This window comes from Oncorhynchus mykiss, chromosome 10, assembly GCF_013265735.2.
Source record: "Oncorhynchus mykiss isolate Arlee chromosome 10, USDA_OmykA_1.1, whole genome shotgun sequence".
Taxonomy (NCBI): domain Eukaryota; kingdom Metazoa; phylum Chordata; class Actinopteri; order Salmoniformes; family Salmonidae; genus Oncorhynchus; species Oncorhynchus mykiss.
In genome coordinates this window covers 51,592,130-51,736,308 of record NC_048574.1, presented here as the reverse complement: position 1 = coordinate 51,736,308, position 144,179 = coordinate 51,592,130, and the positions used below count along the sequence as shown (strand labels likewise).

The 144,179-nt window shown below is 42.0% G+C and overlaps 1 protein-coding gene across 1 annotated transcript; it reads left to right on the top strand.

Moving 5' to 3' along the window:
- The first annotated feature begins 79,321 nt into the window (after nucleotides 1-79,321).
- On the top strand, nucleotides 79,322-137,682 carry LOC110534240 (beta,beta-carotene 9',10'-oxygenase). Its single transcript, XM_021618975.2, is given in 14 exon segments — nucleotides 79,322-79,355; nucleotides 79,685-79,765; nucleotides 80,068-80,284; nucleotides 80,688-80,899; nucleotides 85,520-85,635; nucleotides 87,194-87,296; nucleotides 109,943-110,071; nucleotides 110,641-110,801; nucleotides 111,088-111,255; nucleotides 117,033-117,170; nucleotides 122,010-122,192; nucleotides 129,561-129,671; nucleotides 137,003-137,093; nucleotides 137,096-137,682. Coding segments are annotated over 13 exon segments (1,728 nt in total). The 5' UTR covers nucleotides 79,322-79,355; nucleotides 79,685-79,698; the 3' UTR covers nucleotides 137,128-137,682.
- Nucleotides 137,683-144,179: the final 6,497 nt, after the last annotated feature.

The following is a 144,179-nucleotide window of genomic DNA, read 5'->3' as shown; positions in this document are numbered from 1 at the left end:
CTGTCATAGGATGACACTTTTCAAACAAGTCAGTTCGTGAAATATTTGCCCTGCTAAAGCTGCCCCGGTCAACTGTAAGTGCTGTTATGTTATGTTGTGAAGTTAAGACATCTAGGAGCAACAACGGCTCAACCGCTAAGTGTTAGGTCACACAATCTCACAGAACAGGACTGCAGAGTGCTGTAGCATATAGCGTGTAAAAATGGTCTGTCCTCGGTTGCAACACTCACTAGTTTCAAACTGCCTCCGGAAGCAATGTCAGCACAATAATTGTTAAATTATTGAACTTTATGAAATGGGTTTCCATGGCTGAGCAGCTGCACACAAGCCTAAGATCACCATGCGGAATGCCAAGCGGGGGCAGGAGTGGTGTGAAGCTCGACACCATTAGACTCTGTAGCAGAAAAGCGTTCTATAGAGATCAATCCTACCACCACGTGTCATCAGCAAACTTGATGATGGTATTGGCGTCATGCGCGTCCACACATTTGTGGGTAAACAGGGAGTACAGGAGGGGACTAAGCACACACCCCTGAGGGATCCCCGTGTTGATGGTTGGCTTGGCGTATATGTTGTTACCTACCCTCACTGCCTGGGGTCAGGAAGTCCAGGATCCAGTTGCAGAGGGAGGTATTCAGTCCCAGGGTCCTGAGATTGGTGATGAGCCCTGAGGGGACTATGGTGTTGAATGTTGAGCTGTAGTCAATCAACAGCATAGATTGACTACGCATAGAGCGTAGAGGGATTTCTTTTAAACGTCTGGATTAGTGTCCTGCTCCTTGAAAGCATTAGATTTAGCCTTTAGCTCAATGCAGATGTCGCCTGTAATCCATGGCTTCTGGTTGGGGTATGTGCGTACGGTAACTCGGCAGGCAGGAAGCCTAGCATTTAAAAGCATTATGCCAGTAACTAACAGGTTTCTGGTTTGAATCCCCTGGCTGACAAAGTAAAAAATCTGTGTTTGCCCTAATTGACACTTTACCCTAATTTCTACTGTAAATTGCTCTGAATAAGAGCATCTGCTAAATGACTACTGTAAAATGTAAATGTAAAATGTCACTGTGGGGATGATGTCGTTGATGCTTTTAATAATGAAGCCGGTGATTGATGTGGTTAATAATGTTATCGGATGAATCAAGGAATATATTCAATTTTGTGCTAGCGAAACAGTCCTGTACCTTAGCATCCGCTTCATCAGATCACTTCCGTATTGAGCGGGTCACTGGTAGTAGTTTTTTTTGTAAGCAGGAGGATAGAGTTATTGTCTGGGAGGGAGATGGCCTTGTATGTGTTTCTGTGTGTGGAGTAGTTGCACATGTGAAATGCTGGTAAAAATTAGGTAAAATGGATATCAATTTCCCTACTTTAAAATCACCTGCCACGAGAAACGCCGCCTCTGAATGTGCATTTTCTTGCTTCCTTGATTATATAGCTAGTTGAGGGCAATCTTAGTGCCAGCATCAGTTTGTGGTGGTAAAAAGACAGCTACAAAAAATATAGGTGAAAACTCTCTTGGTAAATAACATGGTCTGCAGCTTATCATGAGGTATTCTAACTCAGGTGAACAAAACCTGAGACTTCGCAACAGCTGTTGTTGACAAAGAGATACAACCCTCCTCCCTTCGTCTTAACCGAGCCTGTCGTCCGGTCTTGACGATGTAAAGAAAAAACAGCAAAAAAAATAATTTGGTACATATAAGTGTCTTATTGTCACGCCCTGACCGTAGATTGCTTTGTATGTTTCTATTTTTTGTTTGGTCAGGGTGTGATCTAGGTGGGCATTCTATGTTTGTATGTCTAGGTTTTGTATTTCTATGTTTTGGCCGGGTATGGTTCTCAATCAGGGACAGCTGTCTTTCGTCGTCTCTGATTGCGAACCATACTTAGGTAGCCTGTTTTCCCACTGTTAGTTGTGGGTGGTTATTTTCTGTTTAGTGTTGGTTGCACCTTGCAGAACTTTTTTTTGGCTATTCTTCAGTTATTTTTTATTCAGTGTTCAGTCAGTTAAGCTAATAAAGATGAACACGTACCCCGCTATATTTTGGTCCAATGACGACTCTTCTTCCGACGAAAGCCGTGACACTTATATGGGCAGAAAGCTTAAATTATTGTTAATCTTACTGCATTGTCCAATTTACAGTAGCTATTACAGTTAAAAAATGCCATGATATTGTTTGAGGAGAGCACAAAACAACAAAACACTTTTTTGGCGAATTGAGTTACACATATATGAGTTATGAAAGTTATGAAAACGAAGTGTTTTGTAAATGTTGAACTTACAATATGGCTACTAATACTGGAAAAGCTAAATCAAAGTCCAAGTATACAGATTTTAGACGATATTCTTGCAGAAAAATGTAATCGACAACAGCTAAAGGAGAGGACGCTAACGTTAGACTGGTAAGTGAAATACGAATCTTTATATTGTATATTGTATATCGTAAATCCGAAAGCCACAACATGTCAAAGTCAACATACAATACACATTGGGCACCCGACTGGCACAGTCGTCTACCATACTGCAGTACCTGGTTCGAATCCAGGCCACATCACATCTGGCTGTGATGGGGAGTCCCATAGAGAGGCGGACAATTGGCCCAGCGTTGTCCGGGTTTGGCCGGGTTAGGCATCATTGTATATAAGAATTTGTACTGACTTGCCTAGTTAAATAAAGGTTAATTAATAAATAAATAATAATAATTGGTACACAACCTTCTCCACAGTGTTGTCAACTCAATATAATATATGTTTATAGATGTGTTGTTGTTTATTTGATGTTTTGCTAAAATAAAGGTTCAATATAATATGTAATAAACTTCAGTTCCTACTGATTTTTTTTGTGTGGTAAAGACTGACTTCAAAGAGACCACATTGAAGTCCTCCATCCCTCACTTAGTCTGACTGCTGCTCTCTCTGGCTCCACAACAAACCCCTGGCCCGGCAATCTAGTGGTGTGAATACCCAGCCAGCCTACAAGTAGAGGATGGTAAGTGCTTTACAGCTGAGAGGGACTTGGGACCAACCGCACAATCTTGTGTAGAGTGCGTGTTGTAAGTACAGTCATTTTTTTACTTTGTGTTTGGGGTGTGTTCACTTATGACATTAGATCAGTGTTGGCTGCTAACTTGGACCTTATCTTAAATACTTAATCTCTGTGTTGGATCAGCATTCTTGTCGGGTCTCCTGTTAGTACATTTTATGTAGGGATGCTAATGATCCATAATGTATGACATTCCTGGGAGTGTGTCAACTTGTATTTTTTATTAACATAGCATTTTTGTATGTTTTCTATAGTTCTTGAAAATGTATCAATTTACCAATTCGTCCACTTGGGTACATTTAGGCAAATTGTGAAGGACATCTTGGTGACTTCATACTAAATGTCATGTAGATTGCTCATTCTACAAGTTATCAGTCTGACACTTTGCTCATACACTTCTGCCCTCTTGTGGACACCATCTAAATTACATCCAGCTTCCTGGCTAAATGTGTGACCTTTCTCTTCTTGCATTTCAGAGATGATGGTACAACAAAAATACAAAAAAACCAGCAGTTTTTTCTTTGTATTTTCTTTTACCAGATCTATTTTGTTATATTCTCCTCCATTAATTTCACATTTCCACAAACATCAAATGGAACAAAGAATATGCATACCCTTGCTTCAGGGCCTGAGCTACAGGCAGTTAGATTTGGCTATGTCATTTTAGGCAAAAATTGAAAAAGTGAGGCTGATCTAACACATTTTTAAGGTATCTTTACTTTTACTCAAATATGACAATTGGGTAATTTTTCCACCACTGGGATAACCAACATTCTGTAGTACTGAAGGTCAGTGGAGCTGTCGAGTGTCTGTACTGAAGGCCAGTGCATGAGACTAACCAACAGTCGGTGTAGTGTAGTGAGCTATAGCTCAATATACTGAAGGCTAGTGGTGGCTGGAGCTGAGACAATTCTAACCAACAGTCTGTGTAGCACCACACTGAAGGCTGATGGAGCTACATCATGTGAAGGCCAGTCTATCTGAAGCTAACCAACATTCTGTCTGTGGGACAGCTGCTTCCTGTCTGCCATGGGCTTGGTTGGACTGAAATGCAGAGAGCCAGTGGAGCAAAGGTTGATGGAAATAATTGTGTCGCTGTGTGTGTGGAGGCTGTGGAGACCCATGTGGTTGGCTGGACATGGTGGAGATTAACGGGTCGCTAAATATGAACGATCTGGGCCACTGTACGATGTAGGACACGTGTCCGTCCTCCCTGACCAGGCCAAACTGAGCACACAGCCTGGTCTCAGACTAGACGTAACATAGTAAATATTAATTTGGGTCACTCTCAAATTAGTATGATACAGTGTAACGTTTGGTATGTTAACAAAACACAGCATGTTAATTAACCCTTGTGTGGTATTCATGTTTTTGTTATTCACCCAATGTTCGCGGGTTTGATGGACCCACAACATTGTTTTTTTGAAACAGGACAGCCATAACAATTGACACAAAAAAATAATAATACCAGTCACAAGTTTAGACTCCATCTACTCATTCAAGACATCAAAACTATGAAATAGCACATATGGAATCATGTAGTGACCAACAATTATATTTTATATTTGAGATTCTTCAAAGTAGCCACCCTTTGCCTTGAGGACAGCTTTGCACAGTGTTGGCATTCTCTCAACCAGCTTCATGAGGTAGTCATCTGGAATGCATTTCAATTCACAGGTGTGCCTTGTTAAAAGTTAATTTGTGGAATTTCTTTCCTTCTTAATGCATTTGAGCAAATCAGTTGTGTTGTGACAAGGTAGGGGGGTTTACAGAAGATAACCCTATTTGGTAAAAAAACAAGTCCATATTATTTCAGGAAACGGCTCAAGTAAGCAAAGAGAAATGACAGTCCATTATTACTTTAAGACATGGTCGAATTGCTGCAACAGACCACTACTAAAGGACACCAATAATGAGCCAAGAAACTCAAGCAATAAACACTAGACCAGTGGAAATCTGTTCTCTGGTCTGATGAGTCCAAATTTGAGATTTTGTGGTTCCAACAACCCATGTCTTTGAGAGACGCAGAGTAGTTGAACGGATGATCAGTGCGTGTGTGTTTGCCAAGCATGGAGGAGGAGGTGTGATGGTGTGGGGTGCTTTGCTGGTGACACTGTCAGGGATTTATTTAGAATTCAAGGCATACTTAACCAGCATGTCTTCCACAGCATTCTGCAGCGATACACCATCAAATCTAGTTTGCTCTTTGTGGGACTATCATTTGTTTTTCAACAAGACAATGACCCAAAACACACCTCCAGGGCAATTTGACCAAGAACGAGAGTGATGGTGCTGCATTAGATGACCTGGCCTCCACAATCACCCGACCTCAACCCAATTGAGATGGTTTGGGATGAGTTGGACCACAGAGTGAAGGGATAGCAGCCAACAAGTGCTCAGCTAATGTGGGAACGCCTTCAAGACTGTTGGAAAATAATTCCTTGTGAAGCTGGTTAATATAATGCCAAGAGTGTGCAAAGCGGTCATCAAGGCAAGGGGTGGCAACTTTGAAGAATCTCAAATATAAAAGGTATTTTCAATTGTTTAACATTTGTTTGGTTACCTTATGATTCCGTATGTGTTATTTCATAGTTTTGATGTCTCCGGTCTTTGATGTCTTCGTTTTGATTATTCTACAATGTAGAAAATAGTACAAAAAAATAAAAACTCTTGAATACGTAGGTGTGTCCAAAGTTTTGACTGGTACTGTAGATGTTGACTTACATGTATATCACTTACAAGAAATAAAGACACAATACATGGTTAATATTTGCCATTAACCTCCGCTAGATCACAATTATCAATGTTTTTTTTAAAATAAAATTATATTTGAGAAATGGGTGAAATAAATCATGTTTAATCTTGAACAAATTGAAATGAAACAAGGTTTTCATCACTATTTGTCACACCCTGATCTGTTTCACCTGTCTTTGTGCTTGTCTCCACCCCCCTCCAGGTGTTGCCCATTATCCCCAGTGTAAGTATCCCTGTGTTCTCTGTTTGTCTGTTGCCAGTTTGTTTTGTTTATCAAGCCTACCAGAGGTTTCCTCCTTGCTTCGGTCTTTTTCTAGTTCCTGCTTTCTAGTTTTCCCGGTTCTGACCATTATGCCTGCCCTTTCTTGACCTGTAGTTTTGCCTGCACCCTGTTCTAGTAATACACTTGTTACTTTGACACTTGTCTGCATCTGGGTCTTCTCCTGAAACGTGACAGTACAACCTGGCCACAACTGACCTGGCAGAATGGGACCAGCTCCGCAACGCCATCTCCTCCCAAGGAACCACTATTGGAATGCACGAGGAGTTGCTTCGTGGTCTTATGGAAGGGTTCCAGACCTTGGCTGAACAACATGACCGAGCGTTGAACACAGTGCTGGAGCAATTCCGCAGGTTGTTTTTTAGGCAGCTTTTCACGGTGGTAACTTCCCAGCCCCATCAGTAACCCGGCTATTAGCAGCTCCACCTCCCTGGCCACCACAATTTTCCGGGAACCTCGCTTACCTCCCCCAGGAACAATTCAATGGAGAATCGGGCATGAAGTAGATTTTTGATTCTCCATTGTCCGGGAGAGAGGCTGCCCAGAAGTTGCTCCAGCTTCGGCAATACTCCCGCAGTGTGGTAGACTATGCGGATGATTTCTGTTCAACATGTTCCTGCACGGAGTATCGGAGGAAGTAAAGTACGAGTTTGCAGCCCGGGAACTACCGAGTTCCCCGGAGAATCTCCGAAGTCTGCCAATTCACCTCTTCCCTGAGCCGACACAAAGAGTTGCCTGTAATTGCGGGACTACTGGTAATTTCATGGCCCCTGTCCACTAAAAGTCCAGGCTCACCGGTAGGAGAAAGTACTCTGGTGGGCCATACGTAGAACTTTTCCTCTCTCCTTACTCGCACTCTTTTCATGCCATCTTGCCGTGTGAGAACCAGTCAAAATATCTCCGGGTACTCATCGACTCTGGGACCGATGAACGCTTTATGGACACTAGCCTGGCGCCCGAGCTGGGCATCCCCACTCAGCCCCTCTCCATTCCTATGGACGTTAGAGCACTGGACGGGCGCTCTAAAGGCCGGACACCAACAATACCACCCCAATCAACCTACTTGTGCCAGGGAACCACAGCGAGACGATCCAATTCCTGCTTATTAAGTCTACTCACGTTCCCATGGATTTGGGATTCTTTTGACTCCAGCGACACAATCCCCTTATTGACTGGTGGAGACTTACATTGAGGAGACTTACATTGAGGACAACCTAGCTGCAGGGTTCATTCATCCTTCTGCCTCCCCCTGCCGGTGCAGGGTTCTCCAAGCTGGACCTACGGAAGCCCTACCACCTGGTGCAGATACGAGAATGGGACGAATGATGTTCTCCGCGACATGTTGAACCTGTTCATCTTCATCTACCTCGACAACATCCTTGTTTACTCCCGCTCCGCCCAAGAACACATGCTCCATGTCTGACAGGTTCTCCAACACTTCCTAGAGAAACAGCTTTTTGTGAAAGCAGAGAAGTGCGAATTCCATCGCTCCAATATCCCCTTCCTTGGTTACATCATCGCTGCAGGGAGTGTACAGATCCCAGGAAGGTTAGATCCCGGGAAGGTGAGAGATGTGGTGGATTGGTCCCAGCCTACATCCAGAGTGCAACTTCAACGTTTCCTGGGATTCTGCAACTTTTTTCACTTTCTCCGGGGTTATAGCACCCAAGCTCCCCCCCCTGTCTGCACTTACCTCTCCCAAGGTTCCGTTCACGTGGTCCATTTCGGGATCTCAAATACCGTTTCACCACAGCTCCCATCTTGGTTCATCCTGACCCGTTCCGCAAGTTCGTGGTGGAGGCCGATGCTTCGAATGACGGAGTGGCATGTATCTCAATTCCAGGCAAGCTAGGTGGGCCCAGCTTTTCACCCGTTTCAACTTCTCCCTCTCATACCAATCAGGATCCAAGAATGTCAAGATGCGCCATCATCCCGCTATAGCCCAGCGGCTACACCCCCGTAACCTGAGACCATCCTTTCCACCTCATGTGGCACTCAGCTGGGGAATAGGAAACTGACAATGCTTTTGGTGGCCTATCATGGTTCCTGATGTCTCCGCGTTCATCGACCTGTGCACAGAACAAGACTCCCTGCAAGCTCCGTCTGCTCTCCTTCAACCATAACCTGTTATTGAAAAAAGGTATGTGTTTTCCCAATGCTCCTGTCTTTTTCTAGTTCTCTCGGTTTCAACCATTCTGCTTGCCCTGACCCTGAACCTGCCTGCCATTCTGTACCATTGTGACAGCACCGTGGATTATTGACCTCTGCCTGCCCTGACCCCGAGACTGCCTGCCGTTCTGTACCATTGTCACACCACCGTGGATTATTGACCTCTGCCTGCCCTGACCCCGAGACTGCCTGCCGTTCTGTAACTTTTGGACTCTGATCTGGATTACTGACCTCTGCATGCCCTTGACCTGTCGTTTTGCCTACCCCCTGTTCAAGTAATAAACTTGTGTTACTTCAACACTGTCTGCATCTGGGTCTTCTCCTGAAACGTTCTACTATTTATGTTTATTGCTTTGAACTGAAGAAATTGGAAGGACACATGTTACATACAGTATTTTATGTAAATGATCAATGAGTCCCATTGAAAATAAATTAAGTCTGGTCTACACACCACATGAGGGGCAGAGTTTTACTGTGTGTGCGTGTTTCTTGTACTTGATGCATGTGTACTGTTTTCCTGTCCTTCTTGGGTCCACACACATCACAGTGATTCTTCTTGTTGCTACCGGCTGCAATCTAGAAGAATGAACACTTAGTTCAGGAATTTTTCCAACATCTCACTCACTCACATATACAGTTGAAGTCTGAAGTCAGAAGTTTACATACACTTAGGTTTGAGTCATTAAAATGCATTTTTCAACCACTCCACAAATTTCTTGTTATCAACCTATAGTTTTGGCAAGTTAGTTAGGGCATCTACTTTGTGCATGACACAAGCTTTTTTTCCAACAATTGTTTACAGACATATTTTTTCACTTATAATTCTACTGTATCACAATTCCAGTGGGTCAGAAATGTCCATGCTTGAAGTTGACTGTGCCTTTATAGAGCTTGGAAACCAGAAAATGATGTCTTTAGAAGCAGCTGATAGGCTAATTGACATCATTGAGTCAATTGGAGGTGTACCTGTGGATGTATTTCAAGGCTTACCTTCAAACTCAGTGCCTCTTTACTTGACATCATGGGAAAATCAAAAGAAATCAGCCAACACCTCAGAATGAAAATTGTAGACCTCCACAAGTCTGGATCATCCTTGGGAGCAATTTCCAAATGACTGAAGGTACCACGTTCGTCTGTACAAACAATAGTATGCAAGTATAAACACCATGGGTCCACGCAGTCATCATACCGCTCAGGAAGGAGATGCGTTCTGTCTCCTAGAGATGAATGTTCTTTGGTGCGAAAAATGCAAATCAATCCCAGAACAACAGCAAAGGACCTTGTGAAGATGCTGGAGGAAACGGGTACAAAAGTATCTATATCCACAGTGAAATTAGTCCTACATCGACATAACCTGAAAGGCCGCTCAGCAAAGAATACCTCCGTTAAAAAACCAGACTACAGTTTCCAACTGCACATGGGGACAAATATAGTACTTTTTGGAGAAATGTCCTCTGGTCTGACGAAACAAAAATAGAACTGCTTGGCCATAATGACCATCATTATGTTTGGAGGAAAAAGGGGGATGCTTGCAAGCCGAAGAACACCATCCCAACCGTGAAGCACGGGGGTGGAAGCATCCTGTTATGGGGGTGCTTTGCTGCAGGAGGGACTGGTGCACTTCAAAAAATAGATGGCATCATGAGGAAAATGATGTGGATATATTGAAGCAACATCTCAAGACACCAGTTAAAGCTTGGTTGCAAGTGGGTCTTCCAAATGAACATAGACCCCAAGCATACTTCCAAAGTTGTGGCAAAATGGCTTAAACAATTTTAAAGGCAATGCTACCAAATACTAATTCACTGTATGTAAACTTCTGACCCACTGGGATTGTGATGAAAGAAATAAAAGCTGAAATACAGTATATCATTCTCGCTATTATTATTCTGACATTTCACATTTTTAAATACTAGGATATTAGGTTACTAGGATTAAATGTCAGGAATTGTGAAAAACTAAGTCTAAATGTATTTGGCTATGGTGTATGTAAACTTCCGACTTCAAATGTATTGTTACAACAGGCCAGGGTAGGAGAGTCAGACACACACACACATGCAACAACATCACTCGCACTTCTGGTATTGGAGTAGTTGGCTCTGTGGGTCGGGCGGATGGGGCACCAGCATCCTCCTCCTGAATCCTCCTCACGATGGCTGCATTAGCTGGGGTCCTTGGGATGTGTTGCCTCCTCTGGATTTGAGGTCTTACCCTTGCCCAGCTCCTCGAGAAGGAGCCATCTCCTCTGGAGTTTCCCTCTGTTGCAGTCTGGGTTCAACGCCATCCAGATTACAAATGCAATGTACGCGAGATGTCCAAGATGTTGAAGAATAAGCAACTCACCAGCTTGTCTAAATTGTCCACACCTCCTTTTGTGGCATTATAATTTCTGTTTTTTGATGTTCGTGGCTATTGATTCTCCCATCCCTATGCAGCGTACTCATGAGTACCACATGTTTGCCTTACGTTGGCATGTAGTTCACTAGGGACGTGTCGGCCGTGAATACAAACTTAGAGGAATTGTTTGGCCTATTCCGTGTAATCAACAGCTGAGGTGGGAGTTCTGGCTTGTTTTTTCGTACTGTTCCTACCATTGTCAGCTTCCTCTTGAGGAGCTCCTGTCCCAGCTTGTGCGAAGTAAAAAAGTTATCATGTGATATTGTGGAGTCCCTGTGTCACGTCTAGGACAACCCACATTCCTTGGTTATTCTTAGGGGCTCGTTCCTCTGGCTTCCCCATATACACATGCAAGTTCCACGCATATGATGAAGCAGCATCACAGGCAGCCCAGATCTTGATTCCATATTTTGTGGGTTTAGACGGTATGTACTGCCTGAAGGGGCAGTGGCCCCTAATTTGCATACGCTGCTCATCAACAGTAACGTTTGGCCCAGGGTTGTAAAACAGGGGAAGGCGGTCCACCCACTTGTCCCACAATGACCTGATTGCAGCTAGCTTGTTTCTCGGCTGCCGAGCTGGTCTGGTGTCTAGGTTATCGAAGCAGATAATCCTGGAAATAATGTGGAAGTTTTCCAGAGACATTGTTTCACAGACAAGTTTCTGCATCCCACAGGGATTATGTGGATTCCCCATTGGATCTGAAAACACCTGCAAGGATTAAAAAAAAAAACTAAGTATGCATGTAAATCAGTTTGGTCCATCTTCTTCCATCTCTCTCCAAAAACATGCCTTCCCTCCAAATTAGTGCAGTCCAGAATGATTTTACAGATGGTGTCTGGATGAACAGCTAAAAAGAAGACTATGTCCTGCACATGAGTAACTGCTATCCGTGTTGGCCCTTGTTGGATCCTTATCACCTTGCAGCCATGCGGGGTGACTCATTCCCTGTGCAAGAAGACCATTCAATTCCACAATTGTTTGACATCTATATTTCTCCTCCTGCAGACTGCTGATGAGCTGGTTGCTGATGGGCTGGTCCTGGGGCTGGCTGAGGGTCAATCTCATTCTCTTCCAACTCAATGTCTGACTACGAACTGACAGAGACATGATCCTCATATTCGAAAAAATGATTAATCTTCCAAAGTGGAAGATGCTCCTTCCACACTAGCTTCTCTCTCTGCAAAAATTATTTCTAAGGCCTTCTGAGCAGAGATTATTTTTGCCATAGTGATTGATTGTGGAAAGGAGCCACACATGCAAAGCTATTTATTTGTTGTGTCCCTCCCCCAATTTGCACCTGGCTGGGGTAGAGTGTAGGAAAATACAGATTGTTTTTACAATATATAGAGATAATGTATTGTAATAACATTGTGCAGATTCCCGCAAGACATTGTGTACTTTCACACACTTCAACAGCTAAAGAGTGCGAGAAAAGCAGGAGACAGGCAGACAGGCAGCGATTCACAATCCGTGGGGTCAGACAGATTACCAGGACATGTACTCATGTGCGGACCAACTTGCAAGTGTCTTCACTGACATTTTCAAACTCTACCTGACAGAGTCTGTAATACCTACATATTTCAAGTAGACCACCATAGTCCCTGTGCCCAAGGAAGCAAAGTTAACCTGCCTAAAAGATTACCACACTGTAGCACTCACGTCGGTAGCCATGAAGTGCTTTGAAAGGCTGGTCATGACTCACATCGACAGCATCCTCCCGGATACCCTAGACCCACTCCAATTCACATACCGCCCCAACAGATCCACAGATGTCCCACCTGGACAAAAGGAACACCTATGTGAGAATGCTGTTCATTGACTACAGATCAGCATTCAACACCATAGTGCCGACGAAGCTTATCACTAAGCTAAGGTCCCTGGGACTAAACATCTCCCTCTGCAACTGGATCCTGGACTTCCTGACGGGCCACGCCTGGTGGTAAGGGTAGGCACGTCTGCCACACTGATCCTCAACACTGGGGCCCCTTAGGGGTGTGTACTTAGTCCCCTCCTGAACTCCCTGTTCACCCACGACTGCATGGTCAAACACGACTCCAACACCATCATTAAGTTTGCTGACGACACAATAGTAGTAGGCCTGATTACCAACAATGACGAGACAGCCTACAGGAAGGAGGTGAGGGCCCTGGGAGAGTGGTGCCAAAAAAATAGCCTCTTACTCAACATCAACAAAACAAAATAGCTGATCGTGAACTTCAGGAAACAGCAGAGGGAGCACGCCCCTATCCACATCGACTGGACCGCAGTGGAGAAGGTGGAAAGCTTCAAGCTTCAAATGATCTGAAATGGTCCACCCGCATAGACAGTGTGGTGAAGAAGGCCCCTAAAACCATCACAAACTTTTACAAATGCACAATTGAGAGCATCCTGTCGGGCTGTGTGTATCACCGCCTGGTTCGGCAACTGCACCGCCCGCAACTGCAGGGCTCTCCAGAGGGTGATGCGGTCTGGCCAAACTACCTGCCATTCCGGACACCTACAGCACCCGATGTCACAGGAAGGCCAAAAAGATCATTAAGGACATCAACTACCCGAGCCACGGCCTTTGCACCACGCTACCATCTAGTACAGGTGTATCAAAGCTGGGTCCGAGAGACTGAAAAACAGTCTCAAGGCCATCAGACTGTTAAATAACCATCACTAGCAATCTTCCACGCCGTTATGCAACCCTGCACCTTGGAGGCTGCTGCCCTATATACAGTGCCTTGCGAAAGTTTTCGGCCCCCTTGAACTTTGCGACCTTTTGCCACATTTCAGGCTTCAAACATAAAGATATAAAACTGTATTTTTTTGTGAAGAATCAACAACAAGTGGGACACAATCATGAAGTGGAACGACATTTATTGGATATTTCAAACTTTTTTAACAAATCAAAAACTGAAAAATTGGGCGTGCAAAATTATTCAGCCCCTTTACTTTCAGTGCAGCAAACTCTCTCCAGAAGTTCAGTGAGGATCTCTGAATGATCCAATGTTGACCTAAATGACTAATGATGATAAATAGAATCCACCTTTGTGTAATCAAGTCTCCGTATAAATGCATCTGCACTGTGATAGTCTCAGAGGTCCGTCAAAAGCGCAGAGAGCATCATGAAGAACAAGGAACACACCAGGCAGGTCCGAGATACTGTTGTGAAGAAGTTTAAAGCCGGATTTGGATACAAAAAGATTTCCCAAGCTTTAAACATCCCAAGGAGCACTGTGCAAGCGATAATATTGAAATGGAAAGAGTATCAGACCACTGCAAATCTACCAAGACCTGGCCGTCCCTCTAAACTTTCAGCTCATACAAGGAGAAGACTGATCAGAGATGCAGCCAAGAGGCCCATGATCACCCTGGATGAACTGCAGAGATCTACAGCTGAGGTGGGAGACTCTGTCCATAGGACAACAATCAGTCGTATATTGCACAAATCTGGCCTTTATGGAAGAGTGGCAAGAAGAAAGCCATTTCTTAAAGATATCCATAAAAAGTGTTGGTTAAAGTTTGCCACAAGCCACCTGGGAGACACACCAAACATGTGGAAGAAGGTGCTCTGGTCAGATGAAACCAAAATTGAACTTTTTGGCAACAATGCAAAACGTTATGTTTGGCGTAAAAGCAACACAGCTGAACACACCATCCCCACTGTCAAACATGGTGGTGGCAGCATCATGGTTTGGGCTTGCTTTTCTTCAGCAGGGACAGGGAAGATGGTTAAAATTGATGGGATGATGGATGGAGCCAAATACAGGACCATTCTGGAAGAAAACCTGATGGAGTCTGCAAAAGACCTGAGACTTGGACGGAGATTTGTCTTCCAACAAGACAATGATCCAAAACATAAAGCAAAATCTACAATGGAATGGTTCAAAAATAAACATATCCAGGTGTTAGAATGGCCAAGTCAAAGTCCAGACCTGAATCCAATCGAGAATCTGTGGAAAGAACTGAAAACTGCTGTTCACAAATGCTCTCCATCCAACCTCACTGAGCTCGAGCTGTTTTGCAAGGAGGAATGGGAAAAAATGTCAGTCTCTCGATGTGCAAAACTGATAGAGACATACCCCAAGCGACTTACAGCTGTAATCGCAGCAAAAGGTGGCGCTACAAAGTATTAACTTTAAGGGGGCTGAATAATTTTGCACGCCGAATTTTTCAGTTTTTGATTTGTTAAAAAAGTTTGAAATATCCAATAAATGTCGTTCCACTTCATGATTGTGTCCCACTTGTTGTTGATTCTTCACAAAAAAATACAGTTTTATATCTTTATGTTTGAAGCCTGAAATGTGGCAAAAGGTCGCAAAGTTCAAGGGGGCCGATTACTTTCGCAAGGCACTGTACATAGACATGGAATCATTGGCCACTTTAAAATTGGAACACTAGTCACTTTAAAAGCATGTTTAAATAATGTTTACATACCATTTTACTCATCTCATATGTATATACTCTATTCTCTGCTACTGTATTTTAGTCAATGCCACTCCGACATTGAGCAATCTAATATTTATATATTTCTTTGAGCCGTTATTTTATTAGTATAATTTTTGTGTATTGTTATGAATTGATAGATACTACTGCATTGTTGGAGCTAGGAACACAAGCATTTCACTACACCCACAATAACATCTGCTAAATATGTCTATGTGACCAAAAACATTTGATTTGATTTGATTTACCTGAGCTAACCCTGAAGCTTTAGGGCTTTAGCTCAATGTGCTAACACGGTCAGTGTTGTGTCGGAGACCTGGGTTTTGATTACTTTGCATACTGAATGAGTAGTATGGTCAGGGTGGGGGTCTGCTGCTCTATGAGCACAAGACATTGAAAATACGTATTTGTGGTTGCTCACTGTGTGAGACTGTGTGCTCAGCGGGTACAGCAAGACACACCTCTGGACACAAACAGAAGAGCAGGAGAGAGAATCCAGCAGCCAAACAGCATGCAACTGCAGCTCAGAGAACTGGGGAATTCCATAAACACACACACACACACACACGCACACACACACACACACACACACACACCTCAAGGACATTTGCCAGGGTTGTATATGCATATAAGTGTGTATGTACTCAAGCAGACTCAAGCAGGTTTTGAGTTACACCAAAGCCTGTATTAACATTAGAATAAAAGTGCTGTGTAGAACCTAAAATGGTTAGTCAGCTGTCACCATAGGAGAACCTTTGATGAACCCTTTTTGGTTCCAGGTAGAATCATTTTGACACTAATTAGCATAACGCAACGGACATAAATATCCCTAGAAAATATTCCTATTCATGAAAATCACAAATGAAATATACCGAGACACAGCTTAGCCTTTTGTTAATCACCCTGTCATCTCAGATTTTCAAAATATGCTTTACAGCCAAAGCTAGACAAACATTTGTGTAAGTTTATCGATAACCTAGCATAGCATTATGCCCTGCTAACAGCAGGCAACCTTGTCATAAATCAGAAAAGCAATCAAATTAAAATGTTTACCTTTGATGAACTTCGGATGTTTTCACTCACGAGACTGCCAGGTAGATAGCCAAAGTTAATTTTTTCCCAAAATATAATTTTTTGTAGGCGAAATAGTTGTTCTTCACGTTTGGCTGAGAAATCGCCCGGAAATTGCAGTCACGAAAACGGCGAAAAATATTCCAAATTAGCTCCATAATATCAACAGAAACATGGCAAATGTTGTTTATAATCAATCCTCAAGGTGTTTTTCTAATATCTATTCGATAATATATCCGTCGGGACAATTAGTTTTTCAGTAGGACTGATTGGAGTATTGGCTACCTCTGTATTTTATGCGAGAGTCACCCTGGGAGCCATCAGGTGACCACTTACGCAATGTAGCCACCTATGGCTATTCTTCAACATAAATGCGTAAAACTGCATCACAATGCTGTAGACACCTTGGGGAATACGTAGAAAGCGTAAGCTGGTTGATAGCACATTCACAGATCAATAGGGACTCATTGGAATGCAGCGCTTTCAAAATATGGGGCACTTCCGGATTGGATTTTTCTCAGGCTTTCGCCTGCAACATCAGTTCTGTTATACTCACAGACAATATCTTTACAGTTTTGGAAACGTTAGAGTGTTTCCTATCCAAAGCATATATACTGTATATGCATATTCTAGCACCTTGTCCTGACAAAATATCCCGTTTAAAACGGTAACGTTTTTATTCCAAAAAATGAAAATACTGCCCCTAGAGTCGCAACAGGTTTTAGCTTAAGATTTACACCCTCACTTTTGATTGAAGATTGAGATCCATTTGCAAGGCAAACATCACTAAGCTTGAGACTTTGCTTACATCAACAAGAACCGAACACACTTCTCCACCGCAATATCAGAATGTGGCCTCTGACCAGAAGGCACTACAGAGGGTAGTGCGTACAGCCCAGTACATCACTGGAGCCAAGCTTCCTGCCCTCCAGGACCTCTATACTAGGCGGTGTCAGAGGAAGGCCCTAAAAGGTATCAAAGACTCCAGCCACCCCAGTCATAGACTGTTCTCTCTGCTACCGCACGACAAGCGGTACCAGAGCGTCAAGTCTAGGTCCAAGAGGCTTCTAAACAGTTTTTACCCACAAGCCATTAGACCACTGAACATCAAATAAAATGGCTACCCAGACTACTTCCATTTTTCTTAAAACTGCATTGTTGGTTAAGGGCTTGAAAGTAAGCATTTCACTGTAAGGTCTACACCTGTTGTATTCGGCGCATGTGACAAAAACAATTTGATTTGATGTGACAAGAGTGTGCACAGAAGAATTACCGTAGATAGATACACCATCAGTGCAACTTGCATCTGGTTCATGTTACCAGTGTCCTGCATTGGACTGTGTGTGTGTGTGTGTGTGTGTGTGTGTGTGTGTGTGTGTGTGTGTGTGTGTGTGTGTGTGCGGAAAAGAGGCCTTCAAGGAGAGTCCTGCCTGGACACCCCTCCTCACTCCAGTGCCTGCCTTATTTCCAGCTGCTTACATTGGACAAACAGCCAGGATGTCTGGAAAGCAAGGACACATTTTAATTACTAAATGCCTTTATCCAATTATAGCTTCCTTTTCTTTCAATGTTCTTTTTTTTCTCCATTCTGGTTTTGGACAACAGCTGCCGTGATCTAACGATGTGTCCTCGTTAAAACCGGGGATGGACAGATTTTAAAGGGAGGGAGGGAAGGATGGATGGAGGGATGACGTGGAGGCGCTGAAAAGGAGGGGGGGGGGTTGCCACCCAGACTGGCTATTGTCCTGGTCTGGCCTGTGAGTGGAGTGGATGGAGGTGCGATTGTAACTGTAAGTAACTCTATGCCACGTGGCCTACTCACCCCTTTACTGGACTGATATCTGTCTGTCAGTCTGTCTGACAACCACACCCAGCCAACTGGACATCTTCAGGTTTGGTCGCTGTCTCTGTCACTCCTGACCTCTGACCTCTTATCCCTTTCCCATGATCTTTAGTTTGACGGCAGACCAGACTTGAAGTCACCAAAGTCCACCAAAGATCTCTACATTGGACAGCAGTGAGTAGATATCCACATGAGGGCCAAATACATCATATATTACTACAATAGTACTACAAGAGCACATCTATTGCAGAGGTTACCAAAGTTCCCATAAGACTAAAGTTAACAGCATTCTTGCATAAGAGCCTACTAGTACAACATGATATATTGCAGAGCATATGTGACCCTTTTCAGGAAACTAGGCGTATGTCACGAGTCACTTCTTCACAGGAGAGTTGTTTGAATGTAAACTTTTTTTTAATCAAAATGCCTTCTTGAACATGTGAACTTTCAACGCTCCGTATAACACAACAGCCTAACCAGCTCTGCTAGGGCGAGCAATGTTCAGTGAGCTGTTCTGTCATTTATGTCTGGAGGTAGCTAGCAAGTTAGCTTGGGTGCTTGACTTCTGTTGTTAGTACAGAACGCTCTGATCAACCCCTAAAGAGATTCCTTTTCTTTCAATGTTCTTTTTTTTCTCCTTTCTGGTTTTGGACAACAGCTGCCGTGATCTAATGATGTGTCCTCGTTAAAGCTTAAGAGGGTGTGAACAATGCTGAATGTGTGTACACAAAGAAGGGCTCTCCAGTAGTAGTACCAAAAGATTCAAAGGCCATTTTCTCAAAAGTCAGTTTACAAGTTGATCAACTTTCAAAGCAATTTCCCATGTGTAGTGTATGATATACCATTTTGTTGCTCTGAATCTTTACTGTTATCCAATGTAAAAAACACAATTTCAAATGTTGCTACATAAGACCGATTTGAGCCAGTCGGTCACATGTATCTCCACAAAAATAACATCTCAGATAGCTGTTGTGTTTTTCTAAAAAAATACTTATTTCTAACTCTTCTTGGTAATGGCAAAGGGTGGATGGTAGCCTAGCGGTTACAGCATTGGGCCAGTAACTGAAAGGTCACTAGTTCAAATCACCAAGGTGAAAAATCTGTCGATGTGTCCTTGAAAAAGGCATTTCATCTTAATTGCTCCAAAGATGCTGTTTATAATGGCTGACACTGACCATGACCCCAGTCTCATGTGGGAGTTGGGATATGCAAAAACACACTCCCAATTCATACGTATGTGTATAATACACACTTGAACATGTGTGAAATAGAACAAGCACCCACCAAATGATTATATAATTGGCTGGTGATTATCTCTGACAGTTAGTTGGCCAGAGATAAAACATTAAATGTTCATTAAACATAAGCTGACAGACAAACAAAAAATATCTGGCTACAGCAAAATAGTCTACATTGGGAAACCTATGAAGTTGTAACTGAGTTACATACTGTAATGTACAAGCAAGCAGGAGTAACATACAGTGCCTTGCGAAAGTATTCGGCCCCCTTGAACTTTGCGACCTTTTGCCACATTTCAGGCTTTAAAACATAAATATATAAAACTGTATTTTTTTGTGAAGAATCAACAACAAGTGGGACACAATCATGAAGTGGAACGACATTTATTGGATATTTCAAACTTTTTTAACAAATCAAAAACTGAAAAATTGGGCGTGCAAAATTATTCAGCCCCTTTACTTTCAGTGCAGCAAACTTTCTCCAGAAGTTCAGTGAGGATCTCTGAATGATCCAATGTTGACCTAAATGACTAATGATGATAAATACAATCCACCTGTGTGTAATCAAGTCTCCGTATAAATGCACCTGCACTGTGATAGTCTCAGAGGTCCGTTAAAAGCGCAGAGAGCATCATGAAGAACAAGGAACACACCAGGCAGGTCCGAGATACTGTTGTGAAGAAGTTTAAAGCCGGATTTGGATACAAAAAGATTTCCCAAGCTTTAAACATCCCAAGGAGCACTGTGCAAGCGATAATATTGAAATGGAAGGAGTATCAGACCACTGCAAATCTACCAAGATCTGTCCGTCCCTCTAAACTTTCAGCTCATACAAGGAGAAGACTGATCAGAGATGCAGCCAAGAGGCCCATGATCACACTGGATGAACTGCAGAGATCTACAGCTGAGGTGGGAGACTCTGTCCATAGGACAACAATCAGTCGTATATTGCACAAATCTGGCCTTTATGGAAGAGTGGCAAGAAGAAAGCCATTTCTTAAAGATATCCATAAAAAGTGTTGTTTAAAGTTTGCCACAAGCCACCTGGGAGACACACCAAACATGTGGAAGAAGGTGCTCTGGTCAGATGAAACAAAAATTGAACTTTTTGGCAACAATGCAAAACGTTATGTTTGGCGTAAAAGCAACACAGCTGAACACACCATCCCCACTGTCAAACATGGTGGTGGCAGCATCATGGTTTGGGCCTGCTTTTATTCAGCAGGGACAGGGAAGATGGTTAAAATTGATGGCAAGATGGATGGAGCCAAATACAGGACCATTCTGGAAGAAAACCTGATGGAGTCTGCAAAAGACCTGAGACTGGGACGGAGATTTGTCTTCCAACAAGACAATGATACAAAACATAAAGCAAAATCTACAATGGAATGGTTCAAAAATAAACATATCCAGGTGTTAGAATGGCAAAGTCAAAGTCCAGACCTGAATCCAATCAAGAATCTGTGGAAAGAACTGAAAACTGCTGTTCACAAATGCTCTCCATCCAACCTCACTGAGCTCGAGCTGTTTTGCAAGGAGGAATGGGAAAAATGTTCAGTCTCTCGATGTGCAAAACTGATAGAGACATACCCCAAGCGACTTACAGCTGTAATCGCAGCAAAAGGTGGCGCTACAAAGTATTAACTTAAGGGGGCTGAATAATTTTGCACGCCCAATTTTTCAGTTTTTGATTTGTTAAAAAAGTTTGAAATATCCAATAAATGTCGTTCCACTTCATGATTGTGTCCCACTTGTTGTTGATTCTTCACAAAAAAATACAGTTTTATATCTTTATGTTTGAAGCCTGAAATGTGGCAAAAGGTCGCAAAGTTCAAGGGGGCCGAATACTTTCGCAAGGCACTGTATATTAAGTCTCAAGTTCTCTGTTTCTCCCATGAGTGCTCTGAGATGCACTTCTCAGACCTTCAATGTTAGCTGGCCATGATACTCTAATAGTATTTTCCAGGGCAAAGGATGACTCAGCTTTTTAAAAAGGGAGTATTAGGTAGTGGCTAGTCAGTCACTATCACAGGATATCCACCTACACTGCAGCATCCTCCACAACTCCACAATGAAAAACAGGTTCCCACAACCACAATCCTCCAGACGTGACTTACTGGGTCAGGAGAAAGAAGGGAGGGCGGTAAAAAAGAGGGGGGGGATCATGACCACTGTCAAGAGAAAGGAGGGAAGGCAGTAAAAGATAGGGAGAAAAAGAGCGATGACCCGAGAGAGTTAATGACGTGGAGGATGATATTTAATGTAGCACAGTTACTGCCCTTCCTCCCTGTCTGAGTGGTCCAGTCCAGAGACACAAGCCTGTTTCCTGATCCCTGACCTCTGACTCCTAGCTTGTATAAACCAGACATGGTTCTGTCTCATGTAATATTAAAACACAACGTTCACTGGTGGAAAAAACTCCTCCAGAGTTCAGACACGTACACCAAAGGCAGACACTGTTTTTAGAACAAATATATATTTTTCCCTCAGCAGAGCTCAAAGACCAAAGACAGTTATACAACGTAGGCAACCAACACTGTTTAAAGAACAAAGCACTTTTTCCCAGAACTCAAAGATCAGACCCATCTTCATCGGATGAAAACATTTGCATCTCTGCACGCTCTGCTTCATTTTCAGCCGCTGTCTCTGTCTACACTTTGGAGAACACACAAAGACATCTATAACTTTGTTCTTGGCCCCGCTCAATCATCCTGTCAGAAGTCATGTGCTGTCTTCACTAAACCACATCATATTTGTTTTTCAATGCTAAGCTTAATCCACACAGTGCTGACAGAACCCTGGAAAAATTAAAAAAGAGAGATAGATCCCTGTCTTTGCAGAAGAGTATAGAAGACATGTTGCAAAAGAGAGAGAGAAAAAGAGAGAGAGAAAAAGAGAGAGATTAGGTTTAGATCTCTTACGTTTAGATCCAAACCACTACACTACACATATTTCTGCAGCGCATGCAGGGAGAATGGGCCCTGCCATTTCCCCTGACTTAGAGCTCTCTGGTCAGTCCAACCTTTCCAATCACTACTCTATGTACATATTTGTAGAGCATTTGTTGGCTTTCGCACACCGTTTGTCAGTTTAGTAAAATCCCTCCTGAACATTAACATGTAAAGTAATATCCAACACAGATCATGGATGCTCTCTGGAGGAGCTGAATTCTCCATCCAATGGCCAGCCAACATTCCACATCTCCAGTGTGGACAGTTCTCCCACCAACAGGGAAGGGAAGAAACAGGAAGAGTGCAGAGACACATTCATTGTGTAGTAGAGAAAGTGTGCAGATTGAAATGGACGATCATTGATTACTATTGCCTGACAAGTGTCTACAAATACCTGTCATTTGAACTGATCGAGACTTGGTTGACTTCTTCACCTTCAAGTCACATTCCTGATTCACACAATTGGGTTTCAAACAGTGTTATTCCATCTTGTGCATGTGGAAGTTTTCATATTGGGCTGTTTTTAATTTACTTCTGCCAATAACAGATATCGAATAACAATTGTAATTCAGAGTTTTCAACATGATGTGGACCTAATATTAGCTTGTACTGCCCCCTCCTGGTAGGTACTCTTACCTGCTAATGACCATAGATGGTGTAAAGATGAGTCTACAGTGCCCTCTGTTGGGTGGGAGATCATAGTACAGGCTCTTATACTCCCTTCTGGTAGTAATAACATATTGGTAACTGCGGACGTGTGGACATTCACATTTTACACCAACATGTTCTGCAACTAGAACGTTTCCGAAGAGATGAGATTGACTCACACAAACACGACTGAGTCACAACACATGATCTGTGAAAATCTGAGACATTTTAGAGGCATTTTGCCACATAAAGTAGTTGACCTGTGGATGATGGTTTTCTATGCAGGGAGGCATTCATGGAAAAACCATTGCGCTCTCCCAAAAGGTTTCTTAGTATGTGAGTATGGAAAAGGCCACATCAGATTCAGACCTCCTTTAGCTCTAGAGTCTAGACCAGTATAAATAAATGGATGAGGTCAGTGAGCTATGAACTGCAGCCTCCAGATCCACACACACGTGCACACACACCCGCCCCCAGATCTGGACAGCAGCCTGACTTCCACTATAACTGGCCTATGTTAACACTGATCTTTCAACTGTATAGAAGCAAATCCATTATTTATTATTACAGGGTCCTTCAAGGTATAACCTAGTTTATGTATCTAAACATCTATTTACAGCTGTCTGTCCTGACTTAGTGTGTGTGCGTGATTCTAGTTCATCAATCATGTCACTTATACAACCACTTATGCTTAACATACTCCATCCAGTCTACATACTAAAAAGAGACCTCCATTACACACTTAACAATCCCCAAAATCCGTATTTTTACATTTGAGTCATTTAGCAGATGTGCTTATCCAGAGCGACATACAGTACTGAGTGTATACATTTTCGTACTGGTCCCCCGTGGGAATCGAATCCCACAACCCTGGCGTTGCACGCGCCACTCTCTACCAACTGAGCAACACGGGACCCTTGACATCTCTGTGTTACTCCTCTCAGTGTGAATTCTTCATATTGACTGAAAGACTCCCGTATACTGCCTCTTATCATGAATGTCATGCAATACAAATTACACAGTTTTTTCCGCCCCAATAACATGCTTCCAGGCTGACAGACTCACTACTGAAGTACTGGGGTCATATACATACATTTTTAAAATAACAACCAGAATTTCAAAGTACAAAGTGAACTGACAAAAATATACAGTCTATTCTAAAATATCTAGGTATTTCACTGTCACTGTTCTGATGATAGCTCACAGAGCAACATCCCCACAAAAGTATTGTCTGCCTGGTGCTCCATGGGGTTATTGGCAGGTAACAATGTCTATGAACCAGTCAGAACAAGTTCATCCATCCCTGAGGAGGGTCCCTATAAACACACATGCATGCAAACACACACACACATTTCCCCGTTTGCCTGAGTCAACTCAAAGACGCTCAGCATCCAACATTGTAAATTCCCCCTTACCCGTTGTTGGCCTCTAATTTCTTGAAAAACACAGAACTCACATGATGTGAGCCTAACTTAACGACTGGGGGACCACTTGGGTGTTCCCTTCACATCGTCCAAGAGTTCAGCGCCTCGGCAGAGAAGAGGTGGAACCAGAGGTGGAACAGAACAGGCTCTGAGAACATGCACACTGGAAGGAAAACAATCAGAAGTTCTTGAATAGCAAATTAAAAAAAGGAGAGGGGTGGGGGGACGTCAATGTGTATCAATATGTATGTGTGCCACAAGGGAGGATGTTGTGTGAGGTTGTGTGAGGAGGAAGGGAGTCAAGCTCAAGACCTGTCTGAAATGGCACCCTATTCACTACTTTGTGCACGCTCTGGTCTAAAGTACTGCACAAAATATGGAATAGGGTACCGTTGTGGAGACACATCCTGTGTGTCTTCCAGTAGAGAGGAATGGAGCCAGATTTAGGACACTGTCCCTCAGTCAGTCCCTGTGTGTCTTCCATTAAAAAGACTAATAATACAGAGTGTTAAAGACCTGCTCCCTCTCTGGGGAGCTTGGCTCTCTGTTGACCCAGCACATGTTCTCTTTCAGTCTGCAGATTATAGAGGATGATGTGGAAGACAAAAAAAGATTTACAAAAGAAAGAAATGTGAATCTGAACATTTCAGCTTGCCACTGCCATAGAGGCAGATAGTGTCAGAATAGCTTTGGAAGATCAGCATTTACTGTGGCTGTTATGCAACCCTAAAAGGTCGGGCATATGTTTTCCGTGTACACAGCTCTGAACAGTTGAAACTGGATTTTAAAATGCTGATTAATTCTCTACTAGACACTAATAAAATACTCATCATGTCTGGTCCCGTGACCTCTCTGAATCGTGGCATTGAACGCTTTAGCAGGATTCTTTCTCTCCACAAACTGGCTGTGTAAATATTGTAGCTCAATAGGTGTAATTTTTTTTGACAATTTTGATATCTTTTTGAAACAAAACACATTTTATAAAGGAAGATGGGATCCACTCACGTCATTTTCAAAGCCATTATAAGGCTGCGTTGAGACAATGACATATCTATGACCCAAGCCCCGCTCAGTTAATCCCTACCATTGTGTCGCTGAGTTTTCATAATGCTTCAGCAAATGTACATTATCCCAGGGGCGTTGGTAGACACAATGTATATCCCTCTAACTGCCCTGAATGCCTCTGCTGATCCTACAGCTATTATATGCTGTAATCATGTGCCTATGAACCAGAGTTAAACTGTTATCACTGAGGCGGTGTGCCCTAGTAGGAAATCCACTGTGTGCAGCTCACCCTGCACTAACATAAATGACATGAGCATGTCTACTTCTGCTACGCTTCCCAGTAAAGCAATGAAAACAATCAAGCCTCACAGAGAAGTGATAAAAATAGCCCACGTTTATGTGCAGTATATAGCTTAAGAATCAAGGTTCATGAAATGAATAACTTGCTGGTAACAGATGACATTCATAAATGACCTTTAATTGGCGTCAGACCGAGGCTCTGCATCTGTCCTCGTCCTCCTCGACCTTAGTGCTGCTTTTGATACCATCGATCACCACATTCTTTTGGAGATATTTGGAAATCCAAATTGGTCTACACGGACAGGTTCTGGCCTGGTTTAAATCTTATCTGTCGGAAAGATATCAGTTGGTCTCTGTGAATGGTATGTCCTCTGACAAATCAACTGTACATTTCGGTGTTCCTCAAGGTTCCGTTTTAGACCACTATTGTTTTCACTATATATTTAACCTCTTGAGGATGTCATTCGAAAACATTATGTTAACTTTCACTGCTATGCGGATGACACACAGCTGGACATTTCAATGAAACATGGTGAAGCCGCAAAATTGCCCTCGCTAGAAGCCTGTGTTTTAGACATAAGGAAGTGGATGGCTGCAAACTTTCTACTTTTAGACTCGGACGAAACAGAGATGCTTGTTCTAGGTCCCAAGAAACAAAGCGATCGTCTCTTGAATCTGACAATTAATCTTGATGGTTATACAGTCGTCTCAAATAAAACTGTGAAGGACCTCGCCATTACTCTGGACCCTGATCTCTCTTTTGACAAACATATCAAGACTGTTTCAAGGACAGCTTTTTGCCATCTATGTAACATTGTAAAAATCAGAAACATTCTGTCCAAAAATTATACAGAAAAATGTATCCATGCTTTTGTTACTTCTAGGTTAGACTACTGCAATGATAAATGTGGATAAAGCACTAAATAAACTTCAGTTGGTGATAAATACGGCTGCTAGAATCCTGACTAGAACCCCAAAATTTGATCAAATTACTCCAGTGCTAGCCTCCCTACACTGGCTTCCTGTTAAGGCAAGGGCTGATTTCAAGGTTTTACTACTAACCTAGAAATTATTACATGGGCTTGCTCCTACCTATCTCTCTGATTTGGTCCTGCCGTACATACCTACACGTACGCTACGGTCACAAGACGCAGGCCTCCTAATTGTTCCTAGAATTTCTAAGCAAACAGCTGGAGGCAGGGCTTTCTTCTATAGAGCTCCATTTTTATGGAATAGTCTGCCTACCCATGTGAGAGACGCAGACTCGGTCTCAACCTTTAAGTCTTTACTGAAGACTCATCTCTTCAGTGGGTCATAAGATTGAGTGTAGTCTTGCCCATGAGTGTGAAGGTGAACGGAAAGGCTCTGGAGCAACGAACCGCCCTTGCTGTCTCTGCCTGGCCGGTTCCCTTCTCTCCACTGGGATTCTCTGCCTCTAACCCTATTACAGGGGCTGAGTCACTGGCTTACTGGTGCTCTTCCGTGCCATCCCTGGGAGGGGTGCGTCACTTGAGTGGGTTGAGTCACTGATGTGATCTTCCTGTCTGGGTTGGTGCCTCCCCTCGGGTTGTGCCGTGGGGGAGATCTTCGTGAGCTCTACTCGGCCTTGTCTCAGAATGGTAAGTTTGTGGTTGAAGATATCCCTCTAGTGGTGTGGGGGCTGTGCTTTGGCAAAGTGGCTTTGGTTATATCCTTCCTGTTTGGCCCTGTCCGGGGGTATTGTCGGATGGGGCCACAGTGTCTCCTGACCCCTCCTGTCTCAGCCTCCAGTATTTATGCTGCAGTAGTTTATGTGTCGGGGGCTAGGTTCAGTTTGTTATATCTGGAGTACTTCTCCTGTCTTATCCGGTGTCCGGTGCAAATTTAAGTATGCTGTCTCTGATTCTCTCTTTCTTTCTCTCTCTCGGAGGACCTGAGCCCTAGGACCATGACTCAGGACTACCTGACATGATGACTCCTTGCTGTCCCCAGTCCACCTGACCGTGCTGCTGCTCCAGTTTCAACTGTTCTGCCTGCGGCTATGGAACCCTGACCTGTTCACCGGACGTGCTACCTATCCCAGACCTGCTGTTTTCAACTCTCTAGAGACAGCAGGAGCGGTAGAGATACTCTTAATGATCGGCTATGAAAAGCCACCTGACATTTACTCCTGAGGTGCTGACTTGCTTCACCCTCGACAACTACTGTGATTATTATTATTTTACCATGCTGGTCATTTATGAACATTTGAACATCTTGGCCACGTTCTGTAATAATCTCCACCCACCACAGCCAGAAGAGGACTGGCCACCCCTCATAGCCTGGTTCCTCTCTAGGTTTCTTCCTAGGTTTTGGCCTTTCTAGGGAGTTTTTCCTAGCCACCGTGCTTCTACACCTGCATTGCTTGCTGTTTGGGGTTTTAGGCTGGGTTTCTATACAGCACTTTGAGATATCAGCAGATGTAAGAAGGGGTATATAAATACATTTGATTTGATTTGATATTCTGACTCTCTGAAACTCACTTAGATAATACATTTTATGATACAATGGTAGCAATACATGGTTATAACATCTACAGAAAAGACAGAAATGCCAATGGTGGAGGTGTTGCTGTTTATATTCAGAACCACATTCCCGTAACTCTTAGAGAGGATCTAATGTAAAATACTGTTGAAGTAATATGGCTACAGGTTCATCTTCCTCACCTAACGCCAATTATTGTGGGAAACTGTTATAGTGTTATGAAATGTAATATCATATAATATTTTAAATTGTATATAACTGTCTTAATGTTGCTGGACCCCAGGAAGAGTAGCTGCTGCCTTGGCAGCAGTTAATGGGGATCTTTAATGAATGTCTGTCTGTCTGTCTTGTGTGGCCTGGCCCTTTAAAAATAGAAAGTAGTGCACTATATAGGGAATAGGGTGGCATTTGTGACGCTGACATGTGACCTTTGGAAGCTCCGCAAAAGCAATAACTGTCCATTAAAAAAACTTTTGAAGGATGCAGTGAAACTGGGTGAAGATTTTACTATCAATGAACAGATCAAAATTGTATTTATGTTCTGTTAAAACCGGAGCGAGGTTCATTTCCATGTCACGTAGCACGTCACAACGAGCTATCAAACAAATGAAAGAGGCCTCTAGAACTAATCAGTTATACTTCTCTCCCCCCTCTTATTCTCTCACTTCCCATCTGTTCTCTTCATCTTTTGTCTGAGAAGCAGAGACATCAATTGATAAAGAGATCTATCCTTCAAAAACTCTCAGGGTACTATGATGGCCCTTTGGGAATTGACCACACTTAGATCATTGTAACAGAGGGAAATTTCAGCCTGTTACAATGAGAGGCAGCACCATCCCTGAGTGACACACATTTATATATCTCCTACAAGCTCAAATAACCAAAGGGCCTTTGAGAGAAACACTGGGCAGCTGCAGGAGGACCCTATCATCATGCCATACCAGCTCCACTGATGTTCTCTTTCTGGAAATGATTTATCCGTCATAGAGTCTCCCCCCTGGCAGTGAGGTCACCTGCAGTGTGTTACAAAGGACAACATTTCAATTACTAATACTTGACGACTATGACTTACAGTACAACTGTGGACTCTATCTACAGTGTCTCTCTGCAGGCTGTGCCAGCTCCAGTTACGTGCTGTCAATGGGAATGATAACCTGACCATATCGCTTCCCCTGGCACCAAGGTCAGCTTTATTATCACCTGCAGTGTGTTTCAAATGGCATAATTTCAATGAATAATACCCATTGACTGTTACTGGAAGAATGACCATCTAGCCTATCCTAATTATGGCTCTTTGCATGCTGTGATCACTCCACCGATGTGCTCTTACTGGAAATATCATAGAGCCTACCTTTGCACAAAAGGTCAACTGTATTACCTCCTATGGGGTTTCTAAGGGCACCAGCCTGGCCAGCACCATACACGTCTCTCACACACACACGCTTGCACGTGTGTGTGCATGCACCAAAAAAACGCACACACACACAAAACAGTCTTCTTGTTATGAGTGGGGGCACAGGTGTGACTTGCACATTAAGGCTGCTCCAAGTTTGATTGGAAAATGACCTGTGTCTTCACAACAACACAGCCCTGGAAAGACTGCCAAAGCTTTTTGCCAAAGACAATGCTCTCTACATAATGTCATTATTTACTCTCTCTCCCTCTTCCTCTCCCCCCATCTCCCTCTCTCTCTCTGTCTCTCCTCTCCTCTCATCCCCTGACCCCAAATGTTTTTTCCCGCAGGCCCCTGCCTCCATCCTCAGTCTAGTAGTGTCAGATCCTGGGTGTACTGAGGGGTCAGTCTGACCAGACAGACTGTTCCCAAAATATCCATCTTGGCTGTTATGGAAGGGAGGACATGTCCCTGGCAAGAACCTGAGATTGTATCAAATATAAACAAATGACCAGAGGGACCAATATGATTGGACTGTGACTAATTGTGGTTAGAGGTTACTAGGGAGGGTTAGATTACTCTTGATAGGTGCGAGAGGACATACAAGGCTCTCTGAGGGAGAAGGTCTTTCTGGTAGGTTTGTTTCACAGAGATCATTTGACAGATGTCTGTTTTCCCGGAAGAGAAAGACTTTGTGAGAGTTTGCTTGTGTTGTGTTTTTCAGATCCTTAGAACCCATTGATATGTTGGTCAAGTTAACACTTGATTTCAGTCTTGACTTTGGAATAATAATAAAAACACGTATTGGAAGTAAGCTGGTAGTAGGCTTCTTTGAGAAACAAGAACAAATAAGAACAAATAACTCATCACATGAAAGACTTTCCCTCCAAAAGCCCCTCGAGTCTAGTGTGTTGAAAACACAAACAGCACATGCATTGGGGGTAAATATTTTTTCATCATCCTCATCTGAGCTCAATTGAATGAGCATGCCTTCATATTTGTGTTACGCAACTGAATTACAACATTAAAATAACTAGCCTCTGTTCCAGTCCAAACAGAGGGGGATAGGCAAAGAAAATACTAGAAAGTCGTTGGTCCAGAGTCATTGGGCATGTTGTTTTACATAATAACCAAGCTGTGATGAGCGTGGACGGACACAGGGGTTATTACCTCTCCGACAAGGCTGGGTGTGCTCTCCTCGTTATCTTTAACACGTTATTGTTTACACTAACACAAACAGTCGACGGGCCAGAGCTCGACGCTCCGTCATCCCCGTGCTGATGGACAGGCCTTGAATTTGGAGCTGATCTGACTTGTTCCACATCTCTCTGTAGCTCTCTTATAACCCATCCATGGTTCTGTTGATGCTGGCCATGCTGTAGCTCGAAGAGCCCTATAGGATGGAGATCAATTGGATGAATCACAGGCAGACTTTCAGGCCTACTCTAAAAACAAAGCATCATATTGGGGTTTGATCACCTATTGACAACCTATACAGATTTATGTAGTCTCTTTCCTTCACTTATCTACTGCATGCTCATTGCTTACAGTAGTAGTAAGTTTACCATGCGTTTCACTATTATACGCATAACGCACCACAGCTGAGGACAATCACACTGCAGCACTCCTCACCATCATCAGCATTAACATTGTGGATACGGTAAAGTCATCACTTGCTCGTGCTCTTGATTAAAAACATAATTGTTCGAAAAAGGCAGTCCTCCCTGAATGTTTCTAGTATTGTTTGTGGAATTCAGGAAGTCTTTGTGTCGGCAGTCAGGGATGAAATATCGTCCCGCCTCTGATTAGCCAGTTAGAAAGTGGCCAACGTACTCCGACCACGTGGGTTCACCACATTGATCTCACAATGACATAAGCCCTCTGAGCCACAGCAGCATTAAGGAAGAACATCTGAGATAATTGAGATGATGGTCAGAGAGAGAGAGGAAGCGATGACACAAAGCCAGCATAGACAGAGCAGAGCCTCAGGCCCTATTGCAACATTGGAGAATAATTCAACAATCACAGATGATGGTCAGACAAAGTAATGGCAGCTATATTCTCTTTTGATTGATTAATACATTGCCTTAGGAAGTTTGTGTTTAAAAAATATATATTCCACCTTTATTTAAACCTTTATTTAACCAGGTAGGCCAGTTGATAACAAGTTCTCATTTACAACTGCGACCTGGCCAAGATAAAGACAAGCAGTGCAACAAAAACAGCAACACAGAGTTACACAAGGGATAAACAAACGTACAGTCAAAAACACAATACAAAAATCTATGTACAGTGTGTGCAAATGTAGTAAGTTTAGGGAGGTAAGGCAATTAATAGGCCATAGTGGCAAAATGATTACAATTTAGCATTACCCCTGGAGTGATGGATATGCATATGATGATGTGCAAGTAGTGATACTGGGGTGCAAAAAAGCAAAAAAATTAAAATAAATATAGGGATGAGGTAGTTGGATGGGCTGTGTACAGGTACAGTGATTGGTAAACTGCTCTGACAGCTGATGCTTGAAGTTAGTGAGGGAGATATAAGTCTAGTCTAGTGAGATATAAGTCCAGTGATTTTTGAAATTTGTTCCAGTCATTGGCAGCAGAGAACTGGAAGGAAAGGCGGCCAAAGGACGTGTTGGCTTTGGGGGTGACCAATGAAATATTCCTGCTGGAGCACATGCTACGGGTGGGTGTTGCTATGGTGACCAGTGAGCTGAGATTAGGCGGCGCTTTACCTAGTAAAGGTATGTAAAGACTTATAGAAGACCTGGAGCCAGTGGGTTTGGCAACAAATATGTAGCGAGGACTAGCCAGAGCATACATGTTGCAGTGGTGGGTAGTATATGGGGCTATGGTGACAAAACGGATGGCACTGTTATAGACTACATCCAATTTGCTGAGTAGAGTGTTAGAGGCTATTTTGTAAATGACATCGCCGAAGTCAAGGATTGGTAGGATAGTCAGTTTTACGAGGGTATGTTTGGCAGCATGAGTGAAGGAGGTTTTGTTGCTGAAGAGGAAGCCGATTCTAGATTTAATTTTGGATGGAGATGCTTAATGTGAGTCTGGAAGGAGAGTTTACAGTCTAACCAGACACCTAGGTATTTGTAGTTGTCCACATATTCTAAGTCAGAACCGTCCAGAGTAGTGATGCTAGTCGAGCGGGCAGCAATCGGTTGAATAGCATGCATTTAGTTTTACTAGCATTTAAGAGCAGTTGGAGGCCACGGAAGGAGTGTTGTATGGCATTGAAGCTCGTTTGGAGGTTTGTATACAGAATGGTGTCGTCTACGTAGAGGTGGATCAGAGAATCACCACTAGCAAGAGCGATATCGTTGATATATACAGAGAATAGAGTAGGGCCAAGAATTTAACCCTGTGGCACCCCCATAGAGACTGCCAGAGGTCCGGACAACAGGCCCTCTGTTTGGACACACTGAACTCTATCTGAGAAGTAGTTGGTGACCCAGGCGAGGCAGTCATTTGAGAACCAAGGCTGTTGAGTCTGCCGATAACAATGCAGTGATTGACAAGCCTTGGCCAGGTCGATGAATACAGCTGCACAGTACTGTATTTTATCGTTGGTGGTTATGATATCATTTAGGACCTTGAGCGTGGCTGAGGTTCACCCATGACAAGCTCGGAAACCAGATTGTATAGTGGAGAAGGTACGGTGGGGTTCGAAATGTTCGGTGATCTTAAAAAAAAAAAAAATGTATCAGTTATTTTACCAGGTAAGTTGACTGAGAACAGGTTCTCATTTACAGCAACGACCTGGGGAATAGTTACAGGGGAGAGGATGTATGAGCCAATCGTAAACTGGGGTTCTGTTTGTTAACTTGGCTTTCGAAGACTTTAGAAAGCCAGGGCAGGATGGATATAGGTCTAACATTTTGGGTCTAGAGTGTCTCCCCCTTTGAAGATGGGGATGACCGCGGCAGCTTTCCAATCTTTGGGAATCTCAGCCGATACGAAAGAGAAGTTAAACAGGCTAGTAAGAGGGGTTGCAACAATTTTGGCGGATCATTTTAGAAAGAGGGTCCACATTGCAGCTCTTTCAGAACATCAGCTATCTGGATTTGGGTGAAGGAGATGCGGGGGTGGGGGGCTTGGGCAAGTTGCTGCGGGGGGAGCAGAGCTGTTGGCTGGGGTAGGGGTAGCCAGGTGGAAAGCATGGCCAGCTGTAGAAAAATGCTTATTGAATTTCTCAATTATTGTAGATTTACCGGTGGTGACAGTGACAGTGAGCAGCTGGGAGGAGGTGCTCTTATTCTCCATGGACTTTACGATGTCCCAAAACCTTTTGGAATTAGTGCTACTGGATGCAAATTTCTGTTTGAAAAAGCTAGCCTTAGCTTTCCTAACGGACTGTGTATATTGGTTCCTTTGTTCCTGACTTCCCTGAAAAGTTGCAAATCGCGGGGGCTATTCGATGCTAATGCAGTACGCCACAGGATGTTTTTGTGCTGGTCAAGGTCAGTCTGGAGTGAACCAAGGGCTATATTTGTTCTTAGGTCAACATTTTTTGAATGGGGCATGCTTATTTAATATGGTGAGGAAAGCACTTTTAACCTGTAGCGACGCGCAATCCCGTATCTGGGAGCGTAATTATAGCCTCAAGCTCATTACCATAACGCAACGTTAACTATTCATGAAAATCGCAAATGAAGCTACACAAGCATTTGTGTAAGAGTATTGATAGCTAGCATAGCAGTAAGCCTAGCATTCAGCAGGCAACATTTTCACAAAAACAAGAAAAGCATTCAAATAAAATAATTTACCTTTGAAGAACTTCGTATGTTTTCAATGAGGAGACTCTCAGTTAGATAGCAAATGTTAATTTTTTCCAAAAATATTATTTGTGTAGGAGAAATCGCTCCGTTTTGTTCATCACGTTTGGCTAAGAAAAAACCCGAAAATTCAGTCATTACAACGCAAACTTTTTTCCAAATTAACTCCATAATATCGACAGAAACATGGCAAACGTTGTTTAGAATCAATCCTCAAGGTGTTTTTCACATATCTATTCGATGATAAATCACTCGTGGCAGTTTTGTTTCTCCTCTGTTCAAAATGGAAAAATGCACGCACCTGGATATTACGCAATAGTTTTGACAGAGGACACCGAGCGGACACCTGGTAAATGTAGTCTCTTATGGTCAATTTTCCAATGATATGCCTACAAATACGTCACAATGCTGCAAACACATTGGGGAAACGACAGAAAGTGTAGGCTCATTCCTTGCGTGACAAAATATCTTGTTTAAACCGGGAACGTTTTTCATCCAAAAATGAAATACTGCCCCCAGAGGTTCAAGAGGTCAAAGAACAAACATCCTCTACTGACGGGATGAGGTCAATATCCTTCCAGGATACCCAGGCCAGGTCGATTAGAAAGGCATGCTCGCTGAAGTGTTTTAGAGAGCGTTTGACAGTGATGAGGGGTGGTAGTTTGAGCACAGGCCCCTTACAGACGCAGGCAATGAGGCAGTGATCACTGAGATCCTGGTTGAAGACAGCAGAGGTGTATTTAGAGGGCAAGTTGGTCAGGATAATGTTTATGAGGGTGCCCATGTTTACTGATTTAGGGTTGTACCTGGTGGTTCCTTGATCATATGTGTGAGATTGAGGGGATTGTAGGACGCCCGGCGTACGAACTCTGAATATAGATGGGGGGCATCAAATCACATATGGTGTCCAGGGCACAGCTGGGGGGGGGGGGGGGGGGGTCTATAACAAGCGGCAACAGTGAGAGACTTATTTCTGGAAAGATGGGTTTTTTAAAAGTAGAAGCTCGAACTGTTTGGGCACTGACCTGGATAGTATGACAGAACTCTGCAGGCTCTCTCTGCAGTAGGTTGCAACTCTGCCCCCTTTGGCAGTTCTATCTAAAAATGTTGTAGTTGGGGATGGAAATTTCAGAAGATTTGGTGGCCTTCCTAAGCCAGAATTCAGACATGGCTAATATATCAGGGTTGGCGGAGTGTGCTAAAGCAGTGAATAAAACCAATTTAGGGAGCAGGCTTCTCATGTTAACATGTTACAGAAGTCAACAAATGAGAGCGCCTGGGTGTGATGCTGGGGGATACATGGCCAGGGTTACCCTTTACATCACCAGAGGAACAGAGGAGGAGTAGGATAAGGGTAAGGGTACGGCTAAGAACTGGTCATATAGTGCGTTGGGAACAGAGAATAAAAGGGGCAGATTTCTGGGTATTGTAGAATAGATTCAGGGCATAGTGTACAGACAAGGGTATGGTAGGATGTGAGTACAGTGGGGGTAAACCTAGGCATTGAGTGATGAGGAGAGAGCTTGCATCTCTGGAGACACCAGCTAAGACAGGTGAGGTCTCTCCATGTGTTGGGTGTATGACAAAAAAAGCTATCTAAGGCATGTTGAGCTGGACTTTATGGCTCTACGGTGAATTAAAACAATAACCGAAACAGCAGAAGACAAGGCATATTGACATTAGAGAGAGGCATGTGTAGCCGAGTTATCATAGGGTCCAATGAGCAGCAATAGGTGAGTCCAGGAGACGTTCGGTAGTCGATACTCTGCTAGGTGAGCTCAACAGATGGGTCTTCGGTGACAACGCAACGGAAAAGTCTGTTAAAACCACATCGGATGATTACGTTGGCAGACCAGTCGTAATGGATCGGCGGGGCTCTGTGTCGGCAATAAAGGGTCCAGGCCTATTGGCAAAAGAGTTATTGTAGCCCACGAACTAGCGGGTTTACCTCTTCAGCTAGCTGGGAGATGGGCTAGCTCGAGGCTAACTGGTGCTTGCTTCGGGACAGAGTCATTAGCCAGCAGTAGCCACTCGATTGCAGCTAGCTAGCTGCGATGATCCGGTGTAATGGCCCAGAGCTTGCGGCAGGAATCCGGTGATGTGGTGGAGATAAGCAGTCTGATATCGCGCTGTGCAGACTGTCAGGTATTGACCGCTGTCTGGTGACCGAGCTAAAGGTGAAGACCGCTAGCCGTAGCTAACAGTGACTATTAGCTAGTAGCTAGTTAGCTGGCTAGCTTCTGATGGAGGTTCCAGTTATAATGTATAATAATTGCAGATCCGTACCACATTGGGTGGGGCGGGTTGCAGGAAAGTATATTTAGATCGTAGGTCGAAAGTGAGATTAAAATATATAAAAAATATACACAAAAAATATATTTATGTTACAGCCTAGTCTAAGTACCCAGATAGAGAAAAAAATATATTTTTTGAATCGATAATCCATTTTCCAAAAAATAGAATTGCATTACTGTACATTTTTTTCATTAGGTTTCTGAGCTGAGAACATTGTGTAGAGATTGTTTTGGAGTCTGAAAGCTTCTACTGTATGTTATATCCTATATCCTTTATTTTCAATTGATTGAGACAACATAAAAACAATGAAAACATTTCAGCACAAGGCCTTCCGCATGTCATGTATTGTCATGTTGTGTCTCTGTCCTTTCCTTTCACCCTGTCTCCCTCTGCTGGTCGTATTAGGTTACCTTTTCTCCCCCGCTTTCCCCCAGCTGTTCCTTGTCTCCTCCTGACTACCTCGTCACCCCGTTTCCCACCTGTTCCCTTTTTCCCTCTGATTAGTCCCCTATATCTCTCTCTGTTTTTGTTCCTGTCCTTGTCGGATTCTTGTTTGTTGTGTTTCATGCCTGAGCCAGACTATCGTCATGTTTGCTGTAACCTTGTCCTGTCCTGTCGGAATCTGCCGGTCTATCTGAGCCTACCTATGTTTGGTTATTAAAGAAGCTCTGTTTAAGTTAGTTCGCTTTTGGGTCCTCATTCACTCACCGTAACAGAAGAATCCGACCAAGAATGGACCCAGCGACTTCGGATCCTCTCCACTCTGCCGTCGAGATCCAGGGAGCGATGCTAGGCAGACACGAGCAGGAAGTGTCTGCTGCTCGACATGCCGTTGAGACCCTGGCCGCCCAAGTCTCCAACCTCACAGAACAGGTTCACCATCTCCGCCTCGATCCACCGGCCACTTCCAGGGCTTTCGAATCTCCGGAGCCCAGAATCAATAACCCGCCGTGTTACTCTGGGAAGCCCACTGAATGCCGCTCGTTCCTCACCCAGTGTGATATTGTGTTTTCTCTCCAGCCCAACACTTACGCCAGGAGCACTGCTCGTGTCGCCTACGTCATATCTCTCCTTACTGGACGGGCTCGTGAGTGGGGCACGGCAATCTGGGAGGCAAGGGCTGAGTGTACTAACCAGTATCAGGACTTTAAGGAGGAGATGATACGGGTTTTTGATCGATCTGTTTTTGGGGAGGAAGCTTCCAGGGTCCTGTCTTCCCTATGTCAAGGTAATCGATCCATAACAGACTACTCTATTGAGTTTCGCACTCTTGCTGCCTCCAGTGACTGGAACGAGCCGGCTTTGCTCGCTCGTTTTCTGGAGGGTCTCCGCGCGGAGGTAAAGGATGAGATTCTCTCCCGGGAGGTTCCTTCCAGCGTGGATTCCTTGATTGAACTCGCTATTCGCATAGAGCGACGGGTTGATCTTCGTCACCGAGCTCGTGGAAAGGAGCTCGCGTTCTCCGTTGCCCCCCTCTCCGCATCACTACCATCTTCCTCTGCCGGCTCGGGTGCTGAGCCTATGCAGCTGGGAGGTATCCGCATCTCGACTAAGGAGAGGGAACGGAGAATCACCAACCGCCTCTGTCTCTATTGCGGTTCCGCTGGTCATTTTGTCACTTCATGTCCAGTAAAAGCCAAGAGCTCATCAGTAAGCGGAGGGCTACTGGTGAGCGCTACTACTCCTGTCTCTCCTTCAAGATCCTGCACTACCTTGTCGGTCCATCTACGCTGGACCGGTTCGTCAGCTTCCTGCAGTGCCTTAATAGACTCTGGGGCGGAGGGCTGTTTTATGGACGAGACCTGGGCTCGGGAACATAACATTCCTCTCAGACAGTTAAGGGAGCCCACGGCCTTGTTCGCTTTGGATGGTAGTCCTCTCCCCAGGATTCAGCGTGAGACGCTACCGTTAACCCTCACTGTCTCTGGTAATCATAGCGAAACCATTTCTTTTTTAATTTTTCGTTCACCTTTTACACCTGTTGTTTTGGGCCATCCCTGGCTAGTTTGTCATAATCCTTCCATTAATTGGTCTAGTAATTCTATCCTCTCCTGGAAAGTCTCTTGTCATGTGAAATGTTTAATGTCTGCTATCCCTCCTGTTTCCTCTGTCTCTTCTTCACAGGAGGAGCCTGGTGATTTGACAGGGGTGCCGGAGGAATATCACGATCTGCGCACGGTGTTCAGTCGGTCCAGGGCCACCTCTCTTCCTCCACACCGGTCGTATGATTGTAGTATTGATCTCCTTCCGGGAACCACTCCCCCCCGGGGTAGACTATACTCTCTGTCGGCTCCCGAACGTAAGGCTCTCGAAGATTATTTGTCTGTAGCTCTTGACGCCGGTACCATAGTCCCCTCCTCCTCTCCCGCCGGAGCGGGGTTTTTTTTTGTCAAGAAGAAGGACGGGTCTCTGCGCCCCTGCATAGATTATCGAGGGCTGAATGACATAACAGTGAAGAATCGTTATCCGCTTCCTCTTATGTCTTCAGCCTTCGAGATCCTGCAGGGAGCCAGGTTTTTCACTAAGTTGGACCTTCGTAACGCTTACCATCTCGTACGCATCAGGGAGGGGGACGAGTGGAAGACGGCGTTTAACACTCCGTTAGGGCACTTTGAATACCGGGTTCTTCCTTTCGGCCTCGCTAACGCTCCAGCTGTCTTTCAGGCATTAGTCAATGATGTCCTGAGAGACATGCTGAACATCTTTGTTTTCGTTTACCTTGACGATATCCTGATTTTTTCACCGTCACTCCAGATTCATCTTCAGCACGTTCGACGTGTCCTCCAGCGCCTTTTAGAGAATTGTCTTTTTGTGAAGGCTGAGAAGTGCACTTTTGATGCCTCCTCCGTCACATTTCTCGGTTCTGTTATTTCCGCTGAAGGCATTAAGATGGACCCCGCTAAGGTCCAAGCTGTCATTGATTGGCCCGCCCCTAAGTCACGCGTCGAGCTGCAGCGCTTTCTCGGCTTCGCGAACTTCTATCGTCGTTTCATCCGTAATTTCGGTCAGGTGGCAGCTCCTCTCACAGCCCTTACTTCTGTCAAGACGTGCTTTAAGTGGTCCGTTTCCGCCCAGGGAGCTTTTGATCTCCTCAAGAATCGTTTTACATCCGCTCCTATCCTTGTTACACCTGACGTCTCTAGACAGTTCGTTGTCGAGGTTGACGCGTCAGAGGTGGGCGTGGGAGCCATTCTTTCTCAGCGCTCCCTCTCTGACGACAAGGTCCACCCATACGCGTATTTTTCTCATCGCCTGTCCCCGTCGGAACGTAACTATGATGTGGGAAACCGCGAACTGCTCGCCATCCGGTTAGCCCTAGGCGAATGGCGACAGTGGTTGGAGGGGGCGACCGTTCCTTTTGTCGTTTGGACTGACCATAGGAACCTTGAGTACATCCGTTCTGCCAAACGACTTAATGCGCGTCAGGCGCGTTGGGCGCTGTTTTTCGCTCGTTTCGAGTTCGTGATTTCTTATCGTCCGGGCTCTAAGAACACCAAGCCTGATGCTTTATCTCGTCTCTTCAGTTCTTCAGTAGCCTCCACTGACCCCGAGGGGATTCTCCCTGAGGGGCGTGTTGTCGGGTTGACTGTCTGGGGAATTGAGAGGCAGGTAAAGCAAGCGCTCACTCACACTCCGTCGCCGCGCGCTTGTCCTAGGAACCTTCTTTTCGTTCCCGTTCCTACTCGTCTGGCCGTGCTTCAGTGGGCTCACTCTGCCAAGTTAGCCGGCCACCCTGGCGTTCGGGGTACGCTTGCTTCCATTCGCCAGCGTTTTTGGTGGCCCACCCGGGAGCATGACACGCGTCGTTTCGTGGCTGCTTGTTCGGTCTGCGCGCAGACTAAGTCCGGTAACTCCCCTCCTGCCGGCCGTCTCAGGCCGCTTCCCATTCCCTCTCGACCGTGGTCTCACATCGCCTTAGATTTTGTCACCGGACTGCCTTCGTCAGCGGGGAAGACTGTTATTCTTACGGTTGTCGATAGGTTCTCTAAGGCGGCTCATTTCATTCCCCTTGCTAAGCTTCCTTCTGCTAAAGAGACGGCACAAATCATCATCGAGAATGTTTTCAGAATTCATGGCCTTCCGTCAGACGTCGTTTCGGACAGAGGTCCGCAATTCACGTCTCAATTTTGGAGGGAGTTTTGCCGTTTGATTGGGGCTTCCGTCAGTCTCTCTTCCGGCTTTCACCCCCAGTCTAACGGTCAAGCAGAACGGGCCAATCAGACTATTGGTCGCATCTTACGCAGTCTTTCTTTTCGCAACCCTGCGTCTTGGTCAGAACAGCTCCCCTGGGCAGAATACGCCCACAACTCGCTTCCTTCGTCTGCGACCGGGCTATCTCCTTTTCAGAGTAGCCTCGGGTACCAGCCTCCGCTGTTCTCATCTCAGTTCGCCGAGTCCAGCGTCCCCTCCGCTCAGGCTTTTGTCCAACGTTGCGAGCGCACCTGGAAGAGGGTCAGGTCTGCACTTTGCCGTTATAGGACGCAGACTGTGAGGGCTGCTAATAAGCGTAGAACTAAGAGTCCTAGATATTGTCGCGGTCAGAGAGTTTGGCTCTCCACTCAGAACCTTCCCCTTAAGACGGCTTCTCGCAAGTTGACCCCGCGGTTCATTGGTCCGTTCCGTATTTCTCGGGTCATTAATCCTGTCGCAGTTCGACTTCTTCTTCCGCGATACCTTCGTCGCGTCCACCCGGTCTTCCATGTCTCCTGTATTAAGCCCGTTCTTCGCGCCCCCGCTCGTCTTCCCCCCCCCCCCCCCATCCTTGTCGAGGGCGCACCCATCTACAGGGTCCGCAGGATTTTGGACATGCGTCCTCGGGGCCGTGGTCACCAGTACCTCGTTGATTGGGAGGGGTACGGTCCTGAGGAGAGGAGTTGGGTTCCCTCTCGGGACGTGCTGGACCGTGCGCTGATCGAGGATTTCCTCCGTTGCCGCCAGGTTTCCTCCTCGAGTGCGCCAGGAGGCGCTCGGTGAGTGGGGGGGTACTGTCATGTATTGTCATGTTGTGTCTCTGTCCTTTCCTTTCACCCTGTCTCCCTCTGCTGGTCGTATTAGGTTACCTTTTCTCCCCCGCTTTCCCCCAGCTGTTCCTTGTCTCCTCCTGACTACCTCGTCACCCCGTTTCCCACCTGTTCCCTTTTTCCCTCTGATTAGTCCCCTATATCTCTCTCTGTTTTTGTTCCTGTCCTTGTCGGATTCTTGTTTGTTGTGTTTCATGCCTGAGCCAGACTATCGTCATGTTTGCTGTAACCTTGTCCTGTCCTGTCGGAATCTGACGGTCTATCTGAGCCTACCTATGTTTGGTTATTAAAGAAGCTCTGTTTAAGTTAGTTCGCTTTTGGGTCCTCATTCACTCACCGTAACACCGCAAGACAAGTCTCCTTGGAAGCGTAGGGATAGCCAGCATAGGAATCTCATTCAAACTGTGTTCACAAGGCCTTTTCTTCGCTAACTAAACGTGATAAAATAATACAGATGGAAAGCCTACATAGGGCTACCAACAACTCAGAGCCCAAGGCCAAAAATGACTTCATATCATATCTAACACAAATACACACACAATGTATTTTCCCCTAGCTACTACATTCATTGCAGCAGAAAGAAACGTGACAGATAAAGTCATTAACATGCTAGTATCTCCTAACGCAGTCTCTCTAAGAGAGTGAGAGAGCGAGAGAGAGTGAAAGAGAGAGAGTTGAGGCCAACATGTTATCCAAATCAAACCTGGCCTGATCAGAGGCTTAGTACATAACACCTCCTCCCTGTTATGTACTTACATCTTACCAAGATCGCAGCACCACAATTCCCCTTTCATCCAATCACATGCTATTCCTTTCATCCAATCTCAAACGTTGACTTATAACTGGAAACATTTATAAAATATTTGAGTGGAATGATGAAAGGGATGTAAGAAATCAAGCTGGTCTTTAAAAAAAAAGTATCTAAATAGATCCTAATGGCCAATAAAACGTAAAGTGGTAATCCGCTACTCGCAGGCACACCACCAGCTGCACCACTGCTTGTGTTGAGATTTCACTTTCAGCAAAAACAAGGGGGTTGGCCCTAATCTCTTTGCACTAAATCCAGCCCACTTAAAGGACATTGCTAGAGAGAGAGGAAGTGGGAAGTAACTTTCTACAACTGCCAAAAATAAATACAGCAGACGTAGCCAGCAAGCCACAGTATCTTGTCGCAGATAAACTGTTGTTACAGCAGGGACAATGTTTCAGAAAAAGTCTACAGAACAAGTTTCAAGTTTCATCATCAGTTCTATAATCTGAATCCACTCTACCTGAAAAGAGAAACCCATGTTCCCTAATTGAATCTGCATCCACACAGCAGCGCTATGGTCGTGTGGGAGAAGCATCTCCAAGGCCTCATTCGGTTTCATTTTCACACCTACACAAAAATCACACACACACAAATTGATACCAGTTCTACCCCCAGCATACAGCCCAACATAAGGATATATGCCCCCTAGTCACAATTAAGGGTTAGGAGCTAGGGTTAGGTTTAGGATAAGGGCCACTCAGGGAAACTCATATGTTTTATTTTTTTACAATATGTATTTACTGATGGCATACAAGTTTGTTGTTAACGCAAATGAAAGTTCACATTTTCCAGAAGGCATTTCTGCCCCAAAAATGAATATACACTGCTCAAAAAAATAAAGGGAACACTTAAACAACACAATGTAACTCCAAGTCAATCACACTTCTGTGAAATCAAGCTGCGAGCTGTGGCAAGAAGGTTTGCTGTGTCTGTCAGCGTAGTGTCCAGAGCATGGAGGCGCTAGCAGGAGACAGGCCAGTACATCTGGAGACGTGGAGGAGGCCGTAGGAGGGCAACAACCCAGCAGCAGGACCGCTACCTCCACCTTTGTGCAAGGAGGAGCAGGATGAGCACTGCCAGAGCCCTGCAAAATGACCTCCAGCAGGCCACAGATGTGCATGTGTCCGCTCAAACGGTCAGAAACAGACTCCATGAGGGTGGTATGAGGGCCCGACGTCCACAGGTGGGGGTTGTGTTTACAGCCCAACACCGTGCAGGACGTTTGGCATTTTCCAGAGAACACCAAGATTGGCAAATTCGCCACTGACGCCCTGTGCTCTTCTCAGATGAAAGCAGGTTCACACTGAGCACATGTGACAGACGTGACAGTCTGGAGACGCCGTGGAGAACGTTCTGCTGCCTGCAACATCCTCCAGCATGACCGGTTTGGCGGTGGGTCAGTCATGGTGTGGGGTGGCATTTCTTTGGGGGGCCGCACAGCCCTCCATGTGCTCGCTAGAGGTAGCCTGACTGCCATTAGGTACCGAGATGAGATCCTCAGACCCCTTGTGAAACCATATGCTGGTGCGGTTGGCCCTGGGTTCCTCCTCATGCAAGACAATGCTAGACCTCATGTGGCTGGAGTGTGTCAGCAGTTCCTGCAAGAGGAAGGCATTGATGCTATGGACTGGCCCGCCCATTCCCCAGACCTGAATCATATTGAGCACATCTGGGACATCATGTCTTGCTCCATCCACCAACGCCACGTTGCACCACAGACTGTCCAGGAGTTGGCGGATGCTTTAGTCCAGGTCTGGGAGGGGATCCCTCAGGAGACCATCCGCCACCTCATCAGGAGCATGCCCAGGCGTTGTAGGGAGGTCATACAGGCACGTGGAGGCCACACACCCTACTGAGCCTCATTTTGACATGTTTTAAGGACATTACATCAAAGTTGGATCAGCCTGTAGTGTGGTTTTCCACTTTGATTTCAAAGTCCAGACCTCCATGGCTTGATAAATTTGATTTCCGTTGATAATTTGTGTGTGATTTTGTTGTCAGCACATTCATCTAGACTAAAAAGTATTTAATAAGAATATTTAATTCATTCAGATCTAGGATGTGTTATTTTAGTGTTCCCTTCATTTTTTTGAGCAGTGTGTGTATATATATATATATATATATATATATATATATATATATATATATATATATATATATATATATATATATATATATATATATATATATATATACACACACACACACACACAAACACATACATTGGGGCAAAAAAGTATTTAGTCAGCCACGAATTGTGCAAGTTCTCCCACTTAAAAAGATGAGAGAGGCCTGTAATTTTCATCATAGGTACACTTCAACTATGATAGACAACATTTTTTAAAAAATCCAGAAAATCACATTGTAGGATTTTTAATTAATTTATTTGCAAATTATGGTGGAAAATAAGTATTTGGTCAATAACAAACGTTTATCTCAAAACTTTGTTATATACCCTTTGTTGGCAATGACAGAGGTCAAACGTTTTCTGTAAGTCTTCACAAGGTTTTCACACACTGTTGCTGGTATTTTGGCCCATTCCTCCTTGCAGATCTCCTCTAGAGCAGTGATGTTTTGGGGCTGTGCTGGGCAACACGGACTTTCAACTCCCTCCAAAGATTTTCTATGTAGTTGAGATCTGGAGACTGGCTAGGCCACTCCAGGACCTTAAAATGCTTCTTACGAAGCCACTCCTTCGTTGCCCGGGCGGTGTGTTTGGGATCATTGTCATGCTGAAAGACCCAGCCACGTTTCATCTTCAATGCCCTTGAAGATGGAAGGAGGTTTTCACTCAAAATCTCATGATATGAGATCCTCAGACCCCTTTGTCCTGGTGTGAACTGTGAAATTGTGCCTGTTGTGCCGTTGCCTAAAACTGACAATATATTGTATTGGTTGTCAATGCGTTCGGACCCATAGTAGGAAACGTTTTGCCAATCCCATAACAAAATAATATTGTGGGTTCCCAGACACACAATCTAAATTCAGTCCCTTCAGAAATGATTCATACTCCTTGACTTATTCCACATTTGGTTGTGTTGCAGCCTTTATTCAAAATGGATTTTGTTCTCTCACCCATTCACACACACACACAACACTCCATAATGACAAAGGGAAAACTTGTTTTGAGAAAAATTGTACTAATTTATTGAAAATGAAATACAGAAATAGTTTATCTCATTTAGAAAAGTATTCACACCACGTTGCTATGACAATCCAAATTGAGCTCAGGTGCATCCAACTTTCTTTTGACCTTCCTTGATTAGAATCCACCTGGAAAATTCAATGATTTAGAAAAAAACACACAGTGCATGTCAGAGCAGAAACTATACTATAAAGTCCATAGATTGTCAAGAATTGTGATGAGGCAAATACCTGGGGAAGGGTATGAAACAATTTCTAGAGTGTTGAAAGTTTTAGGCTACTACATGATACAACATTTTTCCCTATACCTATCATGAGGTTGCTAAAACCTAGCCTATGAATAAAAGTTTACAAAGTAGGTGCACACAGGTCAAGAGACAAATTTGAGGTGATAAAGAGTGACATTCAATACCGTCTTGCACACTCTTGCCTGCATCTAGCTGATATAGGGTGTAATCATTAGTCCAACAACTGCAAACGAGAGTTTCTATCGGAAGAATTCACGTATGTTTATCCCGTTTTGTTTTGTTTGCTTCAATTTTAAGAGACGTTTTTCAGAACAGAATCGGCGGAATTAATAAATCCTTAATCACATGTAAACAGAGTTCACTCTCATAACAGCCACGTTCTTTTCCGTCTCTTCCCTTCGTTTGTGGACTTCAATGCACAACAAATCAGCTGTATGTGATCAGGTGAAAAAAACTGTCCAAGCCAAACCTCTACAAACAGCCTACATCGTTGTCACCATGTGAGCTAAGGTAACGCCATAGTCAGCATAGCTAATAGAACTAATGCTTTTGTAAACCCGCTATGGCAATGACCCTATGCACACAGCCAAGGCAATACTGGAATGGCTTCAGAACAAGAAAGTCCTTGAGTGGACCAGCCAAATCCTGTGGAAAGACTTGAAGATTGCTGTTCACCGCTGCTCCCCATCGAATTTAACAGAGCTTGAGAAAACCTGCAAGGAAGAATGGAAGAAAATCCCCAAATCCAGATGTTGAAAGCTTATACAGACATACCCAAGATGACTCAAAGCTATCTCAAGGCCAAACAGCCACCACTAACATTGAGTGGCTGCTGCCAACACACTGACTCAACTCCAGCCACTTTAATAATGGGAATTGATGTAAAATATATCACTAGCCACTTTAAACAATGCTACTTAATATAATGTTTACATACCCTACATTATTCATCTCATATTACGTATATACTGTACTCGATACCATCTACTGCATCTTGCCTATGCCGTTCTGTACCATCACTCATTCATATATCTTTATGTACATATTCTTTATCCCTTTACACGTGTGTGTATAAGGTAGTAGTTTTGGAATTGTTAGTTAGATTACTTGTTGGTTATTACTGCATTGTCGGAACTAGAAGCACAAGCATTCCGCTACACTCGCATTAACATCTGCGAACCATGTGTATGTGACAAATAAAATTTGATTTGATTTGATAGCTGTAATTGCCGCCAAAGGTGCTTCTACAAAGTATTGACTCAGGTGTGTGAATAGTTAAGTAAATTAGATATTGATGCATTTAATTTAAATTTAAATTATGGGGTATTGTGTTTAGATGGGTGAGAAAATAATATTTTAGAATTTCTTTATTCAGGCTGTAATGGAAAAAAAGTGTAATAAATCAAGTATGAATACTTTCTGAAGGCAATGTAAGTATGTTTTTAAGTATGTCTTTACAAATAGCGGTCTGAGAATAAATATCCCCATCACACATTTTGACTCAAACCTCATACTGTATATCAGCCAACTGAATACAAGACAATAATTAAATGTGATGTAAAGTCTATTCACTTTCAGATAAGAAAATATTCCTTAAAATGCTCTCTCAATATTGGATTTTCCATTATGCTTCATAATGTTAGGATATGCTGCCTAGCAACACATAACATTATCTTTCAGATGCTGTTCTTTACACCACACTTACAATTTGTCAACAGAAGTACTTTTCATTACACTGTTAAAATTAACTTATTTGTAACCCTAAAACTAGTAGCAGCTGAGCTGCCACCAACTCCTTACAGTGCACATCCATTTGGCCATACAGGTAAAGGTGTGTATCTCTCTGATAACACAGCTATGTGATTCAAGTTGCTGTGGGTGTAAGGCTGCAGTTACACAAAACAACTTGCAACTGAGTTGCTTCTTGAAACACTTCCATGCAACTGATAAGCAACTCATCTGCAACTTGGTTGCATCCAGTTGCACGCAACAGCCAATCAAAACAAATGCTTTTATCAAACGATCCATTCGAAGGTTCAGAACTCTGACCCAGTTATGTCAACACAGCTGTCAGTGCTGATGGAACCGTGTTCAAGGTAGACAGAAGAGACATTTGCCAAACAGGAGCTGTATAATAAAACATGTGATTCAGGGCTATTAAAGGTTAATGTACATGCTTTGGCAGTCAATAAATGTAATTTTTAATTGAACACTTAAGTGAAACCTCTTTGACCATTTTCAACTGATATTGTTCAACAGGAACGGCACTAGCTAGCTAGCTTGCTTAGTTAGTTAGTTTGTTGGTAGCTCGTTGCTATCTACATAGCTTGATAAAACGGTGCTAGCAATTTAATTTTGGATAGCTAGCTATCCAGCATTTTGTTTAAATTGAACCTTATACAAAAACCAAACAGTTGGATAAACAAATCGTTTGTGAAATCACAATGTAATGCAAGATGACATGTGAGTTTATAATTCTCAAACTATATGGAATGATATGACAAAACTAAAGCAGATCAATTTTATTGGCTGTTGCATACAAGTTCAATTGGGTTTGAGTTGCATCAGTTGCTAGAAATGATGTCACTTGCAACCTGCTACTGCCACTAAAATTGCGTGAAAGTTCCTTCATGTAACTCCAGCCTAAGGCGGTCTGCAGCCAGGATGAGTACCAGAAGATACCAGATACCAGGTGTTAATGTCTCGATTGTAAACAAGAGGAACTTTTCATGTCTTTCCACCCATCCATTGGCACTGGTAAAGGTGTTTTGTCATTTTCTCTGTCTGATAATACTGTACAGACTGTGGGTGAGATATACTGGTAGTAGTAGTCATCCTGCAGTCTATGTTATTGTCTCTGTGCCACCTGTCTTCTCTCCTCTGCATCCCTCCCACTGGTTGTGTGAATAGACACAGCTCAGCAGCTCACTGTTCCAAATCACAGGACAGTCAGGACTTTTCCCAGGAGCACTGTGGTCTGGCTTAGTCTGAAGATGAAACCTGGCCCCTGGCCCAATTTTCGGGTTTTTGGCATGTAAGAACTGGACAGACTGCTCACACTGGGGAATGGGGTTGGCAGATAGAGAGACACAGCCCAGGCAGCCTGTCTGTGGAAAGTACCTTGAAAAGTCCAAGCAACCTGTGGGCCAGCCCATTGTGTGCAATGCCCTTTGGCTCCACAAAGTTGCCCCGGTGATGACGCAGGGGCCAGATGTAAGAACAAATCAAATGGAGCCCAGGCCTGTGTGTTAGAATTATGAACCCAACCCAACCCCAGGCAGACCCAAACCACCTGTTCATCTCACGCCCAGATACAATGGCCTGGTCTCTCATTTCATATCCAGTCACCGAAGCCAGTGCAATGGTGCCACAAATATGTATCTATTTTTTAATGGCATGGACTAGGCCTATGACACGGCTTATGATGGAAATGTTGACATAAAAGCAATTAAAATTGCAAGGGTAATGTCAATATCAAGTAATTTCATTCAGCAACTCTGAATCCTCCTCAATGTTCTGTGACCATGCTTTTACAGGTATGTTGCCTGCTAGCGGTAGAAAGTTGAAACGGGAACGTTATGGATCCCAGTGCTAGTTATTATAGTTTGGGGTTTTCATATTCTTTTTATTTCTATTCGTTTTTTGTTTAAAAAAAGATAATAGTTTTAGTTTTTCAAATGGGTGTGTTAATTGTTTCATTTCAGTTTACGGAATCATTTTTTCATGATTAGTTTTAGTTTAATTATAATAACCTTGGTCTGTACCATACAGCTGTTGCAAAAACAGCTCCTCTTTCCCATCCAAAACGTATCTAATAAAACACTCATACGGGACACACAACTTCAAACAAATGTTTTCAGGTTTTACACATAATTCACGTGGGATCGTGTCATAAAGATTTTCCAGAGATGATCTCCAAACAGCTTTACGGCCTGATCCATCCATATTACTACCGCTGGCAGAGATGCAGTTCCTTGCCGGGACATTTGAGGTTAGACTGTCTTTCTCTGAAGTCTCCAATCATTTCATTTCTTTGCTTTATTGAGACTCCAGCACAGTTGTTACTGCCAGACAATACAATAAAGCACCTGCTCAGCACGTCAGTGTGTAATCAACAAACACTGGCTTCCTGCTTCCAGGCAAGGCAGACATACTGTAGGCTATATCCAAATATGCCCCCCTATTCACTACAGCCTACACTTTTAAAGTTGGAACTGAGAGTGATGCCACAGGATAACCATTTTTGAGTCTCTGAAGAACAAAACAATGGGAAGGTTCTTTGAAGAAGCATACAAAAATCCCAAACCAGAAATGTTTCGGACCTCCAGGACAGGATTTGAATAGCCCTTCTGTTGGGTTTTTAGAATTAATTGCATATTTCTCAGGGTGCCTTCCGAGTGAATTTTAGAGTTACCAGTACCAACCATGACTGGGTTTTCTAGTGAGGAAGACATGTTTTTTTGCATTCATCCATTTTCAGTCCGCATGGCCTTCAAGTGAGATAAAGTTGTCATTCAAATTAAATTGTTCAATACAACACATCAAGCCTGCAAATCACATTATGCTGGCTTGCAAAGTGATGTGTAATTCCTATTAGATTCCAGCCAGATATGTAATTTTTATTCACCCACAATTCAGAATGACTGCTAGGGTTTGGAAGACCAAGTTATGAGACTACCTTAAACATCTGAATTGGAACAATGTCACGTCCTGGTCAGGGCGTGACTAGGGATTTAGTCTAGTTTATATTTTCTATGTGGGGTTCTAGTTTGTTTTTTCTATGTTGTGTTTTGGTATGAGTCCCAATTAGAGGCAGCTGGCTATCGTTGTCTCTAATTGGGGATCATACTTAAGTAGCATTTTTCCACCTGTGTGTTATGGGACATTGTTTTGAGTAAGTGTGTAGAGCACCTCTGTCACGGTTTGTTGTTTTACTTGTTTGTTTGTTTGTTTTGCTAAGCATCACTATTAAATGTGTGTATTATGTGTATTATGTGGAACTTGCGCCTTGGTCCGTCTATACAAACGACCGTGACAAACAACAATTTCAGTAACGGTGCAATAAGCAGTAAATCTGTACTTGACTTTACTATTTATATCCATCTTTGGCAACTTTTACTTCACTACATTCCTAAATAACAGAATGAACTAGTGTACTCACTAAACACAAATGCTTTGTTTGTAAATGATGTCTGAGTATTGGAGTGTGCCTGAGTGCCTGGAGTGCCTGGATGTCTGAGTGCCTGGAGTGTGCCTGGCTATCCATAAATAAAATAGTCATCTGGTTTGCTTAATTTAAGGAATTTGAAATGAATTACAGTGGCATACAAAAGTATTCACCCCCCTTGGAATTTTTCCTATATTGTTGCCTTACAACCTGGAATTAAAATTCAGTTTTTGGGAGTTAGTATCATTTGATTTACACAACATGCCTACTTTGAAGATGTAAAATAGTTTTTGTGAAACAAACAAGAAATAAGACAAAACAACAGAACTTCAGCGTGCGTAACTATTCACCCCCCCCCCACATATTACCTTTTAATTTACATGTATTCCAGGTGACTACCTCATGAAGATGGTTGAGAGAATGCCAAGAGTGTGCAAAGATGTCATCAAGGGCAAAGGGTGGCTATTTGAAGAATCTCAAATATATTTTGATTTGTTTAACACTTGTTTGGTTACTACATGATTGTCAGATTGTTGTGATGTCTTCACTACTATTCTACAATTGTTGAAAAAAGTAAAAAATAAAGAAAAACCCTTGAATGAGTAGGTGTTCTAAATGTTTGACCGGTTGTGTAGCTATTTAAACACACAATTATATAAATCAACCTGCAATAGGGCATGCTGGGAAATATGATGGCTGTGGTTTTGGTTCAACTCTGGTTATTACCACCACAGTGTTCATTTAACTCTTTACAGTTTTCATTTGGCTCGAGTCAACACTAGAAAATGTTCAACAAAAAAATATACATTGGCCAATTTGGTGTGTGCTATGAAAGGGACATATCTGCATGCTTCCATACAACTTTGTAGAATTCTGAAGAACAGTAGATGCCAAGTAAAAAAAAAACACTTAACTCAAAGGTTCTTTATCAGGCAAGAGTTCTCCAAGAGCTGAGGAAGGACAATTTCAGAACCTTTCTTTTTTTCAGTGTAAATAGTTCACTACTTTTGTCAAAAGCCTGATGGGGAAAAGGGTGTTATTTTACACATAGCCATAGTCTAGCTTCTAGCCCAGCTAACAGGCCTCAGCTCTCCCGTCAGCATACTGACACTCCAAGCCTGGGCTGCCTGGGTCACAGGAACCTTCCACAAACTGATTAAAACATTCAGGAATCTCTGACTTACTGAGAAACGGGCTGGGCGTTACTAACACAGGAGATTAGCCCAAAAGTAGTCATTAGGACAGGACCACACTGCTCTGTTACACACACACAGACAGACATGCCAAGCCACAGAGGGACACAAACAAGTGGACAGACTGCTACTATTTTAGGCCAGATAACCTCACCACCATGCCCTCTGTTTAAACTGGGCCAAGGCACCAATACCATCATTCAGCCAAGTAAGTGGTGATGTAGAGAGAAAGAGACTCATATAGAGAATTAGAGAGAGAGGTCACTGTAGTCTCCCTCCACTGCCTCACATTTTGGATGGAGAGATGATACGTGTACATTTTAATACCATCCACATTAACTGGTGACTTCATGTCGTTGACAGTTTACGGGTGAGAGTCCATACCGCAATCACTGCTAATATTAACCTGTCCACAGAATTACCTCTAATATTAACCCCTCTAGGGGTTAGGTTTCTTGCCCAGGCACTGTTTCAAGAACATAATGCTATTTACACAGAACCACAATGTTTACAGGGAGCCTGACTTCATCTGTTGAGTGTTTACTATCATGGGTGGCGGTGGGGAAGTATGAGAGAGTGAAGGCGGGAGAGGTCATATTCCATACTAATTAAATCTTCATCAAACTGCATCTTCGCCAAAACATATCATTCTTTCTGACTGACTTCACAAACATCGCTCTGGTTCGAGAACGTATTCCCTCGCCAATTAAAATAGTTGGGGGAGGAGAAGGAAGAGGAGGAGGACTAGGGAGCGTGCACTGGCCTTGTTCGGTCTTGTTCTTGTTCCATTTAGGCACAGTACAGTGTGTACTCATTGCTGAAAAGCTCCACAGTAATAAAATGGACCAGCACCATTGAGTAATAGCTCTGCTGTTTTAAAAACATTCCATGGCCACCATGCCAAATAAACAATAAAAATAGATACATGTCGAATTGTGAAAGGTGCTGGAGGACTTGGACCAAGCACTTGCTGAGACACACAGACACACATGCACACGCAGACACACACACACTGTATCCTGTGGAGAACAGTCTCCTGACTGCGGCATCCAAGGAAAGACAGTCTCCACACTGAGCCCAACACTGTTCTCAGACCATGAATCGCAGTTTAGGGACTTCTAATTCAAGGGGCGGAAGGAGAGGGATAGCCCGTAAAGTTGGAACAACATGCAACATTTCCCAACTACATGAGATGGAGTATAGTCTTGTGTTCACAGTCATTTCCTAATGGTTCATCTCTCATGACAGATGTAGCTGGCCAGACCAGCGTGCACACGATTGGTTCTGAGTGCTGATATTACATAAGAGTGAACAAGAACTATGAGCTGCATTTTACATCACAGGTTTACATTAGTTTCAGACTTGAGGTTAAAGGTCATACTGAAATGGTTTTAGGCATCCTTCATCCTTAAACGCAATCATTATAATCTTCATCTTTATCATCTTCATAATCATCTTAATTTTCATCAAGTAGCAAAGCAACACCACATTCTAATGGAGCCTGACTGACTACCTTCGTTGACAGATATTATCAACGTCCATGTCATCCCTCTCCAATATAAGGGCTGCCCAAGTCATTTTAGGTCAAAAATCCATGTAAATGTCTTCACATGTGAACTGGAGATTACTGCATTTCTAAATCTTTTAACGTGTCATGCTGTTGATTCAGTGTGTCTGGCCAGATACAGTCTTGGCTTGTAAAAAAAGACTCCTTGTGAGCCGGCTGGGGTTTAGTTCATGCATGGTGCATACTTCAACCTCTTTCCATTTTACTGAAAATGTCCAGTGTTCCCCAGACCTTGACGTCAATCCGTAGCTGGATACTGAGATACTGCCCAGACGCGGCCTCCCAATAGTAAATTCACAGAAAAGAAATTGCCAAGAATCACTGTGATTCTTGCAAAGTGGCTACACTCTACACTGAACCCAAACCGGCTGCGCGCATGCGCCATCGTGTATAAATGTATTTTGTCCCCCCACACCAAACGCGATCACGACACACAGGTTAAAATATCAAAACAAGCTCTGAATCAATTATATTAATTTGGGGACAGGTCGAAAAACATTATCCATGTATGGCAATTTAGATAGCTAGCTTGCACTTGCTAGCTAACTTGTCCTATTAGGTAGCTTGCTGTTGCTAGCTAATTTGTCCTGGGATTTAAACATTGAGTTGTTATTTTACCTGAAATGCCCAAGGTCCTCTACTCCGACAATTGTTCCACACATAAAACGGTAAACCGAATCATTTCTAGTCATCTCTCTTCCTTCCAGGCTTTTTCTTCTCTTGACTTTATATTGAGATTGGCAACTTTCATAAATTAGGTGCATTATCGCCACTGACCTCATTCGTCTTCAGTCACCCACGTGGGTATAACCAATGAGGAGATGACAGGTGCCTTGTAAAGGTGCCTTGAATAACATTGGGTTCAAAAGATTGCCACTGTGAGGGAACTTTTTCAGTTCTAAAAGGTTCCTCGCGGAACAGGTTCAAACAGGAACTTTTTTGTGATGGGAAGGGTTACATTTTTAACCTTTTTACTAACATATTATAGCAGCGGAAGCCTATCATAAGATTGGAGGTGTGGCTTTCAGATAGTTATTTTTCGCCACCAGTGAGAGTAAATGTAATTCCTGATCATCATGTTAAGTTTGTTCACTGCAAATTGCCCTTTCCTTGAATATTACATTGCTGATTACATATGGTAATAAAGTAGCTTAGCTGAGCCTGCTAACATCAGTAGCCTACACTCCTCCCCTCCCCCTTCCCTTCCCCCACCCCTTTTTCTCTTCCCCCACCCCTTTTTCTCTTCCCCCCTGTTCACTGGTGTTGGGTTTTAAAGGGAGTTGGCCTCCATCTGGTCAGTAGCACAGGCTGGAATGAGGAGGCACCATGTAGTGCGCCTCTTCTTAACCTTTTGCGTGTAGGGGGCAGTATTTTTGTTTTTGGCTAAAAAACATACCTATTTGAAACTGCCTATTTCTCAGCCCCAGAAACTAGAATATGCATATAGATTAGGATAGAAAACACTCTAAAGTTTACAAAACTGTAAAAATATTGTTTGTGAGTATAACAGAACTGATATTGCAGGCGAAAGCCATGTTCATTACCAGGACCAGCTCAAGCGGTACCGTAAGTGTGGTGAACATGGCTACCTAGCAGACGCCTGTGAAAAGGTGGTCTGCATGAAGTGCCGAGAGGTGGGCCACCGCTACGAGGAGGGCACAAACAGAAGGTCATGCAACCTCTGTGGCGAGTGGTCCCACCTCATCCCCGGCTGCCCCTCCTGGGCCAATAAGGTCAGGGCTGGCAGGAGGGAGGCGGCGATGGCGGACCGGGCTTCCGAGCACCAGGGAGAAGGAGCGGCAGTTGCCCTGGTGGTAGAGAAGATGGTGGTGGTTGTGGTGGAGGGGGCATGGGCGGCAGTGGTACAGGAGGTGGTAGTGGAAGAAGTGGGAGGAGAGGACAAAACCCTCCCCACCCCAACCCCCCTGCCCCAGACTGAGGTGACCCCTGAAGGAGAAAGAGAAAAGAAAGACGGCTCTGGAGGCGGCTCGAGTGAGAGCTCCCCAAGTGGGTCAGACAGTATGGAGACTGTGTTGGAAAGAACCATGGAGATGGTGTCAGGAGATACGGGGAGAAGGGGAGTAGATTCTGGATGGACGAAAAATAAATGCTGAGGGGCTCTCCAACCCCGAACAGGGTGAGGAGAAAAAGGGCAAAGTGGAATGGGAGAGCTCCCAGGGAGAGGTAGAACCAAGAACCTTCCCCGGCAACTCCCCCAACCAAATCTCCTTTTTAAGTCCCGTTTTAACCTCCTCTCCCTGCCACTCCCCCTTTACCCCGGAGGGAGAGAGAGCAAGTACCTGAAAAGGAACCCCCTTTTAACTGTTCACCCTTTTAAGGCTTTTAAAATCACCACTATAAATGTCAGGAGCGTAAAAACAGAAATAAGAGCACAGTCGGTTTTATCCTTTTTAGAAAGGTTTAACTCAGATGTGTTTTTATTACAGGAGTGTTGTCTACCCTTTTTATCTTTTACAGAAAATGAGAGGATAAGTGGCAGCACGGGCCCTCCATTTGGAGTGGTTCCAATTTTAATAAGAATGACGGTGTTGCCATTTTAATCAAGACCCCACAGGTGAGGGGGAACACGGTGGTGATAGGCGAGTGTGCTCTTTTAGCCAATTGCACTTTTATGGGGAGGGATTTTAATGTGCTAAATGTGTATGGTTTTAACGATAAACATGACCGGTGCGCAATTTTAAAAGACCTGCAGTCCCACATGCTAGGGAGGGATCCTCTAGTGGTGGGTGGGATTTCAACTGTGTTTTAAGTAGAGCAGACAGGAGAGGGGCGGGAGAGGATTTTAAGGTAGATAGGTCAAGTGTTTTATTGCAAGGGTTGTGCAGGGATTTTAAACTGACTGACTGTTTTAAGGCCCTGCATCCAAGAGAGGAGGGCTTAACCTGGACCAGTGGTGACGGCACCAAGCCTCTCGCATTGACTATCTGTTTACCCGTGACTGTCCCCCAACTTGATGCTAGAATAACCCCTGCTTTCTTCTCAGATCACATAATGCTGAAGTGCACCCTTTCAGTAACTTCGGGTGTTACTGTGGAAAGAGGGCTCTGGAAACTGAACTGCTCCCTTTTAGAAGATGATAGAGTAGTTTGTCAGTACAGGGAGCTGTTCAACAAGTGGCAGACGCTACAGGACTTCTTTGACATACGAGCGCAGTGGTGGGAAATGGAGAAGGGTAGGACGAGGACCTTCATTAGAGAGATAGGAAAGAAGAAAAGTAAAGAAAAAGATAGACTTATGGTGGGACTGCAGAGGCGACTGGAAAGGTATTTTAACCATGAAATTAAAGAAGTAAAAAAGGAAATGGCATTTTTAGCAGAACAGAAAAGTAAGGGGGTTATTTTAAGAAGTAAAGGAAATGGAATTAGAAGGGGAGAAGTGCACAAGATACTTTTTAAAGAAAATAGTAAAGGTAAAACAATGATAGGTTTAAAAAACAAAGATGGGGGTTTAAAAACATATACAGAAGGAATAAAGGAAGTAGTCAAGGAGAGTCAAGGATTTGTATGGGGAACTGTTTGGAGTAAAGGATGTGTGTGAGGAAAACATGGGGGGACGTTTTAACATATAACAACAACATAACAAGACGAGGACCCAACACAGGACGAGGACCCAACACAGACGACCTAACAAAAGACCTGATGAGGACAGAAATCGACCAACGACTGAAACATTTTAAGAGGGGTAAGTCACCGGCGGAGGATGGCCTCCCCTTGGGGTTTTATCTGACCTTTTTTGGATGTTCTAGCCGATGAACTTCTGACTGTTTTTACTGACTTTGAACACCTTGACAGACTACCTGACAGTTTTAGAGTAGGGATCGTGACTCTTACACCTCAAAAAATTACAGGACTGACCTGAAGAACTGGAGACCGATTACCCTTTTAAATTTGGATTGTAAACTTTTTACCAAGGTTTTAACTAAACACCGCTCTCTTCTCTCTCTTGTGCAGGAGCGGCAACCAGTGTGTCCAATTACGATTTGGTGTAACGTGGCCCATCCTGCTCTTCTGAATTGGCACTCGGACCTTCCCTGGATGGTCGCCCACGAGATCCTCCCGGTCAGGGCCGTTATGCACTCCCGGGGCATGGCGAGGATATCTGCATGCCCCTGACCTGGTTGTGGCCAAGAGGAGCCGGAAAGGCACTTGCTCTAGGAGTGCAGAGCTGCCAGGGACCTGTGGAAGGAAGCAGGCCCCCTGATCTCCCCGTGTCTGCCGGCAGGGGAGGACCTAACGCCCCAGCTTGTGCTGTATGGTGTCACATGTCTGAAGGATGCACTGTGGTCCTCCTGCAACCTGCTGGTAGCAAAACGAGTAGAGACCACCCCCCCAGGCAGCGGCCATGGTAGCCACGGAAGCCCTGGGATGGTACAGAAGAAAGGGGGCCTCGACCCCAGGTGAAGGGTCCCCCACAACACCCAAGGTACCGCGGTCACGGCCTGACAGCGCTGCAGTGCCTAGGGGAGGGATCTCCTCTGGGCCCCAAAGGACAAGACGGAAATTGATTCAGAGGGGCAGGAGGCGGCGAGTTTGATAAGGACTCACCCCGTCCTGTACAAAAGACCGAAGAAAGTCTTTTAACAAAGTGACTTTCCATGTCTTAAAAAATGTTTTACTTTTGTTAAATCCTTTATACAGATTTTAAATGGCTTTTACAGAATTAGACCTTTTACATAAAAAAGTAATTTTAGTTATGGTTGTTTTTATTGGTACAACATGTACTTAAACATATTTGTAATATTCAAATACTGTGTTTCATGCTTTTATACCGTTTTTAATGTGGAAAAAATCAGGTTCAAAAATATATGAGCTGTTTAAAAGGAAATGCAACAATAAAACTTTGCAAAAAAAAAGAAAAAAAAGTATGAAGTAATCCAACATTGGGAACTAATCACATCTGTAAGCCTGATTAACACTACAAACCTGTCAGTGTCCAAACTTAACATGTGATGATAATACAACAAATTCTCAGGAATGACATTTACTCTCATGGATGGCCAAAAAGTCCTATCTGAAAGTCACACCCCTACTAAGTCACGCTTTCGGTCGTTTTCTTTAGAAATAGCCTGGTTGGGTTGTCAATGCTAGGTTATTGATGCTGGGTGATTAAGATATGACCCAGTGTGTCAGATCTGAAGACTGGAGGTGTGTCTTAGTAGGGGTGTGGCTTTCAGATAGTTATTTTTGGCCGCCCGTGAGAGTAAACGGCATTCCCATTAATCTGTTCAGTTATGTTGTTATCATATGTTAAGGTTGAAAACTGACACATAGTAGATTTAATGAGGCTTATACAAGTTGAGGCCTATGCATGTTGAGATTGTTACCACTTTGTTAAAATATAATGTTATTCATGTTGTATTAGAATATGTAATGTGCAAAAATATGCAAGTAAAGTGTGTGCAAAATTAACATAATGAACAAGAATTACATTTACTCTCACAGGAGGCCAGAAATACATATCTGAAATCCACACCCCTAGGCGGCCATGCCTCCTGAATATAACCTATGGATTACATTAAAAAAGACCCAGCTGCTGGGTCAAACCAGCATGACGCTGAATAAGGAACCCAAACTCAGGATTAAATTACCAAATAACCCAAACTGGGTAACCAGATTTTTTTGTTGCTGAGTGTAAAAGTAATCAGTTTCTATAGCAATTATGATCTGTCAAGGTGTGGGCAGAAAGAATGTTGCAATATTTTTCAGTGATATTTTCGAATTAAACATGCATGCTGCCTATATAAGAGTGCCTGTCCCCACATTCTGCAAGATCGATTGTCTATACACTACCATTCAAAAGTTTGGGGTCACTTAGAAATGTCCTTGTTTTTGAAAGTAAAGCTACTTGTTTGTCCATTAAAATAACATCACATTGATCAGAAAGACAGTGTAGACATTGTTAATGTTGTAAATAACTATTGTTGCTGGAAACGTCAGATGTCTTATGGAATATCTACATAGGCGTACAGAGGCCCATTATCAGCAACCATCACTCCAAGTTTATCAGTTTAAAAGGTGAATTGATCATTAGAAAACCCTTTTGCTCAGAACTGCTGTCCTGATTAAAGAAGCAATACAACTGGCCTTCTTTAGACTAGTTGAATATCTGGAGCATCAGCGTTTGTGGGTTCAATTACAGGCTCAAAATGGCCAGAAACAAAGAACTTCCTTCTGAAACGTATCAGTCTATTCTTGTTCTGAAAAATGAAGGCTATTCAATGCAAGAAATTTCCAAGAAACTGAAGATCTCGTACAACACTGTGGACTACTTCCTTCACAGAACAGAGCAAAATGGATTTAACTAGAATGGAAAGAGGAGTGGGAGGCCCCGGTGCACAACTGAGCAAGAGGACAAGTACATTAGATCGTCTAGTTTGACAAGTCCTCAACTGGCAGCTTCATTAAATAGTACCCGCAAAACACCAGTCTCAATGTTAACAGTGAAGAGGCGATTCTGGGATGCTGGCCTTCTAAGCAGAGTTCTTCTGTCCAGTGTCTGTTCTTTTGCCCATTTGAATCTTTTCTTTTTATTGGCCAGTCTGAGATATGGCTTTTTCTTTGCAACTCTGCCTAGAAGGCCAGCATCCCGGAGTCGCCTCTTCACTGTTAATGTTGAGACTGGTGTTTTGCAGAGCCTCTCAAGCTCAGTTAGGTTGGATGGGGAGCGTCACTGCACAGATATCAGGTCTCTCCAGAGACGTTCGATCAGGTTCATGTCCGGGCTCTGACTGGGCCACTCAAGGACATTCAGAGACTTTTCCAAAGCCACTCCTGCATTGTCTTGGCTGTGTGCTTAGAGTCGTTGTCCTGTTGGAAGGTGAACAATTTCCCCAGTTTGAGGTCCTGAGAGCTCTGAAGCATGTTTTCATCAAGGATCTCTCTGTACTTTGATCTGTTAAAATTTCACTTGATCCAGACTAGTCTCCCAGTCCCTAATGCTGAAAAACATCCCCACAGCATGATGCTGCCATCACCATGCTTCACAGTAGGGATGGCTGTCGTGCCTTTTACTGAGAAGTGGTTCCCGTCTGGCTACTCTAACATAATGGCCTGATTGCTGGTGCTGCAGAGGTGGGAAAACCTTCCAGAAGGACAAGCATTTCCACAGAAGAACTCTGGAGCCCTGTCACAGTGATCATCAGGTTGTTGGTCACCTCCCTGACCAAGACCCTTCTCCCCGATTGCTCAGTTTGGCCGGGTGGCCAGCTCTAGGAAATTGTTCCACTTAAGAATGATGGAGGCCACTGTGTTCTTGGGGACCTTCAATACTTCAGAAATATGTTGGTACCCTTCCTCAGATCTGTGCCTTTCCAAATTAAGTCCAATTAATTGAATTTGCCGCAGATGGACTCCAATCAAGTTGTAGAAACATCTCAAGGATGATCAATGGAAACAGGATGCACTTGAGCTAAATTTCGATTCTCATAGCAAAGGGTCTAAATACTTACAGTATGTAAATCAGATATTTTAGTTTTTTATTGTGAATACACACAATACACAATTTCTAAAAACCTGTTTTCGCTTTGTCATTATGGAGTGTTGTGTGTAGATTGATAAGGATGTAATGCAACAAAATTTGGAAAAGGGGAAGAGGTCTGAATACTTTCCGACTGCACTGTACATATACAGTGGGGCAAAAAAGTATTTAGTCAGCCACCAATTGTGCAAGTTCTCCAACTTAAAAAGATGAGAGAGGCCTGTAATTTTCATCATAGGTAGAGTTCAACTATGACAGACAAAATGTAGGATTTTTAATGAATTTATTTGCAAATTATGGTGGAAAATAAGTATTTGGTCAATAACAAAAGTGTACCTATGATGACAATTACAGGCCTCTCTCATCTTTTTAAGTGAGAGAACTTGCACAATTAGTGGCTGACTAAATACTTTTTTGCCCCACTGTAATACTTATTATCGACTGTGGCCTAAAACGTTTTATTGTCTTTTCCCTGACATATCTCAATCAGTCCAAAGTTATATGAACAGTGATCAGGCCTGATACTAAACTAAGCTCAACAATCAATACTTTTTTTCCCATCATGACATGAATCTTCAATTTATAGCATTTAACATACCAAGTTACGAAGGCAAATGATCCCTTCTGAATGAACAGACAGAGGCTTGCGTCCAAGCCAAGCTACTTTGTTAAAAATTATTCAACCAAACATTTAAATCACATCCATATTACATGGAGAGAACTGTTGTTTTTGTAGTGAAATTTAAACACAGAATTATTCGACTGCTGATAAACCCACTTAATCCCTTAGCAAACCATTCCTGGAAATACGGAGAGAGAAAAAGCCAATGTCTGGATGTTCTACTGCTTAAAGTCAAATAAAGTGAGGACCTGTCAAGATCCATAGAGCTGTAGGAAACCTCACCACAACCTCCTCTCCTAGCCAACTAGATACTCTACATTGCTGTATGGGTCAAATAGTGTTACATTTTCTTGCCACACTAACCAAAATGTTTAGTTATTACAAGGGTCATATGAAGGACCACATCTCTTTAGGGAAGAATTGCTCCTGTCAGCGTAAAGTTGAATATATGACAGGAGAACCATAAGAGGAAAGTGCACTGAATTACCAAGATAAGTGACTGGCAACCCCATAGAAGCAACTTTACACTCTCAGGATCAAGACTTCCCTAGACAGATGTGGTCCTTCATATTTTATATGGCCCTTGTAATAACTACACATATTATGTGAATAACATACAGTACCAGTCAAACGTTTGGACACACCTGTCACATTCTGACCTTAGTTCTTTTGTTATGTCTTTGTTTTAGTATAGTCAGGGCGTGAGTTGGGTGGGTTGTCTACGTTAGTTTTTCTATGATTTGCTATGTCTGTGTTTGGCCTGGTATGGTTCTCAAGCAGAGGCAGCTGTCAATCGTTGTCCCTGATTGAGAACCATATTTAGGTAGCCTGTTTTCTATTGTGTTTGGTGGGTGATTGTTTTCTGTTGTGTATCTGCACCAGCCAGAACTGTTTTTGGTTGTTTCTCATTATTTTTGTTATTTCCGTGTTCACACATACGACGCTGCATCTTGGTCCTCCTCTTCTCCTTCATACGACGACCGTTACAACGCCTACTCATTCAAGGGGTTTTCATTATATTACTATTTTCTACATTGTAGAATAATAGTGAAGACATCAAAATTATGAAATTAAACATAACAGCTCAAATAGCAAAGAGAAACAGTCCATCATTAATTTAAGACCTGAAGGTCAGTCAATCTGTAAAATGTCAAGAACTTTGAAAGTTTCTTCAAGTGCAGATGCAAAACCCATCAAGCGTATGATGAAATTGGCTCTCATGAGGACAGCCACAGGAAAGGAAGACCCAGAGTTACCTCTGCTGCTGCAGAAGATAACTTCATCAGAGTTAACTGCACCTCAGATTGAAGACCAAATTAATGCTTCAAAGAGTTCAAGTAACAGACATCTCAACATCAACTGTTCAGAGGAGACTGCGTGAATCAGGCCTTCATGGCTGATTTGCTGCAAAGAAACCACTACTAAAGGACACCAATAATAAGAAGAGACTTCATTGGGCCAAGAAACACGAGCAATGGACGTTAGACCTGTTTAGATTTTTGGTTACAACTGCGGTGTCTTTGTGAGATGCAGAGTAGGTGAACGGATGATCGCCGCATGTGTGGTTCCCCCCGGGAAGCGTGGAGGAGGAGGTGTGATGGTGTGGGGGTGCTTGGCTGGTGACACTGTCTGTGATTTATTTAGAATTCAAGGCACACTTAACCAGCATGGCTACGACAGCATACTACAGCGATACGCCATCCCATTTGGTTTGCGCTTAGTGGGCCTATCATTTGTTTTTCAACAGGACAATGGCCCAACACACCTCCAGGCTGTGTAAGGGCCATTTGACCAATAAGGAGAGTGATGAGGTGCTGCATCAGATGACCTGGCCTCCACAATCACCCGGTTGGTTTGTGATGAGTTGGACCGCAGAGTGAAGGAAAAGCAGCCAACAAGTGCTCAGCGTATGTGGGAACTTCTTCAATATTGTTGGAAAAGCATTCCAGGTGAAGCTGGTTGAGAGAATGTCAAGAGTGTGCAAAGCTGTCATCAAGGCAAAGGGTGGCTACTTTGAAGAATCTCAAATGTAAAACATATTTTGATTTGTTTAACACTTTTTTTGGTTACATGATTCCATATGTGTTATTTCATAGTTTTGATGTCTTCACTATTTTTCTACAATGTAGAAAATAGTAAAAATAAAGAAAAACCCTTGAATGAGTAGATGGATCCAAACTTTTGACTGGTACTATGGAGCAAAGGGCCACAGATGCATCTGCAGCAATATAACAGATGATAAACTGTTCTTTACTGTTGAAGTCCATGGTGAGAGAAGGGTATGGTCTGCTTTTCTGTTCTATTCTATGAAGATGACGGTATGATATGGTGTGCTACCTCTCAAAGAAGGTGCCAAACAGCAGTCTGAAGGTCTTCTGGATGTTCTCAGTGCACAGCCAGATCCGTTGGTCCTTCATCAGCAGACACAAGACGTTCAGAGGTACGCTGCACGCATACACAGAGTCAGAGTCAGATTCGTACATACATGAATGCACGCAACAGTCAGATTCAGATTCATACATACAGTCACGCATTCAAGCAACCGGTACAAAACAGATATAACATGTGCTAGATGATACAAATACTGGGCCATGGTTCTGAAACAAGAATAAAGGCAAATGGATAGATACCCTTAAATAGATGAACACTGCTACCTCAAAACAGTGGTATGATGCTGCCCTCCAGAGGCTGGGCAAGGTTACACCACCTTCTGGACATAACTGAGTGGCATATGCTCATTTTAGATGATCTAATTTAGAAAGTTAATATTGACATCTGTTTTTGCAGAGATAGTCCTCATAGATACAGTCAACTGTCTAACAGTCTATCACGTACACTCAGAAAAAAAATATTCTAAGTAGAACCATACAGGGTTCTTTGGTTTGTCCCCATAAGGTAACAATTTTTTGGTGCTGGGTAGAAACCTTTGCAGAGGATGCTTTCTAGAACCCTCTATGTAAGGTTCTTTAAAGAACCACTTCTTTTTGGTACTATCTAGAACCCTCTATGAATGGTTCTGCCTTGAACCCTCTATAAAAGGGTTCTACCAAGAACCATTTTATCAGCTGAAGGTTCTTCCTAGAACCCTCTATGAACTTACTAGCCTTCAATTGTTATTATATATGACAATATTTTACATATACCATTGAGGGCCGAGTTATACCCTAACACAGTGGTTCGCAAACTTTTTATAGCCCGTACCCTTTCCAACATTCAACCTCCAGCTGCATACCCCTCTAGCACCAGCATCAGCACACACTCAAATGTAGTTTTCCATTATTGTAAGCCTGCCACATACACACACTATACGGTACATTTATTAAACATAAGGAGGAGTGTGACTTTTTGTCACAACCCTGCTTGTGGAAAATTACAGATCTTATCTTAGGATCAGGGCACAAATAATAATATAATAATCAATAATTTTGCTATTTATTTAGCCATCTTACATATAAAACTTTATTTGTTCATCGAAAATTGTGAATTACTCTCCATAGGTTAATCAGAAGGGTGTGCTTGAAAGGATGTTCATAACTCTGCAATGTTGGGTTGTGTTGGAGAGAAATAATTTCCCACACACAGTCTGTGCCTGAATCCACTCTCACATAGGTATGTGGTTGCAAAGGACAAACAGCACGATTTGCCAAGGCAGGATATTCTGAGCACAGCCCAATCCAGAAATCTGGCAAGGACTTCTGATTAAATTAAATTCTAACAGAACCGCTTCTTGTAATTTCGATGAGGCTCTCTTGTTCAGATATCGGTAAGCGTCTGCTGTTTGGTGCTTTCCCAGGTAAAAGGGCAGTAGCTCTTCGGCTGCATCAGATTCACAACTGTCAGTGTCCATGCTAGCTGGGCTAACAACAAATGTAGAATTACTGATGCTAGCATTGGATGTGCTCATTGAAGCAGAACAACTTGTGTCGTTGACAGGTGTGGGTGTAGTACTGCTGGAAGTAGCAGTACTACCAATAGAGCTGGTATGTGTCTCTATGGCCTTACTTTTTTTAACCATTCATCTATTTTCGAGCAAACGGAATGAGCAGCAACTACGTTTGGCAACATAGTGGAATTCCCACAAGAGAGTAACGGTTAATGTGATGTTAATTATTTGACTAGGGTACCTGTATTTGACATTGTGTTGTTATTTTGCTGAACACTAGATGGTTTAATTATCTTTTTGGCAATGAAACGCGGCAACTCAGGCGAGAAAAAAATCTCACCCAAATGTATAGCCCCGTTGGAAAATGTGGAGAAAAAAAACAGACGGCATTGCACATGTACCCCAGTTTGGAAATACCTGCCCTGACACATTTGTGTTAGGAATCTCCTGGTTTACAGTAGTGGTGGGGAAACTAATCTTCCTGAAGATTTGAGGTTTTCTAGCAAATTGTGTCCAAAAAAAGGTTCATTGCTCAACGCTTTGATTAACGCAGTGTACACTAGTGGCACCTGCTGGTCAAAATAATTTATAGCAGCCAAATTATACTGAACAAAAATATAAGGGCAACAATATCAAAGATTTACTGAGTTACAGCCAGCAGCATACCACCCTGCCTGCAACTGCTGACTTGCCTCTGAAGCTAAGCAGGGTTGGTCCTGGTCAGTCCCTGGATGGGAGATCAGATGCTGCTGGAAGTGGTGTTGGAGGGCCAGTAGGAGGCACTCTTTCCTCTGGTATAAAAAGTATCCCAATCCCCCAGGTCAGTGATTGGGGACACTTTACAATTGGCTCATTCATTCTAGCCACACACTCAACTCCTTTCACCCCACATCAACCATAGACTCACATTCTCAACAGTTGCACCATCCCAGAGCAACACTCAAGGTTTGATTTACGAATGTATATACAGTTGCAGCTGTATGAGGCCTGAAAAACTGTGTCAAATGGGGAGATTTTCTTAACCATTGTCACATCTTAGATGGAGGTCAGTTTCCTCCACCAGAAATACCCACAACATGGTCGCCCTTATTGACCATATTCTCAAGCATCCTCGTGGAGTCAGACCTTTGATTTTGTGCCATCAGGGCCAAAATAATATGCCCCCTCTCTGAATGTCCGAGTGTGACCCACTCCCCATAGGTTACTGCAACTAGTGGTGCCAGCACTGCCACTGCCTGGGTGGGGGCACCCCACCGGAATCCCCACCGGCTAGGTACAAGGTCATTGTCAAGGTTCTCATTAGCAGCTTTGAGAATTTCCTTGTATATTATGTTCTCCCTTCAGGGGAGGACCAACCCTGCCAAGCAGGCTCAGAATCTTGTATTGCTTTTACACCATGATAGGACAATAAATAGATAAGATGTATATCCCTCATCTGAACAACATTGAAAGCTCTCAACTCCTGCTCACAGCAATATATTGGTTCTGGGCTATGCAACCATTTCCTTTCTCACGCAACGCCACACTTTCCCAAACACCAGAAAACACACCTTCCATCCACACATACTGTGCCTTCCGTTTACTGAGTTCTCCACCATGTTGAATTAGTGCTTTTGTGATCTAATGACTATATTTGAAGATAAAAACATGTTTTTTTGTTGTTGTATTATTACAATCCATAACCTGGCTAGAATTGTGCCTTTCCTTATTTGTCTCCTCTATGAGAACTTTGTAATTTTTAAAATAGCCAGTAGTCTTTGGTTCTCTGATCTGGTTATCAACATACAGTTTATCGACGAGGAGAGATATGCGTTCCCTTTTCAATCTATTTTCCTTGAAACTTGGATACAGAACTTTACGCCGTTCTGCAATTTATTTTGGGAACTGGTCATTCATTCCAATTTTTGTGCCAGCAAGTCTTTTAATTATTTTATCTTTAAAGAAAGTACATTTGGCAACGATTCATACCTCTGCCCTCTGTCCGAAGTGATGTACACATTCGAGTTGGATTTTGTCGATAGCTTCTCGTGGAATCTGAAGCGCTGTAAGGAGGAACTCTAACTACAGATTCAGGCACTTATTTCTCTTGGATATCTGTAAGTACCAGATTCTCTCTCATGGATCTAGTCTGTATTTCAAATAAGGCTTCTCTCAGAACGACGTTCTCCTTTTTATGTTCATTAACTCCGGTTTCAATCTTATTGACTGTCCCTTTTAGCTTGTTTTTGTCTCTCCAATTTCACAGCTTTTTCGTCACTCATCTAGAGGCTTGCCTTCAACTCTTTTATATACTTACTGACTAGTGCAAGTGTACCCAGTTTGTCATTTATTGATTTTAACAGATCGGTTTTGACCTTTACCATTCCCGGTGGTGAAAATATGTCTGTAGAAGTCTTGTTTTTGCTTTGAAATAGGATTCCCTGTCTTACTATCCGTCATGTTTGGGTGTTGCTTGTTTTCGTAATATTTGTTGATACATTTCTTTAGTCTTATGATTTGTTTTGTCATCCAGATTGAAGAATATATTGAAGTCTAACTTACCGATATTGAAAATTACGTTTTTATCTTGAGGTGGTCTACATAGCTGTGTTCAGTCCGCCATCTAGGTGTTTATTTTATTTTATTTTTTTTTACTTAAGGACGGTAAAGTGCGTTGTAAACTTAACTACATTCGGTGGTCATCTAGCCAGCTAGCACCTAGATAACCACATTTCCTTGACCTAACCAAAATAGCTTGTTACCGGCTAGCAAACAGGGTTACCATATCACATGGCTCCAGTGACGCCTGTCGATTACAGAGGTCGGAAAACGTTAAAATGCACGAGTCCTTATTGGACTAGTGGTTACAATCTGGTACATATCACATAACCATCCATGCTTAATATCAACTGAGAGACCTAAGATTAGCTAGTTCGCCACAAAAGCCAGAAGAATGGCGGGATGTGTATTCTTGTATAATAGCCACATTATTGGCTAATTAGCATGTCATTTGAGGGATAATTACAGGCAAATATTGATATGTTTTTGTCCAAGAGAGATTTGCGCAGTTATCAAAACGTCACATCAGGGTAAGCCTACACGAAACAGTTCTAAAACCCCTTGGAACCATTTCTGGGGTTTACCGCTAGGTTTTATGGGTATTATGACTCATACTGTGGTACTCAATAGGGTTCGATTTCCTCAACTTTATTTAATGGTGAGAAGGCGGGGGAAATACCTCCTCTCCTCCCCCGAAATATGCATACCGAGGGAACCTTTATTATTATTTATTTTTTTACAATGTCCGGTACAGACAGGGATGATATGGAGGGTAGCAGTTTCTGGCTCAGGTTCAAGGAGACATGCCATTCCACTGAACCTGCCCCGGACACGGTTCCTTAGACACTGAAGATCCTTCTCTGGGGGCTCTCGGGACAAAGGGTTGTAACCTTCGGCCGGGTACAGGCTCTCCCTTGACTGCTCCTGGTTGGGCACGGCTGGCTTCATCCACTCGCATTCCACATCCGTACAGCCGATTTTGTGATCCGCAAAAATAGCCAATGCACCCGCATAACTATACTTATGAGCTCCACAGTCACCTATATAGACCTGCCAATTGGAAGGATGTTCTGTGCCACATGCCTTTCAATGCATGACTTTGAACAACTTGAAATCCATTTGTCAAAGGAAATATTCTATATCAAGTTTGATTTTATTGACATTACAGCTGTAGAATATTTAATAAACTAATTTTCACATGAGGACAAGTTCAGTTTTTCCATAAACTTGGATTTCATTATATCACTTGACATCAGTTTGTAGATGCATCAACATTTTGACTTATGTCCCCTTTTCCCCATGCGTGACATCAGGCTCACCCCACGAGAAGCAGTGCATGATCAACGCCACCGCAAGGAGATCAGCTGAACGTGATTTACTCTCTGTCTGGGGGTAAGACATAATTGAAATGTCAAAGATAAAAATTCCTGCTGTGCCCATGATAAAATGAAAGGGAATTGTGTTGTACTACTGAATGGAAATGACGAGATGCACTCAGACCAGCCTTTGTGATTGAACTTAACTTAACTAGGTCTTTCCTTGCAGCACACGACTGAACTATCATCAAGATAAGACTAAACTTGAGCCTGCAGGACTTGCTTTTTGGAATGTGGTGTCAAAAAAGTAGAGGATCTCTTTATTACGGACAAACCTATCCCCATCTTTACCACCATTGAATCTATATGTTTTGAACATGACAGTTTACAAACTAAGGTAACGCCAAGTAATTCCTTAACTTCTTCAAATTGTTCAACAGCTACACCATTCATTACAACATTCAGCTGAGGTCTAGAATTTAGGGAATGATTTGTACCAAATACAATGCTCTTAGTTTTAGAGATGTTCAGGACCAGTTTATAGGACCAGTTGCTGATGCTTTTATGGTTGAACCATCAGCATACATGGACACACATGCTTTGTTTAATGCCAGTGGCAGGTCATTGGTATAAAATAAAAAAGTAGATGGCCTAGAGAGCTAGCCTGCGGTACACCACACTTTACATGTTTGACATTAGAGCTGCTTCCTTTAAAGAAAACCCTTTGAGTTCTATTAGATTGATAGCTCTTGAATCCATGATATGGCAGAGGTTGAAACGCCATAACACATACCTATCATACCTACATATCAACAACAGGTTATGGTCACTAATATCAAAGGCTGCACTGAAATCTAACTGTACAGCTCCCACAATCTTCTTATTAGCAATTTATTTCAACCAATCATCAGTCATTTGTGTCAGTACATGTTGCGTTACCTTCTCTATAAGCATGCTGAAAGTATGTTGTTAATTTGTTTACAGAGAAATACATGGATAAATAAAGGATAAATTGGCAAAGTGGGTGGGGTTATATAATGCCTGTTTGGCCCTGTTCAGGGGTATCGTCGAACGGGGCCACAGTGTCTCCCGACCCCTCCTGCCTCAGCCTCCAGTATTCATGCTGCAGTAGTCTGTGTCGGTGGGCTAGGGTCATCTCTCTCTCTTTCTCTCTCTCTCTCTCTCTCGACTACCTGGCCTTGATGACTCCTTGCTGTCCCCAGTCCACCTGGCTGTGCTGCTGCTCCAGTTTCAACTGTTCTGCCTGCGGCTATGGAACCCTGACCTGTTCACCGGACACGCTACCTGTCCCAGACCTGCTGTTTTCAACTCTCTAGAGACAGCAGGAGCAGTAGAGATACTCTGAATGATCGGCTATGAAAAGCCAACTGACATTTACTCCTGAGGTGCTGGTTCCTCTCTAGGTTTCTTCCTAGGTTCTGGCCTTTCTAGGGAGTTTTCCTAGCTACCGGGCTTCTACACCTGCATTGCTTGCTGTTTGGTTTTAGGCTGGGTTTCTGTATAGACCTTTGTGACATCAGCTGATGTAAGAAGGGCTTTATAAATCCATTTGATTGAGTTATTGATCAATACAATAAAAAAGTGCATTTTATTTGGTCAAACACAAAAACAGTTTGCTAAGAGCTAGCAGCAAACTTAACCCCTACTGAGTTTCTGGACCTCACATTTCAAACTACACTCTGTGGAAACCCCCAACCATCTTTATTGCTACCTTTATGACCGCTTTGATTATATCATAGGTATCCATATGTTCTGCAGGAAATGTGATGGTATTAGTACATACACTAACAAGGGGGTAAAAGACACAATGCACAAGGACTTTTTTTTCTTGTCTTCTGTTTTTCTTCCCATTCATCTTTTTCATGCTTTTCCTCACAATTCTCTTCCTCTGAATCAGATACATAATCCAACAGTCAAGTCCACATCCCATTACATGTAATAGGAAGAGCAAAACTCTCTCCTACCTATGGACGTCACACTTCATCTGCTGCCTTTTGGCAGTTAGCTTACTTTTAACTAGCAGTAAAATGAATGTAACATATTATATCTGAAATGGGGTGATAAGGTATGGAAGATCAACATCTGAGCTTAGGGACCTACAACAAAAGAATGGACAGACAATAACACAATTATTTCAATTGGAGTGGTATCAATTGATAGACTGTCTCTGTGTACAAGTCAACAGCATCCATTGAAAGGACATTTTCTACACTGAAATGGATACCGTTCAAGGACAACTCTCATCCCTTGCCATCATCTCCATGTAGACGGGCAACTGCCCCCCCCCCCTTTTGAAAGCCCTCAGATCAATTCCCCCTACCCTTCTCCAAACTCAGTTGGGGTCACAACTCACAAACTCTGTTGCGAATTAGAATAGTAGAATACACAAGGTGCAGTTTCTAAATGTGGTTGTGCATCAGCAGTTTTTCTGTTATGTCAGTCACTGATTGTCAATCAAATAGCCCATCTCAGCAAAAAAAAAAATTGATTGCCAAGTTTGTTTAGTGGCCAGCTATCTTAACTTGTTATCATGGTCGAACTACCCCATTAGATTTAGTTAGTCAGTCTCACTCAGATATCATTTTAAAAATGTCTTTCCACCCTGTGGCTAAGTTGGTAGACCATGGCGTTTGCAACACCAGGGTTGTGGGTTCAATTCCCATTAGAGAACAGTATGGACAAAAAGGATGAGAATGTATGCACTCACTACTCTGGATCAGAGTGTCTGTTAAAATACAAAAATGTATGGCAAAATGTGATAATTTGCAGTAAACAATTAATTTTCCTCTCTACCCCACGGCATAATGAGTAGAATTGCATGAAATTAGTCATAAAATTGCAAAATCTTCTCTCCACCCCATGGCAAAATGTATAGAATTGGACAAAATGTATTCTAAAACATAAAAAAAATGATATCTTCTGTCAAGAGGGGGGCCCCTGAAGTGTGTTGCTTGCAATGTGTGTGGGGTTTGGATGTGTGTACGCAGACCCATGAGAAACTGCGGCCTCTCATGATGAGCTCAGATTTTGTTGTGGCCCCCACCCCCATCAAGTTACCAATCTCTGATCTGGATCGAGATACTTTTGAAACTGAGGACCAACCCAAAGAATTTTACATTTTAGTCATAGATGTCTTTACCCAGATGGATAGACAGATGGACTTTGTTTAAAAGTAGGCCTAAATGTATTCTATAAAACGCTGATCTCATTTTTTTATGAGCTGAAATAAAGATCCCAGAACTGTTCCATATTCACCCCAATTTTTACATTGCTGTTAGTGACATTTCTCCTTGGCCAAGATAATCCATCCAAATGACAGGTGTGGCATATCAAGAAGCAAAAAAAAAAGCATGATCATTACAGATGCACCTTGTGCTGGGGACAATGAAAGGCCACTCTGAAGTGTGCAGTTTTGTCACAACATAATGCCAGAGATGTCTCAGGTTGAGGGAGGGTGCAATTCACATGCTGACTTCAGAAATGTCCAACAGAGCTGTTGCCAGAGAATTGAATGTTCATTCCACGTCGTTTTAGAGAATTTGTCAGTACATCCAATCCAACCAATACATTCAATACTGTTTTCATTGTCCTTAAAACAAGTCAAAATGAGGCTCAGTAGTGTGTGTGGCCTCCACGTGCCTGTATGACCTCCCTACAATGCTCCTGATGAGGTGGCGGATGGTCTCCTGAGGGATCTCCTCCCAGACCTGGACTAAAGCATCCGCCAACTCCTGGACAGTCTGTGGTGCAAAGTGGCGTTGGTGGATGGAGCGAGACATGATGTCCCAGATGTGCTCAATTGGATTCAGGTCTGGGGAACGGGCAGGCCAGTCCATAGCATCAATGCCTTCCTCTTGCAGGAACTGCTGACACACTCCAGCCACATGAGGTCTAGCATTGTCTTGCATTAGGAGGAACCCAGGGCCAACCGCACCAGCATATGGTCTCACAAGGGGTCTGAGGATCTCATCTCGGTACCTAATGGCAGTCAGGCTACCTCTGGCGAGCACATAGAGGGATGTGCGTCCCCCAAAAGAAATGCCACCCCACATCATGACTGACCCACCGCCAAACCGGTCATGCTGGAGGATGTTGCAGGCAGCAGAACGTTCTCCACGGCGTCTCCAGACTGTCACGTCTGTCACATGTGCTCAGTGTGAACCTGCTTTCATCTGTGAAGAGCACAGGGCGCCAGTGGCGAATTTGCCAATCTTGGTGTTCTCTGGCAAATGCCAAACGTCCTGCACAGTGTTGGGCTGTAAGCACAACCCTCACCTGTGGATGTCGGGCCCTCATACCACCCTCATGGAGTCTGTTTCTGACCGTTTGAGCAGACACATGCACATTTGTGGCCGGCTGGAGGTCATTTTGCAGGGCTCTGCTGGTGCTCCTCCCGCTCCTCCTTGCACAAAGGCGCAGGTAGCGGTCCTGCTGCTAGGTCGTTGCCCTCCTACGGCCTCCTCCACGTCTCCTGATGTACTGGCCTGTCTCCTGGTAGCGTCTCCATGCTCTGGACACTACGCTGGCAGACACAGCAAACCTCTTGCCACAGCTCGCATTGATGTTCCATCCTGGATGAGCTGCACTACCTGAGCCACTTGTGTGGGTTGTAGACTCCGTCTCATAATACCACTAGAGTGAAAGCACCGCCAGCATTCAAAAGTGACCAAAACATCAGCCAGGAAGCATAGGAACTGAGAAGTGGTCTGTGGTCACCACCTGCAGAACCACTCCTTTATTGGGGGTGTCTTACTAATTGCCTATAATTTCCACCTGTTGTCTATTCCATTTGCACAACAGCATGTGAAATGTATTGTCAATCAGTGTTGCTTCCTAAGTGGACAGTTTGATTTCACAGAAGTGTGATTGACCTGGAGTTACATTGTGTTGTTTAAGTGTTCCCTTTATTTTTTTGAGCAGTGTATATATGTATATGTATTTATGAGTATGTATGTGTGTATGTATTTATGAGTATATATATATATATATATGTATGTATATGTATATATATATATATATATATATATATATATATATATATATCTGTGTACAGTGCCTTGCGAAAGTATTCGGCCCCCTTGACCTTTGCGACCTTTTGCCACATTTCAGGCTTCAAACATAAAGATATAAAACTGTATTTTTTTGTGAAGAATCAACAACAAGTGGGACACAATCATGAAGTGGAACGACATTTATTGGATATTTCAAACTTTTTTAACAAATCAAAAACTGAAAAATTGGGTGTGCAAAATTATTCAGCCCCTTTACTTTCAGTGCAGCAAACTCTCTCCAGAAGTTCAGTGAGGATCTCTGAATGATCCAATGTTGACCTAAATGACTAATGATGATAAATACAATCCACCTGTGTGTAATCAAGTCTCCATATAAATGCACCTGCACTGTGATAGTCTCAGAGGTCCGTCAAAAGCGCAGAGAGCATCATGAAGAACAAGGAACACACCAGGCAGGTCCGAGATACTGTTGTGAAGAAGTTTAAAGCCGGATTTGGATACAAAAAGATTTCCCAAGCTTTAAACATCCCAAGGAGCACTGTGCAAGCGATAATATTGAAATGGAAGGAGTATCAGACCACTGCAAATCTACCAAGACCTGCCGTCCCTCTAAACTTTCAGCTCATACAAGGAGAAAACTGATCAGAGATGCAGCCAAGAGGCCCATGATCACTCTGGATGAACTGCAGAGATCTACAGCTGAGGTGGGAGACTCTGTCCATAGGACAACAATCAGTCGTATATTGCACAAATCTGGCCTTTATGGAAGAGTGGCAAGAAGAAAGCCATTTCTTAAAGATATCCATAAAAAGTGTTGTTTAAAGTTTGCCACAAGCCACCTGGGAGACACACCAAACATGTGGAAGAAGGTGCTCTGGTCAGATGAAACCAAAATTGAACTTTTTGGCAACAATGCAAAACGTTATGTTTGGCGTAAAAGCAACACAGCTGAACACACCATCCCCACTGTCAAACATGGTGGTGGCAGCATCATGGTTTGGGCCTGCATTTCTTCAGCAGGGACAGGGAAGATGGTTAAAATTGATGGGAAGATGGATGGAGCCAAATACAGGACCATTCTGAAAGAAAACCTGATGGAGTCTGCAAAAGACCTGAGACTGGGACGGAGATTTGTCTTCCAACAAGACAATGATCCAAAACATAAAGCAAAATCTACAATGGAAATGGTTCAAAAATAAACATATCCAGGTGTTAGAATGGCCAAGTCAAAGTCCAGACCTGAATCCAATCGAGAATCTGTGGAAAGAACTGAAAACTGCTGTTCACAAATGCTCTCCATCAAACCTCACTGAGCTCGAGCTGTTTTGCAAGGAGGAATGGGAAAAAATGTCAGTCTCTCGATGTGCAAAACTGATAGAGACATACCCCAAGCGACTTACAGCTGTAATCGCAGCAAAAGGTGACGCTACAAAGTATTTTAACTTAAGGGGGCTGAATAATTTTGCACGCCCAATTTTTCAGTTTTTGATTTGTTAAAAAAGTTTGAAATATCCAATAAATGTCGTTCCACTTCATGATTGTGTCCCACTTGTTGTTGATTCTTCACAAAAAAATACAGTTTTATATCTTTATGTTTGAAGCCTGAAATGTGGCAAAAGGTCGCAAAGTTCAAGGGGGCCGAATACTTTCGCAAGGCACTGTATATATGTGTTTATATATTTGTATATGTATGTATATGCATTTATGAGTATGTATATGTATATATGTATATGTATGTGTGTATATATATATATATGTGTGTGTATGTATATATAGATAACTTAATACTTATTTTCCACCATAATTTGCAAATAAATTCATAAAAAATCCTACAATGTGATTTTCTGGAATTGTTTTTCTCATTTTGTCTGTCATAGTTGAAGTGTACCTATGATTAAAATTACAGGCCTCTCATCTTTTTAAGTAGGAGAACTTGCACAATTGGTGGCTGACTAAATACTTTTTTGCCCCACTGTACATGTACATTTGCGCATGCTTCCTTACTTGGGTGGATACCAACCAACGTTTAAATACCATAGGAAGTTCAAAGATACACGTCTGTGACATCCTTCCTTGTATGCATATAGAGAAGTACAACAAACCCATGTTAGAATTGGGTTAACTCACCCATTCAATGATGCTTGCTGTGCCTCTCAAACTGATGTGGACCTCAAAGGTTTGAAGGGCATGGCAATCTTCACCTCTTCCCCGGTTGTGGTATGGGCACTGATCTACAGGTAGCACAAGATAGTTTGTCAGATGTATTAAACTGTCTTCATAAGTGATGGATACATGCTTGACAATGATGTCATCCTCGCAAATCACTTGATGTGGGTCAGGCGTGTCTGTGGATGAAGGTGTGTCTGTGGATGGAAGTGCCTGTGGCAGAAGAGTCTTCTAAAAGGATGGAGTCATGCACTGTCTCTTCCACACTGATGACCGGTAGTCTGTCAATGCACAGCTGTGGATGGAGAAATCCACCTGTTCTGTTTTAATACATAGAAAATAATGTGGATAAATCATTTTTGAGATGTAGCATAAGAAGCACATACATGGCTAAAGGCATACAATTATAAACATACCTCACACAAAATGAAGGAATGTATTCTTCATCTGAGCTGCTATCCCCAGAATCTTCAAATTCGTCAGACTCCTCTTCAGAATCTTTGTTCACCTGTGATTCCTTTAAGGGACTCCATGTCTCATCAGCACCACTCTCAGCACCAATTTCATCATCCCAATCAATGCAATCAAAATTAAGACATAATAATAATAGAATGGTCAATTGTAAATACAAAGACCAAAAGTAAGCACACTAGCACATCACAAATATTAAGAGCAATCTTAAGCTCCCAAGTGGCGCAGTGGTCTAAGGCACTGCATCTCAGTGCTAGAGGTGTCACTACAGACCCTGGTTTGATTCCAGGTAGTATCACAACAAGCCTTATAGGCCGGCGCACAATTTTCCCAACATAAGAAGAATCTGTTCTGACTTGCTTCGATAAATAAAGGTTAAATAAAAAAAATACCTTTGGGATGAATTGGAACACTGACTGCGAGCCAGTCCTCATCTCACATCATCAGTGCCTGACCTCACTAATGCTCTTGTGGCTGAATGGAAGCAAGTCCCCGCAGCAATGTTCCAACATCTACTGGAAAGCCTTCCCAGAAGAGTGGAGGCTGTTATAGCAGCAAAGGGGGGACCAACTCCATATTAATGCCCATGATTTTGGAATGAGATGTTTGACCAGCAGGTGTCCACATACTTTTGCCAATGTAGTGTATTTTGTGGTGAGGATTCATCTGTTTGGTGTATAAACAGGTTTGTGGCTGATGCCTTGTGAGGTGAACTAAGATGTTCACTACCTGTCAAAAGTTTTAGAACACCTACTCACTCAAGGGTTTTTCTTTATTTTTACTATTGTCTAAATTGTAGAATAATAGTGAAAATATCAAAACTATGAAATAATACATATGGAATCATGTAGTAACCAAAAGTGTTAAACAAATCAAAATATATTTTATATTTGAGATTCTTCAAATAGCCAACCTTTGCCTTTGATTTATTTAACACTTTTTTGGTTACTTACATGTGTTATTATTTCATAGTTTTGATATCTTCACTATTATTCTACAATGTAGAAAATAGTAAAAATAAAGAAAAACACTTGAATGAGTACGTGTTCCAAAACTTTGACTGGTAGTGTATTTACTGACGCCAATCAGAGCAATAATCTCTTGCCAAGTCCAAACAGTTTTCGTAATTAAAATTCATAGTACTTGAGTGTGTAAAATGAGTGTGTGTAAAAGTCATGTGCCTTCACCCATAACCCCTTTAACCTTTATCTCACCTTCTGTGTATGTATTTGCTCTGTGTTAACATTCTGTTTACCCTCAAACTTTTAACATACTGTGCTGGTGCATATGGAATATGTGGGCAAACAGATGTTCTAGAGTCTATAGGCTGCAGTAGATGAGGGAATCATAGGACAGAGAAGGTGAGACCTTTGTAGCAAGCATTACACATTGCATACAAAAAACTAAAACCAGTTGACTAAACAAATATAATTTAAAAACATTTCCAATATGAATACCTTTGATATGTCCTGATATGGCTTAGGGGATTGATACCTTCATATCTTCTAGTTGTAGTAAATTGGAACCAATAATTTTGTGAGTGTCACACCCTGACTTCACTTCCTTTTTTATGTCTCTATTTTGGTTTGGTCGGGGAGTTGGGGTGGGCATTCTATGTTGTTTTCTATGTTTTATTTTCTATGCGTTTGTCCAGCTACGGTTCCCAATCAGAGGCAGCTGTCTATCGTTGTTTCTGAGAGCCTTTTCCCACCTGGTGTTTTTGGGTACCGTAATTTCCGGACTATAAGCCGCTACTTTTTCCCCACGCTTTGAACCTAGCGGTTTATACAATGACGCGCCTAATTTATGGATTTTTCCCCTCATTCTGATTACGGTTGTCATTTTGTCACCCTCATCATGGCAAAGACACGGAGAAATGCATATGATGCAGCTTTCACGTTGAAGGCGATCGATCTGGCTGTTGGAAAAGTAAATAGAGCTGCTGACAGCGTGGAGCATTGTCAAAAAATCTACTATCATCAACGGGTTTCGAAAGGCTGGACTGCTGCGTGTTGAAGAGGGCAGCGATCCAACATCGGATGAAGCAATTCTGAGGCTATTCAACTCCGACACCGAAGGAGATGACTTCAGTGGTTTCAGTGCACAGGAGGAGGAAGATAGTGACCAATGACTTTCTTGGTAGGCTACTGTTTAATTTTTGTTACAAGCCGTGTTTCATTTAAAGGCTGTGTAAAGTTCATTTGTTTCAATGTACCGGTAGTTTTATTACGGTTTATAGACATGTGCGGCTTATTTATGTACAAAATACATATTTTTTTATAATTTAGTGGGTGCTGTTTATATTCAGATGCGCTTAATAGTCCAGCAATTACGGTACTAATCCAGTTTAGCCGGCAATATTAACCAGGTGAAATTGTGTCATTTCTCTTGCGTTCATTGCACGGGTAGTTGCTTTCTGTTTTGTACCTGACGGAGCTGTTTCTGTCATTCCTTTTGTTATTTTGTAGGTTTCGAAGAAAACATGTACCACTCTGCACTTTGGTCCACACCTTCTTCCACCAACGGCCGTGACAGTGAGGCTATGTACAGTATGTACGGCAGATATGAGATTGATGGGCTATTATGCTTTGCCTTTACCTGTATACTGGGTAAAACAACATCTGACACCACAGCTGTTTGTAAAACTAGGATAAATCTGATCATGAATGGACAGTTTGACATATCGAAAGTCCATATTCATGACCTATTTCCTAAAAACAGGTTGTTTCTACATGGTTTATATGAGCATGGTCTGGTCAACAATCTGGTTCGGTTTGTGTGTCATAGGACTCATAGGGCAGCAGCCTCTAGATACAAAAATGTATAAAAAAATATATATATTTTTGTGCAGATGAGACCATCACACAGTCTAGTGATGCCAAGCCAAAGGAGGTCAATAAGTGTAACCAGCTAGAGCTGAAGGGTCTGGAGTCTATCGCCCCTCTGGTGCGGTCCGTGGAGGAGACCCCAGAGCCCATCTCCACAGAGGTGCGTGGGACCATCCCTACCTGGATCCGAGGCAGCCTCCTCCGCAACGGCCCAGGGAAGTTTGAGTTCGGAAACCAACAGTGAGTCACACCTTTAGACAATTTTATTGGAACAACTTAGACCAACAGCCATTAGACCAGTAGAATAAAACAAAAACATTGGAATTACAAGAATTAACCTATTCTCTTTAGCATTTGACCACAACTATTTTACATTTAACAACAAAAATATGAGGATGTTAGCCTGTTCTCTGACTTGTTTGTTCTGTCTTGCCAACTCCTAAAGTGTTTTGGACAACAGCCAAGTAAATACAAACAGATCTAGAACCACGCTACAGTATATAGATACATGATGAATTCACTTCCAGTTCATTCATGACAAATATATCACCACTGTCCTGTTCTGTCCACTAACCATGACGTAGCCCTAACCTTTTTCTCTTTCTCTTGCCGTTACCTATCCCCACTGTCATTTATTCTTTAGCTACAACCACTGGTTTGATGGGATGGCCATGCTGCACCAGTTTAAGATTGAGGATGGCAAGGTGACCTATAGGAGTCGCTTCCTGCAGAGTGATGCCTATAAGAAGAACAGCGCGAGGGACCGCATCATGGTGTCAGAGTTTGGCACGGTGGCCATGCCCGACCCCTGCAAGAACTTCTTCATGCGTTTCCTCTCTCGCTTCGAAATACCAGGTTAGTCACAGTCACTGAGAGAGTGGGGGGATATAAGCCAAGCAGCTGTACGAATTATCTATTGAGAAACATTTTACAGTTGCACTTACACCTAGTAAGTTTTATTACGGTAACAGCATTGTCATTATCTCCTCTGAAGCATATACTTTTAGTTTTACAGATGAATAAATTCAAATACATGTAATGGAGGAATATGTTTAAACGCAGTCGGTCAAAAGAGAGGTTTGATGGTCGATTTAGTCATTTTCATCCTGCCTGGGAGCCTCCCCGTAGCTTTGCCGTCACATGATTGTCAGTACGTGGTCCTGTGTGATGGCAAATGTAGTCAGTGATCACTATTTAGTTAAATAATCTTGATCATCACTCGATCATAATAAACAAAATTTAGAGCCCAAAACAATGCCCTTAGCCGTTGTACATTGTCCAAATATCACAACCCCCCCGAGTTGCCTTATTGCTATTATAAACTGGTTACCAACATATTTAGAGCAGTACAAATACATGTTTTGTCATATCCGTGGTACACAGTCTGATATACCATGCCTGTCAGCCAATCAGCATTCATGGCTCGAACCACCTGGTTTACATTGTCTGGTGTATCACGGCTTTCAGCCACTCAGCATCCAGGAGCTTTTTAAAATTTTTATTTTTTTAAAATGTAACCTTCATTTAACTAGGCAAGTCAGTTAATAAGATTCTTATTTACAATGAAGGCCTACCCCGGCAAAACACGGACAACCCTGGGCCAATTGTACGCCGCCCAATGGGACTCCCAATCGCGGCCGGATGTGATACAGCCTAGAATCGAACCAGGGACTGTAGAGATGCCTCTTGCACTGAGATGCAGTGCAATTGAGAATTTCAATAGCATTTTTCTACGGTTGGCCATGCTTTCCACCTGGCTACCCCTATCCCCGTCAACAGCCCTGCACTCTACACAGCAACTTGCCCAAGCCTCCCCCATTTCTCCTTCATCCAAATAGCTTATTTTCTGAAAGAGTTGCAAAATCTGGACCCCTACAAATCAGCTGGGCTAGACAATCTGGAACCTCTATTTCTAAAATGATCTGCCTCAATTGCCAGAGAAGTGAGTGTTCATTTCTCTACCATAAGCTGCATCCAATGTCATTTTTGAGGACTTGGCAGTACTTCCAACCAGACCACATGTAACCAGGCAAGCCCAGGACGTCCACATCCGGTTTCTTAATTTGCGGGATCTTCTGAGGGGGCTGGGGCGGAAGCTGAGGAGTGTTTTTATCCGTAATAAAGCACTTGTGTGGAAACAAATTCTCATTGGCTGGCCTTGGCTCCCCAGTGGGTGGGCCAATGGCTGCACCCTTGCCAAGTCATGTGAAATCCATAGATTAGGGCCTAATTTATTTATTTCAGCTGACTGATTGCCTTATATGAACTGTAACTCAGTAAAATAAATTATTAGAAGTTGACTTTATTTTTTTGTTCATTATTTATGAATGCAGCTGCCACTTTAAAGCCATTGGATGATGTTTGTCATAGCACACTGCCCTTTATTCCGGGTGTCAATATTAGTACTCATCACTGCAATCTTGACCAGAAAGTTGGTTGGCCATCTGATGTCATGTAGGTTGATACATTGCTATGTTTTCACTTTTTAAAAGACTTCAACTTTACCTAACATGATAACTAAACTTTAGACATACGAGTTACCACACACGGTCTCAGGGACAGTTAACTCTGGATATTCCTTTGGTCTATACTGAGGTAGATAAATTAGCTTTCAGTTTTCTTGCACCTTATTTGTGGAACAATCTTCAATGTTCTGGTGCCTCTAGGGCGATTCAGAAAGCTGATTGACGACCTTATTACTAATGAATGTTTGTCTTTCTGCTTGCATTTTGTATTTTTTTATGTGTATTTTCTGTAAAATAGACCTTGGTCTCAGTATGACTCCCTGGTTAAATAAATAAATAAACCCTTCTATTGTGTATATGTACGTATACGAGAGACCACCATGATGTTACATAGCAAGCTAATTTTGCTCCCGTTGGAGAAAGTTGTATTCTGTCTGCATGGTTCTCTGCATGACTGTGCTCTGTATTTACAAATCTGTAATTGTATAATATAGTTGACAGTACGGTAAGGGGCAACACCTCACCCATGAAGTGGCAGGCCACACAAGCTCACAGATTGGGACCGCCGAGTGCTGCAGTGCGTAAAAATTGTCTGTCCTCAGTTGCAACACTCACTAACGAGTTCCAAACTGCCTCTGGAAACAACACCAGCACAACTGTTTTTCAGGAGCTTTATGAAATGGGTTTCCATGGCCAAGCAGCTTCACACAAGCATTATATCCCCATGCGCAATGCCAAACGTCGGCTGGAATGGTGTAAAGCTCGCCACCATTGGACTCTGGAGCAATGGAAACACGTTATTTGGATTGCTGAATCACACTTTACCTTCTGGCAGTCTGACAGACACATCTGGGTTTGGTGGATGCCAGGAGAACACTACCTGCCTGAAAGCATAATGACAACTTTAAAGTTTGGTGGAGGAGGAATATTTTTCTGGGGCTGTTTCAGGCAAGACCCCTTTGTTCCAGTGAAGGGATTTCTTAACGTGAAAGCATTCAATAACATTCTAGATGATTCTTTGCTTCCAACAGTTTGGGGAAGGCCCTTTCCTGTTTCAGCATGACAATACCCCTGTGCAAAAATGGAGGTCCATACATAAATGGTTTGTCGAGATCGGTGTGGAAGAACTTGACTGGCCTGCACAGAGCCCTGACCTAAACCCCATTGATCACCTTTTGGATGAATTGGAAGGCTGACTGTGAGCCAGGCCTAATCGCCCAACATCAGTGCCAGACATCACTAATGCTCTTGTGGCTGAATGGAAGCAACTCGTCGCATTGTTCCAGCATCTAATGGAAAGCCTTCCCAGAAGAGTGGAGGCTGTTATAGCAGCAAAGGGAGGACCAACTCCATATCAATGCCCATGATTTTCAAATTAGATGTTCAATAAGCAGGTGTCCACATACTTCTGGTCATAACATAACTTATTTTTTTATTTTATTTTTTTTGGTTGGGACATTTACAAAGTTTGCATAGACAAGATGTGCAACAATTGCCTGCTAGGGTGTGTGTCCATTTGACTATCTTGTTTAAGAACTCCTGGAGGTGAGAGTTTTTGTAAAAATCTGGTGTTGAATAAAATTGTAGTGGTTGAAGTGTTAACCATTTAGGTATTAATAAGTTGGTGACAGCCTGTATTTTAATAAATAAATAAAAAAAACTTTAATTTAACTAGGCAAATCAGTTATAAACAAATTCTTATTTTCAATGACGGCCTAGGAACAGTGGGTTAATTGCCTTGTTCAGGGGCAGAATAACAGATTTTTTTACTTTGTCAGCTCAGGGATTTAACCTTTCGGTTACTAGTCCATCGTGCTAACTAACGCTCTAACTAGGCTACCTGCCTAGGTAGCCTGTATGCCCTCCCTCCTATCTGTTTCATGTCTCATGTAGCCAGCAAAGGCAAGCATGGATAGAATTCAATAATTGACAAATATTTGCCATGTTATAATAATCCTCATGTGCCAATATATCGCCACATCCATGTCACTGTGAAATTTACAAGAATTCCTGAATTGCTTTGCCTAGATTTTCCGGTTGGCTGGCAAGTTTCACCATCAAAATATTTCACATCTACAGGAGTGCAAGTCAGGACAATCCTTATCATGCAAATAAACATTATTTTTATAGTTGAAAATAAAATGTGTTTCCATTTGTTGAGAAATCCACCTGTCGTAGGGATAACAATGTTATCAATCTTTAGAGCATTTCTTCTATATTTGCCATTTCCATTACACATGTCGGTATATTTTTTGTGACATTGCTTTTGTCGAATAAACCTGGGTCAATGGAAACCTGCCTATTGTCAATATCTCAGTGCTATTTCATGGTGTAATCTCAAATGTAACCTTGCTAGAGATAGTGGTGTCTGTTCTAGTGTGGTTTCCAGATTCTGCTGATCTGTTCTATTTAACAGTGAAGAATGTGACAATGTACTTTATTGAATGTTTTTTCAAGACTAATTCAGAGCAAGTAAAATGAATTTGACGAAGAATTCCTGAATGAGATGTGTCTCTCTTCCATCTGTAACTCAAGCTGGTCTGTGGCCCGTGGTGTCCCTCCTTCCACCCCAGTCCCCGCATTTCAATTTGACAACCTTGGATTGTAGCCAAGCCCCTGAGGCCTCCATCAGGTCTCCCGGGGCACATACCAGCTTGAGTTACAGTATGAACAGAGGCACATCTCATGTAGGAATTATTTGAATTGAGTTTACTTGTTCTATATAGTCATGAGAAAACAATTTCCTCTCCAGAGTTTGCATACAGCAATAGGAGTCTTTGCAAGTAATATTACTGTTTGCAAGCAACATTAATCTTTAATTTTCAATGTAAGCCATGCAGAGACGAGTCATTTCCAATGTTTATAAAAAAAATTAGGTTTCCAATGATGTAATGTCACTCACTCATTTATTTTGTGTAGGCCTACACCAGAAAGGAAAATGAAGAAATATCAGCAGCAACATGATGCTTTTAGAATTATTAATTTCTACATTCTATTTTTTTCCCTGCAGAGGCCACAGACAATGCCAGTGTTAGCTTTGTAAAGTACAAGGGAGACTGCTTTGTCAGCACTGAGACCAACTACATGTACAGGGTGGACCCAGAGAGCCTGGAGACACGGGATAAGGTACAGTAATGACACAATAAATAGGCCATAAGAGACAGCCAAAGAGAACAATGAGCTCAGTGACCAGACATTTCACAATCATACCCATGCACAAATGTACTGATTTACGTAACTTATGCAGTGTTTGAAATATACAGTGTGATTGTATTCAGCCTCCTTCACTTTTTCCATGTTTTATGTTACAGCCTTATTTTAAAATCGATTAAATCGTTTTTTCCCCTCATCAATCTACAAACAGTACCCCAAATGTATTATTTAAAAAAAAAACATAAGTATTCAGAACCTTTACTCAGTACTTGGTTGAAGCACCTTTGGAAGCGATTACAGCCTCGTACTTGTGGAGTTTCTCCCATTCTTCTCTGCAGATCCTCTCAAGCTCTGACTGGTTGGATGGGGAATGTTGCTGCACAGCTATTTTCAGGTCTCAAGAAATGTTTGATCGGATTCAAGTCTGGGCTCTGGGTGGGCCACTCAAGGACATTCGGAGACTTGTCTTGAAGCCACTCCTGCCTTGTCTTGGCTGTGTGCTTAAGGTCATTGTCCTGTTGGAAGGTGAACCTTTATCCCCAGTCTGAGGTCCTGAGCGCTCTGGAGCAGGTTTCCATCAAGGATCTTCATCTTCATCACCGTTCATCTTTCCCTCGATCCTGAATAGTCTCCCAGCCAATGCCGCTGGAAAACATCCTCACAGCATGATGCTGCCACCACCATGCTTCACCGTAGAGACCTCCCTGACCATGGCCCTGCTCAGTTTGGCCAGGCAGCCAGCTCTAGACAGTCTTGGTGGATCCAAACATCTTCCATTTAGAAATGGAGGCCACTGTGTTCTTGGGGACTTTCCGAAATGTTTTGGTACCATTCCCCGGATCTGTGCCTTGACACAATCCTGTCTCGGAGCTCAATGGACAGTTCCTATGACCTCATGGCTTGGTTTTTCTTCTGGCATACAGTGTCAACTGTGGGACCTTATATAGACAGGTGTGTCTTTTCCAAATCATGTCCAATCAATTGAATTTACCACAGGTGGACTCCAATCAAGTTGTAGAAACATCTCAAGGATGATCAATGGAAGCAGGATACACCTGAGCTCAATTTCAACATGTTTTCCCTTTGCCATAATGGGGTATTGTGTGTAGCTTGATTTTTTATTTTTTTAATTCAAATTTAGAATAAGGCTAACGTAACAAAATGTTGAAAAAGTCAAGGGGTCTGAATACTTTCTTAATGATTCTTGTAATTGCCAAAGTCTCTTTGGGGTGTCCGAAGTCTATCTTTGTGGGGGCTCACATTGGTATTTTAATTCTCATGGAGTGCACCTGATTTGTTATGGGGATGATGAGGCCCCCTGTCATTCCAACCCTGATTTATATAATACATATTTTTTTGTCATTAGGAAATTGAGAACATAATGTGATCTGTGTTTGACTTTCTGGTCAAACTCCCTCTACTCCTTACTATCTGCTGACACATTGATGGTGGACTTGGACCCTCATACACCTGACCTGACATACAGTAGTAACAGCTGTGTCGTTTATCTGACCTGTTCTTCCTACTATAGGTGGACTGGACAAAGTTTATTGCTGTGAATACGGCCACTGCTCATCCTCACACTGAACCAGACGGCACTACATACAACATGGGCAACTCTTATGGCAGAAAAGGTCAGTCTACATAGAAGCTTCACAAGGCCCACATCTGCAGAGCTCTACGCTGGCATTTTGTACAAGGAGCACATGTGCTCCGAAGTTGAAAAATATAGGAGCACAAAGAAATGTTGGCGCACAATGAAAAATATTCAACATATTAGTAAGAATTTCCAGCAATTACACAACAGGAGCACCAGCATTTTTCTTTTTTGATTGAGATGTTCCCTACATTGGGCCTATATAAATTCTAGCTACTTTAAAAGACCATCCCCTAAATAAGCTTTCATTTTTCCTTTTTTTCTGTTCTCCGTTACCGAAAAAAATGGCTTCTGGCAAGAAGTTGTGGCAAACTCAGTATGGATATGCAAATTAGATCACGTTTTTGGTTACTGTGTGTTAAACAACATCGAAATGTATCTACATGAACCAAATCACAACTTTAAATTAACTAACTTCACAGAACAAAAAGAAACGCAAACTAAATGTTGTAAATAAACTAAACAACAGATATTCAGTGTCTTCAACAGATACAAATTAATCCAATACAACTTGAAGTCATCAGCATGGTAATCTAGAAAATAGAAAGACTGTATTTTTACCAAATCAATTGTGTAATCTTTTGTAGCTACAACATTTACATGACAGCATGTAAACACTATGGGGATGTGAATTATTTACATGAGGCAAATGATAACCGAACAATACATTTAACCAATGAAAGTTCAATATTTAACCTCTCTTGGGTAGGTGGCAGTATTTTCACGTCCGGATGAAAAGCGTGCCCAAAGTAAACTGCCTGTTACTCAGGCCCAGAAGCTAGGATATGTATATAATTGGTCGTTTTGGATAAAAATCACTGAAGTTTCTAAAACTGTTAAAATTATTAAAATTATATCTGAGTATAACAGAACTGATATGGCAGGCGAAACCCTGAGGACAAAACCATCACCAAAAATAAAATTCAGCTTACCACTGTTGTCAATGGCTGTCACTTATTATAAAGCTAAATCCTCCCAGATTGCAGTTCCTAGGGCTTCCACTAGATGTCAAGTGTTTAGAAAGAGTTTCATGCTGGTTATTGGAACAAATAGCCAGAAATTGTAGTTTTTCTAGGTGGCTCCCATTTTGGCTGTAGTGTTTCCAAGCGAGTGGAAGAGTGCGTTCTTTGGTATTTTTCTCTGGTGAAGACTAACGATTCTCTGTCTTAAATGTTTATCATTTATGTATTAGGGTACCTAAGGTTTGATTATAAACGTTGTTTGACTTGTTTGGAAAAGTTTATTAGTACCGTTTAGGATTAAGTTTGTATGCATTTTGATGGAGGGAAACTGGGTGGATTATTGACTGAAGCGCGCTAGCTAAACTGAGTTCATGGATATAAAGGACATTATCAAACAAAACGACCATTTGTGATGTATCTGGGACCTTTTGGAGTGCCAACAGAAGATCAAAGATAAGGCATTTATTATATAGCTATTCCTGACTTTCGTGGTTGAAATGTTTTTCATGCTTTTGTACGCGGGGAGCTGTCCTCAGATAATCGCATGGTGTGCTTTCGCCATAAAGCCTTTTTTAAATCTGACACAGCGCCTGGATTAACAAGAAGTTAATCTTTATTTTGATGTTGTCAAGTTCTGACCTTTATTTCCTTTGTTTTGTCTTCATTTAGTATGGTCAGGGCGTGAGTTGGGGTGGGCAGTCTGTGTTTTTCTATGTTGGGGTTTTGAGTTCAGCCTAGTATGGCTCTCAATCAGAGGCAGGTGTCGTTAGTTGTCTCTGATTGAGAATCATACTTAGGTAGCCTGGGTTTCACTTTTGAGTTGTGGGTGTTTTTTTTTTGTGTGTGTGGTTGCCACACGGTACTGTTTCGGTTTCGTTCGTTTCACGTTTGTCTTTAAATAAACGTTATGGACACTTGCCACGCTGCGCATTGGTCCATCGATCCTTTTTACAGATGGTCCATCGATGGTCCATCGATCCATTTTACAGATGTATTACACTTGTGATTTTATGAAAGTTAAATATTTATAATTCTGTAGTTTGTAGTAGTTTTAGCGCTCTGCAATCTCACTGGATGTTGGCCAGGTGGAACGCTACCTGCCCATAAGAAGCTTTAACAACATAATAATTAAAACGAAATCAAACGCAGTTGAGAAGTATTGCCTTTTTGAGTGAACTTTGGATATTGGTGACCCTCGAAGTTCTTTGTCCAAGCTTGTTGAGCCGCCACCGGAGTCTCCCGGTGCACTGAAACAATCAGAAAACATAACACAATTAGTCTAATAAAAACAATAATCTTAAAAGGTAGACATTGAGTTACACCTAATATTGCAAGTCATATTACTTTCCCCAAAATGAATGATTGTTTCTTATAAAAATGCTGGGTTAAAAATAACCCAATTTGGGTCATTTAAACAACCCAGTGCTGGGTTAACATTGGCCAAACACAGCATTGAGTTAATAATTCAACCAAGCGGTTTTGGGTTTTGCATCTAACCCTGCTGGGTAAAGTACACTGTATGGCTGGGTTAAAACCCAGTATGTTGGGTTGTGACAAACCCAGCACATTCGGTTGGGGGATTGACCCAGCAGCAGGGTCATTTATGTAATCCTTGGGTTATTTTCAGTGCCATCCTACTTTTAATTTTGCTTGCATATTTTTTTCCTTCACTACCATCCCACCCCTCCCTTCCCTACACATACACAATCAAGATAAAATTATGAATTTCAAATACTGTACATCACGTCAGAAAATTTACTATATATTTTTTAAATAGCATGTTGAAACAAAGCCATATTGTCTAAATATGTAATATTTCATAAAATGGGATTGATTATTAGAATGTATTTATTTAATGAACCAAACATCAGATTAAAGCCTCAGTTGCGCTTCATGTGCACACTCAGATTGCAATCTGTGAAACAAAGCATGCATGCTTGACATTGTCTGTCTTAATTAAGAGGTATTAACTAGGGCTGTGGCGGTCATGACATTTTGTCGGCCGATGATTGTCAAGCAAATAACTGCAGATCTCACCATAATTGATCGTTAATTAACATGAACACATTTAGCATCTCCTGTCTTCCACGCATAGCATACAAGCCACTGATGCAGACCTTCGGAACATCTACATTTTAAAAAGTCTAAATCCTTGTAAAATAGCCTACACCATCACAATAAATCCATGATTTATTTTAGACTGGTTTAAATAAAGATTAAATGAAGAAAAAATAGTCCACCTCAGAAGAAGAGACTAACATTCTCTAAGTTGTTATTTAGGCCCTGATCTGGCTATGCCATATTGCTGTGGGCTACACTAGTTCATTTAGCAGGCAATATTTGCTTAGAATTCCGTGGCATTATTGTATAGAATACAATTGAACATAATCAAATAGAAAGTATAATTTCCCCAAACAATTTGAGTTAGTGCGCACATACGACTATTCTGTGTTGAGCAGTTAACAAAGAAACAGGTCCTCATATTATGCTTAATTTAGAGTTTTTATGCAACTTCAGTTCTGATAAAAAATGTTGGGCTATATGTTTAGATTTTTTTATACATTCTAAGGCTGCATGATGCGACTAATGATATTTTTTTTTAAAGTTGAATGAAAGGTATGAGCTTTGCTTTTTTCTCAGGCTACACACACTTCATCAGACTCTCATACACAATTTGACAAGCACTTGATAATGTCTCCAATTTCCTGGCGGGAATCCCATTTGTGTGGGATTCCCCTCCCCCCAAAAAATAAACCATGCCGCCAGTGGCCATTGTGCCCTTGGGCTGAATATAATCATTATAATTCCCTTATCTGGGCTGCTTGCTCCGAAGCACCTCTCACTCACATGGCTCTCCTAGATATCTCAATTCTCATTAGCCAATGCCAGTCATTGACTACAAGTGTAGACACACATCAGGGCCGCAACTGTGTGCGTCTTTATCCAATTCCGAGGCACATAATGAAGATATTGGAAGAACAGTCTACATTTACTTTTCGGCAGCCAGCAAGATGAGTAGGCCTAACAAACAGCAAAATAACTACCCTATGTCAATCTACTATCCCCCATAGTACAAAAGTTTACCTATTCTGTGTGAGAAATACGTATTCCAAACATAATCTGAGACACTTGTGGGATTTTTAATGGGGAAAATGATCTTCCCCAAACTGGGAACGCTCGCGCTGCATATTTATACTGCACACAAGCTGGGCATCATTCACAAGTGATAATATGCAGTATCATTCACAAGGGAAACAAATGTCATCTATGCACTTAAATAGTGAATGGAGGATGCTTTCTCCGTGGTTCATTTTCATGCCAGCCAGGTAGGCGATACTCCTGTTGTAAAGAGAAGCAATGTGCTTAATATTAGGAGAGTTGAGAAATAAATATAGTAGCCATAGCCTATAGAAAGCTGATGGGATCCTCTTTTTAATAGAGGCCAACACTCTGTTTTCTCACGCAATTGCAATGCCTATAGAAATGTTGTGCAACATGATTACATTTGCATTGATATCAGAGTGGTTAGAGGGACAAGAGTGCTGAGTACCAGGCAGTTTGTTAGGATACTAATGACCATTAGCAGCATCAGAGCTTGGAGAAGACTAATTACTCTGACTAAATGGTCACGTGGAATTTGACTGCCGTCATGACTTGTCTGTCAGACAGTGTCAGAGCTAATTAATAGATATTCACTGACTAGTGGTATAAAGTACTTAAGTAAAAATACTTGAAAGTACTGCTTGAGTAGTTTATTTGGGTATGTACATTACTATTTATATTTTTGACAACTATCTTTTACTTCACTACATTCCTAAAGAAATGTATGTACTTTTTACTGCATAATTATCCGTGACACCCCAAAGTACTTTGGATGATTAGCAGGGCATGAAAATGGTCTAAGTCACATACTTATCAAGAGAACATCCCTGGTCATCCCTACTGCCTCATCTAGCGGACTCACTAAACACATGCTTCATTTGTAAATGATGTCTGAGTGTTGGAGAGTGCCCCTGGCTATCTGTAAATAAAATAAATAGTGCCATCTGGTTTGCTGAATAAGGAATTTGAAATTATGTATACTTTTGATACTAAAGTATATTTTAGCATTTACTTTTTATACTTAAGAATATTTAAAACCAAATACTTTTAGAATTTTACTGGGTGACTTTCACTTTTTACTTGAGAATTTCTATTAAGGCATCTTTTACTCAAGCATGACAATTGGGTACTTTTTCCACCATTGACACATCTTAGGTGACAGCACACACACACCATACTGTTACGCCATAAAATAATGGTCTACATTTGGGTCGAGTTAAAACATTGTTACACAGAACAAGTGTCAAATATTACTCTACTAAGGACATGAACTAATGACTCATTACTTAACTATTTAATTCAAAAAGCACTTCACAATCCCCCACATTTTATATTTTGTAATTAAAATGCATTGTGATGGAAAGTGTACCAGAATGTGCTTCAGCAGTTGAACTAAAGGCGAAGGAGCAGCATACAGTACTATAAGCAAAAACAGTCAAAAATGCAATAAATAAAAGAAGTCAATTTAACAGGGCTATAAATAGTTTCCGAAGAGCATTTTGGCATTGGAAGGAGACACTCATGGAACACATCAGCTGGAGGGCTGTGCTTCCTCCTGTCACTTCTCAAACTACATACAAGAGCAGATACTTGTCCACTATTGCTCAGTGGAGAAGAGATTCTGTTTCTGGCAGTGAAACACTGGTTTGTAGGGATTCCCATGTTGGGGCATAGTGGGAATGTTGATATCAAACACATAATTGGACTTGAGGCACTGGATGTGTGCTTCAAGTAGTGTACCTTGCTCCAAAACCAGTCAACTAATGAATGTTTTATTTTATTTAACCAGTTAGGCCAGTTGAGAACAAGTTCTCATTTACAACTGCGACCTGGCCAAGATAAAGCAAAGCATTGCGACAAAAACAAGTTACACAAATGTACAATGGAAAAATCTATGTACAGTGTGTGCAAATGTAGAATTGTAGGCAGGTAAGGCAATAAATAATTACAATTTAGCATTAACACTGGAGTGATAGATAATGCATATGATGATGTGCAAGTAGAGATACTGGGGTGCAAAAGAGCAGGACGATAAATAACAATATGGGGATGAGGTAGTTGGGTATGCTATTTACAGATTGGCTGTGTCTAATCGGTAAGCTGCTCTGACAGCTGATGCTTAAAGTTCAAGAGGGAGATATGACTTCAGCTTCAATGATTTTTGCAATTCGTTCCAGTCATTGGCAGCAGAGAACTGGAAGGGAAGGCGGCCAAAGGAAGTGTTGGCTTTAGGGATGACCAGTGAAATATATCTGCTGGAGCACGTTTTACGTGTGGGTGTTGCTTTGGTGACCAGTAAGCTGAGAAGGAAGGGCATTACTGAGCAAAGACTTATAGATGACCTCGAGCCAGTGGGTTTGGCGACGAATACATTGGGGCAAAAAAGTATTTAGACAAACAAAATTTAGACAAAATGAGAAGAAAAAAAAATCCAGAAAATCACATTGTAGGATTTTTAATGAATTTATTTGCGAATTATGGTGGAAAATAAGTATTTGGTCACCTACAAACAAGCAAGATTTCTGGCTCTCTCAGACCTGTAACTCTGTCCTCCAGAGGAGCCTCTTAAATAAGAAGTTACTGGTCTGTGAGAGCCAGAAATCTTGCTTGTTTAATGGCACCTGTTTGAACTTGTAATCAGTATAAAAGACACCTATCCACAACCTCAGTCACACTCCAAACTCCACTATGGCCAAGACCAAAGAGCTGCCAAAGGACACCAGAAGCAAAATTGTACACCTGCACCAGGCTGGGAAGACTGAATCTGCAATAGGTAAGCAGCTTGGTTTGAAGAAATCAACTGTGGGAGTAATTATTAGGAAATGGAAGACGTACAAGACCACTGATAATCTCCCTCGATCTGGGGCTCCACGCAAGATATTACCCCGTGGGGTCAAAATGATCACAAGAACGGTGAGCAAAAATCCCAGAACCACACGGGGGGACCTAGTGATTGACCTGCAGAGAGCTGGGACCAAAGTAACAAAGCCTACCATCAGTAACACACTATGCCGCCAGGGACTCAAATACTGCAGTAACAGACGTGTCCCCCTGCTTATGCCAGTACATGTCCAGGCCCGTCTGAAGTTTGCTAGAGAGAATTTGGACGATCCAGAAGAAGATTGGGAGAAAGTCATATGGTAAGATGAAACCAAAATATAACTTTTTATTAACTCAACTTGTTGTGTTTGGAGGACAAAGAATGCTGAGTTGCATCCAAAGAACACCATACCTACTGTGAAGCATGGGGGTGGAAACATCATGCTTTGCTGTTTTTCTGCAAAGGGACCAGGACGACTGATCCGTGTGAAGGAAAGAATGAATGGGGCCATGTATCGTGAGATTTTGAGTGAAAACCTCCCATCAACAAGGGCATTGCAAATGAAATGTGGGTGGGTCTTTCAGCATGACAATGATTCCAAACACACCGCCCGGGCAACGGAGTGGCTTCGTAAGAAGCATTTCAAGGTCCTGGAGTGGCCTAGCCAGTCTCCAGATCTCAACCCCATAAATCTTTGGATGGAGTTGAAAGTCCGTGTTGACCAGCAACAGCCCCAAACATCACTACTCTAGAGGAGATCTGCATTGAGGAATGGGCCAACATACCAGCAACAGTGTGTGAAAATCTTGTGGAGACTTATAGAAAACGTTTGACCTCTGTCATTGCCAACAAATGGTATATAACCAAGTATTGAGCAACTTTTGTTATTGACCAAATACTTATTTTCCACCGTAATTTGCAAATAAATTCATTCAAAATCCTACAATGTGATTTTCTGGATTTTTTTCTTTCTAATTTTGTCTGTCATAGTTGAAGTGTACCTATGATGAAAATTACAGGCCTCATCTTTTTAAGTAGGAGAACTTGCACAATTGGTGGCTGACTAAATACTTTTTTGCCCCATTGTATGTAGTGAGGGTCAGCCATACAGGTCGCAGTGGTGGGTAGTATATGGGACTTTGGTGACAACGGATGGCACTCTGATAGATCACATCCAGTTTGCTGAGTAGAGTGTCAGAGGCTATTTTGTAAATGACATCGCCAAAGTCAATGATCAGTAGGATCGTCAGATTTAGGAGGCTATGGTTGGAAGCATGACTAAAGGATGCTTTGTTATGAAATAGGAAGCCGATTCTAGATTTAATTTTGGAATGGAGATGCTTAAAAAGAGGCTGCGAATTTTTGCAGCTTTTTGTTAAAAATCGCGCAACATTTCAACGTCCTGCTACTCATGCCAGGAATATAGTATATGCATATGATTAGTATGTGTGGATAGAAAACACTCTGAAGTTTATAAAACTGGTTAAATCATGTCTGTGACTATAACAGAATGCGTTTAGCAGGAAAAATCCCAAGGAAAACTGTTCACAAAAAAAACAAAATATCCCTCCGCCAGTCTCTAGTCTATGGCAAGGGAAAATAGATAGGGCCCTGTTTACAATGCCTACAGCTTCCACACGATGTCGCCAGTACTGTCAATTGATTTTAAATAGGCACTTCCTGTCGTCGAGCACACCACAGGAAGTTATGAAAGAGAGAATGTGGACCATGATTTCAAAACGTGCTGCTATTGAATACAGATCGCCCCATGTTCAATTTGATCGATTATTAACGTTTACTAATACCTAAAGTTGTATTACAAAAGTAGTTTGAAGTGTTTTGTCAAAGTTTATAGGTAACTTTTTATTTTTTATTTTTATTTTAATATGACGGTGCGTTTTGGAACGGTGCTTTTTCATGGATCAGACGGGCTTCATAAATGGACATTTTGGGTATACATGGACGAATTTAATCGAAAAAAAGACCCAATTGTGATGTTTATGGGACATATAGGAGTGCCAACAAAGAAGCTCGTCAAAGGTAATGAATGTTTTATATTTTATTTCTGCGTTTTGTGTAGTGCCGGCTACGCTAATTATTTTGTTTACGTCCCCTTTGTGTATTTCGGTGGTTGCATGCTATCAGATAATAGCTTCTCATGCTTTCGCCGAAAAGCATTTTAAAAATCTGACATGTTGGCTAGATTCACAACGAGTGTAGCTTTAATTGAGTACCCTGCATGTGTGTTTTAATGAAAGTTTGAGTTGTATCGAGTACTATTAGTTGTCACACTGAAATTTCCGCTGATGTTGATCCCTGTACAGGGACAGCAGCCGTAACAGGTTAATGTGAGTCTGGAAGGAGAGTTTAGTCTAACTAGACACCTAGTTAGTTGTCCACATATTCTAATTCAAAACCGTCCAGAGTAGTGATGCTGGGCGGCTGGGGGCAACTATCGGTTGAAGAGCATGCATTTAGCTTCACTAGCATATAAAAGCAGTTGGAGGCCACGGAAGGAGTGTTTGTACATCATTGAAGCTGGTTTGTAGGTTTAAGTGTCCAAAGAAGGGCCAGATGTATACAGAATGGTGTTGTCATTTGAGAAGCCAAGGCTATTGAGTCTGATGAGATTGCACTGATTGACAGAGTTGAAAGCCTTGGCCAGGTCGATGAAGACTGCTGCACAGTACTTTCTTCAATCAATGATGGTTATGATATCGTTTAGGACCTTGAGCGTGGCTGAGGTGCACCAATGAAACCAGATTGCATAGTGGAGAAGGTACGGTGGAATTCGACATGGTCGTTGATCTGTTTGTTAGCTTGGCTTTCGAATAATTTAGAAAGGCAGGGCAGGATGGGTATCGGTCTGTAACAGTTTGAGGGGGATGACTGGCAGCTTTCCAATATTTGGGGATCTCAGATACGAAAGCGAGGTTGAACAGGCTAGTAATAAGGGTTGCAACAATTTTGGCGGATAAGTTTAGATAGAGAGGGTACAGATTGTCTAGCCCAGCTGATTTGTAGGCATCCAGATTTTGCCTTCCCTGAAAAGCTGCATATCACGGGGCCTATTCGATGCTAATGCAGAATGCCACAGGATGTTTTTGTGCTGGTCAAGTCTTGGTGAACCAAGGGTAATATCTGGTCTTTGTTCTACATTTCTTGAATGGGGCATGCTTATTTAAGATGGAGAGGAAAGCACTTTTAAAGAGCAACCAGGCATCCTTTACTGATGGGATGAGGTCAATTTCCTTTCAGGGTACCCGGGCCAGGTTGATTAGAAAGGCCTGCTGGCTGAAGTGTTTTAGGGAGCGTTTGACAATGATGAGAGGTGGTCGTTTGACCGCGGACACATTAGGCATGTAGGCAATGAGGCAATGAACTCTGAGATCCTGGTTGTGAACAGAGGTGTATTTAGAGTGCAAGTTGGTCAGGATGATATCTAAGAGGATGCCCATGGTTACAGATTTAGGATTGTACCAGGTAGGTTCCTTAATTTGTGTGAGATTGAGGACATCTATCTTAGATTGTAGGACAGCCGGGATGTTAAGCATATCCCGTTTTAGGTCACCTAACAGTACGAACACTGAAGATACATCTGGGGCAATCAATTCACATATGGTGTCCAGGGCACAGCTGGGGGCTGAAGGGGGTCTATAACAAGCGGCAATGGTGAGACTTGTTTCTGGAAAGGTGGCTTTTTAAAAGTAGAAGCTCATTGTTTGAGAACAAACCTGGATAGTATGACAGAATTGCAACTCCGCACCCTTTCGCAGTTCTATCTTGTCGGAAGATGTTATAGTTAGGGATGGAAATTTCAGGATTTTTGGTGAGCATCCTAAGCCATGATTTGGACATGGCTAGGAAATCAGGGTTGGTAGAGTGTGCTAAAGCAGGGAATAAAACAAACAGGGAGGAGGCTTCTAATGTTAACATGCATGAAACCGAGGCTTTTACGGTTACAGAAGTCAACAAATGATAGCACCTGGGGAATGGGAGTGGTGTTGGTGGCTGCAGGGCCTGGGTTAACCTCTACATCACCAGAGTAGGATAAGGGTACGGCTAAAGGCTATAAGAACTGGTCGTCTAGTGCATTCGGTACAGAGTAAAAGGAGCAGATTTCTGGGAGCAGAATAATAGATTCAAGGCATAATATACAGACAAGGGTATTTGTAGGATGTGAGTACAGTGGAGGTAAACCTTGGCATTGTGTGACGATGAGAGAGATTGTCTCTAGAGGCACCATGTAAATCAGGTGAGTTCACCGCATGTGTGGGGGATGGAACAAAAGCGCTATCAAAGGCATATTGGGCAGGACTCGGGGCTCAACAGTGAAATATGACAATAACTAACCTAAACAGCAATAGACAAGGCATATTGACTTTAGGGAGAGCCATGTGTAGCCAAGTGATCATAAGGTCCAATGAGTAGCACTAGATGAGTCAAGGAGCCAATTCCGTAGTTGCTGCTATGCTAGGCGAGCTGGAGACACAGCGATTCAGATAGTTCGCCTGCTAGAAGTAGAAACCTGTGAGCAGTCCCCAGCAGCCAACACAAATGGGTTGGGGTCTGGTCACTGCCACCTGGTGAAGGTATTCAACCATATTGAGGTGCAGGTAGCCTAGTGGCTAGAGCTTTGGACTAGTAACCAAAAGGTTGCAAGATTGAATCCCCGAGCTGACAAGGTTAAAATTGAACAAGGCAGTTGACCTACTGTCATTGAAAATAAGAATTTGTTCTTAACTGACTTGCCTAGTTAAATAAAGATAAAAACATTTGGATTAAATAGGCTGAATGATCAACAGGTGAATTATCTTTGTCTTATGCCCTACAATTTGCAAACAGTCCAAAAAGGCCATACAATTGCATTTGTTACACTCTGAAACGCAAGTGGGACTACACTTGATGGCATTCTTCCCAAATCTCAAACTCTTGAATTATATTTTTTCTTTCCTGATAGACCCGGCTCGTTTTATTGACAGCGGTACTGGCTCCGCCAAGTCCTCACGCATTGGGCAACTGATGTATTGTTATGCTTTTATTGTTGATCTCTGGTAATGTGACCAAACCCTGAGACTGTAGATACCATGCAATCGCTACCGACTCCCTTTGATTGCAGTTAAAATTAACGTAAATAAGGACTCCCACATCACACAAGTCAGCTGGTACAGATCACCCTTGACTTCGGGAGACGCACTTCATTATCTTTATGATGTCATGCATAAGCTAAATGACTCTGAATTCATTATTTTAGAAGATGTACATCTGTATTAGACTCTTTTAAAGAACTGCTTGACTCTCTGAATCTTACAAAATTAATGAATGCGCCTACAAGACCGAATCCAAGAGCACCTAAAAAATCGATGCTATTGGACATTCTTCTAACGAGTTCACCTCACAAATACACATCGACTGGGATATTCTGTAAGTAATCACTGTGCAATTGCTTGTGTTAGAAATACAAAAATGAGCAAAGCCAAGCCATTAACAAATTAACAAAGTCCTGATTACTCTGTAAAGCAGATAATTACTTTTTTGTCATTTTCTATTTTTTTTTTACAAACAGAAATATTCTTTGACAAAAACAATAGACAATTTAACATTTACTTACATATCCACAAATATTAATGACATCAAACTTGCTCAAATCCACCATATTTCTAATGCCTGTGACATCAAAATGTGTAATGTTTTAGCCAGATGAACAATTACTTTTCCATTGCAGTTAACTTTTTATGGCTGTAGGGGCAGTATTGAGTAGCTTGGATGAAAAGGTGCCCATTGTAAACGGCCAGCTCCTCAGTCTCAGTTGCTAATATATATATGCATATTAGTACTGGATAAAAAACACTGACGTTTCTAAAACTGTTTGAATTATGTCTGAGTATAACAGAACTCATATTGCAGGCAAAACCCTGAGAAAGTCACCTTCCTGTTCTAATTTTTTCTGGGGGTGGCAGATTTTCAACCCAGCTCTCATTGAAATTACAGCGATATATGGATGAGTTCACTTCCTACACCTTCCACTAGATGTCAATAGAACTTTGTCTGACTCTAATGTTTAGGGGGGTCAAATGAGACAGGAAATAGTCACCACTGCCATGAGTTGTGAATGCGCATAGTGAAAGCATGGGCAACTCAAGGGAAGGACCTGCGTTCCACCGCTCATTTGAAGTAATTCTAATTCTCCGGTTGGAATGTTATTCAAGATGTATGTAAACGACATTCTAAAGATTGATTCAGTACATTGTTTGACATGTTTCTACTGACTGTTACGGAACTTTTGGACATTTCGTCACGTTATAGTGGACGCGCTTTGTGACTTTGCAATTGTGTACCAAACGCGCTCACCAAAGTAGCTAATTGGACATAAATAACGGACATTATTGAATAAATCAAGTATTTATTGTGGACCTGGGATTCCTAGGACTGCATTCTGATGAAGTTCATCAAAGGTAAGGAAACATTTATGTACTTTATGGTTTCTGTTGACTCCAACATGGAGGTTACGTTTTCTCTTGTTCTGAGCACCGTCTCAGATTATTGCATGAGTTTCTTTTTCCGTAAAGTTTTTTTGAAATCTGACACAGTGGTTGCATTAAGGAGAGGTATATCTATCATTCCATGTGTATAACTTGTGTTATCTACATTGATGAGTATTTCTGTTGAATGATGTGGCTATGCAAAATCACTGGATGTTTTTGGAACTAGTGAATGGAATGCTCCAATGTAAACTCAGATTTTCTGATATAAATATGAACTTTATCAAACAAAACATGCATGTATTGTGTAACATGAGTGTCATCTGATGAAGATTATCAAAGGTTTGTGATTCATTTTCTCTGCTTTTTCTCCCTCTCTCTTTGGCTGTATTTTAGTGAGTTGTTGGTGAGCTAACAATCGTTTGGTGCTTTCCCCGTAAATCCTATTTGAAATCGGACACTGGTGGGATTAACAACAAGACTACTTTGAAAACGATATGTTTGAGGAATTTTAATTTATATTTCTGTTCTTTTGAGTATGGCACCCTGTACTATCACTGGTTGTTATATTGCTCCAGGTAACGGGATCTCGGCCATAAGAAGTTAATCACTAGTCTGGCTAACACCTAACTCTTGAAGTGCTCCTGACTTCAGAGACGAGAATGGCTCTTTGATGTTGTCAGCACAAAGTGTTGTTAATGAATGGGGCTGTGATTTTCCTGGTTGGATCTCTTCTGTGTCTTTCTCACTCAAACACCCAGAGCCACACACATCCCCTGAGCTCCACCTCCTTCTACAATGGTTGGCTTTTCAAATCAAAGCAATGAGGTCTCAACCCCAAGGGGAAGAAAACACATTTGAGAGAACGAATCAAGCCCCGTCTCACAATTTACTAGCGAATTCGGCATTAAAAAAACCTAGAGCCGATTGACGCACCGGTGTTCGACGTTGTTGAGATCAGGGCTCTGTGCATACCAGTCAAGAAGTTCCACATCGATCTCGACAAACCATTTCTGTATGGACTTCGCTTTGTGCACGGGGGCATTGTCATGCTGAAACAGGAAAGGGCCTTCCAAAACTGTTGCAACAAATTTGGAAGAACAGAATCGTCTAGAATGTCATTGCATGCTGTAGCATTAAGATTTCCCTTCACTGAAACTAAGGGGCCTAGCCCAAAAACAGCCACAGACCATATCCTCCTCCACCAAACTTTTAAGTTGGCACTATGCATTGAGGCCGGTAGCGTTCTCCTGGCATCTTCCAAACCCTGATATTTCCATCCGACTACCAGATGGTGAAGCATGATTCATCACTCTAGAGAATGCGTTTCCACTGCTACGAAGTCCATTGGCGCTGAGCTTTACAACACTCCAGCTGACGCTTGAAAAGTTATTGTGCTGACGTTGCTTCCAGAGGCAGTTTGGAACTTGGTAGTGAGTGTTGCAACCGACTACAGACGATTATTACATGCTACGCGTTTCAGCACTCGACGGCCCCATTCTGTGAGCTGATATTGGCAAGAAAAGGTATGTGAACCCTTTTGGAATTACTTGGGTTTCTGCAAAAATAGGCAAACAGTGTGCTTACAATAATTTGCATGTTATTAGTTTATTTTTCTATATTCAATACATAATTTAAACATTCACAGTGTAGGTTGGAAGTATGTAAACCCCTAGACTAATGACTTCTCCAAAAGCTAATTGGAGTCCGGAGTCAGCTAACTTGGAATCAAATCAATGAGACGAGATTGGAGATATTGGTTAGAGCTGCCCTATAATAACCACTCACAAAATGTGAGTTTGCTATTCACAAGAAGCATTGCCTGATGTGAACCATGCCTCAAACAAAATACATCTCAGAAGACCTAAGTTTAAGAATTGTTGACTTGCATAAAACTGGAAAAGGTTACAAAAGTATCTCCAATAGCCTTGATGTTCATCAGTCGACGGTAAAACATATGGTCTATGAATGGAGAAAGTTCAGCACTGTTGCTACTCTCCCTAGGAGTGGCTATCCTGCAAAGATGGCTGCAAGAGCACAGCGCGGAATGCTCTGAGGTTAAGAAGAATCCTAGTGTCAGACTTACCGAAATCTCTTGAACATGCTAACATCTCTGTTGATGAGTCTATGATACATAAAACACTAAACAAGAATGGTGTTCAAGGGAGGACCCCACATTGCTGCACATCTGAAGTTCACAAAAGATCACCTGGATGTTCCAAAATATTCTGTGGACAGATTAAACTAAAGGTGAGGTGTTTGGAAGGAGTACACAACACTATGTGTGGAGAAAAAAAAGCACACCAACATCAAAACCTCATCCCAATTGTAAAGTATGGTAGAGGGAGCAACATGGTTTGTTGCTGCTTTGCTGCCTTTATGGCATGGATAGCTTGCTATCAACAGAAAAATGAATTACCAAGTTCATCAAAACATTTTGCAGGAGAATGTAAGGCTGTCTGTCCGTGAATTGAAGCTCAACAGAAGTTGGGTGACGCAACAGGACAACGACCCAAAACACAGAAGTAAATCAACAACAAAATGGCTTCAATAGAAGAAAATACGCCTTCTGGAGTGGCCCAGTCAGAGTCATGACCTCAACCCGATTTGAGATGCTGTTTCAAGACGTCAAGAGTGGTTCACTCCAGACATCCAAAGAATATTACTGAACTGAAACAGTTTGGTAAAATGGAATGGTCCAAAATTCCTCCTGACATTGTGCAGGTCTGCTCCGCAACTACAGAAAATGTTTGGTTGAGGTTACTGCTGCCAAAGGACGGTCAACCAGTTATTAGATCCAAGGGTTTTCATACTTGTTGCACCCAGCACTGTGAATGGTTGCACGGTGTGTTCAATAAAGACATAAACGTATCATTGTTTTTGTGTTATTAGTTTGTTTGTCTATTGTTGTGACTTCGATGAAGATAAGATCACATTTTATGACCAATTCATGCAGACATCCTGGAAATTCCAAAGATTTCACATACCTTTTCTTGCCACTATGTGCCATATCACTTCACGGCTTAGCCGTTGTTGCTTCTATAAATGTCCACTTTACAATAACAGCACTTACAGTTGAACGAACGGGGCAGTTCTAGCAGGGCAGAAATTTTAACTGACTTGTTGGAAAGGTGGCATCCTATGACGTTGCCACGTTGAAAGTCACTGAGCTCTTCAGTAAGGCCATTCTTCTGGCAATGTTTGTCTATGGAGATTGCATGGCTGAATGCTCGATTTTTATGCACCAGTTAGCAACGGGTGTGGCTGAAGTTGTGGAATCCACTAATTTGAAGGGGTCACCATATACTTTTGAATATATATATATATATATATATATATATATATATATATATATATATATATATATATATATATTGTAAAAAAAAAAATGTCCAGCTTCTTGGACTTCCTGGACACTTGTGCAGAACAATTCATAGATGTAGCTATAAATGCTACAAAATCCACCTTCACAATAAGTGATTCCAGATAACTTGTTTGACATAACCTTTGCAACTAGTTGCTGTGCGTTCACTGCCATGTCTTCAACACCCTTCTCCACTCCACATAATCTAGGGGATTTGCTGTACAGTCCTGATCCTTGACACCTCAACCGCTTTTACCCTAAAAGGTTACTCAGGTCAGAGAATTAGGGAATATGATCCCCACCAGTTACAACATTTTACATTCAGACTCTTCAATAACATATTTCTAACGTATGCAAACACTTGACACGTGGTCACATTGCATATGGTTTCGCACGAGCGCTCTCACAAGGCATTTCATACGGGGGAAGTTGGAAGTTTACATACACTTAGGTTGGAGTCATTACCTTGTTTTTCAACCACTCCACATTTCTTGTTAAGCTATAGTTTTGGGTAGTCGGTTAGGACATCTACGTTGTGCTTGACACAAGTAATTTTTCTAACAATTGTTTACAGACGGATTATTTAACTTATAATTCACTGTATCACAATTCCAGTGGGTCAGAAGTTAACATACACAAAGTTGACTGTGCCTTTAAACAGCTTGGAGAATCCCAGAACATTGTCATGGCTTTAGAATCTTCTGATAGGCTAATTTACATAATTTGAGTCAATTGGAGGTTTACCTGTGGATGTATTTCAAGGCCTACCTTCAAACGCAGTGCCTCTTCGCTTGACATCATGGGAAAATCTAAAATCAGCCAAGACCTCAGAAAAAATTGTAGACCTCCACAAGACTGGTTCATCCGTGGGAGCAATTTCCAAAGGCCTGAAGGTACCACGTTCATCTGTACAAACAATACTAGGCAAGTAAAAACACCATGGTACCACGCAGCCGTCACACCGCTCAGGAAGGAGATGAGTTCTGTCTCCTAGAGATGAATGTACTTTGGTGCGAAAAGTTAAAATCAATACCAGAACAACAGCAAAGGACCTTGTGAAGATGCTGGAGGAAACTACAAAAGTAGAAGAAGCCACTGCTCCTAAACCACCATAAAAAAGCCAGACTACAGTTTCCAACTGCACATGGGGACAAATATCGTACTTTTTGGAGAAATGTCCTCTGGTCTGATGAAACAAAAATTTAGCTGTTTGGCCATAATGACCATTATGTTTGAAAGAAAAAATGGGTAGCTTGAAAGCCCAAGAACACCATCCCAACCGTGAAGCATGGGGGTGGGAGCATCATGTTCTGGGGGTGATTTGATGCAGGAGGGACTGGTGCACTTCACAAAATAATTTTGCCTCATGATGCCATCTATGTGGATATATTGAAGCAACATCTCAAGACATCATTCAGGAAGTTAAAGCTTGGTTGCAAATGGGTCTTCCAAATAGACAATGACTCCCAGCATACTTCCAAAGTTGTGGCAAAATGGCTTAAGGACAACAAAATTGAGGTATTGGATTGGCGATCACAAGCCCTGACCTCAATCCCATAAAGTTTTGTAGGTAGAACAGAAAAAGCATGTGCGGGCAAGGAGGCCTACAATCCTGACTCAGTTACACCAGCTCTGTCCAGAGGAATGGGCCAAAATTCACCCAACTTATTGTGGGAAGCTTTTGGAAGGCTACCCAAAACGTTTGACCCAAGAGAAACAATTTAAAGGCAATGCCACCAAATTCCAATTGAGTGTATGTAATCTTCTGACCCACTGGGGATTTAATAAAAGATATAAAAGCTGAAATAAATAATTCTCCCATTCTGACCTTTCACATTCTTAAATAAATTGGTGATCCTAACTGGCCTAAGACGGTGAATATTTACTGGGATTAAATGTCAGGAATTTTGATAAACTGAATTTAAATACAGTCTTGGCCAAAAGTTTTGAATAACACAAATTAATTTTCAATCTGCTGCCTCAGTTTGTATGATGGCAATTTGCATAAACTCCAGAATGTTATGAAGAGTGATCAGATGAATTGCGATTAATTCCAAAGTCCCTCTTTGCCATGCAAATGAACTGAATCCCCAAAAAGCATTTCCACTGCATTTCAGCCCTGCCACAAAAGGACCAGCGGTCAGTGATTTTCTCTAACACAGGTGTGAGTGTTGCCGAGAACAAGGATGGTGATCACTCTTTCATGCTGATTGAGTTCAAATAACAGACTGGAAGCTTCAAAAGGAGGGTGGTGCTTGGAATCATTGTTCTTCCTCTGTCAACCATGGTTACCTGCAGGAAACGTGCTGTCATCATTGCTTTGCACAAAAAGGGATTCATAGGCAAGGATATTGCTGCCAGTAAGATTGCACCTAAATCAACCATTTTATCTGATCATCAAGGACTTCAAGGAGAGCGGTTCAATGGTTGTGAAGAAGCCTTCAAGGCACCTAAGAAAGTCCAGCAAGAGCCAGGACCGTCTCCTAAAGTTGATTCGGCTGTGGGATCGGGGCACCACCAGTACAAAGCTTGCTCAGGAATGGCAGCAGACAGGTGTGCGTGCATCTCCACGCACAGTGAGGCAAATACTTTTGGAGGATGGCCTGGTGTCAAGAATGGCAGCAAAGAAGCCACTTCTCTCCAGGAAAAACATCAGGGACAGACTGATATTCTGCAAAAGGTACAGGGATTGGACTGCTGAGGACTGGGGTAAAGTCATTTTCTCTGAATCCCCTTTCCGATTGTTTGGGGCATCCAGAAAAAAGCATGTCCGGAGAAGACAAGGTGAGAACTACCATCAGTCCTGTGTCATGCCAACAGTAAAGCATCCTGAGACCACTCATGTGTGGGGTTGCTTCTCAGCCAAGGGAATGGGTTCACCCACCATTTTGCACAGCCATGAATAAAGAATGGTACCAACACATCCTCCAAGAGCAACTTCTCCCAACCATCTAGGAACAGTTTGACATACAATGCCTTTACCAGCATGATGGAGCACCTTGCCATAAGGCAAAAGTGATCACTAAGTGGCTTGGGGAACAAAACATCAATATCTTTGGTCCATGGCCAGGAAACTCCCCAGACCTTTATCCAATTGAGAACGTGTGGTAAATCCTCAAGAGGCGGGTAGACAAACAACTTACAAATTCTGACAAACTCCAAGCATTGATTATGCAAGAATGGGCTGCCATCAGTCAGGATGTGCCCCAGAAGTTAATTGACAGCATGCCATGGTAGATTGCAGAGGTCTTGAAAAAGAATGGTCAATACTACAAATATTGACTCTTTGCATCAACTTCATATAATTGTCAATAAAATCCTTTGACACTTATGCAATTATTGTAATTATACTTCAGTATTCCATAGTAACATCTGACAAAAATATCTAAAGACACTGAAGCAAACTTTGTGGAAATTAATATTTGTCATTCTCAACTTTTGGCCATGACTGTATTTGGCTAAGGTGTATGTAAATGTCCGACTTCAACTGCATTTCCCAGCTTTACATAGGTTGGTAGATACTCTTCATAAATAATACAGATAAACTTTGCTCCTTTTTCCCATGATGGGTTAAGCAATGTGCATTAACTACACTTGGATTTTTCTGCCTAAGATATTGATTGTCAATATCCCAAACTTTTTCCCGCTGCCCTGCTCCGAAAATCAAAGCTGTCCACTTCATGCATCGATACCTTCGTGAGCCACAATAAACACACTCATTTCTTTAGATACACACACAATATCAACACCATACTGAACCACTCCTGCTTATTCCACTTTTATCAGCGCAGCCTTCACCATCTTTGTGACTTCAATAGGGATTCCCAAATGTACATCCTTATCCAAAAAACATACTCAAACATGCAACAATTCATCCGACTCTTTTTCCACAAAATGTTTTCAATTTTTGGATCACAGTTGTCGACTCATCTTTCTCATTAACTATATTTCACTCACTTTCAGCATTAAAAAACAACACTTCTGCTCCAGCCATCTCAACCTCCCTCCATGTCTTTCACAATCACGGCTTCTGGTACACTTTTTTCCACTCGAGGCAATAAATGTTGTGACAGGTTTGCAACAGATTCAAATAGTCAGAATAGCCTGTCAGAAATACTCTGGTGGCCGTTTTGCCACTAGTGGCCAAAGCTTTGCCGCAGATTCACCACTAGTGGCAAAAGTTTGCAAACGTCTGGCAACATTTTGTGGCACACTATTTAGTTTGCAGCAAATTTGTCACAAACTTGTGGGAAGGTTGCCACAACAAATTCATTTTGGTAAGGGACCTACTAAATGTGATTTATTTATATATATTTTTTTTAGTGGCACTGTTGCTGCCAAATTAAAATTCCAGGTAGCACAGCAAGATATTTAGGAGCATATACGATCAAAATGGTAGCACTGTATAGTCCTGATTTGGTTTTCATCAAGTACACTTAAAGGGGCACTTCACCATTTTGACAACATAGTAATACAAAAATTGACGTTTTTTCTAGAAATGTAGACACTGGTATGGTGCAGGAGGTATAAAACGGTGAGATGTACCTTTTTTAAGGCAGTATTGTAATATTCAGTAGAAGTCTGTATTACTGCATCTTAAACCTGAGTGACTCAAGACAGAAGTAATGGTGCTGATTTAAACCAGTAAGAGATATGAGTTTTATTTATGTCTGAGCTCAGATGGGTGAGGGGGTAATAATCCTCCTCAAACATGCCAAGCTGAAAACCTCAGACAACATTGGCGTCATCTGTGTTGAGCAATGAGCACACACTGGTTAACTTCTTCGGGATAGGGAGCAGCATTTTCACTTTTGGATAAATAGCGTGCCCAAATTCAACTTCCTGCTACTCATCCCCAGAATATAAGATATGGATTTTTCATTGGGAAACCAGATTTCTAAGGGACTTGTTTGCAGTTCCTACCGCTTCCACTGGATGTCACCAGTCTATAGAAATTGGTTGAGGTTAATCCTTTGTGTAATGAAGAAGTACGGCCATCTTGAACAAGTGTCACGTCATGTGTACTGTTTGATAGTTGCGCAAGACCAGAAAGCATGCTTGAGTTTGTCCTCCTGTATTGAACACAGATCATCCGGTCTTCAACTTTATTGATTATTTACGTTTAAAAATACCTAAAGTTGTATTACAAAAGTAGTTTGAAATGTTTTGGCAAAGTTTTACATGTAACTTTTGAGATTTTGTGACGTTGGTCAAGTTGGAACCAGTGTTTTTCTGGATCAAACGCGCCAAATAAATGGACATTTTGGATATACTAATCGAACAAAAGGACCATTTGTGATGTTTATGGGACATATTGGAGTGTCAACAAAAGAAGCTCTTCAAAGGAAAGGCATATTTTATTTGTCGTGCCTGCAGAGTTGAAATATGCTACTATCATTGTTTACTGTTGTGCTGTCATCAGATAATAGCATCTTATGCTTTTGCCGAAAAGCCTTTTTCAAATCTGACATGTTGGCTGGATTCACAACGAGTGTAGCTTTAATTTGCTATCTTACATGTGTGATTTAATGAAAGTTTGATTTTTATAGTATTTTATTTGAATTGAATTTGGCGCTCTGCATTTTCCCTGACTAGTGGCGAAGTGGGACGCTACCATCCCGCCTATCCCAGAGGTTTTTAATTTCCGACAACATTATTTACTGTGATCTCTGTGAGATACTTGTATACAATAAATTAATTGTATTTATATACAATTCTTGTCTATATACAAGTGTGTTTTATGTGGCTCTGACACAATATCACAGGGTGACAGGTTGTGTAGAAACAGTGTTCCTGTGAGTTTAGATAATTTATTGTATACACACCAGTGTTGTGACACAGTATTACAACACTGCGAGAGGTTGTGTACTAACTGTGTCCCTGTCATTTTAGGTGCCTTGTATAACATAATCAAAGTGCCCCCTAAGAAGAACAATCCTGAAGAAACTCTGGAGGGGGCTGAAGTGCTCTGCTCTATTGTCCCTGTAGACAAGGCCAGGCCCTCCTACTTCCACAGCTTCGGTAAACCTATCAAACACTTCATGCAATACCTATGCAATAAGAGCCAAAACAACCATGGTTGTGTCCCAAATAGCAATAGTGCACTTATTTTGATCAGGGCTGGTCAGAAGTAGTGCACTATATAAGGAATAGGGCGCCATTAGGAATGCATCCCATGACTTCCCTTAGATATTGTCACTGTACGTCTCTATCATATCCACAAGGAACAAAATGTACCCTGACTTAAGTGTCAAACTTCCAAGTCTCATTTTAACTTGACAGAAAGCCAGAAAGGAAGGTTCCTCTGCCCTTAACCCTCCTTATACTCATGTACACATAATCTCACAATGTCACTACATAATGCTATTTCAGCAATGACAATCATTTTGAAAATGGGCGGGGTGTATTTACAGGTATATGTATCACTTCTCCTTTCTGTAGCAAAAACATATATAAATGAAAGTCAATTCAGGAAGTGATTTGAATAGAAAAAATGAAAAACCATCCATTCAAATCGACCCCATCCCCAAATGAAAACAATGTATTTGACTATCTATTACTATGTAATATATCTTCGCTTCTTCCTGTAGCCATGTCAGAGAACTATGTGGTATTCATAGAGCAGCCTATCAAAATGGACCCGCTGAAGATCATCACAGCCAAGAAGAGGGGGGAGAGCATCTGTGAGGGGTTCTACTGGGACCCCAAGCAAGATACTGTCTTCCACCTGGTTGACAAACACACAGGACAGGTGAGAGGTTGACAGGACAATGCTTTTAAAGGCCTTCATAATGCAAATAAATAACTCATATGGTTCTATTACAGAAGCCCTGAAGCCTAAGACAAAAACGTGTATATATAAAAACGTAGTCTCTTGGAATGATCTTGTTTGAAAGTCTTAGTATCTAATTTAGTATCTAAAAATGAATGATTCATCTCGTTTCGTGTACTTCATTTTTACTTTGTCTAATTAGGCCTCATTTGAAGTAACTTTTACTTCACTAGCTGTTTGTCCCTCTCTCCTCTGTCTCCTCTAGACCAACTCTGTAAAGTTCCACACCAAGGCTCTGTCAGTGTTCCACCAGATCAATGCTTATGAGGAGGACGGCTTCCTAATGCTGGACATGTGTTGCTCTGACAATGGGGTGGCCCTTAACAACTACCTCATCCAGAACCTACGCAAGTCAGGGAAGGCTCTCGATCAGGTCAGCATAGAAATACAGTGCCTTTTCCACATTTTGTTGTGTTACAGCCTGAATTTAAAGTGGATTACATTCAAATGTTTTGTCACTGGCCTACACACAATACCTCATGTCAAAGTGGAATTCTTTTTTTATGATTTTTTTTTTTTATTCTTTTTTTTACAAATTAATTAAAAATGAAAAGCTGAAATGTTGAGTCAATAAGAATTCAACCTCTTTGTTATGGCAAGCTTAAATAAGTCCAGGAGTCAATCTGCTTAACAGGTCACATAATAAAATGTATGAACTCTGTGCAACAGTAGTGTTTAACATGATTTTTAATGACTACCTCATCTCTGTAAGTCCCAAAGTCGAGCAGTGCATTTCGAACACAGAGACCAGGGAGGTTTTGCAACATCTTTCAAATAAGGGCAACTATTAGTAGGTAACAAAAGCAGACATTGACTATCCCTTTGAACATAGTGAAGTCATTAATTACACTTTGGTGTATCAACACAACAAGTCGCTACAAAGATACAGGCGTCCTTCCTAACTCAGTTGCTGGAAAAGAACAGAATTGCTCCGGGATTTCATTGTGAGGCCAATGATGACTTTAAAACAGTTACAGAGTTTAATGGCTTTAATAATTAATAGATGAAAACTGAGGAGGGATGAACAACGTTGTAGTTACTCCACAACACTAACCTAATTGAGTTAATAAAAGGAAGTCTGTAAAGAATAACAAATAGTCCAAAACATGCATCCTGTTTGCGACAAGGTACTAACGTAATACAGCAAAAAATGTGGCAAAGCAATTCACTTTTTTGGCAATAATACAAAGTGTTATGTGCGGGGCAAATCCAATGCAACACTTTACTGAGTACCACTCCCATATTTGTAAGTGGTGGCTACATCCTGTAATGGGCATGCTTGTAACTGTTGAGGACTGGGGAGTATTTCAGGAAAAAAATACATGGAATGACGCTAAGCACAGGCAAAATCATAGAGAACCTAGTTCAGTGTGCTTTCCACCAGACACTGGGAGAGGAATTCACCTTTCAACAGGACAATAACCTAAAAAAAGGCTAAATCTACACTGGAGTTGCTTACCAAGAAGACAGTGGGTGTTCCTGAGTGGCTGAGTTACAGTTACGAATGAATTCTGCTTTAAAATCTATGGGAAGACCGGAAAATGGTTTTCTAGCACTGATCAACAACCAATTTGACAGAGCTTGAATAATTTAGAAAAAAGTTATTTGAGGAAAGCTCTTAGCAACTTACCCAGAAAGACTCATAGCTTCAATGACTGCCAAAGGTGCTTCTACAAAGTATTGACTCGGGTGTAAATACTTATGTAAATTAGATTTCCGTATTTAACATGTCAGCTGATTGTATTTAACATGTCCTTAAACATGTTTTCATAAAGTGTAGATGGGTGAGAGACAAGTAATCTAATACATTTTGAATTCAGGCTGTAGTCTACATTTTGTTGTACTAAGTCAAGCGATATGAATACAATAACAGCACTTATAGTTGCCCAGAGCAGCTCTAGCAGGGCAGAAATTTGACGAACTGACTTGATGGAAAGGTGGCATCCAATGACAGTGCCATGTTGAAAGTCTGAGCTCTTCAGTAAGGCCAGTCTACTACAAATGATTGTGGAGATTGCATTGCTGTGTGCTCAATTTTATACACTTGTCAGCAACCACATAATATTATGTGGACACCCCTTCAAATGAATGGATTTTGCTATTTCAGCCACACTGGTTGCTGACAAGTGTATAAAATCGAGCACACAGCAATGCAATCTCCTCAATCATTGTGTGTGTGGTAGCAATACAATTATTTATATATATATATATATGATGTAAACAGAGGTCTACTTTCTTGGGGACCTGAATATTGACTGGTTTTCATCAAGCTGTCCACTCAAGAGGAAACTTCTCACTGTAACCATAGCCTGTAATCTGGTTTTGGTTATTAATCAACCTACCAGGGTGTTAACAAACACTACAAGAACAAGATGATCCACATGTATTTAGCACATTTTACTAATACTGTAGAACTTTGTTCTAAAGCTGTATCCGTACACCATTGGATGCAGTGGTCACAATATAGAAATATAGTGTCTATTTCCAGGAAAGCCAAAGTTCCAAAAGCTGGGCCAAAAATAGTGTATAAGATCATGTAGATGAGGAAAATAACATTTGTTGTTCTGACATGATTAATAAGGAGCACCCAGGTGTGGCACTTGATGGATTTATGAAATCGCTTCTTCCAATTATTGATAACATGCAAAAACAGAGCTCGAATAGAAGTGTCACAAAACAAACAATACCTCACAATGATGGGGTGCAAAGAACTGAACTAAATAGTGTGTGATAATGACGTGTGTGTGAACAGGTGATCAGAATTTAGGTGATTGGGATCTGGGGGGGAGCTGCGTTCAGGGGATCTGTGTTTGAGTGTGAGCTGGAAAATGGGTTGGAAAGTGAGCTGTGTCCAGGGGATCTATGTGTTTGAGAGTGAGTTGGAAGCAGATGTTACATTTTAATGATTACTTCATTGGCAAAGTGGGCAAACTTAGGCAGGAAATGCCAATAATGAACAGTTAGCCATCGTACTCATGCATAAAAATCAAATAATGAAAGAAAAGCAATGCATATTTTGTCAAGTTAGCCAAATACCAAATACTAATTGAGTGTATGTACATTTTTGACCCACTGGGAATGTGATGAAAGCTGAAATAAATAATGATCTACTGTTCTTACATTTCACATTCTTAAAATAAAGTGGTGATCCTAAATTACCTAGGATAGGGAATTGTTACTAGGATTAAATGTCAGGAATTGTGAAAAACTGAGTTTAAATGCATTTGGCGAAAGTTTGTAAACTTTGACTTCAACTGTAGATTCAATAGTTGTAAAGATGGGGAGAGGTTTGTCTGCAATTAAGATATGCTCTGCTTTTTTGACACCACACTCCAAAAAGCAAGTCCTACAGGCTCTAGTTTTGTCTTATCTTGATTATTGTCCAGTCGTGTGGTTGTGCTTCAAGGAAAAACCTGGTTAAGCTGCAGTTGGCCCAGGACCGATTGGCACGTCTTGCTCTTCATTGTAATCAGAGGACTGATATAAATACTATGCATGCCAGTCTCTCTTGGCTAAGAGTTGAGGAGAAACTGACTGTCACTTCTTCTTTTTATAAGAAACACCTCTCTGACAAACACAATTACCCCGCCAGACATACCACCAGGCGTCTTTTCACAGTCCCCAAATCCTGAACAATTCAAGAAAGTGAACTGTACTATATAGAGCATTATTAAAGGAATGGAACTCCTTTCCATCTCATATTGCTCAAATGAACATACCTGGTTTAAAAAATCAAACACCTCACTGCACAATACCTCTCCCCTATTTGACCTAGATAGTTTGTGAATTGATTTATAGTCTACGTGTGCCTTTTAAAATGTTTTATATCGTTTTGTCCTTGATCTATTCTTGTCTATTAATGTTGTGTATGATGTCATGTTTCATATTTTCTGTGGACTCCTGGAATAGTAGCTGCTGCTTTCGCAACATCTAATGGGGATCCTAATAAAATACCATTTATGCTATTACATTGGGATGCTGCTAGAGCTGCACAGTGAAGCGAGCCTACCAGATGAGTTAAATGCCTTTTATGTTCGCTTTGAGGCAAGCATTTAACTGAAGCATATATTAGAGCACCAGCTGTTCCGTATCACTGTGTGATCACGCTCTTTATAGCTGATATGAGTAAGACCTTTTAAACAGGTCAACATTCACAAGGCCGAGGGCCAGACGGATTACCAGGACGTGTACTCGGAGCATGCACGGACCAACTGGCAAGTGTCTTTACTGATATTTTCCACCTCTCCCCAACCAAATCTGTAATACCTATGTACTGCACATGCTTCAAGCTGACCACCATAGTCCCTGTGCCCAACAACGCCAAGGTAACCTGCTTAAATGACTAGCACCCCATAGTCTGTAGCCATGAAGTGCTTTGAAAGGCCTTCAGTCTTCAGCCGCCCAAGTCATAGACTGTTCTCTGTGCTAATGCATGGCAAGACGTACTGGGTCTCCAGGTCCAAAAGGCTCCTTAACACCTTCTACCCCCAAGCCATAAGACTGCTGATCAATTAATCAAATGGCTATCCGGACTACTTGCATTGACCCCTGAATCATTGCATAGTAACTTTACCCCTACCTACATGTACAGTGCATTCGGAAAGAATTCAGACCCCTGAATTTTTCCACATTTTGTTACAGCCTTATTCTAAAATAGATTAAATACAATTATTTCCTCATCAATCTACAGACAATACCCCATAATGACAAAGTGAAAACAGGTTCTTTGACATTTTTGAAAATCTATTCAACTAAGATAAAATACATGATTTTACATAAGAATTCAGACCATTTGCTAGGGGACTCGAAATTGAGCTGATCATTCCATTAATAATCCATGTTTCTACAACTTGATTGGAGTCCACCTGTGCCAAATTAAATTGATTGGACATGATTTTGAAAGGCACACACCTGTAAGGTGTAAGGTCCCACAGTTGACAGTGCATGTCAGAGCAAAAACCAAGCCATGAGGTCGAAAGAGTTGTCCACAGTGCTGCAAGACAGGATTGTGTTGAGGCACCGACCTTGGGAAGGGTACAAAACTTCTGCAGCATTGAAGAACACGGTGACCTCCATCATTCTTAAATGAAGGAAGTTTGGAATCACCAAGACTCTTCCTAGAGCTGGCCGCCCTGCCAAACTGAGCAATCAGGGGAGAAGCGCCTTGGTAAGCGAGGTGACCAAGAACACGATGGTGACTCTGAAAGAGCTCCCATTTTCCTCTGTGGAGATGGGAGAACCTTCCAGTAGGAAAAACATCTCTGCAGCACTCCACCAATCTCGTCTTTGTTAGTGGCAAGGCAGAAGCCACTCCTCAGTGAAAGGCACATGACAGCCTGCTTGGATTTTGCCAAAAGGCACCTACAGACTCTCAGACCATAGGAAACTAAATGATCTGGTCTGATGAAACAAAGATTAGTCTTTGTCCTGAATGCTAAGAGTCACCATCTCTATGGTGAAGCATGGTGGCAGCAGCATCATGCTGTGGGGATGTGTTCCAGTGGCAAGGACTTGGAGACTAGTCAGGATCGAGTGAAAGATTCATCTTTCTGGAGCAAAGTACAGAGCCAAGTACAGATCCTTGATAACTTGCTCCAGAGCATGCAGGACCTCAGACTGTGGTGAAGGCTCACCATCCAACAGGACAACAACCCTAAGCCAAGTCAACGCAGGAGTGCCCTTCGGGACAAGTCTCTTAATGTCCTTGAGTGGCCCAGCCAGAGCGCGGACTTGAACCCGATCAAACATCTCTGGAGGGACACGAAATTAGTTCTGTTACGACTCTCTCTATCCAACCTGACAGAGCTTGAGAGGATCTGCAGAGAAGAATGGGAGAAACTCCCCAAATACAGGTGTGCCAAGCTTGAACGTCATACCCAAGAAGATTTGAGGCTGTTATCGCTGCCATAGGTGCTTCAACAAAGTACTGAGTAAACTTACAGTATGTAAATATGATGGCGTCTTTATCATTATTTTGTTACTTTTGAACTTTTAGTTGATTTATTAAATATGTTCTCAGCTCTTATCGTCTTAAAATTGCATTGTTGGTTAAGGGCTTGTAAGTAAGCATTACATAGTAAGGTTGTAGTCGGCTCATGTGACAAATAAGAATTTGATTTGATGTTCACATCCACTCTATTTGTTCCTCAGGTCTACAACACCATGTACAAAGCTTTTCCCCGGCGCTTTGTTCTGCCCCTCAATGTGACCAACGACACACCGACAGGTGTGAACCTCAACACACGTCCCACCAGCTCTGCCACTTCTTTCAAAACAGCTAAAGATAAGGTATGCTGGAAATGTGCACGATTCTGTTATCTATACTGTATGTGTTGTTAGTAAAAGTTAATTGTGTTAGAACTATGCATGTTTCTGTAAACTGATCTATCGTATGTGTGTGAAAAAGATATGGCTATTCTGGGAAGCCAGCAACCGGGGGATTCCAAGTTTGAATCCTTGTCCAACGGGAAAAATCTGACAAAGTGAGTTGGAATCCGGCAGTTGCTGGTATCAAATCCTAGATGCCATTGCCTGCCGTTGTAATCTTGAGCAAGGCACTTAACCCCCCACAACAACAGCTCCCGGGTGTAGAGTATGGCAGCCCACCACACCTCTCTAAAACCTATATATGTGTATTGTTGTGACTTGACTAATATTAATCTGAAGTCTTTATCTATTATTAACTTACTATGTTTAATTGTTACCGGAATAAATTAATCATGTAACAATTAACTCATTAGGATCTGGTGCACCACCGGAGCGGTAATTCTCCCGAATTAAACTAAAAGGCCTTTACCTATCACATATATTTGTAACCTCCTTGCATTTGCAAAAACACAAACCATACTAATGTTTCAGTATTACACAAATTAGTTTAATAATTTATTTACTAGCTAATTAAATGGGAACACAGGATAAACATACACACTCTGCACCAGTTAATACACTGAAAACAGGTCCCTAGCGGAATGACAACATCAATTACAAAGAAGAGTTGGAGGGGGGAGAGAGGGCCAGAGACACCTAACATTGGTACATTCAGAAACTACTCTTACCTACAGCAACCATATAGTTTGCACACGAACCGCCGCTCACTTTGAGAAAGAAATCATGAATGTATTCACAGGAAATGCCTGGGTTTGCCGGCGGTCTCTCGGTGAACCAGGGCAGCCTTTCTAATGGGGGTTGGGCCTTTTCGCTGCACGCTTGTAAGGCTCGGATTGTCCGACATGGTTCCAACAAGTGTTCTACTGTTGTCCTTCGTAGTCGTCCGGTATCCGGTGACTGACTTGTCGTGTAGTCCTGAATCGAACTACTGAGTTCATTTTCTTTCCATTCGCTCTTGAAGATTCCAGCCGTATTGATGGTTGAGAGTATTGGGGTGATAAGAGTAGCATAATAGAATGATTTGAGCAGAGTAAAAGGATGGATCCTACGCTTTCGAAGAAACCTTACCTAGAACAGCTAATCAGCCATACAGGTGATTGTATCGTCTCCACCTCGTGTTGAGACTCACCGTTCAAACCATTTTAAACCTGTAGCTGCCGCTTCAAGCTTTTATGTTCTTCTGTGTTTGTTCTTAACACATTTTTATATTTTGCTCGAAAGGGGTGGTTCCGGGCAAGCTGGCACGCCCCTGACCTCACTCCGAGGAGGTGATTACGCACTGTGCTATGTAAAACAATTATCTCTTATAGCTTCTCAAATCACATCCCTCTCTCTTAACACTTCCATCATTTTTCATATTACATGCACAACTCAGTGTGGAAACTTTATATGTATTAGGTACACTTTCCAAGTTACAATATCCTATAACATTTTTAATGACATCACAAAATGACTAGTGTAATTTAGATCGCCTCTGACCATTCCACACATTCTACATTCAAAATATTGTTGCAGTGTTCGCTTTTGAACGCGTTTCAGCGGGAAAAAGGTCTGAGACAAAGCATATTCCTTTTGTGAATTTTGGAGAGCACAATACAATCTTCTCCCCTGATTTACACCAGGACATCAGTTGTTAATCCCAGCTAGTTCTTTCCTTCCCCATCTACGGGTGAAAGGGGGTCTGATTGAAGTTATTCATTGCAAGCCTGATCTGCCCTGTCTGGAATCACATGGACAGTCATGTGTCCTTTGAATGGGTTGGGTTAGAAGGTGTTACTGTACTTAACTGTCTTTTCATATGTTTTCGATATTCTCACATTTGACAACAAAATAATTGTTTAGAGTTCTAGTGCACGTGTTATCGTACTGTGGTGAATGTAGTGCAACCTATCTAAATGCTCTGGAACCTAACCCCTGCCAAGTCTGGTTGTTGACAACCGTTTTTTGCAACATGATGGCTGTTCCCAATATTAGTTGTGTGTTTGGACTTATTCCAAGTACTATTGTTACGAATCCCTTTTGGCCCGACAGTCTAGGGGGGGATGGTAATGAGACCCGTAACATAACTCATGCAAATTATAATTGTGACAAAGCAAAAGTGTGAACGAAATAACCAGGACAACTGAAATCTACCGTCAAACTCAAGGTTTATTTATAAACACACGGTAATGGGGGGAGCAGGAAAAGGGGCTGAGCTGGACCCAAGGAAAGAAACAAGTATTCAAAAACACCCCTAAGCTAGACTAGCCTACTTTAACAACAGCTAACTAACCAAAAATACAGTGGGTGGTCCGCCCAGTTCTAACTAGTGTATGCCCATGGGCGACTTGTCTTGGTTTCCCCTTTTCCCACCAGCAATCAAACACAAACACCATAACCAAAAACAATACTCACAGGGGATGACAAAGTGCTATGGAGGTGCTCAAACAAAAGAGAGGTTAAGACACAAAGAGAGAGTGAAACACAGAGACCTACAGACATGGCATTTACAAAGAGATTGAGCTCTAGAGCAAACAACTGATGGGGTTTTTAAACCAAGGGAAAGGAACTGTGATAGGGTAGGAATCAGGAGGATTGTCTTCTGATTGTTGATTGGATTGGGGAGTGATGATTTTCACCTGTGAGGGGAGAAGGAGAGAAAAGAAACACACACACAGGATACACACACACAGGATACTTGTATCCGTAACAACTATATACGTATTTATAACATACAGTATTTGACCTACACAAGTATTAATATACAGTATATATGCTTAAATATATAAATATGCTTCATGTTCACTGTGGTAGAATATTTATTTTGATTAGCAATTTTCTGCATTTATCAGTACCACCAGGTAACCTGATTTGAGGTGTCCATGTAAACAGAATTATTAGTGAAATCGTTCTTCTTGCAAAGCATGTGAACAGTTTCATCTGACTATTCACAATAATCGTATTATTGTGTGCTTGTACTCTCTTCTATCCATTGTGAATAAAATAACGGGCAACTGGGCATTTTTTTTACATGACCCTAAATATGATGATGATGATGATGATGATAATTGCTTAATTCATTCAGGAACACTTATGTGGATGCACCTGCTTTAAAAATTCTTTGTATCCCTCATTTACTCAAGTGTTTTCCTTTATTTTGGCAGGTACCATTACACTTCTGTGGGAACCGTAAAAAGTCAATCAATCACTGAAGGGTGCTTGTGTGGAGAAAGTGTCAGCTTTCTTTAAATCATTGAAGGGAATTAAATTGCAGGCTTTTACCTTTTCAAATCAGATTGTATTGGTCATCTACACATATTTAGTACTTGTTATTGCGGGTGTACCAAAATGCTTGTTCCTAGCTCCAACAATTCACAGCAATACACATCTAAATGTAAAATAATAGAATTATGAAATGTATAAATATTAAGACGTGCAATGTTGTAGTGGCATTGACTAACATACTGCTTTACTCATTTCATATGAACATACTGTATGTAAATATAATCGTAGTGGCTAGTGGTCAATTTATTAAAGTGACCACTGTCTATAAGGCAGCAGCCTCTAAGGTGTGGGATTGAGATGGTAGCTGGCTAGGGATGGCTATTTAACAGTCTGAGATGGAAGCTGTTTTTCAGTCTCTTGGTCCCAGCTTTGATGCACCTGTACTGACCTCGCCTTCTGGATGATGGTGAACATCCCGTGGCTCAGGTGGTTGATGTCCTTGATGATCTTTTTGGCCTTCCTGTGACATCGGGTGCATTGGGCAGACCGCACCACCCTCTGGAGAACCCTGCGATTGTGGGTGGTGCAGTTGCCGTACCAGGCGGTGATGCAGCCTGACCGGATGCTCTCAATTGTGCATCTGTAAAAGTTTGTTAGGGTCTTAAGGGACAAGACAAATTTCTTCAGTCTCCTGAGGTTGAAGAGGCACTGTTGCGCCTCCTTCCCCACACTGTCTGTGTGGGTGGACCATTTCAGATCGTCAGTGATGTGTACCCCGAGGAACTTGAAGCTTTCCAACTTCTACACTGCCGTCCTGTCAATGTGGGTAGGGGAGTGCTCCCTATGCTTTTTCCTGAAGTCCACGATCAGCTCCTTTTTGTTTTGTTGATGTTGAGGGAGAGGTTATTTTCCTGGCACCTCTCCACCAGGGCCCTCACCTCCACCTGTAGTCTGTCTCGTCATTGTTGGTAATCCGGCATACTACTGTTGTGTCGTCTGCAAACTTGATGATTGAGTTGGAGGCGTGTGTGGCCACGCAGTCAAGGGTGAACAGGGAGTATAGGAGGGGAGTGAGCACGCACCCTTGTGGGGCCCCTGTGTTGAGGATCAGTGAAGTGGAGGTGTTGTTTCCTACCTTCACCACCTAGTTCAGTTACCTTTGCTTTCTTGGGTACAGGAACAATGGTGGATATCTTGAAGCAAGTGGGGACAGCAGACTGGGATAGGGAGAAATTGAGCCAGCTCACATGCTCTGAGGATGCAGCTCGGGATGCCGTCTGGGCCAGCAGCCTTGTGAGGGTTAACGCTTAAATGTCTTACTCCTTTCGGCCACAGAGTATGAGAGCCCACAGTCCTCGGGAGCTTTCTGTGTCAATGGCGAAGGTGTCCGTGACGTGGCTGGTTTTCCCTTTTGTAATCCGTGATTGTCTGTAGACCCTGCCACATACGTCTTCTGTCTGAGCGGTTGAATTGCAACTCCACTTATCAACTCTTGTTCAGCCATTAATCGGTTTGGTCTCTTTGTGTTCTGGTCAGGTGGTGTGCCAGTTTGAGGCTCTCCATGGAGAGGACCTTTATGAGTACGGAGGCCTGGAGTTCCCTCAGATCAACTACAGCAAGTTCAACACACGGCCCTATCGCTACTTCTACGGCTGTGGCTTCAGGCACCTGGTGGGAGACTCAATCCTCAAGATTGACCTGGAGGGAAAGAAAGTCGAGGTGAGTTTTGTAACAATATTCTTGAGCAGTGTGCAATGTTCCCTCCCTTGTGGGGTACTGAGCAAATTTCAGGTCTGCTGAGCGTGAACTTGAACTTTGTGAAAAGTCTTCTACCGTGTGTTTACTGTGAACACAGGCTGTACCCACAGTTTTAACAGTGGCCAAATAGGCTGCCTGTGGCTATTTGATCATACAATAGACCTACCAGTGTGGTCTGCCATCAAAATGATCAATGGAGAAAATACATCCCATAATATTTTAACATGGAAATAGCTATTCTATCATTCAGCCTACAGTAGCAGCCAATGTGTGGTGTACAATGTAGGCCTACATACCATGAGATTAAAAAAGACATGCAGGGCTTGACTTAACCTGTTTGTCCACTTGTCCTTCAGACAAGGAAGTGACTGAAAATGTTGTTGTGGTGTTTGATGCAATAAACCACTTTACATATTATAATATTCTCATACCATTAATAGAGATTGAGGCAAATTATGCTACCCTCTGCCTATTGGCTACTTAGGCTTGAATTAGCTGTCTCAAAATACAACACTGCCCAATTATTTGTTTATTTTCTGTGTATTTTACCCCCTTTTTCGATCGTCTCATTGCTGCAACTTCCCAACGGGCTTGTTACTTCTATGAACAGAGAAAGTTAAATATTCCTCTATATTAAAAAAGACCCAAGCCGCTAATAAGGGAAGGGAAAGGGTGATACTTAGTTGCAAAACTGAATTGCATTCAACTGAAATGTGTCTATTTGACCCGACCTCTGAATCAGTGAGGTGCGGGGCGTTGCCATAATTGACATTCACGTCATCGGCACCCGGGGAACAGTGGGTTAACTGCTTTGTCCAGGGCCAGAACGACAGATTTTGTACATTGTCAGCTAATAACAATAACACAAGCCTATAGATACTCATTCATTACTACTGAAGTGCCTGCTGAAGTGCTTTTAAAGGCAAATTTTATGGCTTATAAAAGTGTCGAATAGGAAAGTGTTGACTGTGCTGAGTAAGAACTTAAACATGAACTCACTCATAAAAACAGCACCTCATTGCTGTATTCTTTGAGTCGCTCTCTAGTCATGGTTTTAAACGTTCTGAAATCTCACAGTATCAACTTTGCTGTAGCTCTCTTTAATGCCTGCTACGTTACTGCCGACACAGTAATCTGATCCATCCGTTTGGCCAGCGGTAGGCGGGAAGGCAGCTTGTACCTTCAGACACCTGAAAACGGTTCATAATGACAACAGTTAGCCTACCCGGCATGCAGGACAGCTACATCGGCTGCACCTACTGCCAACAGCCCTAGACAAAAAAAATAGGAACACAAGGATTTATCGTTGGGTTTTTAAAGAAATGTTTGGGCATCGATTACGAATGCCTTGGAGACTCCTGCTCTAAAAATTTGAGTGAAGTTCAATCTCGCGCTTCTGTCTGCCACACAGAAGAAATATCAGCAGTCTTGGATACTGTGCGGCCTCCCTCGCCCGCAGCTTTAAGGGAATTGCTTATGTGTGCTTCTCTCTTGATGCTACTCTGTCACAGAGCGCTTAACTGTTATCATACACACATAGAGATTTGCTGTACCCAAGTCATGGCAAGGATAATCTCAGAACCCAGAACCAAATCTCACACGCAATTGTTAAATCTGTCACGAGAGACTAAGTCAAGGCAACTTGCCACTTAAACTATTATGTACAGTAACTTGAGTTGGTTACTGTACCCATTCACACAGTATAATAAATAAACATATCTACTGACATGAAGAGACACTCCAATCTTCTATACAGTCTATATCAGTGTTTCTTAACCCTTTGTCCCTGATATACAGTGCATTCAGAAAGTATTCAGACCCGTTCACTCTTTCCACATTTTGTTACTATGACAAAGCAAAAATAATTCCTTGGCTTGGTTTTTGCTCTGACATGCACTGTCAACTGTGAGAACTCATGTAGACAGTTTGCCTTTCTAAATCATGTCAATCAATTTAATTTACCACAATGGGACTCTAATGAAGTTGTAGAAACATCTCAAGAACTATCAATGGAAACAGGAGGCACCTGAGCTAAATTTCAAGTCTCATAGCAAAGGGTCTGAATACTTATGTAAGTAAGGTATTTCTATAAACCTGTTTTCGCTTTGTCATTATGGAGTATTGTATGTATAATGTTCAATCAATTTTAGAACAAGGCTGTAACGTAACAAAATGTGGAAAAATTCAAAGGGTCTGAATACTTTCCTAATGCACTGTATATGTGTACTCAACTCAAGCACTAGTGTTCATTTAGGTGGCAATCTATAGAGTTAAACCATAGCCCTTTTTTGCGCCCACAAGGACCGATAAGCTAAGAGACATCTGACCTATATATGGAGTTCAGTTGAGATGGTTCACTTGAGAACTGAACATTAGGTCAGAGAGAACATATCGAAATCATTGGCTGAGCCTAATTACAGAACAAAGAAAGTTAAGTATATTGAAGTGTTAGAAAAGTAATTAAATTGCGCTAGTTTCTCATAATTCACGAAAAGAATGCATTAGTGATTCTTATTTCCTGCAAATTTCTGACAAAGTAACACCTGTTTCTGTGCACCTATGTGTTGTTCTTTAGCCAGCTAACTATGGAGCCAATTTCAAAATAAAAAAATAACATGTTTATTGTAATTCCACTGTAAGCAAAAGTAAAGTAACGCATGAGAAACACTTTTCAAGCAACTTCGATACCGTTACAACACAAAGTGACTTTTCCGTAGCAGGTTAGGAGAACTTACAAAGCAGGTATGGAGAATTAACGTAGCAGGATAATTAGGTTAGGGTTAGTGAAAATGCGCTCCTAACCTGCAACGAAAGTCCCTTCCGGTCATAAATACACTACATGACATAAAGAGATCGATCTAGATACCTGCTTGTTGAACATCTCATTCCAAAACCGTGGACATTAATACAGAGTTGATCCCGCACTTTGCTGCTACAAGTCTCTCTCTTCTGTGAAGGCTTTCCACATTGCTGCGGGGACTTCCATTCAGCCACAAGAGCCTTAGTGAAGTCGGGCACGGATGTTGGGCAAAGAGGTGTGGCTCGCAGTCGGAGTTCCAATTAATTCCAAAGGTGTTCGATGGGGTTGAGGTCAGGGCTCTGTGCAGGCCAGTCAAGTTCTTCCACACCGATCTCGGGAAGAAAAAAAAAACTTTGTGCATGGGGGCATTGTCATGCTTTCTACAAGGGTATTCCCTAAACTATTTCCACAAAGTTGGAAGCACCTAGAATGAATTTCATTCATAATATCACTTTTTGTCCGATATAACGCTGACCAGATAGCGTTTGGATATGTATACCAAACGCGCTAACAAAAGAAGGTATTTGGACATAAATAACGGACATTTTCGAACAAAACAAACATTTATTGTGGACCTGGGATTCCTGGAGTGCTTTCTGATGTAGATCATCAAAGGTAAGGGAATATTTATCATGTAATTTCTTGTTTTTGACGCCATCTTTGTGGCTGTGTTGTTCTTACTTTTGAGCGCCGTCTCAGATTATTGCATGCGTTTCTTTTACCGTAAAGTTTTTTTTAAATCTGACACCGGTTGCATTAAGGAGAGGTATAACTTGTATTTTCATCAACATGACTATTTCTGTAAATTGATGTGGCTCTGCAAAATCACCGGATGTTTTGGAACTACTGAACAAATTATGCCAATGTAAACTCAGATTTTTCATATAAATATGAACTTTATCAAACAAAACTTGCATGTATTGTGTAACATGAAGTCCTATGAGTGTCATCTGATGAAGATAATTCAAGGTTAGTGATTATTTTTATCTTTATTTCTGTTTTTTGTGAATGCTATATTTTGCTGGAAAATGACTGTGCTTATAGTGGTTTGGTGGAGACCTAACAGTCTTTTGTAGTGCTTTCGCTGAAAAGCCTATTTGAAATCGGACACTTTGGGATTAACAACAAGGATATCTTTAAAATGATATAAAACACGTATGTTTTAGGAATTGTAATTATGAGATTTCTGTGGTTTGAATTTGGCACCCTCTATTTTCACTGGTAGTTGTCATATCGATCCCGATATCGGGATTGCAGCCATAACAGGTTAACTGACTTGCCTAGTTAAATAAACATTTTAAAAATAGTAAAAAGCGTGAAGAGGGCCATGATGGGAAGCAAAAGTAATAATGTGTCGGAGTGGAAGGTGGTGACGGTATTTGAAACCACAGGGCCTCATTTACACCCTATCCATCTCAGTTGAGAAAGTGAGGTGAAGTCAAATTTGCCTGGTTCATTGGAAATGGAAGATTATTCATATTTTGAGTTAGCCAGGCTCTGCAAGGGAAGATTCTGCAAATGGGAAGAAGATTGAAAGCTTATGCTAGGTTGAGGGGAGTCATCACTGGGATCCCAATATCTATGTCCATAAACAATATTATAGAAAATGTATAGGGAGGCAGAGTGATTGAGGCCAAAATGTTGATCAGTAGGAAAGAGGGCCAAAGAAGTGAACGCTTATCAGTGCTGCTGAGGTTTGAGAAGGTTTTGCCTGGAAAAGTACAGACAGGATTCCTTAGTTTCAATGTCAGATAATTTTTCCCATCCCCATTGCAGTGTTATAAAATGCCAAAGAATGGGACATGTGAAGTGTAAAGAAATGAAAATATGTACCAATTGTGGAGGGGAACATGATTACGGTGAATGTGGGAGCAATGTGAAGGGTAAGATTTGTAATTGTGGGGAGAACAGTGCAGCATTTGGTGGATGCCATGTGCATAGAGAGGCTAGGAGATATAGAATCAGTCATGATGTATCGTATGCAGGGGCTGTAAAACCGATTAGTGGAACTACAGTAAGGAATGATGCAGCTTCCATGGCTGCTCCTGTACTAGGTGGACTTAATGTCGGGGATGGTGCTTCTGTTGGTCTTGGCATGGTTTTGAGACCTGTTTAGAAATCTTGTGCTAAAGAATGTGATGTGTCAAAGGATACTTTGATAGTGAATAAAGTTATCAACACGACTCTGGTTGTGTAATGCAGAAATGCCAGGTTGAAGGTTAGAGGGGTAAACAAACACACTGAGGATTCTTCCTGTCTTGGTGGACTGATGGTGGACTCACGACCCAGGGCTACCAGATCTCGGGATGCTCATGCTGTCAGGAAAGTACCTGAAAAACATTGTAGATATGTTTCTCCCAATCTCTTGCATTGCTAAACCTATGTGCATTTCAAGAAGTACAGTTATCTGGCGGATGCAAAAATGTGGCATGTACAGTTTATCAAAGGAACCTATTGTAACCTTACTAACTAAGAGTTGGACAACCTAGTAACATCTGTGAATGCTAGTACTCATATTGGTTATCGAATTATGAAGGGATGCCTACAACCTTTAGGCCATAGCGCCCAGTGGACAAGAGTTTCAGCCTCATGCATTGTGTAGATTCGGCAGGTATACCGTCAAGAATGGCTTCTATGATTCAGTAGTTTCACAGTACATTAATGAGAGAAATAAATGAGTGATGGCTGATATTTAATTTACCTCATGTACTTTAATCAAGTTATTAGAATCTACATACTGGATAGTACTAACTTGCTCCTCAATCACATTTAGGGTCTGGGGAGAACAAAGGGTCAAACATTGACATGGCTTGATGCATGTTTTCAGGCTGTGGCTGTGGCAGGGGAAGCTTTATATCTGGCAAGAGTGTCCTTAATCAATGGCACAGAAATATTATTTGTTCATCATATTGATAATCTTACAAGCTGATTATCAAATTGACACTCCGGGACAAAGCAACTCCAGACCAGAAATTATTGGATAGATGTATACGAAACATCTTGGCTTTTCAGAAGCAAGATTTGCTTATAGCGATGTTGCTTTCCAGTTGCCATATTGCTCTCTGGGGCAAAGGTCAAATTTGCAATTTAACACTTATTTATTTATTTATAAAAAAAAAAATTGGTACATTTGCAGGATCGGATGCTTCCAACATATTTTACAAGCTTCTACACAGCCTTGAGAAGGACGGCTTGCTGGACCTTGTAACAGCGTTCATCGGTTCAAAAATAGTTGGTATAACCACCCCTGATTTTTATTTAGAATTTCCAATGATGTCAAGCAAAGAGGCACTGAGATTGAAGGTAGGCCTTGAATTACATCCACAGGTAAACCTCCAATTGACTAAAATTAGGTCAATTAGCCTATCAAAAGCTTCTAAAGCCATGACATAATTTTCTGGAATTTTCCAAGCTTTTAAAGGCACAGTCAACTTTTGACCCACTGGAATTGTGATTCAGTGAGTGAAATAATCTAAACAGTTAGAAAAATGACTTGTGTCATGCACAAAGTAGATGTCCTAACCGGCTTGCCAAAACTATAGTTTGTTAACAAAAAACTAGTTTTAATGGCTCTAACCTAAGTGTATGTAAACTTCCGACTTCAACTGTATGTCTACAGGCTGTGCGGTTTAGACCAGGTAATTCCATGGCCTGTATTCAGAAATGTCTTCGAGTAGGAGTGTAGATCTAGAATCAGTTTTGCCTTTCATATCATAATGGATAAGATTATATGGGACCCCTATGCTTTCTGGCTTATTGAGATCAGAGGACCATGTGTGCATAACATTTAAGACTGACCAACATTAATTCAACCTCAGGACAGTGTTTAGCCTCTCGGAAAATGAATAGACTTGTACAAAGAACATTTATTTTACTAGTGTCATTATATAACTCACTTAACTCACCTGCCTTGGTCCTGGACCTCACATTTCAAACTACACTCTGTGGAGACCCCCCACCATCTTTATTGCTACCTTCATGATTGCTTTGAATTCCTCATAGGTATCCATATGTACTGCAGGATATGTGATGTTATTAGTACACTATATATACAAACGTGGACACCCCTTCAAATAAGTGGATTTGGCCATTGCAGCCACACCCGTTCCTGACAGGTGTGTAAAATCGAGCACACAGCCATGCAATCTCCTTAGACAAACATTGGAAGTAGAATGGCCTTACTGAAGAGCTCAGTGACTTTCAACGTGGCACCGTCATAGGATTCCACCTTTCCAACAAGTCAGATCTTCAAATTTCTGCACTGCTAGAGCCTGTGATTATCGTTACATGTCATCAACTTTGAACACAGACCAAAGAGCCCAATTCCCACCTACCCCAGGATACTATTTTCTCTGATTGTGGTTCGGAAAGTTAGGACTATTGAGATGAATCAAATGCGTGTCATGTACTTGTTATTCTCTGAAAATAGGCAACTCTTTTTCTTGCACTTTACAAAGATTTTTGGTGTTTTTCCATATTTTCCTTTTTAAGTCCTCACCAGTCTGCATCTCTGCTCTCTCTGTCTCAAGGTGTGGTACCAGAAGGGTTTGTTCCCCTCAGAGCCTGTGTTCGTCCCCTCGCCAGACGCCGTGGAGGAGGACGATGGGGTCATCCTGTCCGTGGTGGTCACGCCCACTGAGGTAAAGGTCATGGGTCGTTATATCGCACTATATCGCATATAGCTAAATTATCAAAAAATGATCTTAGTGTTAGGCTTTCACAAGGCAATTCAGAGAAGCAGATTGTAATTTTGGTGCGCATAAATAGAGAAGGGAGTCATGAGTGCACAGTTGCCAGAGAGGAAGGAAACCGCTCAAGGAATAGTGACTTTAAAACAGTTAGAGTTTAATGGCTGTGATAGGAAGAAACTGAGGATGAATCAACATTGTTACTCCAGAATACAAACCAAAATGACAGTGAAAAGAAAGAAGCCTGTACAGAGTACAGTTATTTCAAAACATTCAACCTGTTTGCAATAGGAAACTAAACTAAAACTGCAAAACATGTGGCAAAGAAATTAACTCTGTCCTGAATACAGAGTGCTATGTTTGGGGCAAATCCAACACAACACATTACTGAGTACCACTCTTCATATTTTCAATCACGGTTGTGGCTGCATCATCTTATGGGTATGCTTGTCATCGGCAAGGACAAGGTAGTTTCAGGATAAAAAGAAATGGAATAGATGGTAGTGGGCAGTAATATATTTGACGGGATGACTAGTCATTCGGCTTTGTCCGCTGTCTTCCAACTCCAGGTGTCAGAGAGCACATAAATTAGGGCGGAGCATACAAGAGCCAAGCTAAGACACAATCCTAGAGGAAAACCTGCTTCAGTCTGCTTTCCAACAGACACTGGGAGACACATTCACCTTTCAGCAGGACCATAGCCTAAAACACAATGCCAAATATGCAGTGGCGTTGCTTACCAAGACGACATTAAATGTTCCTGAGTGGCCTAGTTATAGTTTTGACTTAAATCGGCATGAAATAATGTACAATCCAGGTGTGCGGAGCTCTTAGAGACCTGCCCGTAAAGACTCACACCTGTAATCGATGCCTAAGGTGATTCTAACAAGTATTTACTCGGGTGTGAATGTAAATTCGATATATCCGTATTTAATTTAAAACATTTGCAAACATTTAAAAAAAAAAACTTGGTCGTTATGGGGTGTTGAGCGTAGATGGGGTGATGAATCAATTTAATGTTGAATTCAGCCGGTAACACAACAAAATGTGGAATAAGTCAATAGGTATGAATACTTTCTGAATTTATTTTATATCCTCTATAAATACGAAATTAAATACAAAACTCTTGTTTAGTTTACCTTAGACACATGTTTAAGTTGTACCTATTTTTGGCAGTGGATAAGAATGCAAAAGTGTTCATGCTGAAGCACCGCAAGCACAAAAATAAATATGAGGGATGAATTAATTGAACTTTGTCTCAAAGTAAATCTAAAACTGCACTGTTCAAACTATGCGTTAACATGCAGTTCTTAATGTCAGCACTAAATGTCAGCATCAGCAACTCTATTGAGTAGATTCACCACAGGGCTTTACAACAGTCAAAGGTCATTTAAAAAACACGTTATGGCAACCTTGCCATGAGAGCTTGTTATGGCAACCTTGCAATGAGAGCTTGTTATGTCAAGAGCAGGCTAACTGTTTATTACCAAAATGTTTTGGTAACACTTACTTGACACTTATCATACATAACACGTCATAACCATGTCATAATTAAGTGAAAATGCCCATTATATTTTTTTACATTTATTTAATTGAACTTTTAGTTAACTAGGCAAGTCGGTTAAGAACAAATTCTTATTTACAATGACGGCCTACCCCGGGCAAACCCTAACCCGGACGATGCTTGGCCAATTGTGTGCCGCCCTATGGGACTCCCAATTACAGCTGGTTGTGATGTCAAGAAGTCTAGTACTTAGAGTTGGCCCACTAAGCAAAAGGTTGCTGGATCGAATCCCCGAGCTGACAAAGTACAAATCTGTCGTTCTGCCCCTGAGCAAGGCAGTTAACCCACTGTTCACTGGGCGCCAAAGAGTTGGATGACGATTAAGGCAGCCCCCCCCACACCTCTCTGATTCAGAGGGGTTGGGTTAAATGCGGAAGACACATTTCAGTTGAAGGCATTCAGTTGTACAACTGACTAGGTGCGCCCCAACCAACTTGACCTGATACATTCTGGAATCAGGCCAGAATCTGTAGTGATGCCTCTGGCACTGAGGTTCAGTGCCTTAGACCGCTTAGCCACATGGGAGCCCCCTCAGAAGCCAGTGTTTGGAGGATATATTTGCACGGGTGTTAAGGCCGAGACGAAGTTGAGGCCAATATATCTTCAAGGGAGTTATCAGTTTATACAAGGAGTTACCAACATATTCAAATAATGATTGACATATTTTCATTAACTGTTATTTTGATTAAGTTATTCATACTATTTCATCCTTCCACAAGATATAGTCTCGACACAAATCTAGGGTTGCTACCCAAGCCGGCTGGTTGCTCGTTTTATCTGTTCGGGAGCCAGTGACGTGACCCAGTCGTTCAGTCTTTTTGTTTTTGTTTTGTTTCTCTGGATGGCGACCCAGTCCATACTGGATGGCGACCCAGTCCATACTGGATAGCAACATTCTTATCCCTTGCATGTTAGCTAGCCAACTACGGCTAACTTGTCAAGTCAAACAGTGCAGCCAGAATAATAACAGTAGCTGCATTTGCATTTGTTTCTCGTGGCATTTATTTGGATACATCCATAACAATGATCTAATGAGGCATGATTTAACCTGGAAGAGAATTTGCTATCTCATCAGGACACTGTTCTTCAGAGGAACTAACCAAAAACACAGCTAGCACAATCACTTCAAACGGCAGTTGGAAAGACTGCAAACTAGCTGCACTTCGTTTTGTTTGACCTTTTTTCAATTTACGTTTCTTTGAAAATTATAACACCAAATCATGATTTCGACTGACTGAGAAACGCTGTCTGTCTTGTCCTGACACGATACACGCAGGACAGCTGGAGATTGAATTTGAAAATTGAAGCAATATTTCAAATGTCGGAGAGACGGACAGCAAGGTTTATACAAATATCCACTGTTGAAAACTACATGTTAGTCTAAAATAAATTTAAGTTAATGTCCAGATAGTTTTTATAGTAGAGATCAAGTTTATACCTTGCCTGGCTGGGTTGATGAGTCAGAGGATTGCACAATAAGATTACTGAGAAAATAGGAATTTTGACATCATAGATTTAGCAGGTGGTAACTTGTGGAATAGACACCGGCTTGAATGAGGTTTTAATCAATCAACATTCAGGATTAGAACCACCCGTTGTATAATAGGTAGGTATAACAAGTTGTCAGTTATGACATATCATAATATGGTCATAACACTGTCATGACACATATTTAGATCTTTTGTGACATATATTGCATTATCTTATGGCTGGTTATGACACACACAAGTGTTAAAACCCACACAACGAACCACACAAGGCAAAACATTCCACTACACCATAGCCTATAACATTTTCTGAAATTGACCATATTTAATTACCATTGTAATTGCGTACAAATTGATGTCAGACATGCACCTACCCCAATGCTCTGTTGCGGATGACTGTGATGAAAGCAAGAGCAGATTTCAGGATCAGGACAAGAAACACTCTTTTTGACTGATGACTGACATAAGGGCATGTATGTGATAGGCCTATCTGGCTTACATGATTATGATGGTCAATATGCTTGTTGACAGTGTCATAAGTGCATTTTCTTAGTCCAAGTAAAGTGACACAGGATGGTCATAATGCTTCATGACAGTGTTATTTAAAAAATATGATGGAAAAAAACTAAACTTCTTGGCAGGGAAAAACCACATTTGAATAAGATTGTCAATCCACATTTATGTAGGTGTCATATCAACCATAAAATAATGAAATGTATGTCACAACAGGTGTAAATATATTGGTCATGACAGTGTTATGACCATGTTATGAAAGGTTGTCAGCTTTTATGACATGATTATGACCTTTTTTATGACGCTGGGTGTTAAGTAAAGTGTTACCATTTTCTTACTAAATCATAAGGTAAATTACAGTTGAAGTCGGAAGTTTACAAACACTTAGGTTGGCATAATTAATAACCTCTTGGTTCCCTTCAGCGGGATCATTTTCGTCGTCGTCCGGTGAATTGCAGAGCGCCAAATTAAATTACTAAATATTTTTAGTTTTCATGAAATCACAAGTGCAATACACCAAAACACAGCTTAACTTGTCGTTAATTCACTCGTCGTGTCACATTTCAAAAAGGATTTACGGTGAAAGCAAACCATGCGATTATGTGAGGACGGCTCTCAGCAGAAAAAACATTACATACAGCTAGCAGCAAAATAGATTGGTCAGAAAAGCAATAAAATTAATCCCTTACCTTTGATCTTCGTACAGTATGTTTGCACTCACGAGACTCCCAGTTACACAAATGTTCGATAAAGATTATTTTTATATCCAAAAACCTCCATTTGGTTGGCGCGTTTTTGTTTTGTATTCCACAGGCTCGTGCAGGTCACGACGGGCAGACAAATTCCAAATAGTATCCGTAAAGTTCGTAGAAACATGTCAAAAGTTTTTTTTAATCAATCCTCAGGTTGTTTTTACAATAAATAATCGATAATATTTCAACCGGACGGTAGCCTTTTCAATAGGAGAGTGAGAGAAAAGGTCTTGCTCCAGGCACTCGCGCATGCACAAACCTGAGGACACCTATCTATCCTCTGACGCGATTTGATCAATCTCGCTCATTTTTCTAAATAAAAGCCTGAAACTATGTCTAAAGACTGTTCACACCATGTGGAAGCCACAGGGAAAGGAATCTGGTTGATGTCCCTTTAAATGGAGGATAGGCATGCAATGGAAAAGAGGTTTCAGAATAGCAGCACTTCCTGGTTGGATTTTCCTCAGGTTTTCGCCTGAAATATCAGTTCTGTTATACTCAGACAATATCTTGAAAGTTTTGGAAACTTTAGAGTTTTCTATCCTAATCTACCAATTATCTGCATATTCTAGATTCTGGGCCTGAGAAAAAGGCTGTTTACTTTGGGAACGTTATTTTCCCAAAAATAAAAATAGTGCCCCCTGGTTTTAAGTCGTTTAGGACATCTACTTTGTGCATAAGTTATTTTTCCAGCAATTGTTCAAAGACAGAATATTTCACTTATAATTCACTGTATCACAATTCCAGTGGGTCAGAAGTTGACTGCGCCTTTTAAACAGCTTGGAAAATTCCAGAAAATCACGTCATGGCTTTAGAAGCTTCTGATGGACTCATTGACATAATTTGAGTCAATTGGGGGCGTACCTGTGGATGTATTTCAAGGCCTACCTTCAAACTCAGTGCCTATTTGCTTGACATCATGGGAAAATCTAAAGAAATCAGTAAAGACCTCAGAAGAGAAATTGTAGACCTCCACAAGACTGGTTCATCTGTGGGAGCAATTTCCAAACGCCTGAAGGTACCATGTTTACCTATACAAACAATAGTACGCAATTATAAACACCATGGGACAGCGCAGCCATCACACCGCTCAGGAAGGATACGCATTCTGTCTCCTATCGATGAAAGTACTTTGGTACTAAAAGTGCAAATCAATCCCAGAACAATGACAAAGGACCCTGTGAAGATGCTGGAGGAAATGGGTGCAAAAGTACCTATATTCACAGTAAAACATGTACTATATCAACATAACCTGAAAGGCCGCTCAGCAAGGAAGAAGCCACTGCTCCAAAACTGCCATAAAATAAGCCAGACTACGGTTTGCAAATGCACATGGGGACGAAGATCATACTTTTTGGACAAATGTCCTCTGATCTGATGAAACAAAAATGGAACTGTTTGGCCAGAATGACCATCGTTATGTTTGGAGGAAAAAGGGAGAGGCTTGCAAGCTGAAGAACACCATCCCAACCGTGAAGCACAGGGATGGCAACATCATGTTGCGGGGGTTATTTTATGCAGGAGGGACTGGTGCACTTCACAAAGATGGAATCATCAGAATGCAAAATTATATGGATATATTAAAGCAACATCTCAAGACATCAGTCAGGAAGTTAAAGCTTGGTCACAAATGGGTCTTCCAAATGGACCATGTCCCCAAGCATACTTCCAAAGTTGTGGAAAAATGGCTTAAGAATAACAAAGTCAAGGTATTGGAGTGACCATCACAAAGCCCTGTCCTCAATCCTATAGAACATTTGTGGGCAGAACTGAAAAAGCGTGTGTGAGCAAGGAGGCCTAAAACTGACTCAGTTACACCAGCTCTGTCAGGAGGAATGGGCCAAAATTCACCCAAGTTATTGTGGGAAGCTTGAGGAAGGCTATCTGAAACGTTTGACCGAAGTTAAACAATTTAAAGGCAATGCTACCAAATACTAATTGAGTGTATGTTAAATTCTGATCCACTGGGAATGTGGTGAAAGAAATAAAAGCTGAAATAAGTCACTCTATTATTCTAACATTACACATTCTTAAAATAAAGGGATTATTCTGACTGACGTAAGACAGGGAATTCTTACATTAAATGTCAGGAATTGTGAAACTGAGTTTAAATGTATTTTGCTAAGGTGTATGTAAACTTCCCGACTTCAAATGTACACTGTTATTCAATACAAAATGCTTTGGCTATATATTTCAACTGCAAATGTCGTGCACTTATGACTGAAAAAGTTAATGCAGAAAAATGTTTGCCACTCATGTTCTAATTTGGCTGGCTAGCTGACAATTGTATTTCATCATTAATGCAAGCACATGGCCTGAATGATAGATCTGTGCCAACTGTCTTGCTTTTTGCAAATTTTCTATGTAACCTTTGTTTAATTACGCAAGCCAGTTAAGAACAAATTCTTATTTACAATGACACTCTAACCACTAGGCTACCAGCCAGCCCCATTGCAGATTTCCAACTACTAATATCTGCGCTTTATCCGTGGAATAAAGGCCGACGTTATCAGTAGGGCTCTAAACACATAATTTGCAAAAGTGGCCCAATTAACGGGAGGGATGTGGGCAACTTCTTGTCGCTGCGGTGGTCAAGTTCAGAGCGGCTGTTACTATACAGGCACTGCATTCCAATTTAGCGGCTTGTCAGTGCCCATATCTGCTATTTCTAACCCATATAAAGGTAAGTTAATGGGCTACAGAAAATGTGATTTATTTATTTTAACATGTTGGTTTTCATTTTCAATGAAAACTTGAATGTGTCATCAATCGTATTCATACTACAAGCCTGTTCACTCAACCATTCATTAGGTTCATTTGGGAACATTTCCTGAGCAGCAACCTTGCCATACTTATACAGCATTGTTAAAGATTCATTTAGAATGTTTGAGTGTTGATAGAGGTTCATCTTTAATGTTCTTGAGTGTTGATGTAAATTAATCTGGAAGGTTCTATCTCTCTATCCAGGATAAGAGGACATTCCTCCTGGTTCTGAATGCCAGGACATGGGAGGAGCTGGGGAGAGCTGAGGTGCCTGTCAACGTTCCTTACGGTTTCCATGGGGCCTTCAACCCCACCGCCTAGATCAGTGATACTGACCTACCAACTACCCCTATCTCCCTTCCTCCCTCCCATTCCCTTTTCTGTCCATGCAGGCACATGCCCAGAAAGGAGTCTACCTGTGCTCAGCTCATACACATGCCCCTCTCCCACTCGCCAAGTGCCCTTTTGGGTGGTGGTATAATGACGTTTTTTGTATACAGTTATTGTGGTTCTTCTGAACCAACTGCCCGAAAGTCCCCCCCCATCCCCTGTTCTCCTTCCATTCCTTCCTCCCTCCTTACTTCCTCCCTTATACAACCCACTGTCATGAAACCCTCATGGTCAAACCCACTTAAACCCCCAGAAAAAGGATCAAGCAAGGGGGCTGCCTTCCTGTGCGATGCATGCAGGACCTGCGTGTTGTGGCAGAGATCATTGCAGCACAGTTGGCATTTTATTCATGCTGAGGACCGTAAGTGGGCACAGACAGACACCTATGGGATGAAAAAGGTTTTGTGTCCTGCAGATAATTTGGAAATGGTTGTCTTTTTGCTTTGTATGAGTTAGCCTACCTTTTGTATTAAAAACAACTTTTTCCCACGTTATTTACACACAGAATGCAATGCTTGAAGTTCAGTAGCCTAATTCTCCTCTCCTAGTTGGGAGTGAAAGATCAAGTACAAATAGAAAGTCGTTTGGGGGTCTGGGGGCCACGTGACAAATACAGCGCAGTGCAGCTGCCTTTGCTTCACAAGTAAGCTAGATGTGTCTTTTTTTTATTTGAGAATATACAGAACATTTATTCTGATCAGTTCTAAATGATTGATATTTAATCACCCCAAAATTCCTTGAAAAAACTATAAGTAGGGTTCCACCAGAAAGCCCAAGAGCCTGACCCCCTCCGGAAGTTGCTGTAGCCCTGCTTGAGATATAGCCTGTATTGGCTATTGGTTGAGACACAGAGCCCTTTTTAGGAAAGGCTCATGCACATGCCCCTCAGGTTGGGAAATTGGAAATGTAAATTGAGCCAAGTTGAAGGTAATAGTGCATTTAGGTCAGTGGCAATTCTAGTTGAAAAATTGGAATGCATGCGATCAAAGCCACTCCATAACACAACAATAAAGAATACATTAATTGTACTATAACGGTGCCCAAAAACTGTTAGGGCCTTTAAAACCATACGTTTTTTCATTTTTATTGTTATATCTTTAAAATGAATAAGACAAAACAAACATTCAGATAGGATGATGGGGACAATTTCAGTGAAAAACATAAGATGGCAAGTTTCAGAATGCTAACTTCCAAAATGAGTGTGCCACATGACATTTATCATGAAGTCACCCAGGTGTCCCACACAACTAGCCGAAATGTGGCCAAATTGGTGAAGTTATACATTTTGAATGGAATAACTATATACAAAATACCAATACAAAATACCAATACCATGGTAAAATAACCCCCCCCCCCCAAAAAAAAAATGGAGAAAAACATAAATTTACTTTAGTTACTATATATTATTTCAATATACATTTACAAAATAACACTTTCAATATTTGGAAGACCCTCAGTCCTCTACATAATATTGTGCTGCTGATTCCAGGTGCCATAGCAGTCTCTTTCTGCTGTAAAGCAGAGGGTTACCAAGCATGTGGTGCAGGTGATGGGGGACTTCATTTTGCAAAGAACACAGCGACGCCTCCATGCTGTGCCCTTTTGGCCCTGAGGCACATCCATGTCTGCAGAAGTACATTTGGGCAGATGAACACCACTTGTGGCATCAATGCCTTCCTCTTGCAGGAACTGCTGACACACCAGCCACATGAGGTCTAGCATTGTCTTGCATTAGGAGGAACCCAGGGACAACTGCACCAGCATATGGTCTCACAAGGGGTCTGAGGATCTCATCTCGGTACCTAATGGTAGTCAGGCTACCTCTGGCGAGCACATGGACGGCTGTGCGGCCCCCAAAAGAAATGCCACCCCACACCATGACTGACCCACCGCCAAACCGGTCATGCTGGAGGATCTTGCAGGCAGCAGAACGTTCTCCACGGCGTCTCCAGACTGTCACGTCTGTCACATGTGCTCAGTGTGAACCTGCTTTCATCTGTGAAGAGCACAGGGCGCCGGTGGCGAATTTGCCAATCTTGGTGTTCTCTGGCAAATGCCAAACGTCCTGCACAGTGTTGGGCTGTAAGCACAACCTGTGGACGTTGGGCCCTCATACCACCCTCATGGAGTCTGTTTCTGACCGTTTGAGCAGACACATGCATATTTTTGGCCTGCTGGAGGTCATTTTGCAGGGCTCTGGCAGTGCTCCTCCTGCTCCTCCTTGCACAAAGGCGGAGGTAGCGGTCCTGCTGCTGGGTTGTTGCCCTCCTACAGCCTCCTCCACGTCTCCTGATGTACTGGCCTGTCTCCTGGTAGCGCCTCCATGCTCTGGACACTACGCTGACAGACACAGCAAACCATCTTTCCACAGCTCACATTGATGTGCAATCCTGGATGAGCTGCACTACCTGAGCCACTTGTGTGGGTTGTAGACTCCGTCTCATGCTACCACTAGAGTGAAAGCACCGCCAGCATTCAAAAGTGACCAAAACATCAGCCAGGAAGCATAGGAACTGAGAAGTGGTCTGTGGTCACCACCTGCAGAACCACTCCTTTATTGGGGGTGTCTTGCTAATTGCCTATAATTTCCACCTGTTGTCTATTCCATTTGCACAACAGCATGTGACATTTATTGTCAATCAATGTTGCTTCCTAAGTGGACAGTTTGATTTCACAGAAGTGTGATTGACTTGGAGTTACATTGTTGTTTTAGTGTTCCCTTTATTTTTTTGAGCAGTGTATATACAGCTGAATATGCGCTTTACCAAAACAATGCTGTGCGCAATGTGGCTCCTTCCGGTATGAATCGTCAATGGCGAATTAACCTCTTTACGCCGGAGTTTACTACATGGGTTGGTCTTCCAACACAAACATTACATATTGCCATTTACCTCAGCTCATTGGCTATCTACCCAGCTAGATTTCAAGACGATCAGTGGTCATTGGGTTAAAATACAGTCAATCAACGAAACAGCGGGCAAATGATCGTGCACAATGATGTCATTACTTGTAGTCTTCAAATCGGTTTATTTCAGTCAATACGTCCCGCGAAATGACCCATCAGGTTTGTTTAACAAACCAGTTGATTGCCAGTTGATTGCAATGTGTGTGTACCTGTGTATTTACCTCAAATGTTTCATCAAATGGAATGAGACGGAATTCACGACACAAGCGGTTCACAAAATGTTTCGTGTTAGGCTATAAAAATTGATTTTATCAAACAAAAGACCATTTCATTGTGTAACAATGAGCATTGGGATTGCAAACAGGAAGATCGTCAAAGGTAAACAATTTATTTTATTGCAGTTTGTGATTTTGTTACGCCTGTGCTGGTTGAAATAGTTTTTGTTTATGGGGCTCTATCCTAAGATAATCGCATCGTGTTCTTTCGCAGTAAATCCTTTTTTAAATCTGACAACGCAGTTGGATTAGCAAGATTCTAGGCTTTCGAAACATGTGAGATACTTGTATTTTCATGAATGTTTAATATGACTATTTATGTAGAGATCACCGTATGTTGTCGAATTTCATCCCGCTAACAGGTTCGGTGTGCAGAGAGGTTAAGTTCCTAGGTGGCTGGTAGCCAATCTAGTACATAGTGGGATCGAATGGAGGACATGCAAAGTATTAAAATACAAAGTATTTTAAACTTTGTAGCTTTTACTGTATATGATTCATTGGTGAATTTTTATTCACACCCTAGTGGGTGTGAAAAGGGGAATTGTGAGGGTTGAAAATATGCTTGGCCTATCATGAGGGTGTCTGTGTGTTAGAAGTAACATTTTGCAACAGTGTGTGACTAGCGGAAAGGCTGTTGCTGGCCTTGGGTGTAGGCAGTTATCATAAGTTGTTGGGGACACATACAGAACGTAGTGTAGAGAACAAACGGTCTTTTGTTAGATAACAGGAGCCAGGTGTGTGATAACTGTATCGAGAGTATGAGAGCATAGATATTCTACACAGCTGCAACGCCTGACCGCTGAAGCGCCTAGGGGCTGGGACCAGTTCGTGCGCCATCAATCAACGATAGGCTGAGTGAGTTTAAACCACGCCCAGTCTCTACTCTGACAGGCCGGCTCGGAAGCAGGAACTACTTCTGTCAAAGTATATTATAATAACTTTGTCAGGAACAAGTCAGTTCTCTGTACTGCCCTGCGTGGTGTTGCAACTTACGGGTTCGCTGTATTTGCCACTTATTGCTTAGCTAATAAAAAGTACATAGTATACAATCGGTGACTCAGTGTCATACTTATCCTGATACCAGATTCGATTGACGCAACCCTTAACACTATCAACGGGACATTAAAAACAGTAATATCTTAGGTTTCGTCGAGGCTGAACAACAAATTTAATAACATACAGCTAGCGGGTTATACACTATCGGCAGGATAGAACAGCAGCCTCTGGTAAGACAAGTGGTGGCGGTCTGTGTATATTTGTAAACAACAGCTGATGCACGATATCTAAGGAGGTTAGAAGTCAAGGTTTTGCTTGCCCGAGGTAGAGTATCTCATGATAAGTTGTAGACCACACTTTCTACCTAGAGTTTTCATCTGCATTTGTAGCTGTCTACATACCACCACAGACTGATGCTGGCACTAAGACCGCACTCAATGAGCTGTATACGGCCATAAGCAAACAAGAAAACACTCATCCAGAGGCGGTACTCCCAGTGTCCGGGGACTTTAATGCAGGGAAACAGGGAATCAGTTTTACCTCATTTCTATCAACATTAAATATGCAAACAGAGGGGGAAAAAAACTCTAGACCACCTTTACTCCACGCACAGAGACGTGTACAAAGCTCTACCTCACCCTCCATTTGGCAAATCTGACCATAATTCTATCCTCCTGATTCCTGCCTACAAGCAAAAAATGTAAGCAGGAAGCACCAGTGACTTGGTCAATAAAAAAGTGATCAGATGAAGCAGATGCTAAACTACAGGACTGTTTTGCTAGCACAGACAGGAATATGTTCCTGGATTCTTCGGATGGCATTGAGGAGTACACCACATCAGTCACTGGCTTTATCAATAAGTGCATTGATGACCTCATCCCCACAGTGACATACCCAAACCAGAAGCCATGGATAAAGGCAACATCTGCAATGAGCGAAAAGGTAGAGCTGACGCTTTCAAGGAGTGAGACTATAAGAAATCCTGTTATGCTCTCCGACGAACAATCAAAACAGGCAAAGCATCAATACAGGACTAAGATCAAATCATACTACACAGGCTTCAACGCTCGTCGGATGTGGCAGGGCTTGCAAACTATAACCGACTACAAAGCGAAACACAGCCGTGAGCTTCCCAGCGACATGAGCCTACCAGACGAGCTAAATTAACACTGAAACATGCATGAGAGCATGATCTGTTCCGGATGACAGTGTGATCACGCTCTGCGCAGCCGATGTGAACAAGTCAACAGGTCAACATTCACAAGACCGCAGGGCCAGACGGTTTACCAGGATGTGTACTCCGAGCATTTGCTGACCAACTGGCAAGTGTCTTCACTGATATTTTCAACCTCTCCCTGTCTGAGTCTGCAATACCAACATGTTTCAAGCAGACCACCATAGTCCCTGTGCCCAAGAACACCAAGGTAACCTGCCTAATTTTGTTAACTTTAGCTAGCTATGACATACGGTTTGTATTGCTAGTACTCTATGGTTTGGGATTATGGTTAATTGTTTATCTGGCTAGCAAGCTAGCTACATGTCTGAACAAAAGACCCCAAGTTAAAGCTTGACGTTAGATTAATCAATCTATCAAAGTTATTTATAAAGCCCTTCTTACATCAGTTGATGTCACAAAGTGCTGTACAGAAACCCAGACCAAATCTCCAAACAGCAAGCAATGCAGGTGTGGCAGCACGATAGCTCGGAAAAACTCCCTAGAAAGTCCAGAACCTTGGAAGGAACCAGGCTATGAAGGGTGGCCAGTCCTCTTCTGGCTGTGCCGGGTGGAGATTATAGCAAACATGGCCAAGATGTTCAAATGTTCATAGATGACCAGAATGGTCAAAAATGAATAATCACAGTGGTTGAGGTGCAACAGGTCAGCACCTCAGGAGTAAATGTCAGTTGACTTTTCATAGTTGATCATTCAGAGTATCTCTACAGCAACTGCTGTCTCTAGAGAGTTGAAAACAGCAGGTCTGGGACACGTAGCATGTCCGGTGAACAGGTCAGGGTTCCATAGCCGCAGGAACAGCAGCACGGCCAGGTGGACTGGGGACAACGAGGAGTCATTAGGCCAGGTAGTCTTGAGGCATGGTCCTAGGGCTCAGGTCCTCAGAGAGAGAAAAAGAGAAACATAAGTGAAACATAAGATGTTACTATTTTTTGATGTCCCGTTGGTAGGATAATCTTACTCGTAGGTCATAAAAATTTTTTCCAATGATTGCACGTTAGCAGGAAGAGCGGATGACAGTGGGAGTTCATTCACACGCCTAGGGATTCTCAGAAGGCTGCCCGATCTACGGCCCCTTTTCCTGCATATTTTCTTCTCGCAAAAGGCGTGGATCTGGGTCAGTTCCAGTGAAAGCAGGATATCCTTCTCGTCGGACTCGTTAAAGGAAAAAGTTTCTTCCAGTCCATGGTGAGTAACAGAGGTTCTGATGTCGTGAAGTTATTTTCCGTCATTAGAGACGGTAGCAGCAACATTATGTACACAATAAGTAAAAAAAAGAAGTTACACAAACCCCCAAAAACTATCAAAATAGCATAATTGGTTGGGAGAATGTAAAACGTCATGTTCTTCGGCGCCATCTTGTAGCTTCTTTTTTATTTTCATAGCAATGTTATTATGTTACCTCTTTGTAATATGTTATTGCTATGATATTGTATTCTAATTACTAATAATTCCTCTTTATTCCGTGCTTTCAGAAACAAACAATATTTGCCAATATCATGACTGGAATTGGACATCTTTTGAGCTGAATATTGAGGCATACACTAATTAACAGTTAAACTGGATGAAAACACAGCAAGA